At 37.2% G+C, this 144,179-nt stretch overlaps 2 pseudogenes; one reads left to right on the top strand and one right to left on the bottom strand.

The window, feature by feature from the left end:
* Positions 1-42,586: 42,586 nt before the first annotated feature.
* On the bottom strand, positions 42,587-141,795 carry LOC144615173 (EF-hand calcium-binding domain-containing protein 13-like; annotated as a pseudogene).
* On the top strand, positions 79,630-79,756 carry LOC144615210 (U4 spliceosomal RNA; annotated as a pseudogene).
* Positions 141,796-144,179: the final 2,384 nt, after the last annotated feature.

Below are 144,179 nucleotides of genomic sequence, written 5' to 3'. Positions count from 1 at the left end.
CCTTTTGAGTGATGGAAAAATACTATAAGTTCATAAAATTTAAGTCAAGAAAAGGTCAGGACTAGGATCCCTTACTGATTCATCATCCAGAGTACATTTGTTATATACATGATGTGCTTCAGCATTAGAAAACTGCACAAATGCATATAATCAAAACTAAAGGTTTCCACTCAAAATTTTTATTGTTAAAAAATTCTCACTTACTTTGAACTTTTGTAAAATATGGCATTTTCATTAACTGAGTCAGGAAATCTTTTAAGTTCACTTTCCCCTCATCTGAAAATGAAACATCAAGAAATGAATGGTCTTTAACCCAAAGATACAAAGGGATGAGCTCAAAAGATATGCATGCTTACCAAATCTTCAGAACCAAGTTAGTCCTGTTTTCTAACTCTGATTCTGCTAAACACACCTCAGACTATAAAAAGGAACATGATTATGATAACTCTTGCAGTCTTTTTTGTTGTAGAGCCAATGAGTGTTTTATGAATTTTACATATATTTTAACCACTTGGGACCAGTGTTTTTTGGTATGTGACATTCTCTGAATTTTTCAGCATTACAAGTCCTACTACCACTATCTATGTTACGAAGGAAGAAGATATTCCCTACAAGTACCATAAACCAAACCCCAACCGAAATACCTAATGGAGACTATATATATACTTATAAGCAAAGATATATTAGTAAAGGAAGTGTGCATCTTTTGTTTTTTATTGGCCATGTATTTGGAACTGAAGAAGAAGAAAAGTACCCCTTTGCTTTGCATGTAAGTTAAACCTCCCACTGGCAGGATTCCAAAAACACCACTGTAGCCCTTTGAGGACTGTGGGGAAACCAAACTGGTAAGTGTGTGTCACCACACTAAGGCTTGGCCCTGCATTTCAGGGGCTTGAGAGAGCTGCACAGCTCCTGTCCAATAAAAACGTATGATTCAAACCTCAGGAGGCAAAGCAATGGGATGAAGACAGGATCCCTAGGATAATTCAACATCCCTAGGATATCCAACATCCCTAGGATAATTCAATATGAGAATAATCCAAAGCAAATTCTCACCCAAGCCTAATAGGGAAAATCTAATGTTGTTGAACTCACTGCATTTGATTCCTAATCAATCAGCTCTGTGGGTTTATGAGTGAAAGTAAACACAAGTGTGATATGTAATAAATGACTCAGAAAAGAAATACTTACTATCAAGAGAAATGGATGTAAGCATCTCCTGCAATTCTTCCTCTGGCAAATAAATCCCCAAGCCTTTCAGTATAGGTTTTATATCATCAACAACAACTTTTTCATTGGTGACTTTGTTTAAGGCCTTTGCAAGTTCATTAACCTCTATCAAGAGAAAATACTTTCAGTTTAGATGCAAATTCTAAACAATTAGCTTAAACTATGATTCAAAAAACTAATATAGATACCTAGCATTTTTTTAAGCATTCACCTTAAATATTCTCTTGAGGTACATACACATCTAACTCTCATTTTATACCTACAAAATAGATCACTTATAGGGCAAACTCGTAGTAGAAATTAAGCCTTGCTATCTGTCTCCTTCTGTCCATCTATCTTTGCCTCTCAAGTTTCTTACATCCTTTCGGTATGTGTCCAGGGATCTCTCTGCTGCCCCTAGTCACTGCCACCTCAAATCTACCTCTTTCCCGTTCCTTTATTAAACTTAATTTGTCTTATACTGATTCTCTTGTACTTAGATCTGAGAACCTTGGTATACACAAGTAACAGCTAATTAATCTGCTGATAGAATTGTTATTGTTTTTAATATATGAAATTTATTGTCAAATTGGTTTCCATACAACACCCAGTGCTCATCCCAAAAGATGCCCTCTTCAATACCCATCACCCACCCTCCCCTCCCTCCCACCCCCCATCAACCTAGAATTGTTATTTTTTAAATAATTTTTTAAATAATTGATTTAAAAAATTTTAATATTTTTTAATAATTTTTTAATAATTTAACAATAATAATTGTTAACAGAAGAGAGAGCTTTGCTTCCCCCTCCATGTCAGTTTCCTTCTTATTTAATAACAATACTTTAATAGTGGCCTAAGATAGGTAATACAAGAGAATGTCTTAATGATAGTAATTTCTGATGCTGTGAAAGATCCTACAGAGCTTTTTTTTTAGAGGTTAACTATCCTTCCTATCACTTTAAGTAGTTATGTATTCTGTCTAGGAAAAACCCGTATTTATTCTCTAATAGTATATAATCAATCTGAATTTAGCACTTTGGAATATGGATTTATAACTTCTGACTGTGATGACTGTACTTCCTAGGTACAAAATTTGCTGACACTGCCTTTGTATTCAGGTAAAACTTTTCTGCCTAGAAATAGACACCTAAAAATATGATAGCTATAAGGTAGTTAGTAATTCCATTATGTATTTGGGGAAAGACAAACTCAGCCATATTATAATTTGCAATGTTATAAAGTAGGTATTTTATCATTCAGATTTTGTGCATTCCCAAATCTATCCCACATCTTTCTACTTTATTCCTCATAGACATCTAAGTCATTCTCACATGTTTTGTTTGGGCAGGCTAGTCTCCTCATCTAGAATATACATCTAAATTCTCTCCCCAGTCCAGCAACCAGTTCAAGCTCTATCTGCTCCTTTAGGCTTCCCCAGATTATCATAGTTCGTTCTGATATACCATTATATATAATAATGGCATAATATCAGTATATATAAGATGTATTCTTCTCATTATACTTAAATTCTTGTAGCTCTTATGGCTGGTGCCACATGATCTAGTATACAATCTTCTAAATGTCTTTTTTTCTCTAATCTCACCATAATCTCCCTTGTGAGCACAAGACCCTTGTGCTATAATACTTCTACGATCTCTACTATGCATACCAAATAGACTCACTAATTGTTACTTGATTATTGACTATTTAATGTATTTTCTCCTCTGCTCCCTTAATGTTTCCATTCCTCTATCCTATTGTCATGCCTACCTACTATTCTACTTCCCTCCATTCTGTATTACTGAGCTTCTCAAATGAGTAATTTAGTATTTCTTGCCCCTATTTCATCACCCAATCTCTATTTTAAGCTCCCATAGCTCTCTTGGAACAATACTACTTTACATTTGACACTTTTTATAACTTATGGGGTACTTCTATATTAGTTCTTTTGACAGCCACAAAAAAATCTTATGAAATATATAGGACATGTACTATTATCTATAGTTCAGCACATATACCTGTATTTTATATTTAGATGAAGTGATTTGTCCAAGATCATGAGGAAGAAAACATTAGACTACAGGTCAAACATTCTGATGCAGAGCACAATGCTTCTGCTATTACAAAGAACAGCAAATAACCTCTCAATCCCCTTCTTTGTCAGATCTAATAATCTTAGCCTTCACTGTCCTCTGTACAATTTGGGTAGCTGACTACCTGCTCTCACGTCTTAATTAGCTTCCTTCCTTCCAATTACAGAATTAGTACACGCCGTGCCACGTGCTTAATGATTTACATTTTAACGGTGTTTGGTCTTAATACTCTTTAATATCAAGTTTCGTTTCATTTAGCAATGTATTTTCAACATTTTCCCTTGTCAGCATATTATTCTAGGAGTATTATTTTTAAATGACCACATAGTATTCCACTGCATCCTATCTTCCTAAACCAAAATTCAGTGGAATCTTAATAATGAACCCTCTTAGAATTTTCTTTCAGAAGAATTGGCCCAATTTACACAAATACGTAGGTAGTGAAAAAAAAAAAAAAAAAAAAGCCATTCATTTCACCACATCCTTTCCAACTCCTATTTCTCCTTATTCTCTTCTTATTCTTCTGGAAGAACTTTAAGATCATGCTGTCAATCATTTCCTCCAACACCTTCCCACAAAAACATCTCTTCAGGAATTATATTACATTTATCAATTAAAGAGAAGTGACTTATGTATGATATGCGACATCTATCCATAAAATGGTAAAATCTTTCACATTTTACCTACCACAATCTTTCTCATTTTACCTTAAGGGGATTAGCATTAACTCAAAGATTGATAAAACAATCAAAGTAATGAAATTGACTAAACAGATTAAGAATCTAGGCTAGAAGGTCTTGGTCATTGCTTTTTCTTCTCTATATCATCTCTGAGATTTATTTCTCCTGATTGTTATCCAGCTGTTACCTCCATGAGGCAATTACATGGCCAAATTGCATCTCCAGCTTTTCTCATGTGCCTATTTCTCTGGATAGTCTCTGAGGTACCATCATTGCTACTAACTTGAAATAAATATACTTTCAACTAGATTCATTCCTTCATTAACCTAAGTTGGAACCCATGGTTCTGTTTTCATTTGTTTCTCTCTAAACCCAGACACCACAGTTTTTTCCCCTTTTAGCATATCTCTTTCATTCATTTTTCCTTACTAGTCCATACTGAGGACCCTATTCAGGTCCTCACCTCCCCAGGCCTGTATTATTTCCAAATTTTTCTAAATACCATTAAATACTTTCCCTCTCTCAATCCAATCTCCACACTGCAATGGGAGTGACTAAATTGATCATATCACTCTGTTGTTTAAAATCATTTCATTGGGGGCATCTGGGTGGCTCAGTCAGTTAAGCCTCTGACTTCGGTTCAGGTTATAATCTCGTGGTCCGCGAGTTCGAGCCCCACATTGGCCTCTGTACTGACAGCTCAGAGCCTGGAGCCTGTTCAGATTGTGCCTTCCTCTCTCTCTGCCCCTCCCCTTCTCACTCTCTCTCTCTCAAAAATAAACATTAAAAAAAAAATAAAATAAAAACACTTCATTGGTTTCCATTATATTTTGAATTTGATTCAAATTCCTTACATTTTTTTTTCAATATATGAAATTTATTGTCAAATTGGTTTGCATACAACACCCAGTGCTCATCCCAAAAGGTGCCCTCCTCAATACCCATCACCCACCCTCCCCTCCCTCCCACCCCCCATCAACCCTCAGTTTGTTCTCAGTTTTTAACAGTCTCTTATGCTTTCACTAGACTTCAGCCAGAAAGGCCTTTCAGTTTCTTAAACATATGTGTTATTTCCTACCCTAGAACCATTCACAGCTTCTTCCTCTTGTCTGAAAGACGCTTCTGCCAACTCTTCCAGCAGCTGATTCCTTCTAATCCTGTAGGTTTCAGCCTAAATGTCACATGTCAGAACATGCTTCCCTGGCCATCCTATTTAAATTAAGTCCCTGCACCTTAACGCTCTACCTCCTCCTTGTACATTTTCTCCTTAACATTTAGCACAATTTGTAGTTATTTATTTGCTCATCTGTCTTTCTTCAGTGAATTCTCTGGGGTCAGAGACCAGTATTTACCTATCTTGGTTACCGGCATAGTGTCACTCATTTGCTGACTGAATGGATTAAATAAACGATCTTCCTGCTTCTAGTGGCTCCTTAGTCCAATCCACTGTTAAATCAATTTTTAGAGACAGCTTAGTACCTGACACTCTCTTGCCCAAAGACTATAGTGAGACCTGTTTTGAGCAAAACATTTAATATCTCCTCCAATGTAGACCTACCAACTATCTCTCATTCCTTATCTTTCAAATCCTACTTACGCCTCTGATCTTTTCTTCCCTTTTAAATCTCTAGGTGTCAATGTTTTCTGGTTTTCCCTCTACCTATCAAGCAAGATGCTACCCTTCCTTCACAGTTCCTCCATTTTTTTCATAGGAATCTAATCTTCACCTAAACTCTTAAAATAATATGCATCACTAATTTGCCCTTACAGAATACTAGTTATATTTTTATGTAAATGACCTATCTTTTCATCTAGATTTTAAGATTTCTCACGGCCTACTTTATGCATATTTTTGTGTTCAATATATGGGTGCTGATCATGATAATATTAATCTGTAAGTTATAGCATTAAATGAATTTTGAAACCGAACCATTAACCTATAATACAGTAAAAAAAATAGCTGCACATGGAGTCCAACACTTGCTGTGGGGTCTTAGGTAAGGTACAATTTCCTCGAACTTTACTTTTCTCTTTCTTTATTGTAAGATTTCTACTTAACAGGATAGTCATAAAGAATAGTTAAAAAATAAATTATGTGAGGGGCGTCTGGGTGGCTCAGTCGGTTAAGCGTCCAACCTCGGCTGAGGTTATGATCTCACGACGATTTGTGAATTTGTGATTTCAAGCTCTGCATCAGGCTCTGTGCTGATAGCTCAGAGCCTGGAGACTGCTTCGGATTCTGTGTCCCTCTCTCTGTCCCTCCTCTGCTCATAGTCTCTGTCCCTCTCAATATAAATATATATTTTTAAAAAAAGAATAATTATTAAAAAATAAATTATGTGAAAGTGCTTGGTAAAACATCAAACACTATGCAAAAATATTATTTGCCAACCATTAATGATATTATTTGAAACCAAAGAAAATAAAGTATACCTTTAGAGACTATGAAATAAAACTATGTACTTTTGACCCTAAGATACTTTTAATACTGAAAATAAGAGTTAAAGAAGAGTTTTGGTAAGTTCATAAAACATTAGGCAATTAACTCTTTTTTTTTTCAATATATGATTTTTTGTCAAATTGGTTTCCATACAACACCCAGTGCTCATCCCAAAAGGTGCCCTCCTCAATACCCATCACCCACCCTCCTCTCCCTCCCACCCCGCATCAACCCTCAGTTTGTTCTCAGTTTTTAAGAGTCTCTTATGCTTTGGCTCTCTCCCTCTCTAACCTCTTTTTTTTTTTTTTTTTCCTTCCCCTCCCCCATGGGTTTCTGTTACGTTTCTCAGGATCCACGTAAGAATGAAAACATATGGTATCTGTCTTTCTCTGTATGGCTTATTTCACTTAGCATCACACTCTCCAGTTCCATCCACGTTGCTACAAAGGGCCATATTTCGTTCTTTCTCATTGTCACGTAGTATTCCATTGTGTATATAAACCACAATTTCTTTCTCCATTCATCAGTTGATGGACATTTAGGCTCTTTCCATAATTTGGCTATTGTTGAGAGTGCTGCTACAAACATTGGGGTACAAGTGCCCCTATGCATCAGTACTCCCGTATCCCTTGGGTAAATTCCTAGCAGTGCTAATGCTGGGTCATAGGGTAGGTCTATTTTTAATTTTCTGAGGAACCTCCACACTGCTTTCCAGAGTGGCTGCACCAATTTGCATTCCCACCAACAGTGCAAGAGGGTTCCCGTTTCTCCACATCCTCTCCAGCATCTATAGTCTCCTGATTTGTTCATTTTGGCCACTCTGACTGGCATGAAGTTATATCTGAGTGTGGTTTTGATTTGTATTCCCTGATAAGGAGCGACGTTGAGCATCTTTTCATGTGCTTGTTGGCCATCTGGATGTCTTCTTTAGAGAAGTGTCTATTCATGTTTTCTGCCCATTTCTTCACTGGGTTACTTGTTTTTCGGATGTGGAGTTTGGTGAGCTCTTTATAGATTTTGGATACTAGCCCTTTGTCCAATATGTCATTTGCAAATATCTTTTCCCATTCCGTTGGTTGCCTTTTAGTTTTGTTGGTTGTTTCCTGTGCTGTGCAGAAGCTTTTTATCTTCATAAGGTCCCAGTAGTTCATTTTTGCTTTTAATTCCCTTGCCGTTGGGGATGTGTCGAGTAAGAGATTGCTACGGCTGAGGTCAGAGAGGTCTTTTTCTGCTTTCTCCTCTAGGGTTTTGATGGTTTCCTGTCTCACATTCAGGTCCTTTATCCATTTTGAGTTTATTTTTGTGAATGGTGTGAGAAAGTGGTCTTGTTTCATTCTTCTACATGTTTCCGTCCAGTTCTCCCAGCACCATTTGTTAAAGAGACTGTCTTTTTTCCATTGGATGTTCTTTCCTGCTTTGTCAAAGATCAGTTGGCCATACGTTTGTGGGTCTAGCTTCTGGGGTTTCTATTCTATTCCATTGGTCTATGTGTCTGTCTTTGCGCCAATACCATGCTGTCTTGATGATTACAGCTTTGTAGTAGAGGTTAAAGTCTGGGATTGTGATGCCTCCTGCTTTGGTCTTCTTCAAAATTACTTTGGCTATTCAGGGCCTTTTGTGGTTCCATATGAATGTTAGAACTGCTTGTTCTAGTTTCGAGAAGAATGCTGGTGCAATTTTGATTGGGATTGCATTGGATGTGTAGATAGCTTTGGGTAGTATTGACATTTTGACAATATTTATTCTTCCAATCCATGAGCAGGGAATGTCTTTCCATTTCTTTATATCTTCTTCAATTACCTTCATAAGCTTTCTATAGTTTTCAGCATACAGATCTTTTACATCTTTGGTTAGATTTATTCCTAGGTATGATGCATAGGGGCACTTGTACCCCAATGTTGATAGCAGCACTCTCAACAATAGCCAAATTATGGAAAGAGCCTAAATGTCCATCAACTGATGAATGGAGAAAGAAATTGTGGTTTATATACACAATGGAATACTACGTGACAATGAGGAAAAATGAAATATGGCCTTTTGTAGCAACGTGGATGGAACTGGAGAGTGTGATGCTAAGTGAAATAAGCCATACAGAGAAAGACAGATACCATATGGTTTCACTCTTATGTGGATCCTGAGAAACGTAACAGAAACCCATGGGGGAGGGGAAGGAAAAAAAAAAGAGTGGGAGAGAGCCAAAGCATAAGAGACTGTTAAAAACTGAGAACAAACTGAGGGTTGATGGGGGGTGGGAGGGAGGGCAGGGTGGGTGATGGGTATTGAGGAGGGCACCTTTTGGGATGAGCACTGGGTGTTGTATGGAAACCAATTTGACAGTAAATTTCATATATTAAAAAAATAAATTAAAAAAAAAAAAAAGATTTATTCCTAGGTATTTTATGCTTCTTGGTGCAATTCAATTAACTCATTTTTAAAGTGAGTTAGATATTTTCAAAATTATACTCAAAAGTTAGATAATTCACACAGGGCATCCATCATGTGACGCTGCAAAATGTTTCTTGGTACCACAATCGAAAAGACAAAGATTCAAGTTGGAAGGATCACTGATCCCAATAAGTTAAATATATGAAGTTCCAAAGGGTGTCTGGGTGGCACAGTCAGTTGAGCGTCTGACTTTGGTTCAGGTCATGATCTCACGGTTCGTGAGTTCAAGCCCCATGTCGGGCTCTGTGCTGCCAGCTCAGAGCCTGGAGCCTGCTTCGGATTCTGGGTCTCCCTCTCTCTCTCTGCCCCTCCCCTGCTCACACTCTGCCTCTCTCTCTTTCCAAAATAAATAAACAAAAAAATTTTTTAAAAATAAATTAAAAGAATAAATTTCCATCAGAATGAGAATTCACATGTTCTCTATGCAACTATAAAAGGGAATGAGAAAGGCCTTTATATTCTGATAGGAACAAATATCCAAAATATATTACTGTATTAAAAAATCAAGGATACAGAACAATGTACATATCATGCTCTCACGTAAAAAGTGAGGGAGGGATATATATATATCATATATATATATATTCATACATATATATACATACATATATTCATATTTTCTTGAATGATCTAAGTACTTCCTGCCTCAAAAATAAATAAAACATTAACAAAAAATTAAAAAAAAAAAAGAAACTAGTTACTTATTAGTTAGTTACTGGGGAAAAGGAATAGGAACTGAATAGACCAGGCAAGAAGATTTTCATTGTGTATCTTTTTTTTTTTTTTTTTAACGTTTATTTATTTTTGAGACAGAGAGAGACAGAGCATGAACGGGGGAGGGTCACAGAGAGAGGGAGACACAGAATCTGAAACAGGCTCCAGGCTCTGAGCTGTCAGCACAGAGCCCAACGCGGGGCTCGAACTCACGGACCGCGAGATCGTGACCTGAGCCAAAGTCGGACGCTTAACCGACCGGGCCACCCAGGCGCCCCGCATTGTGTATCTTTAAATACTTTTTTACTTATTTTTACTTAAAAAAATTTTTTTAATGTTTTATTTTTATTTTTGAGACGGAGAGAGACAGAGCATGAGCAGGGGAGGGGCAGAGAGAGAGGGAGACACAGAATCCAAAGCAGGCTCCAGGCTCTGAGCTGTCAGCACAGAGCCTGATGCTGGGCTTGAACCCATGAATTGTGAGATCATGACCTGAGCCAAAGTCGGACGCTTAACCGACTGAGCCACCCAGGCACCCCAATACTTTTTTATTTATGATCTGTGTGAATGTATTACCTAATCAAAACCCTTAAATTTATTAAAATATTTTTAGGGTCATGTATTTTTGGCAACCTTGTTAGAAGATATATTATTTGCTTCAATTACAAACTTGCAATGTTTCAAACTAGACTTACATGAACACAGGAAGCTCACCTTCATCTGAATACCCAAAATACTGAGCGTATACCATTCATTTAATCTTGTAGCATATTAGTTATATGTTGATGTAAGTAGTCCATCACTTTTCAACAACTAGCTAAAAGTTTCCTATATTCTAACTGTGTTCAAAACTTCCTAATTATTCTCACCTCTAAAATCTCGAAAACGCTTAATGCTCTTCAGTGCTAAAAGGGCAGTCTTTAGAGAAGTATCTCCCTTTTCTGTGAAGACAAAAACAGAAGAAAAATTAGTAGATTCAAGAAACATAAAGTACTTCCACAGTGAGCTAAATCGGTTCTCTTGCTGCCCCTTAAAGCATCTTATGGTTTTCTAGCTACGTAAACTTTTGTCCTGAATGCAATCTACAGTCTGCCTATTTAAATCCTATTCATATGTCAAAACCAGCTCCTAAGTCTAGATTTCTAAAAAGCCTTCTGTTGAACCTAGATGATACCCTCTAACCACTACTCTTTCCTTTTTCTTTCCTTCCCAAACTATTTTCTGGAAAGAAATGTTCTTATTCATCATAATCATATTGTCATTCACACATCAAACTGGTCTTATCTAGCTTCCACCCTCTCAAAACTGCTTTTACCAAGTTCACCCATTAACTATTTACTGCCAAATCAATGAATACTTTTTTTTTGGTCTTATTTAATACTTTCCTCTTTCATTCCCAAATTAATGAATACTTCTTAATTTGTTGGTCTTATCTAATACTTTCCTCCTTCAAACTCTTTTTTCTCTTTTTTTGTTGCTATAGCTTTCTTTTGGTTTCTCTCCTACCGTTCGTTCTAGTTACTTCCTGTTACGTCCTTTATAAACTATTCTTTCTCCACCGTTACTTAAATGTTAGCATTTCAATGTCCTTGGCCCTCTTCTTGTTGCACTCTATAAACCATTCCTGAATTCTCTTGTAACTACAAACTGTATGTTGCTGACTCTCAAGTTTCTATTTCTAGGCTAGACCATTGTCTACTGCACATCTTCAACTCCGTGTCCACTCCATGCCCTCAAACACAATATTTCCTTTTTGTGTGATATATTGAATGTGGTTCAATGAATCCAATGTGCGATATATTGAATGTGATTCAATGAATTCAGTGAATTCAAATGAACTGATGATTTTATTTCCATGCAAATAACAACTCTTTGGGACAGATCAGATACATTTTTTTACTTCCATATTGCCAAATTTTAATTTGATCAGTTCTATATTTATCCCCCTGTGGCAGCTGGAGCACTGACAGTAGACGGAAACTTTCCTCATTCCAGTCTATCAAGGAAAATCTGCAGTTAAAAACTTTGATCAGCAGGCATTCAGAGAATGGTAGGTGGCAAATAAAGATCCTAGTGGATTATTCTAATTACATTTTGTTTTACCTTCATAACTTAAGAAGCTGTAAGAAAAGAGAGAGGACAACTTTCTGTGTGTGTGTTTTTTTAATATAATTTATTGTCAAGTTAGCTAACATTCAATGTATACAGTGTACTCTTGGCTTCAGGAGTAGAATCCATGATTCATTGCTTACATACAACAATATACAGTGCTCATCCCAATAAGTGCCCTCCTCAATGCCCATCACCCACTTTCCCCTGATCCCCACCCCCCCATAAATCCTTAGTTTGTTCTGTGTATTTAAGAGTCTCTTATGGTTTGCCTCCCTCTCTGTTTGAAACTATTTTTTCCCTTTCCCTTCCCCTATGATCTCTTGTTAAGTTTCTCAAATTCCACATGAGTGTACACATAGATCTCTCTTTCCTTGACTGACTTATTTCACTTAGCATAATACCCTCCAGTTCCATCCATGTTGTTGCAAATGGCCAGATTTCATTCGTTTTCATTGCCGAGTAGTATTCCACTGTATATATAAACTACATCTTCTTTATCCATTCATCAGTTGATGGACATTTGGGCTATTTCCATAATTTGGTTATTGTTGATAGTGCTGCTATAAACATTGTGGTACATTTGCCCCTATGAATCAGCACTCCTGTATCCTTTGGATAAATTCCTAGTAGTGCTATTGCTGGGTCGTAGGGTATTCTGCTTTTAATTTTTTGAGGAACCTCCACACTGTTTTCCAGAGAGGCTGCACCAGTTTTCATTCCCACCAACAAGTGCAAGAGAGTTCCCATTTCTCCACATCCTCACCCACATCTGTTGTTTCCTGAGTTGTTAATTTTAGCCACTCTGACCTGTGTGAGGTGGTATCTCAGTGTGGTTTTGATTTATATTTCCCTGATAATGAGTGATGTTGAGCATCTTTTCATGTGTCTGTTGGCCATCTGGATGTCTTCTTTGGAAAAGTGTCTGTTTGTGTCTTCTGCCTGTTTCTTCACAGGATTATTTGTTTTTCATGTGTTGAGTTTGGTAACATCTTTATAGATTTTGGATACTAGCCCTTTATCCAGTATGTCATTTGCAAATATCTTCTCCCATTCCATCAGTTGCCTTTCAGTTTTGTTGACTGTTTCCTTTGCTGTACAGAAGCTTTTTATTTTGATGAGGTCCCAATAGTTCATTTTTGCTTTTATTTCCCTCGCTTTTGGAACTCTCATCACTGTTATTTAACAGAGTGTTGGAAGTCCTAGCTTAAGCAATCAGACAACAAAATGAAATAAAAGGCACCCACATTGGCTAAGAAGAAGTCAAACTTTCACTTTTTGCAGATGACATGATACTCTATGTGGAAAACCCGAAAAACTCCACCAAAAAGCTGCTAGAACTGATACATGAATTCAGTAAAGTCACAGGATATAAAATCAATGTACAGAAATTGGTTGCATTTCTATACACCAATAATGAAACAATAGAAAGAGAAAACAAGAAATCAACCCCATTTACAATTGCACCAAGAACCATAAAATACCTAGTAATAAACCTAACCAAAGATGTAAAAGATCTATATGCTGAAAACTATAGAAAACTTGCGAAAGAACTTGAAGAAGACACAAAGAAGCGGAAAAACATTCCACGCTCATGGATTGGAAAAACAAATATTGTTAAAATGTCGATACTACCCAAAGCAATCTACACATTCAAGGCAATCCCAATCAAAATTGCACCAGCATTCTTCTCAGCGCTAGAGCAAACAATGTTTTAATTTGTAGGGAACCACACAAGACCCTGAATAGCCAAAGTAATGTTGAACAGGAAAACCAAAGCAGGAGGCATCACAATCCCAGACTTCAGGCTCTACTACAAAGCTGTAAACATCAAGACAGTATGGTACTGGCACAAAAACAGACACATAGACCAATGGAATAGAATACAGAACCTAGAATTCGGCCCCCAAGTGTATGGCCAACGAATCTTTGACGAAGCAGGAAAGAGTATCCAATGGAAAAAAGACAGTCTCTTTAGCAAATGGTGCTGGGAGAACTGGACAGTAACATGCGGAAGAATGAAACTGGACCACTCTCTCACACCATACACGAAAATAAACCCAAAGCGGGTGAAAGACCTAAATGTGAGCCAGGAAACCATCAAAACCATAGAGGAGAAAACAGGCAACAACCTGTTTAACCTCAGCCGCAGCAACTTCTTACTCGACATGGCTCTGAACTTTCTGTGGTTTTGACAGTTGTATTAACATCCTTCTTTAATGAACACTGTACGAAGTTTTCACAGACTCTAAGTATGAGTCTAGTTTGAAGTGTCTAGTGTCAATTGGCACAATGGATGCAGAGAAAAAAGAACTAGGATAATTGGATGCGCTAGATATATAAAAGTATTGACTAATGTTATTACAAATTATTTTTATGATATTCTCTTACTTATTTTCACCACTTTCTTTCCTGGTGTATTACTTTATATTGAAGACAGAAGAGGTAAACACAAAATTTAAATAAAAGAATGAAAAATTAAGATGAGGCAAAATTAGGTCTAAAGCAAGCAATAACTGGATTAATTTGCATCTTCTTTTTAAAACAAAATCATTTTATTATAAATCAACCCTCCCATCTCAGTTTAAACTGTTATTTTGGGTTTTATAACATATATCTGAAAGGAATTAGTTTTCACATATTAATTGGTTAAAAGAATGAGCATTTCTGAGAAGTCAGTTTTAATGTAAACCAATGACTATTTGTCTAACAATTTCTTACTTTTTAAACAATTGAAAACAAGAAACTTGAAGATTCATCTAGGGGGCAAACTTTAAAAATGACCACCTACCCAGTGGTAGTGTAGTTCCTATTAATTTTTTTATGTTTTTATTTTATTTCTGAGAGAGAGAGAGAGAGAGAGAGAGAGAGAGGGAGGAAGGGGCAGAGAGATAGGGAGACACAGAATTCAAAGCAGGCTCCAGGCTCTGAGCTGTCAGCACAGAGCCCGACACGGGGCTCGAACTCACAAATGGTGAGATCATGGTCTGAGCTGAAGTCTGATGCTGAGCCTCCCAGGCACCCCTCCTGTTAAATTTTTTTTTTTTTTCAACGTTTATTTATTTTTGGGACAGAGAGAGACAAAGCATGAACGGGGGAAGGGGCAGAGAGAGAGGGAGACACAGAATCGGAAACAGGCTCCAGGCTCCGAGCCATCAGCCCAGAGCCCAACGCGGGGCTCGAACTCACGGACCGCGAGATCGTGACCTGGCTGAAGTCGGACGCTTAACCAACTGCGCCACCCAGGCGCCCCCCTCCTGTTAAATTTTTTAAAGCAATATGTACATATTGTATATTCAGAAATATGCAAGTACTTATATTTTTCCCGTTAGCTGGAAGAACCTGCAAAATAAATGAGATACTGTGATGTAGGTCAAAGTAAGAAGTGGAAACCCAAACAAAAACATATGTTTCTCATTTGATCTTTCTACCTACCTCACATTGTATTATGGCTGTAAATATTTAACCTGTTCTCCCCACAGAATACTTTTAATTTGCTTACAGTTTAAGTATTCATTTTTCATCAGTAACCAAATGCTCAAAATGTATCCTCTCCTCATAATTCTCATGGAAATTTCTCCAAAATAATATCACTTTTCTCAAACAGTTATAAAGCAAAATTGTCTCAATGATGCTAAACATGGCATGTTATTGAAATGTAAAAGGCTTCCACATCTAACTGAATGAATTAAGAAAAGCTTCAAGGAGGTTACATTTTTACTGACTTGGCGGCATATTTGAAGGTTGACAGAAAGACTCATACGGAAAATGTATATAAGTGAGTATGATGCGTTCTGGAAACTATAAGTATTTTTTTAATTTTGGATTTAGTTTAAATTATTCTATTTGTGTCTAGTAAGTGTCTTGAAACCTTACAAAAATGTGTCAGAAAGTTTGTGGGCAAAGGTTAATCTTAACAGGTCCAGTAACGGGAACTAGATTTAAAAAGGCCTTGTGCATTTTGTGAAGGAATTTAGATTTATCTATTCTCATTTCAATCTCTTCCCTCCATCATGCCCTTCATCAAACACAATATATCCTAAGCTGAATTCATCTTTGCACTAAAGCCTCCTCCTATATTCCCCAGCTTATTAAAATGCATCACTTGGGTGCCTGGATGACTCGGTTAAGTGACCGACTCTTGATCTTGGCTCAGGTCATGATCTAGTGGTTCGTAAGTTTGAGCCCCACATCAGCTCTGCGCTGAGAGGATGGAGCCTGCTTGGGATTCTCTCTTTCCTTCTCTTTCTGCCCCTAGCCAGCTCACACTCTTTCTCTCAAAAATAAATCAATACACTTAAAAAAAAAAAAAAAAAAAAAAGACATCACCATGAAATGTCTCCCAAACCAGAAGTCTGTTAATCATTCTCAATTCCTCTCTCTTTTCCTTCCCTAACTTAACCAAACAATGAAGAAGTTCTGCCTCCTAGAACTCATATCTGTTCCCTTCTTCCCATCCCTGGAGCCAATGCCTTACATCAACACTCATTACTTTTAACCCGAATTCTTGCATGCCTTCTAAAATGTGTCCTTGCTTCCAATCTTGCCCCCCTCTGCTCTTTCTTAACACTGCTATCATAATGCCCATTACAAAGTGCAAAATTAGTCATGTCACTTTTCAAATTTGACTTCTTCAATGACTCCCTAGAGTCTTCAAGATAAAATTCAAACTCTGTTGCTCAGAGAACAACAAAGATAAAAACAAAGCCCTTCTGGATCTGCTCTTGACTATATGGCCACTTCATTTCTTTCTTTTCCCACTCCTTCCACCACTATGCACCATCAAGTTGATAGTCAAACATCAACCTGAACTGTAAAGCTTGTTAAACACACACACACACACACACGCACGCACGCACGCACGCACGCACGCACACATACACCTTGGCCATGATTCAGATATTCTGGGTTTTTAACAAATTCCTAGGTAGTTCTGATGTAAATCAGTCTGAGATCCAATGCTGTAAGTCCTACTGGACTACTTAGAGTTCCTTGGCTTCTCCATGAGCTTTGTTCTTCTGTACTTTGTACATACTGAACATTCCTTCCTAACTCCTTTCAGCCCCTTTCCCTGCACCTGCAATTCTTGGCTAGTTCCTACTCATATTTCAAAACTCAACTCCAACAGCATCTCCTCCAAACAGCCTCTCTGACTACCTTATCCAACCCTGTGTGGGTTAGGTACCTATTGTATACGTTCCCATAACACTCTGTTTACCTCTGTCGTGGTATTTAACAATTGGAATTCGCGTTGTTTGTCATCTTGACAGACTGTAAGCTCTTTTATCTTTATATACTTAGTGTCTAGCAAGCAACAGTGCTTAATAAACTTTCATTGAATGAATGAAATAGCTCACCTCTGAACTCTCATACAACTCACTATCATCACTTGTGGAGGAAAAAACTCAGTCCTCCTCCTGTGTTTCTTCTTTACTCTCACTCTACGGCCACACTTACAGCACTCTGACACTAGATATGTGGGGGGTTTTCTCCCACCAAGCAATTCTCTGCAACACCAACTGAGTGTCATACAATTTAACGCAATTCTGACACTATCTACCTGGAGATGGCATCAGGTCTCACAGGTTAAGGGTTCAGTCCCATGAGACTGCTCCCCCTCCACTGCAGATGCCAATCACAAGTAGTAGGTCCCCAGGTTACCTACAACTTCTGTCCAACTTGGCTACAAATTGGAGGTTCCCATGACTTTCTCTCCCTTGGACTCAATTATTTCCTAAAATAGTTCACAGAACTCAGGGAAATACTTAACATTCATCAGTTTATTAAAGGATATGATAAAATATACAAATGAACAGCCAGATGAAGAGATACATAGGGTCTGGGAGGTCTGGGAGCATCCCAAGCACGGCAGCTCTGTCCCTGTGGAGTTGGGTCAGTTATCTTTCTGGTATGTAGATGTGTTCACCAACGTGGAAACTCCCCAAACCCCATACTATTAGGATTTTATGGAGACCTCCTCACATAGGCATAATCAATGATTCACTCCATTTCCAGACCCTCTCCGTTTTCTGAAGAATGCGGGTGGGGGATAGAGCTGAAAATTCCAAAGTTCCAATCATGGCTTATCCTTATGGTGACAAGTCCCCACCTAGAAACCAGAAGCCTTCCCAGAATCACCTATTAGAACAACAGATGCCCCTAGAGTTCTCATCACTTAGGGATTTGCCAGTGTTTTAGGAGCTCCGTGCCAGGAATGGGGTTGAAGGGCAAATATATATTTCTTATTATAAATCACAACACATCACATCACTATGTCCCTGGCTATTACTCAAGTACTGCCATATACCATTGTAAATTCACTAAACCTTTATCTCTTATATTGTTATATACCCTTTTGTTGTTTACAGCTTGCCTCACCAACTAGACTGAAAGCTTCCTATGAATATTTTATATTTACTCGATTATCTGACACATTACATGACCCCTTACATATCAAAGACACTCAGGATCAGGTCTGTCCCATAGTCATACAGGCCAGGCACTGCCTAACGCTGAAGGGTGCTGTTTACAAGCACCCATAAGTTGTGCTGTACAGCGGCTCCAGTCAATATGATTAATGAAACAATGCTTAAACCCATTTAATAATGGAATAAAGAAAATACTTTTAGGAACTGAATTTAAATGAATAAAAGAACCACATAATAATTGGCAAAATTTGAAAATTATACCTTGTTTTCTCTGAAACCTCTTAGGATTCAATCAGTCTCCTCCCACAAATGTCTCCTGCAGAGGGGAGAAAGTCCTCCCTCAGTCTCTTCCTGGCTCAGAGCAGTTTCCCTTCAGCACAGCTTTCACAGAGAATGACCTTGCCTTCCCTGAAGATGCTAAAAACATACACACAGATACACTCTGATGGAATCAACACAGGATACTTCATGGGTCATAAAAAATCTTATTAATCTTATTCAAAGATTTTTCTGTCAAGATAAATCTATGATCTCAGTAGACACGCTCTCTTAGAGTACTTTTTCCATTAGGATAATAAAGAAAAAAATTATTGGGGAGTGATGAATGGAGGATAGGGAAGGGGAATGGAAAATTTGCTATCACTTTATTTGGAAAGTCAACGTAGTTATATATACCATCAACATCAAGCGTTTTCACTAACATCTGGTGTTCTTCAGGCTTTACAGAAACACTGAGGTCATCAAAAGCATCTTTCAAGTCACCAATCTGAATTCTGTTGCAGTTCATCAAGTTGACAGTTTGGAGGGCAGTACATAAACCTGAAAACACAGGGGGATTCTATAGGTCATATATTTCAATTAATATTATCATTATGATTCCAAAATTAATAAGCCAAACATCCCTTTATTCCAAGCATATTTCCCTGAGATGTTCAGTTATTTTTGTCTCAAACTAAAAAAACTAAGATGACTCAGTTTTGTTTTTGTTTTTTAACTTAACTGCCTTACCAATGAGTTACACAAATCATCATACACTCAAGGTATCAGCTTCTCAAAAGTTAAAATAGGCCATTGCATCTTTTAGGGAAATGTTTCATTGTATATGCATGAGACAGAATTTGGGGCTTACTTCTGTCTATATGAAATAGCCCAAATTTCAGAGTATAAAAATATTAGTCCTGAATTTTCTTCTGCTTATTTTGCTACTGCTTTCATTTTTTGCATATTCTTCATAACTTTCACTCTATTATTAGAAGTCCGCCAAGGAGTGTGGGAGTATTAAGGTGCCCCATTCCCAGCTCTTATCTAAAACCTCTAGGGATTTTCCCTTCTAAATGGGGTCCTTAGGATTAGAGCCAAGCCTCTGTCTGCCTTTTCAATGACTCCCACAAATCATGGTACACTCAAGGTCACTGTTTGGATTATAATCTCTAGTTTATCTAAGAGAATATTTAAAAGGAGGCAAAGTACTGGTACTCAAAAGAATTGCAGGAAAGAGTTGTACTATTTAGTAAGACATTATTAGATAAGACATTTTCCAACAAATCCTAATTCATGAGTGCCTTATTTCTCCAATAAATCCCAGCAGGTTTTTTTTGTAGACATTACAAACTGATTCTAAAATCCACATGGCAGTGTAAAAGTCCTAGAATAGTCAAAACAACTTTTTTTTTTACATTTTTTTAATGTTTATTTTTGAGAGAGAGAGAGCGCGAGAGAGCGAGCGAGCAAGCAGGGGAGGGGCAGGGAGAGAGGGAGACACAGAATCCGAAGCAGGCTCCAGGCTCTGAGCTGTCAGCACAGAGCCTGACATGGGGCTCAAACCCACGAACCATGAGATCATGACCTGAGCTGAAGTCGGACGTTCAACTGACTGAACCACCCAGGTGCCCCAGTCAAAACAACTTTTTAAAAGTAGAACAAAGTTAGAGGGCCAATACTACCTGAATGGTTTCAATGTTTATTGCAAAGCAACAGCAGTCAGACAATGTGGTTTGTGTAAAAACTGACAAAGAGGGGCGCCTGGGTGGCGCAGTCGGTTAAGCGTCCGACTTCAGCCAGGTCACGATCTCACGGTCCGTGAGTTCCAGCCCCGCGTCAGGCTCTGGGCTGATGGCTCGGAGCCTGGAGCCTGTTTCCGATTCTGTGTCTCCCTCTCTCTCTGCCCCTCCCCCATTCATGCTCTGTCTCTCTCTGTCCCAAAAATAAATAAAAAACGTTGAAAAAAAAAAAAAAAAAACTGACAAAGATTAATAGAACAGAAGAGAGAATCCAGGAAATAAATATATATGTATATTTATATTATTTGTTACAAAACTACAAAGGAATTTCCGTATAGAAAGTATAGAGAAAATACAATCTTTTCAACAGTGGTGCTGGAACAAATGAAGGTCCATATGCAAAAACAAAACAAAACAAAAGGAACTCTGATCCATACTTTATTCCACATATAAAGATTAACTCAAAATAGATCACAGAGCTAAAATACAAAACCAGAGGTGCCAGGGTGGCTCAGTAAGTTAAGCATCCGACTTCAGCTCAGGTCATGATCTCCCCGTGAGTTTGAGCCCGCCTCAGGCTCTGTGCTGATAGCTCAGAGCCTGGAGTCTTGCTTTGGATTCTGTCGCCCTCTCTCTCTGCCCCTCCCCCACTTGTGCTTTTTCTCTCTCTCTCTCTCTCTCTCTCTCTCTCTCTCTCTCAAAAATAAATAAAAATATTAAAAAAATATTTTTTAATGCAAAACCAAAACCCATAATACTTTTAGAAGAAAATATAATAAAACATTTGTAACCTTGGGTGAGGCAAAGATTTCATACATGTGACACCAAAAGCACAATATATAAAAGAAAAAAAAAACTAATTAACTGGACTTCATCAAAATTAAAACTAATGCTCTTGACACTTAAGAAAATGAAGACACTCAGAGAAAAATGTGCTCAGTAGAAGACTCGGAGAAAATATTTGCTAAGTATATATCTCATAAAGGACATGTATCCAGAATACAAACAGAAATACAAAAAAACCCATCCAACTTTATTTTTTTTTATTTTTTTTAACGTTTATTTATTTTTGAGACAGAGAGAGACAGAGCATGAACAGGGAAGGGTCAGAGAGAGAGAGGGAGACACAGAATCCGAAACAGGCTCCAGGTTCTGAGCTGTCAGCACAGAGCCTGACGCAGGGCTTGAACTCACGAACCGTGAGATCATGACCTGAGCCGAGTCGGACGCTTAACCGACTGAGCCACCCAAGCGCCCCAAAACCCATCCAACTTTTTAATTTTTTTTTAACGTTTATTTATTTTTGAGACAGAGAGAGACAGAGCATGAACGGGGGAGGGGCAGAGAGAGAGGGAGACACAGAACTGGAAGCAGGCTCCAGGCTCCGAGCCATCAGCCCAGAGCCCAACGCAGGGCTCGAACTCACGGACCGTGAGATCATGACCTGAGCTGAAGTCAGACGCTTAATTGACTGAGCCACCCAGGCGCCCCTCCATCCAACATTAAAAAAGATCTGTACAGACACTTTATAAAGATACACAGATGACAAATAAGCACATGAGAAGATGCTCAACATCATTAATCAGTGAGGAAACACAAATTAAAACCACAATGAGATACTACTACACACTTATTAGAATGATTAAAATTAAAAAGACTGACTCCACCAAGCACTCCCAAGGATATGGAGGAATTGGACCTCTTCATACACTGCTGGTGGAAATGTAAAATGGTGTGGCCACTCTGGAAACCAGTTGGCAGTTTCTTAAAAAGTGAAACATACACCTACCATGTGAACCAGCCAATCTTTGGTAACTACTCAAGAGAAAGGAAAGCATATATTCATACGATGAATATTGTTGTACACAACTGTTCATAACAGCTTTATTTATAAGAGCCCCAAACTGGAAATAGCCTAACGAGCCGCACCAGGTAAGTAGACAAACTTCAGTGTATCAGCAAAATGGAGTGCTATGCCAGTAATAAATGACAATGAACTGCTGATACATCCTACGTGGATGAATCTCAAAATAATTATGCTGAATGAAAGCATCTAGCAAAAAAGAATATACCCATTTTATAAAAGTCTGGTAAATGCCAATGGATCTATACTGGCAAAAAGCAGATCAGTCGTTGCCTACGGATGAGGAAGAGGATGGGAAAAAGGCAGGAGAGATTACAAAGGAGCATGAGGCAGTTTTGCAGGTCAGGGATGTGTTCATTACCTTGATTGTGATGACAGATTTATAGGTGTGTGCATATGTCAAACTGTGTACTTTTAATTATAAAAATATACAGCTTTTGAATATCATTTATAGCTCACAATACTGTTTAATAATAACAAAAGGCAATGGGAAATATGACCCACCTTCAAATTCAGGAGCTGGCTTATTTGTGTTCAAAGCCTCCAAAATTTGTTTGAGACTTACTTCACTATTTTCTAAAAAGTAAAGTATAAGGATTATAAAATGGCAAGGTGTCAATATTAATAATCATCATTAAAATAACCATGACAGGGAATGGTGTGTGTGTGTGGGGGGGGTGGGGGGGGGAGGGGACAAATTTTGTTAATGTCTGAAAATTAGCCAGATAAAAACTAATCAATTTAAAATAATTTTACCACGAATCTATTCCCTTAAAACAAGAAAAAATTCTAACGGTATTATTTGTCTTAATTAAATATTGATGTATACATTTTACAAATGTGATGCCAGACAGAGGGTGACTCTTAAAAATATTTCCAAGAGTAAAAAAATATTAATTTTAATTTGTTCTCAGTATGCCTACATTCTCATTATGTTTCTAAGACCTAGTTTATCTAAAACATACATATATAAAACATATCCCAAGCACACAGTAAAACTAGGACTTCAACAGAGATTGTTCTTTTAAAAAGGACTCACCATCAATAGATGCTTGACCCAGAATTTCCTGGAACGTCTTGTTGCTTAATAGAATTCTAGCCTTCCGGAGTTGGGACCTCAGCTCATTTATAGGCATCTTATCATTTCTGATCTTATCAAGAGTTGTAATCTCTTTAAATAAATCTGTAAACATGTCAAGAATAGAGAAGTGATGAGGAAGTTGAGGCAAAGCCCTTTTTTAGACTTAACACCCTAACCTGCACAGAGTAGATGCATTACAAAAGGAATTCTGAGTTAGAGGGCTTTCAAAACATGTCAGTGGGCTCTGTTTTCAGAAGTCACTTAAACAATAAGCAAAATTTAACATACCCCTAGCCAGCTAAAAGTTGAGTTTCTGCAACATTTTGTAGAAGTTTGCTTTTATTTATTAACTATTTCTCCTCAAAGGTTTTTCTACTACATGCTCCAGTCTTTCATAGACTGTAAAGCATTTCAAGAACAGCTTGATAATAAATAGCTCTTAGAATGAAGTCAAATATCAAAAATAGAACCCAGCTAGTTGGCAAAAGGAAAACTGAAAAATATAAATCTGTTATACTCTGAAAAACAGTCACACCCTCTCCTAGGCATTAGAAAGCCTCTCTTTCTTGCTAGCCTACCTACTAGTATTACATGCAGTAAATCCTTTTTTTTTTTTTTTTTTGTACTTTTTTTTAACGTTTCACTATAGGTGAGAAAAAGAAGCATATGGAAATTATCGGAGGTGAGAGAAAATTGTATTAGATTCACCAGGGGAGAAAATGTGTACCTTATACTGGAGCATATACTGAGACAAACTATTTTGCTTTAAGAAAGCATATTCTAGGAATGTAATTCTAAATAATTCATTACAGTCAAAGCACAGATTAAATATGATAAGGAATAAGAAAGCAGATTATAACATCTTGATACAGCAAAGAAAACTTAAGGAATTAAAAATACAGGGGAAAACAAACTATATTTTAGAAAAAGAATACCATTGAATGATCTTAGAAATTTACTTTTAATTTTCATTCTTTTACTATACTTACTATTGAATGGTGTTGATGGTTTAGGTGAATTAATGAAAACATCAATTACATCTTTTAAGATCTTTTTACTTTCTGCAAAGTTAAGAAATAAAATGGAATTTAAATAGATTTTAAGCTCATTAAAGCAGGGATCTGGTATTGTTTCAATTTCATTCAGCTTTCAAACTTCTGTGACCATAATGCATGGTAAGAAATACACTTAGATTATGAGCATGTGCGTGTGCACACACACACACACACACACACGTACACACACACAAAAAGGGAATGCAAGGAAACACAATCTGGGAATTGCAAGGTACAGTTAGGATTCAGACCTTCCCATCCCCTGCCCCGAGGCAGGTCATAAGACACTCATGTGAGAGATGCCCTTGCTATACCCAGAGGGAGGGTGCATCCTTATCTCTGAAGACTGAGGGTTGGAGGGACACCAAGAGGAATCTGAACGAACAGACCTTACTAAGTTTCCCCTGGTTTACCACCCTCAGCTCATCTCATTTTGTCCTATCACAGTTTTCTACCACTTTCCACACTTCATCAAAGCTAACACCAAAACATTCAGCTTTAACAACTCCTTATGAATATTCCCCTTTCATGTAAAATTTATATTAACTTTGAATGCTTTTCTCTTGTTGATCTGTCTCTTGTTACAGAGCTCCAGCTGGGAACCTAGAAGGGCAGAAGGAAAAGATTGTTTTCCCACTCCTACAGAAGCCTGCTTCAGGGGTCATAGGCTGGTAGCCCACAGACTGAATATAGCTGAGAGTCAGTCATGTCCATTGTCCTAGGGAGTGGTGGGGTTTTCTTTCCATTTGAATTTAACTATCTTCATCTAGGACACATGCTCTCAAGTTACCTTACAGTCCACACCCCTTCCTTTTGTCTTACAGCCAACTCATTTTATTAATTTTGCATTACGTGCCTGGCTACCGCAGGCATTTGAGTTAGCGGACTCTGCAGAGCCTGATTCAAAAGTTACCCTTCTCTATTGAAGTCTATTGTAATTTATCTAAATGGCAAATATTGGAGCTATGGCACTATACCTTTTGAAGTGGCAGGATAATTTGACCCATCTTTCCTATTCGAAGCAGTTAGCTTGGCCTTAAATATTTCCTCACTCCTGAGATTTTTGTAGACTGAGAGTTTTGGTAGGGACTATGTTTGCAAAAACCTAGAATCATTGAAGAAAATATGCCAAATGCCTAAATAGAGAGGAAGAGTTTGTCTGGAGACAGAGACAGAAGGAAAGAGAGGGACAGGGAGGGGTTGAGAGACTAGAGGTTTGATGGGAAAGAGTGAGAATTACCCTGTGGGAGCTTCCCTTCACACAGATGCAGGATTACCACAGGCTCCAACAACAAAGCATCAGTAGAAACACAATGCAAGGAAGTTTTAAAAGCTCTTCCTCTGTCTCCCACATTATGGTGTGACTTTGGAATGGGAGAGGGTGCCAGTAATCAACCACCCTGCCCCCAGGGTCTGATTTAATTTAATTGAAAGAAAAAAATGATTTCAATTTCTGGTATTTAGTAGCCAGATATCTGGATCAGCCCTCCTACTAAAAACAACTAAAAATTCTAAATAAAATTATTGCTATAAAAAAAAAAATCTTGGGGCGCCTGGGTGGCTCAGTCGGTTAAGCGTCCGACTCCAGCTCAGGTCATGATCTCACAGTCCGTGAGTTCGAGCCCCGCGTCGGGCTCTGTGCCGACAGCTTGGAGTCTGGAGCCTGTTTCAGATTCTGTGTCTCCCTCTCTCTTTCTGACCCTCCCCGACTCATGCTCTGTCTCTCTCTGTCTCAAAAATAAATGTTAAAAAAAAAAATTAAAAAAAAATCTTGAATTCATCAATGTGTTGCCAAGAAAGTAAGAAATTCCCAGACCAAACAACTGATGAAAGGCTGTAATCCAGAAACACGGCGACTGTTTTTACCCAAAGAGTGTTTGCCAAAGACAAAACAAAACAAAATTGGATGAATTTTAGTTTGTAGTTTCAAAGGCTCAGACAAAGCCTAAGTTCCTCCCAAAGTGGAGGGGAACGTGGGGTGGTTATCCTCAATTTACAAAAATGTTTCTCTAGATTTCAAGACCCAGAAAAAAATATCAAGAATAAGAAAACGTTCCTCCTTTATAGATAATTTGACTTTTCTCTCTAGCTACCTTTAAGATTTTTCTTTCTCTTTGGTATGTCACAGTTTCATCATGATAACCCTATGTATGGATTTCCTTTCATCCTATGTGGGATTCACTGGAATTCTTGTATTGGTAGGTTTAGGTCTTTCTCATTCTGGAAAATTCTCAGCTATAGTTCTCCAAATATTTTCTCTGCAACCACTCTGTCTCTTCTCTCCTGTGTGGCTATATATCACATCTTTTCATTCTTTCTTTTTCTAGCTTTACTGAGATATAACTGACATGTAACATTATATTAGTTGTAACTAATATATAACGTAATCAGATACACATATATATTTCAAACTGATTGCCACAATAAGTAGACCTCTTCATTCTGCCTTCCTTTTAGCTTCTTCTTCTTCTTTTTTTTAATGTTTATTTATTTGGGGGAGAGAGAGAGAGTAGGAGATGTGCAGAGAGGGAGACAGAGGATCTGAAGAGGGCTCCATGTTTACAGCAGTGAGCCCAATGCAGGGCTCTAACTCACAAACCACAAGATCATGACCTGAGCAGAAATCTGATACTCAATCAACTGAGCCACCCCAGCGCCACTAACCTCTTTCCTATATTCCAACTCTGTCTTTCTATGCTGCATTCTGTATAATTTCTTCAAACTCCTTTGCACTTCATATTTCTCTCTTCACCTATGTTTAATCTGCTAATATTGTTGTCTGCTAATTAATTTTAATTATTATATTTTTAATTTCTTTAAGTCCTGTTTCTTTCTTTTCAAATTTTAGTTTCCCTTACATGTTTTCAAATTTATCTTTTTTTAGAAGAGTACAGAAAGAGTGAAATTAAAAGAATAGAAAATACATATATATCCAAAAATATACTGTATTGCATATTCGCAGGTTGCTCAGAGAGTAAATCTTAAAATTTCTCAACATAAGAAAAAAACCCCTTTTTAACTATGCATGGTGACGTGTTAACTAGATCTATCGTTGTGATCATTTCATTCTATATGTGAAATATATATACAAAATGTCACAAAATCAATGGTAGAGAAGAAAATGATACAGATGAAAACATAAATTGAGGAAACAATAAACACGATAGAGAGGATCAGAAAGCCAGGAATTAGTTAAGAGTTATTAAAATTGACAAACCGCTAGCATAAATGACCTAAAAAGAAAAAAGATGGGGCGCCTGGGTGGCTCAGTAGTCAAGCGTCTGACTTCGGCTCAGGTCATAATCTCGTGGTCCATGAGTTTGAGCCCCGTGTCAGGCTCTGTGCTGACACCTTAGAGCCTGGAGCCTGCTTCAGACTCTGTGTTCCCTCTCTCTGACCCTCCTCCACTCTCTCTCCCTCAAAAATAAATAAAAACATTTTTAAAAATCTTTAAAAAAGAAGTATCTGATTTTATTTATTTTTTAAAATGTTTGAAACATCTTTTTAAACATTTTTAATGGTTATTTATTTATGTTTGGAGGAAGAGAGAGAGGGAGAGAACAGGGGAAGGGCAGAGAGCAGAGAGAGAGAGAATCCCAGGCAGGCTCCGTCCGTCAGTGCAGAGCACTGTGAGATCGTGATCTCAAACCGTGAGATCATGACCTGAGCCAAAATCATGAGTTGGACGCTTAACTGACTGAGCTACCCAGGCACCCCAAGAAGTATCTGATTTTAAAACCTGGATAAAAACAGTACTTGTTTCTACTAGTCTTCTCCAAATAAAGAAGAGTATCCACACACTTTCCAAAAGGGTTACAACAATTCTCAGTAACCAGTTTATAAACATAGCAGTCCCATAACAATCTTCCTAAACCTATGGTATTAGTATTCTTAAAAAAAAAAAAAAAAAAAAAAATGAGCCAGCATGAACACGTATAGTCTAAACAGGAAAACTGAGAGGTAACTCAAGAACTCACCATCTGTTTCAGAGTTCAGTAACACCTCAGGTTTTTCTTCATTTAAAGGTTTCTCCAGGCCCTCCAACGCAGATAAAAGGTCTGTAACTTCAACTTTCCTATCAAAGACACTATTAACAACGTTACATGCATCTTCTATTCCTAAACAGAGACATGACAAAATACAAAGATATCTAGTTGGTCAGTCTATCCAGAGAAGCACATAACAACTTGATTTGGGTGAGATGTATTCATTTTCTAGAATACCCAGTCTTGAGAGATTTTGCCTCTCTGAAATATTCTCCAAACTGAAAGCTCTACAACATTTATAGGTTTACAATGCTTATATCAGAAAACAAGACACACTGAAATAGTTTACCTTACTAGTTCAACACAGGAAGGTAAACAAAACAACAAAATACCAAAATTATCTCTAAGAAAATAGTGCCATGATGGGGAAACAAAAGGGGGCACTTGGGTGGCTCAGTCAGTTAAGTGTCTGACTTTGGCTCAGGTCTTGATCTCACGGTTTGTGAGCTCGAGCCCCACATCAGGCTCTGTGCTGTCAGCGCAGAGCCAGCTTCAGATCTTCTGGCACTCTCTCTCTCTGCCCCTTCCCTACTCATGCTCGCTCACTCTCTCTCTCTCAAAAATAAATAAACAAACATTTAAAAAAAGGCAGCCCTTTCTGTCTTTATCTAAACATTTGGAAAGAATGACAGTGTTGTTGATGACATGCCAATAATTTGTTGCTTTACTAACTCAAGTGTTATTCATTTATATCTTTTAATCTCCCTTGTATCCAAGTTACAACTGTCTTCTTTATTATGTCCTCCCTATTTTTTCCCCTTCATCATACTTCCTAAAGAGTTCTTTATTAGTCTTTTGAAAGAACCAACTTTTGGTTATATGGATAAGTGCGTGTGTGTGTGTGTGTGTGTGTGTGTGTGTGTGTGTGTGTTCTATTTCACTAACTTCAACTTTCCACTTTGTTAGCTCCTGACTAGCACTTTTCAGGGGGATTGTACTGCTCTTTTGTTGTTTATGCTGCTGGTTAGCTCTGTAAACTGAACGTTTAAGATAAATTGTTCTGGAGGCGCCTGGGTGTCTCAGTCGGTTAAGCGTCCCACTCTTCATTTTGGCCCAGGTCATGATCATGTCAGCTGCGCTGACAGCAAGGAGCCTGCTTGGGATTCTGTCCTTCTCTCTCTCTGCTCTTCCCCCCCGTCATATGCACTCTCTCTCCGAAAATAAATAAACTTAAAAAAAGATAAATTATTTTTGATATTTCTTGTTTTCTAATAAAAGTATTTAATGCTATAAAATATCCTGTAAGATTGTTTTGGTCACACTCTACACGATTTGATACATAGTGCTTTCACTGTCATCATTTCTAAAATCTTTCAGGTTTCTTTTATTCTTCCACCAAGGAATTACTTACAAGGCAATTTGTTTTTCATCTTAAAAGCAACACTTTTCCTTTCTTTCACAAATAATTTTAATGTCACAACATCATGGTCAGACTATGTGGTCTGAATGACTTCTGATTTTCAGAATTCACTGAAATTTTTATTTGTGGCTTAAATACATCATCTATTTTTGTGGATATTCCATAAGTATTTGAAAAGAATGTGTATGTTTTTAGCATACAGAGTACTCTAATCTGTTTCTGAAGTCAACTTTGTTAATATTGTCACTTCAATCTCAATCTCTTTCTCAATTTCTTTCAATCCGTCTATTTCAATCTTATCTATTTAGAATTCAGTGTTTACCTGGAAATAGATATAAATATGGTTGTGTTTTATGGGCATTAGTAGAAATCCAACTTATATAAAGCATTCTTTGTTATACACGTATTCCATTTTTTCCTTTCTTCATGGAACCGTATTATTACTGAGGTCTCTCTCTGGTGCAAATGTAAATCTAGTTTACTGTTATGACGTGTATGTATGGACCATATTTTATTCAACCATTTCCCAAATCATGGACTCATAGATTGTTTTCATTTCTTCCCTCCCATAATGTTGCAGGGAGCATCCCTGTACATGTCTCTACAAGAAACTTCTCTGGGCTATTTATCTGACAATAGAATTATTGGATCATAAGAAATATGCATACTGAATTTGACAAGTACTGCTAGATTGCAATCTGGAATGCTGTACCATTTTACCTACTCACTAGCAATTTGCGAGTATTGCCAACTCTCTTCATACACATATTTAGCTATGTGGGTTTCTCCTCCTGTATACTAAGTCTTATATCCTTACTTATTTTTCCAATTGATTTCTTTCTTTCTACTGTTGATTTGCAGAATTCCCTTATATTTGAGATATTAATTTTTTGTTAGTTATCTTGTAATTATCTTCTTCCAGTCTGTTACATGTTTTAGAGTCCTTCATTTACCAGAAATCCTTAATTTTGATGTGATCAAATCCTTTTTTACCCCATGGTTGTGCTTTTGGGGAGTAACATCTTTAAGAAGGCATCCATAACCACAAGGCACAATAGTTTTTCTTGCATTTTCTTCCAACAGCTTTATAGTTTAATCTTTGAGATCCATTTTAACATTCATTTGATTCTTTGAAGGTTATTTTTGTATATGGTATGACATAGGGATTCTACTTCATTTTCTCTGCATTGTAAGGCAATTTTCTCAAATCAGAAGCTAAATAATACATCTTTTCCCCCACTAACTGATGATGTCATTTCTATCACATTCCGAGTTCCCATTAATAGAAGTCTCTACTGGGTTCCATATTGTGATGCACTGGTCTATTTTCACAGGTCTATATTAAAACAGCATTATGCTATGTACTAACATGTGACAAAGCAAGATCTTTATCTTTTTTTTTCCCAAAAGGGTCTTAGCTATTCATAGATCTATAATCTTCTATAATGAATATAGCATTAATTTGTCAAGGTTCCCACCAAACTTATCCTGAGATAGTGAGTGGAACTGCATTCCAAGTACAGATTATTTAGAGAGAATCCACTTATTTCAATACTTCTTTTAAAACCCCAGTTTTAGGACTACAGTTCTCAATCTCAATGTCTGTGGTCCAAGGCTGTTTTTAGTGTCCCCATGATAGAACTGTGCTGAAATTTCAAAACAAACCGAAAAAAGTTAAGCATTTAGCCAGTGTTTTTCACAAGGAGATAGAGAGCAAATGTAAAAAAATATATATATGAAGAAATAAACAAGAAAGATAAGAATACAGAGGGGAAAAGTCATTAGATGTGATTTAAAAAAGCAAACCTGTTACTTTGATTATAAGATGGATAACCCCATCAGCATTAGTGAGGACAAAAGAAAGAATATAGCAATAAAACACATGACAAGGAAGAAAGAGAGACAACAGAAATTTTTTTAAATAATTCAAGAATATTACAGTATGGAAAATATGCATCTATGTGTGAAAACCTAGAGTTTACAACATGAACTGAGTTTAAATGAGAAAATGCATAAAAGGGGGGTTTGGTAGAGTATATATAAAGTCTATATACACACATACCTATACATACACCAACCCCCAAAAATGAAGTTTCTGTTCATATGCATTTTGAATTTCATACTTACTGTGGCACTCGATAAATTCATCACTGTTGTTCAATTCTCTGATGAAATCCTTAAAACTCACCACTTCATCTTTTTTTAAAAAAGAAAAAAAGAAAGAATTTAGGTATTATTGTAAAAAGGACCATTTGATGTTATAACACCAGAGCTATAAACACAAAAATAATGGAGAGGACTGGTAATCCTATTGTGACACATGTGATATGCAGAATAGACCTAAAATAAAGCTGTCAGAGATGCACTTTGAACATCAATTCCTCTGATAAAAACCCGTAAATTGATAGACAAGAAACAACTTTTAATTTCTCTTTTAAAAGATATATGGCAGTATATTTCCTTTGGCATTTAGAGTGAAACTTCTGAAATATGCAAAATTTGTTATTTTAAATTGAAATAATTACTCACCGTTAGGATTAGTGTTATCCAAAGTCTCCTTTATTTTATCATCTGTTAGATAGATTCCAATGGCATTTAAATTTTGCTGAAGTACAGGAATGTCTTTAAGTTCATTTTTGTAAATGTTGATGTTGTAAAATTGATTTTTATTTCCTGGGAAGAGATAATCACCTTCAGTTAGAAAGGAATTTTCATGTTTCTCCTTTATATTTTAATTTTTTTTAATGTTTATTTATTTTTGACAGAGAGAGAGAGAAAGACAGAGCATGAGCTGGAGAGGGGCAGAGACAGAGGGAGACACAGAATCTGAAGCAGGCTCCAGGCTCTGAGCTGTCAGCACAGAGCCTGACACGGGGCTCGAACTCACAGACCGCGAGATCATGACCTGAGTTGAAGTCAGACGCTCAACCGACTGAGCCACCCAGACACCCGTCTCCTTTATATTTAAAAAAAAGTGGGGAAAAAAATCTCCCAAGATATAAAATTATACTTAAGAGAAAAGGCAGTATTTGTATTTATTTATGTACCTACAATAATTTAAAATAGGTGACAATAGGTACACAGAAATGTATAAATATAAGTAAGGAAACTGGGGGAAAGAAACAGAAGAGCAGCAAAAATAAGACAAAAGAGAGCAACAGACAAAGTACATTTCATAAGGTCATATACATTAAATTTTGCAACAATATCAAATGTGCATGCATCTAACAAGAGCCTTCCAAATATAGCAAAAACTTGCAGAATTAAAGGGAGGAATGCATGAACCCATAATCAGAACTGCAGATTTGAAAATCTTGCACTTAGTAATTAATAGAACAACTAGAATAAACATCAGGAAGAATTAAGGGCGCCTGGGTGGCTCAGTCAGTTAAGTGTCTGACTTTGGCTTAGGTCACGATCTCACAGTTCATGAGTTAGAGCCCTGTGTTGGGCTCTGTGCTGACAGCTCAGAGCCTGGAGCCTGCTTTGGATTCTGTGTTTCCCTCTCTCTCTGCCCTTCCCCTGCTCGTTCTCTCTCTCTCTCTCTCTCTCTCTCTCTCTCTCTCCCTCCCTCCCTCCCTCCCTCCCTCCCTCTCTCTCTCAAAAATAAATATTAAAACAAAAAAAATTTTAATGTTTAAAAAGAATCAGAAATTAGAATATCCAACAAAACTAGCAAACAATCTAACCAAATGATATTTATAGAACACTACCCAACAACTACAGAATATACATTCTTTCAAGTGCACATGGAATATTCACCTAGGTAGACCACATGCTAGTCTTTGAACCAAATCTTAATGAATTTAAAAGAATTTAAATTGTACGAAATAAATTCTCTGACCAAGGTGTATTACATTAGAAATCAGTAACAAGATCCCTAGCACATGTCCAAATATTTGGAAATTAAATAATATAGTTCTTTAATTTTTTTAATGTTGATTTATTTTTGAGAGACAGAGAGAGGCAGAGCGTGGGTGGGAGAGGGGCAGACAGAGAGGGAGACACAGAATCCGAAGCAGCTCCAGGCTCTGAGCTGTCAGCACAGAGCCCGACACGAGGCTCCGACCCAGGAACCATGAGATCATGACCTGAGCCGAAGTTGGACACTTAACCAACTGAGCCACCCAGGTGCCCCTAAATAGTACATTTCTAAATAACTCATGTTTCAAATGAGATATCACAAGGTAAATTAGAAAATATTTTAGGGCGCCTGGGTGGCGCAGTCGGTTAAGCGTCCGACTTCAGCCAGGTCACGATCTCGCGGTCCGTGAGTTCGAGCCCCGCGTCAGGCTCTGGGCTGATGGCTCGGAGCCTGGAGCCTGTTTCCGATTCTGTGTCTCCCTCTCTCTCTGCCCCTCCCCCGTTCATGCTCTGTCTCTCTCTGTCCCAAAAATAAATAAAAAACGTTGAAAAAAAAAATTTAAAAAAAAAAGAAAATATTTTAAATAAGTGATTATCAAATCACAACATATAAAATTTTGTGAGATGCTGTGAAAGTGCTCAGAGGGAAATTTGTAGTTTTAAATGCTGGAAAGGTATAAAATCAGTAGTACAAAAAGTAGTGGTATGAAATTCTTTTTTCTTAATGTTTATTTTTGAAAGAGAGAGAGCGCGCCTGCGAGCATGAGTAGGGGAGGGGCAGAGAGAGATGGAGACACAGAATCCAAGGCAGACTCCAGGCTGGCACGGGGCTTGAACTCACGAGCCGTGAGATCATGACCTGAGCCAAAGTCGGACGCCTAACCGACTAAGTCATGCAGGCACCCCTGAAACTCCTTTTTAAAAAATTCTTTTTTAGAGTTGTATAATACTCTACTGTACATAGAAACTAAAGTTTATTCAACTAACCTCCAATGTTTACACATTAAGTATTTTCATTCTTTTGCCATCTCAAATAATTCTGTAATGAATAATCTTATGTATCTATATTTTCACATTGTTGGAAGGTATCTTCAGGGAAAATTCCTAGAAGCAGGATTGCTGGGTCCAAAGGTAAAGGCATATGTAGTTTTGTTAGACATTGCCAAATTCCCTCCATTAGACTGGTAGCATGTTAAACGCCCACCAGCTATAGGTAAACGTCTTTTTCTCTACAACCTAACAGTTGTGAAGGTTTTCAATTTTTGCCAATCTAATGGGTGAGAAATTGTATGTCCATTTCAATTTGCATATTTCTTATTATGAGTAAAATCAAACATCTCTTAATATGTTCATAAGCCATTTAAGATCTTTTTTATGATTTATATATCCATGACTTTTGCCCATTTTTCTATTTTTCTTCTGTGATATACATTATAGTTTCTACCATATTGTTATTTGTTCTTTGACTTTACCTATGATATTGTATTAATAGATAAAATTGTTTTTTTTTTAAATTTTTTCCAAGATGGATGTCAGAGAGCTTACTGCCTATGTTTTTTCCTAGATTTTTTTTAAACGTTAAAAAAATTTTTTTAACATTTTTCATTTGTTTTTGTGAGACAGAGAGAGAGAGAGAGAGAGAGAGAGCGAGCATGAGCCGGGGAGGGGAGGAGAGAGAGGGAGACACAGAATCCGAAGCAGGCTCCAGGCTCCGAGCTGTCAGCACAGAGCCCGACGCCCACAGACCGCGAGATCATGACCTGAGCCAAGCCAGACACTTACCTGAGTCACCCAGGCGCTCCTCTTCCAGGAGTTTTATGGTTTCAGGTCTTACAAGAGCAAGTATTTAATCATAGTCTAAGATAGGAATCCAGTTTCATTCTTTTGCATGTGGTTGTCTAGTTTTCCCAACACCACTTATTGAAGAATCTGTCCTTTCCCCACTATATATTCTTGCCTCGTTTGTCATAAATGAATTGACCGTATATGCAAGGGTTTATTTCTGAGCTCTCTGTTCTGTTCCACTGATGTCTGTTTTTATGCCAATACCATAGAGTTTTGATTACTATACTTTTGTAATAAAGTTTGGAATCAGAAAGTATGATGGCTCCAGCTTTGTTCTTTCTCAAGATTGCTTTGGCTATCAGGGTTTTCTATGGCTCCATACAAATTTTAGGATTGTTTGTTCTAGGTGTGAAAAATGCCATTGGAATTTTGATAGGGATTGCATTGAGCCCGTATATCGCTTTGGGTAGTATGGACATTTTAACATTATTAATTCTTTGACTCCACAAGCATGGAATATCTTTCCATTCATTTGCATCATCTTCAATTTCTTTCTTCAATGTCTTATAGTTTTCAGTGTACAGGTCTTTCACCTCCTTGGTTAAATTTATTCTTAGGTATTTTATTCTTTTCAATGCAATTGTAATGGGATAGTTTTCTTAATTTCTTTCTGATAGTTTATTAGCAAATAGAAATGCAACTGGTTTTTCTATTTGATTTCATATGGTGCAACTTTACTGAATTTGTTTATTAGTTCTAACAGTTTTTTTTTAATAGGGCCTTTAGGGTTTTCTACATATAATATTGTGTTATCTGCAAATAGTAACAGTTTTATTTCTTTCTTTCCAATTTGGATGACTTTGTTTCCTTTTCTTGCCTAATTGTTCTCGGTAGGACTTCCAATACTATGAACACAAGTTGAGTAAAAGTAGTGAGAAAAATTACGGCATAGGGAATATAGTCAATAACACTGTAATAACATTTTATTGTGACAGATGATAACTACACTTATCATGGTGAGACGTGAGCAATACATAGAATTATTGAATCACTATGTTGTATGCCTGAAACTAATATAACATTTTATGTAAACTATATTTTAGTAAACAAAACAAAACAAAAAAACTGGCAAGAATAGGCATCCTTGTCTTGTTCCTGATCTTAGAAGAAAAGCTTTCAGTTTTTCCCCATTGAGCATATATGTGGCCTTTCGTATATGGCCTTCATTAAGCTGAGGTATGTTTCTTCTGTACACACTTTGTTGAGAGGTTTTTTTTAATCATAAATGGATGTTATCTATCATAAATTGATGTTTGGCAGTTTCTATCAATTTAAATATATATCCCAGCAATCCCATTTCTAGGTATTCAACTAGGAGAAATGAAAATATATGTCCACACAAATACCTGTACATAAATATTTATAGCAGCTTCACTCATAATCACCAAAACCCAGGAAACTTCAATAGTTTATCAATTGGTAAATATACAAACATTACATTCATGTAATGGAATAATACTCATCAATAAAAATAAACACACTGCATGCAAAAAGTTGATGAATGTAAAGTATAATATGCTATGTGAAAGAAGCCAGACTCAAATGAGCTTCATATGTTATGATTCCATTTACATGACAACCTAGAAAAGGCAAAACTTTAGAGTCAAAGAATAGATCAGGGGTCACCAGGAATGAGGGTTAGCGAAATGGATGGACTACAAAAGGACACAAAGAAACTTCTGTGGTGATACAGTCTATGTGCTGTTTAGTAATGGTTACATGACATTATTTTTAAGAATTCAAAAAACAATATACCTAAAAAAAGGTGAATTTTACTACACGCAAGTTATACTGCAATAAATATAAATTTGCTCCTCAAAAATATAGTCAAGAGAGTAGTTGAGAATACATAAAAACAGAAAAGATAGGTATAAAATCCACTTTGCTAGGTTGGTCAAAAGTTTTAAAGTTGTCTTCTTTTTATTTTTCAAATTTTTATTCAAATTCTAGTTAGTCAACATATAGTGTACTATTGGTTTCAGTAGAATTTAGTGATTCATCACTTACATATGACACCCAGTGTTCAACGTAACAAATGCCCTCAATACCCATCATCCTTTTAGCCCATCCCCCGCCCACCTCCTTCCACCAACCCTCAGTTTGTTCACTATAGTTAAGACTCTTCATATGGTTTGCTTCTCTCTTTCCCCCACCTTCCCCTATGTTCATTCGTTTTGTTTCTTAAATTCCACATGTGTGAAATCATAGGTATTTGTCTTTCTCTGCCTGACTTATCTCACTTAGCATAATCCAGTCTGGTTCCATCCACATTGTTGCAAATGGCAAGATTTCATTCTTTTGATGGCTGAGTAATATTCCATTACATATACATATACATACACCATAACTTCTTTATTCATTCATCAATCCATGGACATTTGGGTTTTTCCCATAATTTGGCAATTGTTGACAATGCTGCTATAAACATCAGGGTGCATGTGGCCCTTCAAATTAGTATTTGTATACCTTTTGTGTAAATACCTAGTAGTGAAATTGCTGGGTCATAGGGTAGTTCTATTTTTAACTTTTTGAGGAAACTCCATTATTGTCTTCCACAGTGGCTGCACCAATTTGCATTCTAAAAATTATTTTCTCATTGTTTATAATATTCTAATAAATTCAGGTCAGATATACCTAGTGAATAATCTCAGAGAACAGTATATAATCTAATATTTTTCTAGCACTATCAAAGTAAAACCACCCATAACTTTGAGTTTGGGGTAAATTTAGCAGTCTTTGCCATATAATTCAAACACAAGTTATATAAACTAATACTGTATTGTTTTATCTTTAAAAAAATTTAATGTTTGTTTATTTTTGAGAAAGAGAGAGACAGGGAAACCGAGAGCGAGTGGGGGAGGAGCAGTGAGGGAGGGAGACACAGAATCCGAAGCAGGCTCCAGGCTCTGAGCTGTCAGCACAGACCCTGATGGGGGGCTCCAACTCACAGACCACAAGATCATGACCTGAGCCGAAGTCTGACGCTTAAACAACTGAGCCACCAAGGTGCCCCTATATTGTTTTATCTTTATATTGTTTCTTACTTACCTGTGCTTTATCTAATCCTGTGTGTTTTTTAAAAGATGTTTTAAAAAACATCTTTTTTTTAAAAACATCTTTGTTTGTTTGTTTGTTTACTATTTTAGGGAGAGAGAGAGCACAAGCTGGGGAGAAGGATGAAGGGAGAGAGGAAATCTTAAGCAGGCTTCATACTCAGCGCGAATGGATGCAGGTTGAGCCCATGACCCTGGAATCATGACCTGAGCCGAAGTCAAGAGTCAGTTGCTCAACCAACTGAGTGACACAGACGCCCCAATCCTGTGTTGTTTTAACATGAAAACCACTGCCTGTCCTTCCACACAGAGCCAGTAGATACATATTAAGTGGAACTCACCTGAGGCTTTAGGCATGTTCAATGTATCACAGAACTTAATAAAAAAATTCTTCAAAGGTAATCTTGCCATTTTCTGTAATGCAAAGTAAAATGTAGATGAAGGAATTACTGCTTCTGAATTAATCTGTCAGCAGTTAATAGTCAAGTTATAACAAAGGTGAAAAGCCCGGGGGTCAGCCTGTACTGTTCCTTCTTCCTTAACTTCTGCATACATATGATTATCAATTTCTATTCAATTATTTCCAAATACTGCTTGAATATATCACTATATTAGTTAATGCCTATGCTATTACAATAGCATTGCTAAAAATCTATCGCATCAGTCTCATTTCTCTCCATTTATTTTAAACAATGCAGCAAGAGAGGTCTTTCTCTTTAAAAAAAAAATCTGGTTACTCCTCTGAATAAAACCCTTCAGTAGCTCCTACTTGTCCAAAAACTACAAAAGCAAAACAAAACAAACACACGGTGGGCAGGCAAAGAGGCTATAGGCCAATATTCCTTACAAATGTGTTAACATCTAAGTGAAATTCTAGAAAATAGGGTTTAGCAGTATAAGCAGAAACTAAAGTTCTAGATACCTTTAGGACATGCATTTTCACTGAGGGTGATAGGCTTTCAGGAAGGAAAACAGGTTCTTGGAGGGGAAAAAATCTTAGCCATTACAATGGTTTGTGGCCACAGTACATAAGCAAATATTTATTTTTGGCATTAAACATTCATAGCGTGTGGGATGGTGAAAAAGACAAAAATGTCTAAAAAGTCTCCTTAGGGGAGTGATATTTTTTTTTAAAGGTTAAGAAACACTACTTTTAGGATAATGGTAACCACCTAAATTTACTCTGGAGAAATCTAAGAAAAAGGCTTAGAAATCCATAGGACCAAAGATGGCATCTTGATGTGGAACTCAGTGCACAGAATTTGGTGGTGAAGGAAAAGAAAGAAGCAGTTAAAGATGAAGTCCCTACTAAACAGTATCAAAATGTCAGAAGGCTCACTACCCCCACCTCCCACCCTCTGCCCCAAAGGTGCCATTAAAGTAAACGGACTTCATTTACTTCAGTAGAAACTGAAGACAGAGCTCCACACTGAATGTGCCACCCAACACCCTCAACTCTTTCAACAAATCAGGATAGAAATGGACAAAGGAAGATCTGAGATGGGAGCCAACAACTCAGAAAATAGACTGTGTAGAAAGACCAAGTCAGCTCCAAAATAAAGACTCAAGTAAAGTAAAGGTACACAAGGTAGAATGGATATGACAAACTATAGTAAGGGACATAAAGGATAGACATGAAAAGAACCAAAAGGAAAAAAAAAAAAAAAAAAGGAGGGGGAGAGAGAAAAGGAAGAAAAAAAAAAAAACCCAATGCAAAAAAAAAAAAAAAAAAAAGTAGAAAAGTTTACAGCAGAAGTGACAGAGCCCAGAAATAAACCCCACATATGCTCAACTAATATTTGACGAGGCAGCCAAGAACATTCAATGGAGAAAGGATGGTCTCTTCAACAAATGGTGTTGGGAAACTGAATAACCACTTGGGATACTCCCCAAAATTACCTCAAAATGAATTAAAGATTTAATTGTAAGATCTGATACTGTAAAGAAAACATAAGGAAACAGCTTTCAGACATTGGTCTTGGCAATGATTTTTTGGACATGACACCAAAAGCACAAACAACAAAAGCAGAAATCAACAAGTAGAACTAGATGCCATTTAAGATTTTTCTTTTTTTTAATGTTTATTTATTTGTGAGAGAGAAAGACACAGAGCATGAGCAGGGAGGGGCAGAGAGAGAGGGAGACACAGAAACTGAAGCAAGCTCCAAGCTGTCAGCACAGAGCCCGACATGGTGCTTGAACTCAAGAATCATGAGATCAAGACCTGATGTCGAAAGCTTAACTGGCTGTAGTCGGACGCTTAACCGACTGAGCCACCCAGGCACCCCAGAACTACATTCAACTTAAAAACTTTTGTACAGCAAAAGAAACAATCGGCAAAATGAAAAGGCAACCTACAGAATGAGAGAAAATATTTGCAAACCATATATCTGATAAAGGATTATTATCCAAAATATATAACAAAGAATTCACACAGCTCAATAACAAACAAGCAAATGAACTATTTTAAAAATGGGCAGAGCAATAGAATAGGCATTTTCCCAAAGAAGACATCCAAATGACCAACAGGTGCATGAAAAGGTGTTCAACATCACTAACCATCAGGGAAATGCAAATCATAACCACAATGAGATATTGCTCAAACCCGTTAGAATGGCTATCATCAAGAAGACCGGAGATAAGGATTTGTGATGATGTGGAGAATGGGAACCCTCATACACTGTTGGTGGCAATGTAGATTGGTGCAGCCACTATGGACAATAGTATAGAAATTCCCCTCAAAATTAAAAATAGAACTACGATATGAACCATCAATTCCCCTTACAAGTGTATATTCAAAGGAAACGAAAACAGGATCTTGAAGACATACTCCTGTGTCTATTTCAGCATTATTCACAATAGCTAAAATATGGAAACAATCTAAGTGCTCATCAACAGATGAATAAACAGAGGTAGTGTGAAAATAGACAACAGAATATTTTTCAGCCATGAGAAAGAGAGAAATCCTGTCATTTGCGACAAGATGGTAGGATCTTGAAGTCCTTATGCTTAGAGGAGATAAGCCAAAGACAAATGTTGTATATATCGCTAATATGTGGAATCTAAAAAAGCCGATCTCACAGAAAGAGAGCAGAATGGTGGTTACCAAGGACTTAGGGGGTGGGGTGATTGGGGAGATACTGTTAAAAAGTACAAATTTGCAGTTAAAATGAATAAATTCTGGAAATCTAATGCTGTGCTGATCTAATACTGTATTACATAATTGAAAGTTGCTAAGAGACTAGATCTTAAATGTTCTCACCACAAAAAAAGAAATTGTGATAATTACGTGATGTGATAGAGGTGTTAGATAACATTACAGTGATAATTATATTGCAATATATAAATGTATCAAATCAACACATTGGACACTCTAAACTTACATAATGTTATTATATGCCCATTATATCTCAATTTTACAAAAAGGAAAAGAAAAACTCTGTGGAGGTGGAGTGGGGGGAAAAAAAAGCTCTAAGTCACTAATATTGAGGATGAAAATGAAGGTATCATTACAGATGAAGCAGAAATCAAAAAAGATAAAAAGCAGATGTCAAGGACAACTTTATCCAATACATTTGAAAAGTCAGATGAAGTGGACAAATTCCTATAAAGACACAGCCTGCCAAAATTGACAGGAAAATAGAATATTTTCTTGGTAATACCATACAATTTCAGAAATTAAATCAATAGTCCAGAATTTTTCCATAAATAAAACTCTAGGCCCATAAGGCTTCACCTGTGAGTTCTGCTTAACATTTGAGGAAGAAAAAAAATCTCTTACAGAGAATAGGAAAGTAAAGAATATTCCCCAACTCTTTTGAAAACGTAACAAAAATGATATTCAACAATACCAGTCATTAAAATAACGCAGTTATTTTGTACATTTATAAACATCTGCTTCCTTGAGCCAATGCCGCAGGCAACACCCCCTGAGGTATTCCTGGATATCAGCATAGTTTACCTTCCAAAGGGTTAACACGTGGCGAAGGGCCTCACGGACTCTGTTGTACTCTGTGCATGGCATTCTGACTGAATACTGCCCGTGCCAGTCAGTTCACAAAGTGACCTCATCTCCCAAGTACCACCACCCACAGGGATAAAGTAGGCCCAGACTCACCCATCTGTTCAGTTTCACAGAGCTCAGGCTTGGCACACTATGGTGGCACTGGTGCTCACCAGTCATCTCACTGCAGCGCCCCCCCCCCCCCCCAGGGTGCCCTCCATTGCTGTATATCCCATCCATACATCTCCCATCCCCACTGGTAGATGATGGCCTTTACAACTAGATGCATTCAGACTACTAACCATGTTCAGGTCCATGTCTTAATACTTCATCAAGTAAAACATTAGCTGCATGAAAGTCATTGTTCATCAATAATGCCTTGAGGCTAGAGACATCAATTAGATCATTCTGGAGAATTTGAATAGTAATGAAGAGTAGCTGTGTAACTGAGAAAAAAAAAAAAAGAGCAAAAACGTGCTTCAACAGCAGAAATAAGAGTACATTGTTCACTTTCACTTAATGGGCTTGAGTTGCATAAAAGAACTTTACATGAAATTACTAGTAGTTTTAAAAACCATTGTGTAGGGGCGCCTGGGTGGCGCAGTCGGTTAAACGTCCGACTTCAGCCAGGTCACGATCTCGCGGTCCGTGAGTTCGAGCCCCGCGTCAGGCTCTGGGCTGATGGCTCGGAGCCTGGAGCCTGTTTCTGATTCTGTGTCTCCCTCTCTCTCTGCCCCTCCCCCGTTCATGCTCTGTCTCTCTCTGTCCCAAAAATAAATAAAAAATGTTGAAAAAAAAAAAAAAAAAAAACAAAAAAACAAAAAAAACCATTGTGTATTGTAACAGCTAGCAGTTACTGAACACTAAGTGCTGGAGACTCTTCTGAGTACTTCTACTTTACCTACTTAAGTCTATTATTACCTATAATAATTCCAAGATAGGCATTATTATCCCCATTTTTCAGATGAAGGAATTGAGGTTAGTGAGATTTAAAAAAAAAATTTAATGTTTATTTATTTTTGAGAGAGACAGACAGACAGACAGACCACGAGCGGGGAAGGGTCAGAGAGAGACAAAGATGCAGAATCTGAAGCAGGCTCCGGGTTCGGAGCTGTCAGCACAGACTCCAACGTGGGGCTCAAACTCACTAACCGCGAAATCATGACCTGAGCTGAAGTTGGGCGCTTAACCAACTGAGCCACCCAGGCGCCCCGAGGTTTGTGAGGTTAAGTGATTTACTAAAGAATACACTGGTATTAAGTGGCAGGGCCAGGATTCAAATCCAGGCACGATATTTCCAAAGCCCATGCTCTTAACTACTGTGCCTTTCAAGTAGACGTATGTAACTGGTCAACCATGATGCCTACAGCTACATAATACTTCATATGTGGACCCTGAAATAATTGTGAAGCATTACAAAGAAGTTTACATCAAAACTTTATTGCCTTATTTCACTTAAAGTTATGTTACAGAGACAAAATAAGAAGAAGAAGAAGGTGCTGTTTCTGTAAGTCGTGCTCTTTATATTTATCTTATAGCCCCACAAATCTTGACAGCCTTGGTCACTTTCCAATGCCTTCAAACAGTTGTGGTTGTTGATGCTGTTTAATTTAATCCACATTTTACTAGCTGTTCTCAGCAGGAGGGTTGGTTTCACATAAGCTACTCCATCATAGTCAGAAGTAGAACCAGGTAACTCAAGCTTTATAGGTAAATTTGATGCCCTGCTCTGGTTGAAAATTACTGTTTAGGTTATTACTTTACTACAAAGCTATAGTGATTAAGACCATGTGGCATAAGAATAAATAAAAATCAATGGAATGGAACTGGGAGTCTAGAAATAAATCCATACATTTCTGATCAATTGATTTTTTACAAGGATGGCAAAACCATTTATTTAAGGGGGAAAAGAATGATCTTGTCAACAAATGATGCTGGGGTAACTGGCTATCTGCATGCCAAAGAATTAAAGTGGACTCCCATCTCACACCACATACAAACATTAACTCAAAATGAATCAAAGATTGAAATTAAAAGGCTAAAACTATAAAATTCTTAGAAGAAAACATTAGTATAAATCTTAATCATCTTGGATTATGTTTAGACATGATATCAAAAGAAGTGACAAAAGAAAATATAAACTGGATTTCACCCAATTTAAAAACGTTTGTGCTTCAAAGGACACCACCAAGAAAGCGAAAAGACCCATAAAATTAGAGAAAAGATTTGCAAATCATCTATCTGATAAAGCTATAGTATCCAGGACATAAGAACCCTAACAACGTGACAAATAACCCAATTTTAAAATAAGCAAAGGGTACATATCTCTAAATGGCCAGTAAACACATGTAAAGATGTTCAAAGTTATTAGCCATCAGAAAAATGCAAAACAAAACCACGGTGAGATACTTGTGAGACTAGGCTAGAATAAAAAAGACAGACAATGTAACAAGTACTGACAAGGATTTAAAAACTTTTTTTTTATTTTTTAATGTTTTTATTTATTTTTGAGACAGAGACAGAGCATGAACGGGGGAGGGGCAGAGAGAGAGAGGGAGACACAGAATCGGAAGCAGGCTCCAGGCTCTGAGCCATCAGCCCAGAGCCTGACGCGGGGCTTGAACTCACGGACCGCGAGATCATGACCTGAGCCGAAGTCGGACGCTTAACAACTGAGCCACCCAGGCACCCCAGTACTGACAAGGATTTAAAGAAATGTACAATGCTGTTGGGAATGTAAAATGGGGCAGCTGCTTTGGAAAATGTTCCAGCAGCTCCTCAAGTTGAATGTAAAGTTACCACGTGACCCAGCAGTTCCATTCCTAGGTAGGTACCTGAGAGAAATGTAAATGTACGTCCACACAAAAACCTGTACTCAAAAAAATGTACACATGTTCATAACAGCATTATTCTTAGTGGCCAAAAAAGGGAAACAACCCAAATGTCTATGAACTGATAAATGGCCAAAGAAAATGTGGTATAACCACAGAATATTATTCTACCACGAAAAGGAATAAAGTACTCATTTATGTTATAATGCAGGTGAACCTTAAAAACAGTATGCTGGGGCGCCTGGGTGGCTCAGTCGGTTGAGCGGCCGACTTCAGCTCAGGTCATGATCTCATGGTTTCGTGGGTTCGAGCCCCATATCGTGCTGACAGCTCAGAGCCTGGAGCCTGCTTCAGATTCTGTGTCTCCCTCTCTCTCTGTCCCTTCCTCGCTCTCTCTCTCTCAAAAATAAACATTAAAAATTAAAAAAAAAAAAAAACAACAGTATGCCAAATGAAAGAAGCCAGACACAAAAAGCCACAAATTATATAATTCTAGTTATATGATGTTCAAAAATCAACACAGATAGAAAGCAGACTAGTGGTTGTCAGTGGCTGGGGAGAGTGGGGAAATAAGCACTACAGGGTACAGGGGTTTTTTTGACGTGATGAAAATGTCCCAGAATTAGAGTGTGATGGTTGCACAACTTTGTGAATATACCAAAAACCACTGAATTGAACACCTTAAAAGGATGAGATTTGGGGCTCCTGGGTGGCTCAGTCGGTTAAGCAGCCGACTTCGGCTCAGGTCATGATCTCGCGGTCCGTGAGTTCGAGCCCTGCATCAGGCTCTGTGCTGACCGCTCAGAGCCTGGAGCCTGTTTCAGATTCTGTGTCTCCCTCTCTCTCTGACCCTCCCCCGTTCATGCTGTCTCTCCCTGTCTCAAAAATAAACATTAAAAAAATTTTTTTTTTAAAAAAAGGATGAGATTTTATGGTACGTGATTTATATCTCAGTAAAAATGTACATTTGATAAATAATGCCATTGATTATAAAGGTGTTCTAATTTTAGAGATATTCAAACGTGAAGAAAAAAAGACATTTGTTTCCCCAACGCATTTAGAAATACATTGTTGGCAGGGGTGTCTGCATTTGCGGAGAGTTCTTTGGTAGGTGTTCTCTGTAGACATGGGCGTTTAGGGAAAGATGCTGGTGTTGAAATGGTTTCCCTAATTTCAAGGAGCACGAGAGGAACTTTGGGGACAAAGACCAAGCAATTGTCTTTATGCAGCAGGGGCAAAATGATGTGGTTAGGCCACAGAAATGACATGGTAGTAAGAATGATACAGGGATTAATGGCCCAAGCATTTAAAGAAACTAGATAGATGAAGCTAAGATTTCTATAAATGAAATCAATGGCCAGTCCATTTGGGTAAACCTGAAAACTCCAAAGGCCTGTCTTGAGACAGCACAGAGGGTAGTGGTCCTTCACCCAATTTCCACACCTGATTTAATTCATAGATCCAGAACCCCTTGAGTGAAGAAAAATTTATCTCCTCTTGAGGAAGGACTTTATATTAACAGCAAAGGTATTTACTGTGTATCTTCTTCAACCCTGTTTTATTTCTTTTCCCTCCTTTATAACTTTGTCCCATTTTCACTTGTTTTTTTTTTTTTTTTTTTTATATCGCATAAGCTGCTTGAAATCCTTTTTGACACTATAGAGACTACAAATTAAACACTTGAAATCCATTTAGTGATTTTTTTTAAATGTGATTTCATTATCTTTATTTTACAGTCACTTCTTTAAACTGGAAGTATTCACTTACCTACGGACTCTTTGAAAGGTGGACTTCCTTTAATTCTTTCAAAGAAATCTTTTAAATTCACCTCATTATTATCTGGAAATATCAAAATCAAGCATATTGTCATTAAAACCCTGATACTCAGTCAGTACACAAAATAAAGGCTCTGATTAACAATACCTAAAATCTCATTCTACCTTATTTTCTCTCTCAAATGGCTGAAACTATTTCAATGTAATTTTTCATACTTTCAGGAACCACACCTATTGATCAGTTAATGATATTAATAGTTCACTTTTTTTGACTTCTTACTCAAAAGTAAGAACTTAAAATAACTTTTGAGTTCCTTATGTATACTAAGTATCCTTTTATGATGCTTCACATTTATTAACTAAAATATGCACAAGAATTCATTCTATAACATGCTTGATGTGCCTATCCTTAAAAGATGAAAGCAAAGAGAAATTAAATAACTTGTCTAGGTCACAAGAGCCAGAAAGTGCTCGAGGCTGTATTTGAACTAAGGCAGTCTAAGGCCAGAGGTGACAATGTTAACTATTGGGACACACACACACACACACACACACACACAGGAAATAAAATGCAGTAATGTAACCACAGCAGAAAATATAGGGCTATACCTACAATGAAAAGACTTTAACTTATAACAAAATGGCAAGCTGGGTAGCACAGGAATGATTACAAATTCCTAAAGATGCTGTATGAAATACTTTATTCTATAAATGCATTATCAAGTTGTATGAAAAGGAAATAATAAAACGTTAAGTGGGCACAGAGATCCAGAGGGGAAAACCAAGTGAATACTAAGCCTACAGCTATTTGGGGAAACATATTAGATCCAAAAGCAGCAAGGTGCTTGATTTAAATGTTCATGCATATTCATAAAAGAAATCTTGGGTCCTGCTACACGGAGAGTTTGAATTTAGATACCAAATGAAACTGGGATGCTTAAAGAATTTCAATCCAGTGAAAGGGAGATTAAAATATTATATTCACTGGCCCATGTAAACACCAGGGTGACCTAAATCTTCCCAATTTTGAGAGGCAGTGGGTAAAAAAGATCACCTGTGAAAAATCTCCTGCAACTCATGTGGGCTTAGGGTCTAAATTTATACCACTCTCATGATATGAAAAACTCCAGGTCAAAACATAAAAATTGATTGAGGTCAATAATAATCTATGGCAAAAGCAATAACCAATCAATGCTGGGGAGGTACTCTTAAACCTAAGACATGCTCATGGGATTCCCATAGAAAAAACAAGCTGGTTAAGATAAACCCCAAATAAAAAGCCACCTAAAACTGGTAAAACTCACCAGCTTCTAGAAGTATTCCCACACGATTTGACACTTAAGAGTGGATGTAAATAGGAAAGGAGATCAAGTTCACAATACATGAAGTCAAAGATGGAAAACAAAGATAAATATGTGACCACTTGGAAACAATGATCAAGACTAAATAATTATTCTTCTGAGATGTAATGAAACCTTGGGTGTTTCCTTTGGTTAAAAAAGCAGAATGGGACAAGCAAAATAAAAGGTGAAATTGGGTCTCCTCTGAAGAAAGACTGCAGATCAAAATGAAGCTGCTGATGTCATGTCTTTGTTTTATTACATAATGGTATTTTCCCACCCATGCTTACAAGAAATGAATGCTAATTATCTAAATAAGCATATGTAGAGTATGAACAGATAGATACGGTCAGTAAATAAATTAGCAGACTATTTTGGCTCTAATTTATATCAACCTAGGCCTCACTGCGACTGCCTTTAGCATTTTACCTCCATATAAAACACTCTAAAACTGGTTCCTATAAACAGGAAAAAATGAGCAGAATCTCAAGCCAAAAAAAATGCTCACCACCGATGTCACAATATTTAAGGGCTTCACTGACGTCCTCCTCAGCTAAATTAACATTCAAACTTTTCAGGGCATGCTCCAAGTTACGTATGCCAATCTTGCCATTATCAACACTTGTCAAGATATAAGCAGCTTCTTTAACTGCTACAAAGATAAATAAATATATATAAGATACTATTATTTTAAAAAATGCAAAATAGTTTGCCCAGAGTCCACTATAGGTGAACTCTCAATTTAAGTATATATATTTAACTAAAATCTCTGCAGAAAAAAAGCAAAGTATTTTCTACTTGTAACTGACAACCTATTTATTTCAAGCAGCATTTAAAAAAATTAAGGGCGCCTAGGTGGCTCAGTCGGTTAGGCATCCAACTTCAGCTCAGGTCATGATCTCATGGTTCCTGGGTTTAAGCCCCGCATTGGGCTCTGGGCTGAAAACTCAGAGCCTAGAGCCTGCTTCAGATTCTGTGTCTCTCTTTCTGCCCCTCTTCCACTTGTCCTCTCTCCCTCTCTCTCTCTCTCTCTCTCTCTCTCTCTCTCTCTGTCTCTTAAAACTAAACATTTTAAGAAAAGAAAAAATTAAACCAAAAAATTATATGCAGAATATGATGGGTTACCTGAATCCACTCATCCATTAAATACTGAGTAAGCTGTGACCCTTTCTTAAATAATAGTAACATCCTGTACATGTAGATCTAAAGACTTCTATCAACTGATGAAATAAACGAAAAAAAAATGCTAAAATTTGAGATTAAAGCTCTTGATCTCCAGGGCCACTACCAGTCTATATTGTGCTTTTGTGTGAATTGAAAAAAGGCACCCCTCTCTATGTATCAATTACAAAGAGGCATACCTTCCTCTAGGTAGCTGCAATCTAGCATTGGTGGTCCTAGCCTGGAGAGCACAGTGGAATGTAGAGCATTTCAGTCTCTACTTGTACCCTCTCAACCAGGCATCTTTGTGCAAGCACAACCCATACAACCAAATGTAGTCCTGTTGATACCACACCAATTTAAAATATAAAACATGATCATTACTGGGAGTTTCAATTTTTTGTCAATACCATTTCTCACCCCATTTCTCTCTCAACCCCAAAACGAAGTTGTCATGTATGTTTCCACAGTCCGAAAATCGTTGCATTATACTAACAGATCTAAACCTTCAGTTGGAAAGAATACCATAATACCATTTTAGACCTATATTCATTTTTACTAACATTTATCTTATAGCTACTAAGACCAACAATGAAAATTTCAGCCCTCTTAAAGAGTTTCCTTTAAATTCCTTGAAGACAGGGACTGAATTTGTCATGTCTGTAAATAAAATTATAATACATTATATAGTTGGTACTATGAGAAAAATGTGTGCCAGATATGAGCACTGAGCACTCAGATATAAAGCACTGAGACAGTTCACCTAACCTATAACTCTGAAAAGTCTTATGGGTTGAGGAGTGATGTTTGAGCTGAGTTTGGGGGGAAAATGTGAATTTGTTTGACAGAAAATATACAGAAAGGAAACAGCACATGCAAATATATGGAACCAAAAGCACATGGAAGATATGGAACCAATTTAAATTATAATAAGTAATATGGTTACAGAATAAATACAAATGCAGAAGTGATGAGAGATGAGGCTAATGAGATAAGAAGACAGATTTATTGTCATTCTTTAATTCCATAAATATTCACAATTATATAAGTCAATAATATAAAAGATTTGAAACAATGCCTAGCACAGTAAATATCATCTAATATTAGCTATTCAATTAGCTATTAATAAGGGGCTTCTGAAAGCCAAAATTGTGCTAGGATCTGGAGAAACAATGCTAGGACTTGTAGCAAAATGGAAACATGGTTCTTGGCCCAATGATGCTTCCAGGCACGTAAGAAAAAGAATCATTAACCAAATAATCAAAAATATGACTAGAAAACAACCAGATTTTAACATGGGCAGAAGACCTAAATAGACATTTTTCTGAAGAAGACATACAGATGGCCAACAGACACACGAAAAGATATTCATCACCAATCTCAGGGAAATGCAAATCAAAATAACAATGAGATATCACCTTACACGTGTCAGAATGACTAAAATCAAAAACATAAGAAGTAACAAGTGCTGGCGAGGACGTGGAGAAAAAGCAGCCCTTGTGCAATGTTGGTGGAATGTAAATTGGTACAGCTGATGTGGAAACAGTATGGAGGTTCCTCAAAAAGTAAAAACAGAAATACTATTTGACCCAATAATTCCACTACTGGGTATTTACCCAAAGAGAACAAAAACACTAACTCAAAAAGGTATATGCACCCCTATATGTTTATTGCCGCATTATTTACAACAGCCATGATATGGAAGTATCTCAACTATCTATCAATAGGTGAATGAATAAAGATGTGGTATATTATGGAATTTGACAAAACCATGGAAAAGAATGAGATTTTTTTTGCCATTTGCAACAACATGGATGGACCTAGAGGGTATTATACTAAGTGAAATATGTCAGACTGAGAAAGACAAACACCATATGATTGCACTCATATGTGGAATCTAAAAAACAAATAAAAAAAAGAAAAGCAAAATCAGACCTATAAATACAGGAACAAACTGATGGTGGCCGGAGAGAAAGGGGGATAATGGGTAAAAGGGGTAAAGGAGAGTAGGAGATACAGGTTTCCAGGAATGTAATGACTATGTCATGGGAATAAAAGGCACAGGAAAGGGAATATAGTCAGTGATATTGTAATATTGTTGTATGGTGACAAATAGCTATGTTTGTGGTGAGCATAGCAAAATGTATAGAGAATCACTACACCTGAAACGAATATAACATTGTGTGTCCACCGTACTCAAATAAAAAAAGTTTAATGAGAAATTATATTATTTTGGTCTTAATGAATTAAGATAATTCAAAGTTCTCTAATATTTTTGCTACTTTTTTTCCTAAGTAAGCTCTACACCCAACATGGGGCTTGAACTCATGACCCTGAGGTCAAGAGTTGCATGTTCTACCAACTGAACCAGTCAGATGCTCCTACTTTTGTCACTATATAAGCTAAAATATATTGAGCATTTCTAGTGTCATTTAAAAAAATATTAATGGGTATTTATAGTATGAAGTAAATGCTATGAAAAAGACATAGTTTAATGAAAGCTTATAATAAAAGAAGCTGACCTCGACTAGCAGATAATGACAGGCTCCCTAGAGGAAATTGACATTCATTCAATTTTTTTTTTAATGTCTATTTTTGAGACAGAGAAGGAGACACAGAATCTGAAGCAGGCTCCGTGCTCTGAGCTGTCAGCACAAAGCTCAGCACAGGGCTCAAACTCACAGACTACGACATCATGACCTGAGCCAAAGTGAGACACTTAACCAACTGAGTCACCCAGGCACCCCATCACTCATTTGAAAGATGAGTAAACATTAACTAGGCAAAGAGTGTCAGGGAAAACTATTCCAGGGAACAAAATACGCAAAAGCTTTGTAGTTGGAGTTCTAAGGAAATGAAAGAAAGCCATTGTACTTGAAAATGCAGAAAGCAAGGGTAATGGTACAAAATTATACCAGAGAGCTAGGACATGCAGGATTTTGATCTTTAACAACAATGAAAAATGTTTAAAGAGTTGAAAATAGGGGGACATCACACAATCAGATTACTTTTTTGAAAAAAAAAAAATTACTCTGGCTGGAGTGGGAAGAATGGACTAGGAATCCATTGGCACCTGGCAATGATCCTAAAAAATAACTCCTTCATAGGGAATGCTTTCTTGTATACATATATAAAGTCCTTACCATCTGCTGTTGGTAGTTTCAGATTTGAAGACAAAGCCTCTTTCCTAAAGTCTGCAAATTTAAATAGAGAGATTATGCCATAAGGAACAGCATCCTGATTTTACCCAGTTTGGAAGAAAACCAATGGATAAATTACATACTTCATTTCTCAATAACATTTAGCATTGACCATCCCCTTCTTCTCAAAATCCTCCACTAGCTTCCAGAATAACGTTCTCTACTCATCTTCCTCTTACTTCTTAGACTCCATGGATTCGTCAAGCTCCACCAAGCTTCTTAAATGTGGCTGAGATTCTAATGTTACAAATGCTTCCTTTATCCCTAAGAGAACAGCTTAATCCCCAGGCTCATATATTCAATAACGTGTTTAATTATTAGTCTGAATTGTCCTTTTTTAGTCCTGCCTGCCTACCTATCTATCTAATTCTGGAGCTTTTCCTAAGGACAAGGTGCAGTTATACGCTTCATCCTATACATTTTCTACACAAATGCAAATTGATACAGAGATCTATTTGAGGGACAAGTGATAGAAACAAAATATGTCCATTTGCATAGATGGACCACATCGCAGTTAGAGAGCAGTTTAGAATAACTCACAACTAGTACAGGTATTACCTTGAAGCAAAAGGAGGTTAGAATCAAGATACATTATATTTACATTAATTTTTAAAATGTGATCCAAGCAGGATTAAAAAAATATAACTAACCTATTAAAAAGTACTTTCAAAATAGTAGGTTTGGCAATTTTACAAGATAACTCTAAAACAGAATTTCTCAACCTGAGCAAAATTACATTTGGGGCCAGCTAATTATGTGGGGGAGTGCTGTCCTATACATTATAGGGTGGTTAGTAGCATCCCTCACCTCTACTCACCAGATCCCAGCATTCCTCCCCCATCAGTTTTGACAATCTAAACTGTCTTTGCAGATTGCCAGTTTTCCCTGAGACACAGATCTGATCTCATTTTTTAGCTGAAGTTAAATTTAAAGGCAGGGGATGGCTTTCCAAGTATTGATAAAACCCATCTGGGTATATCCCAGATAAGAATATGGATGGATCAGGTAAATTCTTTGTAAATAGAGCAAATAGCCAGATCAACACTTACACAGAATGTTATATAGACCAATGGTTTAATTGTTCAACAATAACTTGTATTTTTCAAAGAGTCTGTCACCTAAAAGAAAAAGAAAGCTAGACAACTATTAGGACCTCTCTAAAATTCATAAAAGGAAAGGGATTAACTTTGAAATGAAATTACTCTAGAAAGAAACATTTTAAAGCCATATGACAACGTATATAAATACTTTCAGACCAAGTTTACAATGCAGTCCAAGAGATCATCCAGGAATTTGATACTGTAATAACTAAATCTCCGTGAATATAGAATATAAGATATATCTCTAAATCTGATCTGTAGTAAATTGCATTTCAATACATTTACAGTAGTATTTAGGAACTAAGTATTAAGATTTAATTAATTAGTATTTGGTAAAATATTTTAAAACCTTGGATAAAATTTTAGAAGAAATTTTTATTACAAGTTGCTGGTTATCTGCTCAATCAACTCACCGTCGAGCAAGGAATCATCCAACACTTCTTGAAAACTATTATCAGTGAAATAAATTCTATTGGTGTTTCCAAGTACATCTGCATAGTTGTCCTTGCCAGACTGATCACTTTCTTCCATACATTCCAATGTACCGATGATGTCATTCAATACTACAAACACAGAGAATATACATGCAACATGTAATTCAGTCCATGGATCTAAATTTTTGGAACATAACAGTAAAACTGATGGATTCTTCCAGTTTTGCACTGTCCAAAATGGCAGCCACTACCCACATGTGGCCATTTAAAAAGGTAGAGCAATCCGTTCTCCACTATAGTTTTCTATAGCCCCTTATCTTTATTCTTAAAATTATTTTGTTAAAACTCTGGGTTCTGCGTGGGCTATTCCTTTATGAACAAAAAAGTGTGCCAAAGTTTCTCTAGTGATTCTATTAACGAGCTCACCATTTCATAAAAAATACCCTCCATTCGTCACACCTGCTCCCAAACTCCAATCCTTCCCTTTCTACTTTCTTTCCCTACACCCCTTGCTCCTGTCAGCTCACTTTACCCAATTTAGAGAATCAGCAAAGCCTATTATGTTTAGCATGATAATATCAAACATCTGAACTAGGAAATCCATGACTGACCACCCCCCCCTTAATTAAAATTAAAACAAACAAAAACCTCTTCACATTTCTAAAGTACATGTCTAAAAAAATAATCTTTCAGAATTCATTAAGAGAAATATATAATAAATTACTTTAAAATTAGCTAATTTATGTGAAAGTATAATTTAATATATTATGTTGTTCCATGAGTTAGTCATTAGTCATTGGTAAGAAGTTTCAAAAATAGGCCATGTGAGGAATGGTTGAAAGGAAATCTGAGTCCAGAGAAAAGATGATTCAACATAAAAGAAAGAAAATATAAGAGCTCTCCTCCCATCCCTGGAGGGCTACTGACGGGGAAGAGTCCAAATGTTAAGTTTGGGAATGGAATTATAAGGCAGGATTTCCATCAAATATGTGGAACAATTGACTAGTTCTACAGCTGTCCAAAAATTATGGAATGCGCTGCTTCAAAGAGTCATAAGGATTTCCAAGACAAACAGTAGGATGAGTGTCCCTTACGATTAGCCTGTCCCTGAAGCCCACTAATGTGTTTTTTTAATTTTTTTTTAATGTTTATTTCTGAGACAGAGAGAGACAGAGCATGAGTGGGAGAGGGGCAGAGAGAGAGGGAGACCCAGAATCTGAAGCAGACTCCAGGCTCTGAGCTGTCAGCACAGAGCCCGACACGGGGCTCGAACTCACAAACCGCGAGATCATGACCTGAGCCAAAGTCGGACGCTCAACCAACTGAGCCACCCAGGCACCCCTAATGCGGTTTTTAAATAAACATGTAAAAATCGAAAAAACTCCGTATCTAATTAACACAGAAACTATCAAATCCTCTACTATAGACCTCATTCTCTGACCACAGTAAACTAAAAATAAACAACAAAGAGAGGACAATAATGAAATTCAAATTCAAATTTAAAATTTTTAAATTCATTTAAAATTTTTCAAATAATTGCTTTAAAATTTAAGGTTTTTCTCTTAGGCAACTCTTACATCAAGGAGAAAATCAAAATACAACTGAATATGCTTAGAAAAAAACAAGAATAAAGACTTTGATAAACCAAAGTCTTACTGAAATGAAAATTGATAGTCTTAAACATTTATTTCTCAGTAAGAAGAAAAAAGTAAGTTCATAATTTAAACAACTTAGAAAAACTACAAAATGGACAAAAGGGAACAATAGAAAGGACATCCTAAAGATAAAAGCAGAATTTTTTTTTTACTACAAATAGAAACACTAAAGATAAATCTAAGATGTAGAGCTTTAAAAAGAGAGATAATTAAAAGATCTGCTAGGAAATCTAGAAGAAGATATATATATATATATGTGTATATATGTGTGTATATATACACACATATACACACACACACACACACACACAAATATATATATACAAATTTAAGAATGAGAAAATAACCAGACACAAAAAAATCAAAAGAATTATCACTGCATAGGATTGTACTAATATTCCCAAAAAACACTTGAATAAAATAAATTTCCTAGGAGAATAAAAATTACCAAAACTGACAAAATAAAACAGAGGATGGCAATAAGCAGTCCACCAAAATCAAAGTCAAAGATGAATAATAAACTAGAAAAAAAATGGCAATAGACAAGACAGAACATTAATGTCCCTTATATATAAAGAGCTATTTAAAAAAAAAAAAAGAGCTATTTATAAATTCATATGAAAAAGACAATCTAATTAAAATAAAAGAAAAGCATATTCGACAATCATATGAAAAATGTTTTACCTCACTAGTCATTAAAGACATGCATATTAAAACAATAATAGAATTCTTTTACCAGCAGAATTTTCAATAAATAATATCCATTACTGATAAAAGTGTGAATTTTTACAAACTTTTTGGAGGATAATTAAGCAGTAGCTGTTAACATCTCACATCTGCATATATTTCAGTCTAGCAGTGTGACTTCTGAGGGTTTTATCCCCCAGGAGAACTTTATGCACATATATACATACAACAATGCTCATCAAAATGTTTCAGTGGTGAAAAATTGGCAAATTTTCAGATTTTTAATTGGCAAATATCATCAAAAGTGTTGTGGATAAAATGACAGTACATCCCCCAAATGGAATATTATTGCAGTCTTTAAAAAGAATGAGGTTGCGGGGCGCCTGGGTGGCGCAGTCGGTTAAGCGTCCGACTTCAGCCAGGTCACGATCTCGCGGTCCGTGAGTTCGAGCCCCGCGTCAGGCTCTGGGCTGATGGCTCGGAGCCTGGAGCCTGTTTCCGATTCTGTGTCTCCCTCTCTCTCTGCCCCTCCCCGGTTCATGCTCTGTCTCTCTCTGTCCCAAAAATAAATTAAAAAAAAGTTGAAAAAAAAAAAAAAAAAAAGAATGAGGTTGTTTATGATACAATGGAACATGGAACAATATCTAAGATACACTGTTAATTTCTTTAAACCTGCAAGTCGTGGAATATTATGGACATGGTAATTTTATTTTAAATTTTTTTTTTAACGTTTTATTTATTTTTGAGACAGAGAGAGACAGAGCATGAACGGGGGAGGGGCAGAGAGAGAGGGAGACACAGAATCGGAAGCAGGCTCCAGGCTCTGAGCCATCAGCCCAGAGCCTGACGCGGGGCTCGAACTCACGGACCGCGAGATCGTGACCCGGGCTGAAGTCGGACGCTTAACCGACTGAGCCACCCAGGCGCCCCCATGGTAATTTTATTTTAATTAGTTAATTATTAATTAATTGATTGATTTATTTAGAGAACAAGCAGGGGCAGAGAGAGAAGAAAACAGAGGATCTGAAGTGGGCTCTGTGCTGACAGCAGAGAGCCCAATGTGGGGCTTGAACTCACAAACCATGAGATCATAACCTGAGCCAAAATCAGACATTTAACCAACTGAGCCACCCAAGTGCGTCTAATTTTTAAATAATATCAGAATACACAAATATTCATAGATTCAAATAAAAAAGGCTAAAGGGATATTTACCACACTTTAACAGGGATATTTCCAGAAGGTGACATTACATGAGCCTTGCACTTTATATCTCTTACATTTCTGGTCACTAAATTTTTTTATAACAGTTTCAAAATTACCATTATTATATAATAAAATGTCCTTACTTTAGCTATTGGAAAACATCATAACCTTGTCATTTTCCCAATCTTTTCCATTCAAATACAAATTCTTAAATGAAAAACAAATGTAATCAAGTTTGCCATAACTGGAAGAGTTCAAATGTAGATGAAACAAACATTTGGCACAGATACTACAAAGAAGATCTGAGCACCAAATATAATGTTTGGCTACGTGACCTCTGAAGGAGTCCTGTGTTGTTTGCCATTCAACAGTTTTACCATAAAGTTCTTACCAACAAAAGTGGAAAATTTCTGAGTGTCCTTCAAAGCCCTCATACAGTCTTTAACATTCACCACGTTGTCATCTGTAAGAGAGAGAGGGGAGGGGAACAGACAAGAATCCCTGGAAAACGTAATATTAAAAAGCTCATATGAAAATCAAAACCAGCATACAATTTCTTTACTTTACATACAAGATACTTGGGATTCATTTTCACCCACTGTGCCTTGCAATTAACCTTACAAGATTGTAGATATGCTAGTTCTGATTCTACCTGTAAGGCAACTAACCTACTAAGAAAGTTGTAAGTCCAATAACTTTACTTGGTACAAACCAGCAAAGCTAGGTTTTCTATTCACAGAGCTGGAATTTCCAAACTATGTGTTAGTCACTAAATCAAGATCTATCTAAAGAGAGTGGATACCAATGAGCCCACTCCCCCACAAAATTTCTACCTGCTTGCTAAGAGTATTCTCATTAACTGTAAAAAAAAAAAAAGGACTTTAAAAGAAAGTCTCCTCTTTAAGGACATTTACAGCAATACAAGCAAATACCTATAGATATTAGCTCAAAGGAGCCCTATTCGCTTGAACAAAAAACCTTGCACACTTTCTTCAGTTACTCCTACCCAAAACAAAAAAAATGGATAATAATATTTAAATGCTTACCAGAAACAAGATCTGACTGAAGAATTTTCTCTACCTCTTCTTCAGGTGACTTAATCCCAATATTGCCTAGAAAGCTCTCCAAGTTCTTCCCAGATATCATGTCACCTTCAAGCCCATCAAGAGCTAAGACAATGTCTTGTAACTCTAGAAACAGAAAAAAGTGATTCGGTAATTGAACTAACCTCTGACTTAAAAAACAACAGTAGCCATCACTCAAGACTTTTGTCAGTGGTAGTCCATGATTTATGATCACCTCTTGAATAAGAAATCTCAGTGAAGAATCCAGCCCTCAGGAAATTCTAAGTCCAGCAAAACAATATGCTTGGTCTGCCATGTTTCTTTGGTGCTAATATAAAATTGGCACAACCAAAATGGTTGCTATGGCTGAATTTTTCACTGCAATGACACAAAGTAGTTATTTTAAACTAGAGCTCTAATGGTAGCAAACAAAATTAACTCATCCTGGTGGAAGTGAAATAGATTTCAGAATCATGAGAAATGTAAAATTGTAAACACAAGTATCACAAAGACTCACTCACCTTTTCTTTTCAATTCTACCAAGATCCAGTTGTACTCTGGCATCTGGAATTTTGCTTTATTTCCAGCCCTTTCAAAGGAGGCAGTGTTAAGTACATTCAAATCCTGGCTCCAGGATTTGTGACCTGAAACTATCTGACCTTGAGCAAATTATTACTATTTAACCCCTCTATCAAATTCAGTAGTCTTATATCTAAAATAATTTAGGGGCGCCTGGGTGGCGCAGTCGGTTAAGCGTCCGACTTCAGCCAGGTCACGATCTCGCGGTCCGTGAGTTCGAGCCCCGCGTCAGGCTCTGGGCTGATGGCTCGGAGCCTGGAGCCTGTTTCCGATTCTGTGTCTCCCTCTCTCTCTGCCCCTCCCCCGTTCATGCTCTGTCTCTCTCTGTCCCAAAAATAAATAAAAAACGTTGAAAAAAAAAATTTAAAAAAAAATAAAAAATAAAAAATAAAAAAATAAAATAATTTAATAATACTATCTACCTCACACAGTTAATATGGAGATTAAATATATGATGTATGAAAAACACTTAAAACAACATTAGGTATATAGCAAACACTAAGTGTCATATTAATAGCAATAAAGTTACTATTATTATTATTATTATTATTATTATTATTATTATTATTAAGCCTTCAGGAATAGCTGCAAACAGTAATCACAGCTTCTTAGTACCTTCGATCCCGCTTCACTTTCTGTCCCCCTAACATCTCAGCGAGGCAACTGCAAATGACAGTCACCTAAAAACCTGTATCAGCTCTGCTTGTTTTACCTAAAGCTTGGTTCCCTTTAAAATATGGTTTCTTTGCACAGACACCTTAAGAGGAGTCTGCTCATCCTCCCATGCTCCACATAGGACCAGGAAGCAGAGAAACACTCCTAAGATTCTGCTGTCTGGCTATTTTAGTTCCACCTTCAATCAAACCTATCCCTCCCCTGAGATTCAGGCCTGTCATTGACCTACACTACCCTCCGGACACCATCATCTACTGACTTTCTGATCACTCTTTCACCTTCTTGGAGGATCTTTGGTCACCCTGCTCATAATCCTCCCTCAGCCCCATTTCCCATTATCATCTGATGACAATAAGAATGACCTTGACCTCTCAACTCCAAAAACTTTCACTTCCTTTCCAAAGTCATCCAGATCAATGGCTATCCTTAATCCTCATCAATACCTAGAACTGCCTGCCCAACCTCTAAAATCTTCAACTACAAGATCAGACACTGACCATAATCCCTTAAAACTGTGTGTATACTGAAGGAAAGCATAGAACTTGATCCACAATATGCCTGTTTTCTCAGCCCCTCCAAGTTTGTCAACAAATAGTCCAGGCACAGTGAACTAACCTTATCAGTCAGTAATGAAGGGAACAGTCTGAGCATATGACAGTCAACCTTGCAAGGAGACTTTTCTAAAAAGAGCAGTTTCAGGCCTGCTATGTTAACACTTTTCTTCCAGGGTGGCCCTTCCTCACTCTTCCCTGTAATTATTGGCCTTTTCTTGCACTGGCTGACAGATTCCAGTGTCAACCCCCAATCATTATGACCAGCTCCCAGATTCAGGTACCTAAACTACACCTTTCTCCTTTTTCACTGTTCTCCTTTCTCAATGGTTTAGTTTCCATTTTTTTTTCCTTCCTCCACATAAAAAGTTATCTGTCCTGAATACCAGTCTTTCTGAACTCTGTTTTCTGATTTCAAAATTAACTACCATTTACCAAGTATATAGTATGTGCCTAATAATTAGATTATGTGCTTTATATGTGTTTTTGCAGTTGATCCTGACAACTCTAGGAGAAACGTGATTTTATTAGCTTCCTTGTTTTAAAGATGAGGAAACCAGAATGACCTACAGAGACTACCCAGCTGGTAAGTCAAAAACCCACAAACCACCATGTATCAAACTCCATAGCCCATGTTCTTTTCTACCTGTATGCATTGTTTCCTATAGCACGGCTAATCTATTTCACTATACTATATTGATGCTAATTATGTTACGTGACCCAGGTAACATATTTATATGTCAACAGGGAATTATTAAGTACTTTTCTTAACCTAAAAGAGAAACAATGATGTTAAAAATTTTATACCAGGGCAGAGTGGTTATGAAAAATCTGAAAAGTATCTATCTACTTCTTTACACCCAGAAATGACTCCGCTTCCGTTTTCCTAAACATATACCTATGTTGTTATTCTTCTCCTGACAGCGCTCATTGACCAAACAGTCATTTGAATGTTATTCAAATAAATTACCAGTGATAATTAAGTTTTAAACTTATTTTCCCAATAGAAAAGTACACAAACTCCATGAGTATGATCTCCATTGGTTTTAGGTCTATGATTTAACTTTTAAGCAAAAATGGAAGTCAAGTGGTAGGAAATAGCCATGGTACCAAAATGCACATGGTCACTCTTGTATGTTAACAAAATCCAAAGAAAGGAACATGAGGAATGTCTACTAAAGGAAGAGGTAGAAGATTTCTGAGAAATTCTATAATATATAAGCCTTTACACAGGGTAGAGTCCTAAGTCTGAGGCTAAAAATGGTATAGAAAATTTTCATATCTGAAAAATTGTAAAGCTAGTATCTGACTTTACATAAAGTCCAGAACAAAACACACACACACACACACACACACACACACACACACACAAATAACAACAACAAAAAAAGGGATTTAAAATAGGTTACACAGGCCCCATTCCAGAAAAAGGCATTTTTCTTTCATCATGGATGCTGCCAACTTTTAATCAAAATCAAGTTTTGCCTGCCTTAAAACAGATCAATGCCAACATGGTAAGCAGAAATTAACAGAACTAGAAATTCTAAAAAACAAAACACAAAGACATCCATTCAATAAAAGTAAATTTAACAGTCACAAATAATTTACTAGTTACCTTTTAACCTGGAGGCATCACGAATATCCTTTACCACTTGTCCAAATTCTTCTATTTGTACTTCATCATCTTCTGCAAGAAAAACATTTTTTTTCAGTTTATTTATTTATTTTGAGAGGGGGGGGGAGGGGAAGAGAGAGAGGGAGAGAGAGAATCCCAAGCAGGCTCCATCCTGTCAGCACAGAGCCAGACAAGGGGCTCGAGTCCACGACTGTGAGATCATGACCTGAGCTGAAATCAAGAGTTGGACAGTTAACTGATTGAGCCATTCAGGCACACCCCCACCCTCCCAGCCTTTTTCCTTTTTTAACATACACCATGGTCAAAAAGAGGATCCTAGGTCGGGAATGCTTACGTTCTTTCTCACGTTTCTAAAGCTCTGTTGAAATACTTAAGCAGTTCACTTGGTCATTTCCCCCACTTTATTCAGAGAAACTCAACTTTTATGATTTATATATTGAGGGACTCTGTAAGATTTCATTTAGAAGAAAAGGATTCTACTGCTTTACCAGCACCAAATATAAATACAAAACCAAAAATAACAAGGTTCAAAACTTTGCAAACCACTGCATTAAAATAGGAATTAAATCACATTGTACTGAAGGTCCAATAAAAGGTCTCAGTAAAAGAGAGGGAAAAAAATCGCTATTATCAGGTAGTATCATATTTTCATCAACCCTCTTCATCTCAAATATGTTAATAAACAAAACAACCAACACACTTAAAGTTCAAAATTACCAGTCTCACTTAAACAGGAGCTTAATGAAGAAAAAGGGGTAAGTAATCCTCACAGGGAAAGACAGTTCTTTGACAAAGACCGTAGACAGCATGCTCTTGTTACGAGGCTAGTTTTGCATAAACATTTCACATAAAAGAGTGTAACAGTACATTTGTAACTTCAAGGTATGAAAAATACGAAGGAGTGGAAATGTTCACCTGTGGTTGTGTACTACCTGTCTCCTACATGCAGAACATCAGCAGTAAATAATAGTCTTATTTGAAAAACTGTAGAGGTGCCTGGGTGGCTCAGTTGGTTAAGCGTCCGACTTCGGCTCAGGTCATGATCTCATGGTTCATGAGTTTGAGGCCCACAACGGGCTCTGTGCTGACAGCCCAGACCCTGGAACCTGCTTCTGATTCTGTGTCTCCCTCTCTCTCTGCCCCTCCCCCCACTCCTGCTCTGTCTCTCTGTCTCTCTCTCTCTCAGAAATAAATGCTAAAAAAAAATTTTTTAAGAAAAATTATAGTCCATGGTCTTTGTTTTACTTTGTAAACTCATTTTTGTTTTGTTTGAATCTTTTTTTACTTGCTAACTTAGTAGTGGTGGTGGCCACCACAAAGTCTATTTTACAGTATGGATATCTGAAGTCATGTTAATAAAAAAACGGGAATAGATCTCTTAACATTTCCTAACAGTCCCCTCTGTGTTCACGGGATATGCCATTTTCCAGTTACATGTTACACAACTTGAAGGTAATCAATGCATATTTGATCAATTTAGAGTAACAATAAATTAGATATTAACATTTTTTCTGTTGGACAACCAAACAATCTGAGGTTTCTTTATATTTTCTAAGTGTATATATTGGCATATCAACCAAGTACAAGATACAAGGAAAAAAAAAAGATTGACGAAAGGCAGACCGACAGTCTTATGTATCTTTTAATTGTAATATTTGGAATACTTACCATCCACTGTTGTTAATTTCAGCACAGCTAGGAATTCATTTTTTTTCAAGTTACTATTCAAGTTAGACAGAGTGGTCCACAGGTGAGAAATCTTCATCTTCCCTTTGCTGAGATTATGGAGGTTTTCAATAGCATCAGGCAATACTGAAAGGTAGATCACACACAAGTTTTACAACACCCTTGTCCAAGAAGTTAGTACAGTTAAACTATTACCTGGAACAGTCAGGAATTAAGGTTTTTATGGCTAAGAAGAATAACAAATACGTTATAAATGATTGCCAATTTTCAAATATTAAAACACAATAAAATATTGAACACCAAAATTAGTGTTTCTTTGAGGATTCTGAAATATTTCAAGAACTTATAGTGACCCACTGCTGAATAACCAATATAAAGAGTCATTTTCATTGACTTATAGATTTACAGAAGTCTGAATTCATAAACAACTCCAACTGATTAAACCATGAATTAAACCATAAAACCAAAATAGCTTTTGCTCTACATCTCCCCCGAACATCGTTCCCTGGATCTTACTTTCTCTTCAATCTACTACTGCAGACCATGGAAAGAAATTTTGTGGGGTTTTTTGTTTTGTTTTGGTTTTGGTTTTAATTCCAATGGAAAACCTTTGGAAGGTTTAAGGGGCAGGGAGTGAAATTATCTCATTACCAATGTGTAAAAGGATCACTCTACTACTGTATAGAGAACAGACTCTCTGGAAGATCAAGCAGTTAGGAAGCTAGTTCAGAGAAAAAGATGACAGTGGCTTCAGCAAGGGTAACAGTGATGAGAACAAGAAGTGGACAAACATAGGACGTGTTTGGAGAATAAAACTGGAAGTATTTTTAAAATTTTTTTTTAATTTAAGATTTTATTTTTAAGCAATCTCTACACCTGATTGTGGGGCTCAAACTTACAACCCAGAGATTAAAAGTCGCTCGCTTTATCAACTGCACCAGCCAGGTGCCCCAAGACTGAGAGTATTTACTGATGAATTGAATGAGAAGCTGGGGCCATGAAGAACTCCTAGGTTTAGAACTTAGCAGCTGAGTGGACAGTGGTGTCGAAAACTGAGGTAAGAGAGCCTAGGTAAAGAATAAGATCGTTGGACAGCAAGAATTCTTTTTTATACATATTAAGTATGAGATACATGGGGAGTCAAAAGAACAGCAATATTATTTAAAGCAATAAGATGATTCGGGAAGAGGCTTAGAGAATGGGACTCAGAATGGATCCTGGGATCATGCTAATATAAAATCCAGTCAGAAAAGAAGGAGCCAGAAAACAAGACCAAAAAAGAGCTAGGTCTACAATGGAATATTATTCCGTTATGAGAAAGAAGGAAATCCTGACATTAGGGACAAAAGAGTGACAAGCACTATGCTTGGTAAGATAAATCAGAGAAAGACAAATACTTATAAGGTCTCACATCTGAAAAAGCAGAACTCAGAAACAGAGTAGAATGGTGGTTACCAGGAAATTAGGAAGAGGCTGGTCAAGGGTACTAATTTACAATTAGAAGATGAATAAATTCTGGGCATCTAAGGCACAGCATTGTGATTATAGTTAGCAATACTATATACTTGAATGTTGCTAAGAGAATAAATCTTGGTGTTCTCACCACAAAAAAAGAAATGATCATTATGTGATGTGATGATGCTGTTAGTTAACACTATGGTGGTAATCGTATTGCAATATATAAGTGTATCAAATCAACACTTTGTACACCTTAAATTCACACAATGTTATATGCCAATTATATCTCAATTTTAAAGAAAAAAAAGGAAGAGCCAATAAGGTGGGGAAAAAATGAGATGACGGTGTCACAGAAAACATAAGGAGAAGAATTTTGAAGAATAAACATATTAAATTAAAAATAATGGTTGAATCATTATGCTGCACACCTGAAACTAATGTAATACTGTATGTTAATTACACTTGAGTTAAAAAAAAAACTATAGAGGTAAATAAGATGAAAATAGAAAATTGGCAAATGGAGTTAACAAAGTGAGATTTAACTTTTGTAAAAAGCTAAGGTGGAATGTCAAGGTCAAAAACCTGAATGAGTGGGTTTTTTTAAGTTTATTTTATTTCTATTTTGAGAGAGACAGAGAGAATGAGAGCAGGGAAGGGACAGAGAGACAGTGGGAGACAGAGAGACAGCAGGCTCCATGCTGTCAGTCAGCACAGAGCCCAACATAGGGCTTGAACCCACGAAACTGTGAGACCATGACCCGAGCCAAAATCGAGAGTTGGATGCTCAACCAACGGAGCCACCAAGGCACCCCATGAATGAGTGTTTTTATTTTTTATTTTTGAATGTTTATTTTTGAGAGAGAGAGAGAGAGAGAGAGAGAGAGAGAGAGAGCGAGCATGAGCTGGAGAGGGGCAGAGAAAGAGGGAGACACAGAATCTGAAGCAGGTTCCAGGCTCTGAGCTGTCAGCACAGAGCCTGACACAGGGCTCAAACAGCTCAAACAGCACAGAGCCTGACACAGGGCTCATGAACAGCATGATCATGACCTGAGGCAAAGTCCAACGCTTAGCCGACTGAGCCACCCAGGTGCCCCCTATAAAGAGAGAACTGGCAATATAGAATGACAATAGCCAGATTCCCCTTCAATTTCCAATGCAAAACACACTCTATACTGAGTTAAAATATCAATAAAAATAATATTTGGTGATGAATTGAATCAGGGAAGTGGAAGTGGTGGAGCTAGGGCCATAAGGAAAAAAAAGACCAAGAATGACTCCTAACTTTTCAGCCTAAACAACTGAGTGATAAGCTCAATAGAAAGGAAAATCACCAGATGCCAGAAGTGAGGAAGAATTATTGTGTGTGTGCCTGAGCTGACGCCATGGCAGTCAGATGGTATAATGCATAAGTAGAGAACATAAGCTCTGAGTTGCTTTTTTTAAAAATTAATGCACTTATTTTGAGTGAGAGAGAGGGCATGCGGAAGGAGCAGAGAGAGGGAATCCCAAGCAGGCTTCTCACCGTTGCATGGATCCTGATGCAGGGCTTGAGCTCACAAACTGTGAAATCATGACCTGAGGTGAAATCAACAGTCAGATGCTTAACTGACTGAGCCACCCAGGTGCCCCATGAGTTGCCTTTTTTTTTTGAGAGAGAGACAGAGTGTGTGCATATGGGAGAGGGGCAGAGAGAGAGAGAGAATGCTTTTTTTTTTTAAAATATAACTTATTGTCAAGTTAGCTAACATACAGTGTGCTCTTGGCTTTAAGAGTAGATTCCCATGATTCATCGCTTACATACAACACCCAGTACTCATCCCAACAAGTACCCTCCTCAATGCCCATCACCCATTTTCCCCTCCCCCACAGTCTCCCCATCAATCCTCAGTCGTTCTCTGTATTCAGGAGTCTCTTATGGTTTGCCTTCCTCCCTCTTTGTTTGAAACTATTTTTTTCCTCTTCCCTTCCCTCATGGTCTTTGGTTAAGTTTCTCAAATTCTACATATGAGTGAAAACATGATATCTCTCTTGCTCTGACTTATTTCACTTAACATAATACCCTCCAGTTCCATCCATGTTGTTGCAAATGGCAAGATTTCATTCTTTCTCATTGCCGGTAGTATTCTGGTGTGTGTGTGTGTGTGTGTGTGTGTGTGTGTGTGTGTGTGTGTATCACATCTTTTTTATCCATTCATCAGTGGATGGACATTGGCTCTTTCCATAATGTGGCTATTGTTGATAGTGCTATTATAAACATTGGGGTACACGTGCCCCTATGAATCAGCACTCCTGCATCCTTTGGATAAATTCCTAGTAGTGCTATTGCTGGGTTGTAGGGTAATTCTATTTTTAATTTCTTGAGGAACCTCTACACTGTTTTCCAGGGAGGCTGCACCAGTTTGCACTCCCACCAAAAGTGCAAGAGGGCTCCCATTTCTCCACATCCTCACCAACATCTGTTGTTTCCTGAGTTGTTAATTTTAGCCACTCTGACCTGTGTGAGGTGGTATCTCAGTGTGGTTTTGATTTGTATTTCCCTAATGATGAGCGATGTTGAGCATCTTTTCATGTGTCTGCTGGCCATCTGGATGTCTTCTTTGGAAAAGTGTCTGCTCATGTCATCTGTCCATTTCTTCACTGGTTTGTTTGTCGGGTGTTGAGCTTGGTAAGTTCTTTATAGATTTTGGATACTAACCTTTATCTGATATGTCATTTGTAAATATCGTCTTCCATTCGATCAGTTGCCTTTTAGTTTTGTTGATTGTTTCCTTGGCTGTGCAGAAACTTTTTATCTTGATGAGGTCCCAATAGTTCATTTTTGCTTTTATCTCCCTTGCCTTCAGAGACGTATCAAGTAAGAAGTTGCTGTGGCTGAGGTCAAAGAGGTTGTTGACTGTTTTCCCCTCTAGGGTTTTGATGGTTTCCTGTCTCACATTTAGGCCCTTCATCCACTTTGAGTTTATTTTTGTGTATGGTGTGAGAGAGTGGTCCAGTTTCATTCTTCTGCTTGTTACTGTACAGTTCTTCCAGCACTATTTGCCAAAGAGACTTTCTTTTTTTCCTTGGATACTCTTCCCTGCTTCATCAAAGATTAATTGGCCATACCTTTGTGAGTCCAATTCTGGGTTCTGTATTCTACTCCACTGGTCTATGTGCCTATTTTTGTGCCAATACCATACTGTCTTGATGATTACAGCTTTGTAGTAGAGGCTGAAGTCTGGGATTGTGATGCTTCCTACTTTGGTTTTCCTGTTCAACATTACTTTGGCTATTCAGGGTCTCATGTGGTTCCCTACAAATTTGAAAGATTGTTTGTTCTAGCTCTGAGAAGAATGCTGGTGCAATTTTGAGTGGGATTACACTGAATGTGTAGATTGCTTTGGGTACTATCCACATTTTAACAATATTTTTTCTTCCAATCCATGAGCCTGGAATGCCTTTCCATTTCTTTGTGTCTTCTTCAATTTCTTTCATAAGTTTTCTACAGTTTTCAGCATACAGATCTTTTACCTCTTTGGTTAAACTTATTCCTAGGTATTTTATGGTTCTCGATACAATTGTAAATGGGATCGATTCTTTGATTTCTCTTACTATTGCTTCATTCTTGGTGTATAGAAATGCAACCAATTTCCGTACATTGGTTTTATATCCTGCGACTTTGCTGAATTCATGTATCAGTTCTAGTTTTTTGGTGGAGTCTTTTGAGTTTTCCATGTAGAGTATCATGTCATCTGCAAAAAATGAAAGTTTGACTTCTTTGCCAATTTGGATGCCTTTTATTTCCTTTTGTTGTCTGATTGCTGAGGCTAGGACTTCCAACACTATATTAAACAACAGTGGTGAGAGTAGACATCCCTGTTGTATTCCTGATCTCAGTGGGTAAACTCTCAGTTTTTCCCCATTGAGGATGATATTAGCTTGGGCTTTTCATATGTAGATTTGATGATGTTAAGATATGTTCCTTCTATCCCAACTTTCTGGAGGGTTTTTACTAATGATGCTGTATTTTGTCAGATGCTTTTTCTGCATCTATTGACAGGATCATATTGTTCTTATCCTTTCTTCTATCGATGTGATATACCACATTGATTGATTTGCGAATATTGAACCAGTCCTGCAGCCCAGGAATGAATCCCACTTGATCATGGTTAATAATTCTTTTAATATACTGTTGAATTCAATTTGCTAGTATCTTGTTGAGAATTTTTGCATCCATGTTCATCGGGGATATTGGCCTGTAATTCTTTTTAGTGGGGTCTCTGTCTGGTTTGGGAATCGAGGTAATGCTGGCTACATAGAATTAGTCCAGAAGCCTTCCTTCCATTTCTATTGTTTGGAACAGCTTGAGAAGAATAGGTACTAACTCTGCTTTAAATGTCTGGTAGAAGTCCCTTGGGTAGCCATCTGGCCCATTTGTTGGGACTCATTTGTTGGGAGATTTTTGATAACTGATTCAATTTCTTCACTGGTTGTGGGTCTGTTCAAATTTTCTATTTCTTCCAGTTTGAGTTTTGGTAGTGTGTGGGTGTCTAGGAATTTGTCCAATTTCTTACAGATTGTCCAGTTTGTTGGCATATAATTTTTCACAGTATTCTCTAATAATTGTTTGTATTTCTGTGGTGTTGGTTGTGATCTCTCCTCTTTCATCTGTGATTTTATCTATTTGGGTTCTCTCTCTTTTCTTTTTGAGAAGTCTGGCTAGGGTTTTATCAATTTTGTTTATTGTTTCCAAAAACCACCTCTTAGATTAATTGATCTGTTCTACTGTGTTTTTTGTTTTTTGGGTTTTTTTGGATTCCATATTGTTTAGTTCTGCTCTAATCTTTATTATTTCTCTTCTTCTGCTGGCTTTGGGGTTTCTTTGCTGCTCTGCTTCTAGTTCCTTTAGGTGTGAGGGTAGATTCTGTTTTGGGGACTTTTCTTGTTTCTTGAGATAGGCCTGGATTGCAGTGTATTTTCCTCTTAGGACTGCCTTTGCTGCATCCCAAAGGGTTGGGAATGTTTTATTTTCATTCTCATTTGCTTCCATATATTTTTAAATTTCTTCTTTAACTGCCTAATTGACCCACTGATTCTTTAGTAGGATGTTCTTTAACCTCCATGCATTAGGAGGCTTTCCAAATTTTGTCTTGTGGTTGATTTCAAGTTTCATAGCATTGTGATCTGAAAATATTCATGGTATGATCTCAATCCTTTTATATTTATTTAGGGCTGCTTTGTGACCCAGTATGTGATCTATTTTGGAGAATATTCCATGTGCACTCGAGAAGAATGTGTATTCTGCTGCTTTTGGATAAAAAGTTCTGAATATATTTGTCAACTCCATCTGGTCCAGGGTATCATTCAAGACCGTTGTTTCTTTATTAATTTTCTGCCTAGGTCATCTCTCCATTACTGTAAGTGGAGTATTAAAGTCATCCACAGGGAAGATGGCGGCGTAGGAGGATGCCGGGCTCACCGCATCCTGCTGATCACATAGATTCCATCTACACCTGCCTAAATAACCCAGAAAACTGCCAGAAGACTAGCAGAACGGAGTCTCCGGAGCCAAGCATAGACGAGAGGACCATGGAAGAGGGTAGGAAGGGCGGAGAGGCAGTGCGTGCTACAGACTGGCGGGAGGGAGTCAGGGCAGAAGGGCAGCCCGCCGGGCAAGCAGAGCCCCCGAGTCTGGCTTGCAAAAGCGGAGGGGCTGGACGGAGTGTGTTCAGACAGCAAGCAGGACTTAACATCTGGAAGGTTATAAGTTAACAGCTCTGCTCAGAGAGCGGGAAGGCTGGAGGACAACGGGAGGGAGAGTTGTTGAGCCCCGGACGACAAAGCTCAAATTGGTGGGGAACAAAGGCGCTCGCCAGCGCCATCTCCCTCGCCCATCCCCCAGCCAAAATCCCAAAGGGAACCGGTTCCTGCCAGGGAACTTGCTTGCACCGCGCAAACATCCAACGTTGTGCTTCTGTGGATCCATCCCACTGGCGGCGGGTCTGACTCCCTCCCGGTGCCGCAGGGCCCCTCCAGAAGCTGATCACGGAAGGATAAGCTAGCTGAGCCTGCCCCTCCCGCCCCTGTGCACCTTGCCGATCCACCACAGCTAATACGCCAGATCCCCAGCACCATAAGCCTGGCAGTGTGCAAGTAGCCCAGATGGGCCACGGCACGCCACCCCACAGTGAATCCCGCCCCTAGGAGAGGGGAAGAGAAGGTACACACCAGTCTGACTGTGGCCCCAGTGGTGGGCTGGGGGCAGACATCAGGTCTGACTGCGGCCCCACCCACCAACGCAAGTTATTCAAGACAGCACAGGAGAAGTGCCCCGCAGTTCCGCACCACTCCAGGGACTATCCGAAATGACCAAACGGAAGAATTCCCCTCAAAAGAATCTCCAGGAAATAACGACAGCTAACGAACTGATCAAAAACAATTTAAACAATATAACAGAAAGTGAATTTAGAATAATAGTCATAAAATTAATCGCTGGGCTTGAAAAAAGTGTAAAGGACAGCACAGAATCTATTGCTACAGAGATCAAGGGACTAAGGAACAGCCAGGAGGAGCTAAAAAATGCTATAAATGAGCTGCAAAATAAAACAACCACGGCTCGGATTGAAGAGGCAGAGGAGAGAATAGGTGAACTAGAAGATAAAATTATGGAAAAAGAGGAAGCTGAGAAAAAGATAAAAAAAATCCAGGAGTATGAGGGGAACATTACAGAACTAAGTGATGCACTAAAGAGAAATATTCTACACATAATTGGTATTCCAGAGGAGGAAGAGAGAGGGAAAGGTGCTGAAGATGTACTTGAAGAAATCATAGCTGAGAACTTCCCTGATCTGGGGAAGGAAAAAGGCATTGAAATCCAAGAGGCACAGAGAACTCCCTTCAGACGTAACTTGAATCGATCTTCTGCACGACATATCATAGTGAAACTGGAAAAGTACAAGGATAAAGAGAAAATTCTGAAAGCAGCGAGGGATAAATGTGCTCTTACATATAAAGGGAGACCTATAAGACTTGTGACTGATCTCTCTTCTGAAACTTGGCAGGCCAGAAAGGAATGGCAGGAGATCTTCAATGTGATGAACAGAAAAAAATATGCAGCCAAGAATCCTTTATCCAGCAAGTCTGTCATTTAGAACAGAAGGAGAGATAAAGGTCTTCCCAAACAAACAAAAACTGAAGGAATTCGTCACCACTAAACCAGCCCTACAAGAGATCCTAAGGGGGATCCTGTGAGACAAAGTACCAGAGACATCGCTACAAACATGAAACCTACAGACATCACAATGACTCTAAACCCATATCTTTCTATAATAACACTGAATGTAAATGGATTAAATGTGCCAACCAAAAGACATAGGGTATCAGAATGGATAAAAAAGCAAGACCCATCTATTTGCTGTCTACAAGAGACTCATTTTAGACCTGAGGACACCTTCAGATTGAGAGTGAGGGGATGGAGAACTATTTATCATGCCACTGGAAGTCAAAAGAAAGCTGGAATAGCCATACTTATATCAGACAAACTAAACTTTAAATTAAAGGCTGTAACAAGAGATGAAGAAGGGCATGATATAATGATTACAGGGTCTATCCATCAGGAAGAGCTAACAATTATAAATGTCTATGTGCCAAATACAGGAGCCCCCAAATATATAAAACAATTACTCACAAACATAAGTAACCTTATTGATAAGAATGTGGTAATTTCAGGGGACTTTAACACTCCACTTACAGAAATGGATAGATCATCTAGACACACAGTCAATAAAGAAACAAGGGCCCTGAATGATACATTAGATCAGATGGACTTGACAGATATATTTAGAGCTCTGCATCCCAAAGCAACAGAATATACTTTCTTCTCGAGTGCACATGGAACATTCTCCAAGATAGATCACATACTGGGTCACAAAACAGCCCTTCATAAGTATATAAGAATTGAAATCATACCATGCATACTTTCAGACCACAATGCTATGAAGCTTGAAATCAACCACAGGAAAAAGTCTGGAAAACCTCCAAAAGCATGGAGGTTAAAGAACACCCTACTAAAGAATGAATGGGTCAACCAGGCAATTAGAGAAGAAATTAAAAAATATATGGAAACAAACGAAAATGAAAATACAACAATCCAAACGCTTTGGGATGCAGCGAAGGCAGTCCTGAGAGGAAAATACATTGCAATCCAGGCCTATCTCAAGAAACAAGAAAAATCCCAAATACAAAATCTAACGGCACATCTAAAGGAAATATAAGCAGAACAGCAAAGACAGCCTAAACCCAGAAGAAGAGAAATAATAAAGATCAGAGCAGAAATAAACAATATAGAATCTAAAAAACTGTAGAGCAGATCAATGAAACCAAGAGTTGGTTTTTTGAAAAAATAAACAAAATTGATAAACCTCTAGCCAGGCTTCTCAAAAAGAAAAGGGAGAGGACCTAAACAGATAAAATCATGAATGAAATGGAATTATTACAACCAATCCCTCAGAGATACAAGCAATTATCAGGGAATACTATGAAAAATTATATGCCAGCAAACTGGACAACCTGGAAGAAATGGACAAATTCCTAAACACCCACACACTTCCAAAACTCAATCAGGAGGAAACAGAAAGCTTGAACAGACCCATAACCAGTGACGACATTGAATCAGTTATCAAAAATCTCCCAACAAATAAGAGTCCAGGACCAGATGGCTTCCCAGGGGAGTTCTACCAGACGTTTAAAGCAGAGATAATACCTATCCTTCTCAAGCTATTCCAAAAAATAGAAAGGGAAGGAAAACTTCCAGACTCATTCTATGAAGCCAGTATTACTTTGATTCCTAAACCAGACAGAAACCCAGTAATAAAAGAGAACTATAGGCCAATATTCCTGATGAATGTGGATGCAAAAATTCTCAATAAGATACTAGCAAATCGAATTCAACAGCTTCTAAAAAGAATTATTCACCATGATCAAGTGGGATTCATTCCTGGGATGCAGGGCTGGTTCAACATTCGCAAATCAATCAATGTGATACATCACATTAATAAAAGAGAAGATAAGAACCATATGATCCTGTCAATCGATGCAGAAGAGGCATTTGACAAAATTCAGCATCCTTTCCTAATAAAAACCCTCGAGAAAGTCGGGATAGAAGGAACATACTTTAACATCATAAAAGCCATTTATGAAAAACCCACAGCTAACATCATCCTCAATGGGGAAAAACTGACAGCTTTTTCCCTGAGATCAGGAACACGACAGGGATGTCCACTCTCACTGCTGTTGTTTAGCACAGTGTTGGAAGTTCTAGCATCAGCAATCAGACAACAAAAGGAAATCAAAGGCATCAAAATTGGCAAAGATGAAGTTAAGCATTTACTTTTTGCAGAAGACATGTTATTATACGTGGAAAATCCGACAGACTCCACCAAAAGTCTGCTAGAACTGATACATGATTTCAGCAAAGTTTCAGGATACAAAATCAATGTACAGAAATCAGTTGCATTCAACAGTTGCATTCATCAGTTGACAAATAAAGAAACTGATCCCATTCACAATTGTACCAAGAAGCATAAAATACCTGGGGATAAATCTAACCAAAGATGTAAAAGATCTGTATGCTGAAAACTATAGAAAGCTTATGAAGGAAATTGAAGAAGATATAAAGAAATGGAAAAACATTCCATGCTCATGGATTGGAAGAATAAATATTGTCAAAATGTCAATACTACCCAAAGCTATCTACACATTCGATGCAATCCCAATCAAAATTCCACCAGCAATCTTCTCGAAACTAGAACAAGCAATCCTAAAATTCATATGGAACCACAAAAGGCCCAAATAGCCAAAGTAATTTTGAAGAAGACCAAAGCAGGAGGCATCACAATCCCAGACTTTAGCCTCTATTACAAAGCTATAATCATCAAGACAGCATGGTATTAGCACAAAAACAGACACATAGACCAATGGAATAGAATAGAAACCCCAGAACTAGACCCACAAATGTATGGCCAACTCATCTTTGACAAAGCAGGAAAGAACATCCAATGGAAAAAAGACAGTCTCTTTAACAAATGGTGCTGCGAGAACTGGACAGCAACATGCAGAAGAATGAAACAAGACCACTTTCTCACACCATTCACAAAAATAAACTCAAAATGGATAAAGGACCTGAATGTGAGACAGGAAACCATCAAAACCCTAGAGGAGAAAGCAGGAAAAGACCTCTCTGACCTCAGCCGTAGCAATCTCTTACTCGACACATCCCCAAAGGCAAGGGAATTAAAAGCAAAAATGAACTACTGGGACCTTATGAAGACAAAAAGCTTCTGCACAGCAAAGGAAACAACCAACAAAACTAAAAGGCAACCAACGGAATGGGAAAAGATATTTGCAAATGACATATCGGACAAAGGGCTAGTATCCAAAATCTATAAAGAGCTCACCAAACTCCACACCCGAAAAACAAATAACCCAGTGAAGAAATGGGCAGAAAACATGAATAGACACTTCTCTAAAGAAGACATCCGGATGGCCAACAGGCACATGAAAAGATGCTCAACATCGCTCCTCATCAGGGAAATACAAATCAAAACCACACTCAGATATCACCTCACGCCAGTCAGAGTGGCTAAAATGAACAAATCATGAGACTGTAGATGCTGGAGAGAATGTGGAGAAATGGGAACCCTCTTGCACTGTTGGTGGGAATGCAAATTGGTGCAGCTGCTCTGGAAAACAGTGTGGAGGTTCCTCAGAAAATTAAAAATAGACCTACCCTATGACCCAGCAATAGCACTGCTAGGAATTTACCCAAGGGATACAGGAGTACTGATGCATAGGGGCACTTGTACCCCAATGTTTATAGCGGCACTCTCAACAATAGCCAAATTATGGAAAGAGCCTAAATGTCCATCAACTGATGAATGGAGAAAGAAATTGTGGTTTATATACACAATGGAATACTACGTGGCAATGAGAAAGAATGAAATATGGCCCTTTGTAGCAACATGGATGGAACTGGAGAGTGTGATGCTAAGTGAAATAAGCCATACAGAGAAAGACAGATACCATATGGTTTTACTCTTACGTGGATCCTAAGAAACTTAACAGAAACCCATGGGGGAGGGGAAGGAGAAAAAAAAAAAGAGGTTAGAGTGGGAGAGAGCCAAAGCATAAGAGACTGTTAAAAACTGAGACCAAACTGAGGGTTGATGGGGGGTGGGAGGGAAGCGAAGGTGGGTGATGGGTATTGAGGAGGGCACCTTTTGGGATAAGCACTGGGTGTTGTATGGAAACTAATTTGACAATAAATTTCATATATTGAAAAAAAATAAAGTCATCTACAATTACCGTATTATTATCAGTAAGATTGCTTATGTTTGTGATTAATTTATAAATTTGGGTTCTACCAAGTTGGGGGCATAAACATTTACGATTGTTATCTCTTCTTGATGGATAGGCCCCTTAATTATGACAATAATGCCCTTCTTTATCATTTGCTACCGTCTTTACTTTAAAATCTAGTTTGTCTGATATAAGTATGGCTATTCCAGCTTTCTTTTGACTTCCAGTAGCATGATATATGGTTCTCCATCCCCTCACTTCCAATTTTCAGGTGTCCTCAGGTCTAAAATGAGTGTCTTGTAGACAGCATATAGATGGAACTTGGTTTTTTATCCATGTTGATACCTTATGCCTTTTGATTGGGGCATTTAGCCCATTTACATTCAGAGTTATGACTGAAAGATATGGATTTAGTGTCATTGTGTTATCTGTAGGTTTCATGATTGTGGCAATGTCTCTGGTCCTTTGTAGTCTTTGCAGCATTCCACTCACAGAGTGCCTGCAGGGTTGGTTTAGTGGTCATGAATTCCTTCAGTTTTTGTTTGTCTGGAAAAGCCTTGATCTCTCCTTTCACTCTGAATGACAGCCTTGATGGATAAAGGATTCCTGGCTGCATATTTTTCCTATTCAGCACATTGAATATTTCCAGCTACTCCCTTCTGGCCTGCCAAGTTTCAGTGGACAGGTCTGCTACTACCCTTGTGTGTCTGCCCTTGTAGGTTAAGGCCCGTTTGTCCCTAGCTGCTTTCAGAATTCTCTCTTTATCTTTGTATTTTGCCAATTTCACTATGACATGCCTTGGGGCTGACCTGCTTCTGTTAATTCTGAAGGGAATTCTCTGGGCCTCCTGGACTTGGATGTCTGCTTCCTCCCCCAGATTAGGGAAGCTCTCAACTATAATTTGGTGAAACAAACCTTCTGCCCCTGTCTCTTTCTTCTCCTTCTGGAATTCCTATGATACAGATATTATTATATCTCATTGAATCACTTAGGTCTCTAATTCTCCCCTCGTGGTCTAATATTTTCCTCTCTCTCTCTTTTTCAGCTTCATCATTTTCCATGTTATCTTCTATTTCACTTATTCTTCCCTCTGCTCCTTCATCCTTGCTGTCTCTGCATCTAGTTTATTTTGCATCTCATTTACTGCATTTCTTAATTCATCATGACTATCTCTTGTGTCCTTGATCTCTGCAGCAATAGATTCTCTGCTGTCTTCTATAGTTTTTTCAAGCCCAGCTCTTAGTCTTATGACTATTATTCCAAATTCTTGTTTAGATATATTGTTTATATCTGTTTTGAGCAATTTTTCTGGCTGTCATTTCTTCCTAGAATTTTTGAGAATTCTTCTGTCTAGTCATTTTGTCTAGTTTTCTGTCTTTTACGTGTTTTAATAGTTTGTTATGTGTCCTGCCCCTGTGAGTACTACTATGTTAAAAAGGGGTCATATACTATCCAGGGCCTGACCCTTCAGGAGGTGTTTTTGGAGTGTGTCACATGCTCTCTGTTGTTGTGACTCTGGTTGCTTTATACCCCTACTCGCACTGGTGGTTTGGACTTTCCACCAGGCGTGCTTTGATTTGTTCATTGAAGTAACCCTGGAAAAAATTAAAAAGGGGAGGGGGTGGAAGAAGCCTTATCCCATAGAAAGAGGGAAATGACAGAAGCAGGGAAAGAGAAAAAAAAATTGAGCAGGCAGAGAATCAGAGAAACTATATGGCTTAATCTAGAGAGAGAGAGAAAAATAAATAAGGAGGAGATACAGAAGAGGTGTAAAATGCATAGATTAAAAATGCCTGCTTAAACAAATTAACAACCAGAATAGAGAAGGGAAGGAAGAAGAAGAAGGAGAAAAGACAAGAAAAGAAAATATGTATTTCCAAAAATCAAATCAGAAAATGAAAAACTGCCGGACCGTTGTCCGATGGTGCCCTGGAACCAGTGGTTGTGCTGGTCTGGAGGAGGGACCCTCTGGTTGGGTAAGGGTCAATTCTCCCTCCAGCAGATATGCAGTTGCCAGGCATGGTGAGGCAGGGTTTGGTGTAAGCAGTCCAACCTCCACTGGGGGCCTGCTGTCCTGTTCCCTGAAGCCCCACCATGTTGGTGATTGGAGGAAAATGGCATCGTCGCAGTTTCTCCTCCCTAGACCAAACCACCCTGTTCAGGCAGCCCTCACAGCACAGCACAGGCACGATCTGGTCAGTTTGTCCCGCTCCACAGTCTCCTGCACCTCTCAGGCACTCAGCTGGGATTCAAACCCCAACGTCTTAAAGGATCCCACTCCACACACCCGGGTTCTGGGGTGGCACCACTCTGCCAAGCTGACAAAGGGCCTCTCAGGACAGAATCTTAAGCAGGATCCATGCCCAGCACAGAGCCTGATGTGGGGCTCCATCTCACAACGCTGCGGTCATGACCTGAGCTAAAATCAAAAGTCGGACACTCAACTGACTGAACCAACCAGGCACCACTCTACCCGAGTTCTAATCTTAATTCTACCACATACTAGCTATGTGACTTCTTTACCCTCTGTGCTGTGGTTTTCCCATCCATAAAATAAAAATAATAGAGTTGATGTGAGAATTAAGTGAGTTAATAAATAAAAATTATTTAGAACAGTACTGGCACATAGTAAACCCTCAATAAATGTGAGTAATATAATAAGTATTATTGTTATTACTTGATACAGACAAGTCTAGAATTATAGAGGTGCGTACTTAACACCAGGGCCCGGGTAGCTCAGTCAGTTAAGCGTCGACTTCAACTAAGGTCACGATCTCTCAGTTTGTGAGTTCGAGTCCCCCATTGGGCTCTGTGCTGACAGCTCAGAACCTGGAGCCTGTTTCGGATTCTGTGTCTCCCTCTCTCTCTGCCTATCTGCTGCTCGCACTTTGTCTCTTGCTCTCTCAAAAATAAATAAACATTAAAAAAAAATTTAATACAAAACAAACAAACAAAAAAAAGACAGGGCCCAGCTTTGCACAGTGGCAGTATCATAGCCAATGAGGTTTATCCGAGGCGCGATTATTGCTAATTGAAAACTTTTCCCAAAAAAGACAGGGCCCCGGAAAATCTTTCCGTCTGAAAATTATTAATAAAAACACTTTAGTCACCTTTTTAGGAATTCAAGAAGAAAGCCTGTTCTCTGCCAGAGGTATGACTAGAAGGAATAAAATCTCCAATGATAACCTAAATCCCAAGGCCATCATGTGTGAGTGTCAGGTTCCAAATCAATTTATATAATACATAAATCTCAAAGAATTAATATAAAACTGTCACCAGCTAATATCTTTATGGAAAAAAATTAAATTGGATCCCAATTTCACTCTAAACATAAAAATCAATTTCAGGTGAATTAAAGACTTAACTATGAAAAAGAAATACTTAAAAACTTTTAGGAGAAAATATTGGGAAATATCTTAACGTCCTCAAAATAGTGACAGGCTTCTATTTTCCTTATAAAGGCTAAGTTATCTGCTAAATGTGAGAAGGGCTAAGGTTGGAGTAGGAATGGAAGTTTGAGAGAATGGAGATTGTTAATTAGTTATTTCAGAGAGTAAAAGAATAAACTAACTGGGAGAGGGTGGGAATCACATAATTCCTAGGTAGTGCTGAGGGCCACCAGACACTGATGGTCAAGATTTCAAAGTGTTCAATCTGCTGAGCTATATAATTTTCTCTAGAAATGATGTCAGCCACGAGGAAAAGCCAGGGTTGGGAGTTTTGTAAGACAGGTGCAACCAAAGGGCAATTTAGGGTACTGAAGACTGTAGGGTATTCGAGGTACACAGACCAGTGATTTTCAAGTGGATAAGGAAGAAAAGTGAAAACAGGGAGACTGGTGGGTAAGGACAAAGTTGAGGGATAAATGGATAGAAGGTCCCAATGAGGTATACAGAACCAATAAGCTGTCTGGTGAAGAAATGAGCAGCCAGATGAAGAAAAAAGGAAAGCAGTGAATATAAATGTGCAATATTTAACAACAAGAAAGGAAATTTAACTATAGATACGAGTAAGATAATATACTATACAACTCCGTGATAATAAAACTTTTTAACTCGGGGTGCCTGGGTGGATCAGTTGATTAAGCATCCTACTTCGGCTTGGGTCACGACCTCACTGTTTGTGAGTTCGAGCCCCACGTCGGGCTCTGTGCTGACAAGCTCAGAGCCTAGAGTCTGCTTAGATTCTGTGTTTCTGTCTCTTTCTGCCCCTCCCCGGCTCGTGCTCTCTCTGTCTCTCAAAAATAATAAAAATGTTTAAAAACAAAAACAAAAACTTTTTATCTCCACGAAACTAAAATTCCTAGGATAAATGAAGTGACTAACAATGCAAATAATCTCTTCATCCAATTAATCTATTATGTTCCACCTTGTATAGAAAGCAAATTAAATTGATTTCTAGTGTAAGGTAAAATAACTGTTACTTAAAATGCACTATTACCCAACAGCTAAGCACAAAATAACAAAATGCTACTTTTCGCTTCAATTTTTAAACTAGCTTCACTCCATTTAAAATGTACATATAAGACCTTGTATTTCTTTACAGTGAGCTTCTGAGTGGCCAAGACTGTCTTTCTCATCTTAACAGCTCATCAGCTTAACAGAAAGCATATATAACAATGGCTCAGTAAATATTACTGAATAAATTGGAAGATGGAAAAAAATATATAAACAAATGAAAGAGGAAATTCTGCATATGAGTACTCAGCGCTAGTCACTAGATGGCATCACTTCCCCAAACTGGGAAGACGTTTTACATCTTCCGAAAAGGAATTTTATATACACGGTTCTAGCTCTTTATAGTAAGTGTGAGGATAAACAGGAAGCTCGTAAAAACTTTCAATTCATTTGCACATGGAAGTGCTCGAGATTTAGAAATCATTAACAGAGAAGATTGAAACCAAACATCAGCAGTAAGCCAGGCATCTGTTTGGCTGATGATCTACAGGATGACTACCTCTTCTAGTCTGCTACACTCTTCTAAAGTTTGTCACACCAGTTGGTCCACTAAAAGCACAATATATGTTGGGGTGGGTGGCTCAGTCGGGTAAGTGTGTCCAACTCTTGAGTTCCGCTCAGGTCACGATCTCATGGTTTGTGAGATCGAGCTGTGCACTGGGCTCTGTAACTGACAGTGTGGAGTCTTCTTGGGATTCTCTCTCTCTCCCTTTCTCTCTCTCTGCCCTGCCCCTGCTCTTTCTCTGTCTCTCAAAATAAATAAATAAACTTGAAAAAGTAAATAAAAGCACAAAATGTGATGTTCTTACATAATTTTTCAGAGAAGCGTTCCGTATTGGTCATCATTGTATCAATGAAATCTTTAAAATTCACTTTTTTCGTTTCTAAGGAGAAAAGAATATTTTCTTCAATATCTTCAAATGTTAATTATGACAACTATAGAATTATGTAAAATAAATTATAGGGAGATAACATGATTATAGCCATCAGCTAATACCACTAAAAATATATGGTTCTAAGAGGAAAAAGCGATTCAACACACAAGGAGAAAGTAAAACTGAAAAATGCCAGGAAAGTTAATCAAAATCTTTCTAGTTACAAGCGTACAACATTTTTAATTTTAACTTACATTATCTTGTCTTGGCCTGACAACAACTCAAAGATATGTCGGTAAAGAATTAGTGTATTATTTTATACATTTTAAAAAATACTTAGACATGATATCATGATTTTTTTCCCCAGGTCACAAAAGGAAATACAAGATCAGAGATTAGAAGTGAGCTTTCTTGACCTCTGGTTTCTCCCACCTCAGGCTACCATTCACTTTGTTATCTTTATTCCAGTATGCTTTTGAAACTATTAAACATTTTAATAGTCATTCTATACTTAGAAAATGTCTTTCTTTGATTATATATAATATCCCAATATTAGAATGGATAAAGATTTCTAAGAATTTTCTAAGGCCGCATATAAAGGTTTTATATAAATAGGATGAGCTTTTGATAACACTACTCCTTTGTTTATCCCACTAAAAAAATCAAATTCCAGTTCTAATCTATAAAAGATAAGGCACAGCCTATTGCCTATTTCCAAGATAAAGAATCTTTGAGAAGTTTACTTTAAGGAGCACCAAATTACTTTGTATTCTTAACCAAATATTTAAAGACTTGAAAAAAATGAGACTTTGAAAAATTCTAGGCGAATGTTAGAGTTAATGAAGATTTACATTCACTAACAGGAACATATAACTTTCTAAAGCAATAGATTCCCTATTTTTGATAATGTCTATTTGATACACAAATGTTTTAGCTGAACCACTGAACCCACCTCCCATTTGAAGAACATTATTGTTTTAAGGACAAAATTACTTTTTATTTTTATTATTTTTTAATATAGTTTATTGTCAAATTGGTTTCCATACAACACCCAGTACTCATCCCAACAAGTGCCCTCCTCAATGCCCATCAGCCACTTTCCCCTCTCCCCCACCCCCATCAACCCTCAGTTTGTTCTCAGTATTTAAGAGTCCTTATGGTTTGCCTCACTCCCTCTCTGTAACATTTTTCCCCCTTCCTCTCCCTCACAGTTGAAGAACATTATTAACACCACTGCATCTGCGTCTGTGCTTCCCCCATTCTATTCTACTGCTTCTCTACAGAGAGAACATTGCTGAATTTTTTAAAATTAACCAAGGTCTTGCTTTTTTACATAAAATTTTACACAGGATAAACAAAATATTCCTTAATTTTGTTTTACAGCTCTATAAAAATAATCACACTATAGCAACCTAGACTTGCTTTTTTCATTCAATATATTTCCAAGAACCATCCATATAGTATATTGCTATAGTTCATTTTCACTAACGTACACATTATCAGTATTTCATCATGCATCAGTGGTAAATACCACAATTTATTTATACATTCTATCACCGATCATGTTGTTTCTTTTTGTTCCTTCCTTCCTTCCTTCCTTCCTTCCTTCCTTCCTTCTTTCCTTCCTCCCTTCCTTCCTTTTTCTATTAGGATCAGAGCTGCTATGAGCACTTTTAACATGTCTCCTTGCACATCAGTGCAGAGATTTTCTGGGATGTATCACTAAAAAATGGATTTTCTAAGCCATGAAGTATGAAAACCTTACAGAATACTACATAATGTTTTTCAAAGTTCTTTCACCACTTTTGCCTTATTTACCAACAATTAAATTAACAGACCTTAATTTTTGCCAATTTGGTCAGCATCAAAAGGTATTTCATTGTGACCTAAATTTTGCATTTCCCTGATTACTATGATGTATAAAAAGACTTCATATGATTATTAGCAACTTATGTTTCTTCATCTGGCAATGGCTGTTCTTGTAATTTGGCCATTTTTCTCTTGGGTTGTTAATTTATAGGGGTTTTCTATTTATTCTCCACAATGATCTTTCGCTGTTATGAGTGTTACAAATAATCTTTACTCTGGAATGCCTGGGTGGCCCAGTCAGTTAAGCATCCAACTTTGGCTCAGGTCATGATCTCACAATTCATGAGTTCAAGCCCCGCTTAGGGCTCTGTGCTGACAGCTGGGAGCCTGGAGCCTGCTTCAGATTCTGTCTCCCTCTCTCTCTGCTCCTCCCCATCTCATACTCTGCACCTCTCTCTCTCTCAAAAATAAATAAACATTAAAAAAAAATTTTTTTAATAATAATCTTTGCTACATTTGTGGCTTGTATTTTCATTCTGTTTGTATTACCTTTTAATAAAGAGAAGTTCTTATTTTTAATGTAGTCAAATGTATAAATCTTTTCTTTTCTGGTTAGTGATTTTGTATCTTAAAAATAATTCCTTGTAACTCTAAGTCAGAAAATTTTTCTTCTTTCTCTAAAGAGAATTTTAGTGTTCGTATCTGGAAATCATTACTGAATATGATATATAGGTAGGGATCCAATTCTATTTTTTACATTTGAATAATTAATTATTCCAGCACCATTTATTAACTGGTGCTTCCCCTCCCCCCCAGTAATCTGCCACCTCATTATATATGTTTCCTTATATGTGTGTAGATATATTTGGAAGTTACTTATCCTGTCCTATCAGTCAATTTCTCTATCCCTGTGCCATTTTCACACTGTTTTACTTACTGTAACTTTATAATGAGTCTTAATATCCAGGGTAGCAAGATCCCTCCAACACCACTCATACACCCTATCCACGTTTTTCTTCCTCAAGAGTGTTTTAGCTACTCTTGATCTTTGTTTATGCATACAAATATTAGAATCAATTCATCAAAAAAGTCAGGGTTTTATTAGAATTGCTTTAGATAAGTAAATTAATTATGAGAATTGGCAGACTTGGGGGTCTCTGAGTCCATTAATATGGGATATATTCCAATTTATTTAGGTATTCTATAATGTCTTTTAACAAAGTCTTATTTTCTCACGTAAGGCACATAACTTCTATTTGTTCTATTCTTTTTTTGCTTTTCATTATGGAAAAATTTTAATACACACAAAATAAGAAATATATTGTAATAAAAGTTCACATACTCTTCCTGTACTCTTCACATACTCTTCATGGCCATTCTTATTTCATCGATAGCCCCACACACTTGTCTATCTCACAACCACCCTTTCTCTTTAGAAAAGATGCTGCTAAGTTATAAGGGTAGAGATACTCAAAACTAGTACCTTCCTTATGAATTATAGGCTTTGGCATAATAAAGAGTCATTTGTCCCATTTAATGACTTCTGTCCTGACCTCTTCCTTGTCAGAAAGCAAAACCACAAACTCTACTTTCTTTTTGTTTGTACTTTTGCCTATAGGAAAAAAATGTCTGGAAAGACTGTTAATACTGGATATTTCTGGATCATGGGATTTTGTGTGTTTTGTTGTGCTTTTGAGTATTTTTCTGTATTGACTTCATTTTAATGGACTTTTTTCTAATCAAAAAAATAAAGTCATTATTCTGAGGGAAAAAAATAGCAAAGTGACCATCTTTTCACATGTGTCAACCCAGTTTTCACTTACTGTCAGCTTCAGTCAACTCTGTGATCTTCTCAAATTCTGGCTTAGAAAGGTAAACTCCAAAATGCTGAAGACAAGTATTCATATCCTCATAATCAATATTTTCATCTTTAATTTTATCAATGGCTTTAATGACATCAGTCAACACTGAAAATAAAGCAGTATGCTAATGAGTATTAAATATAAGTCAAAAAGAAAACACCAATAGTAAGATGAATTTTAGTTCTACCACTAAATAAACAAGCATAGAAAATAACTTCAGAAATGTTATATATGAAAAGAATTACCAGAATCTTTAATACTGAAAACCAACAAAGTACAAAATGAGAGCCAAAAATATATTCTACTTTGCTATAATCTCTGTATCGAAGGAAGTGCCAATTTAATTGCAATTTAAGTGCACAGGAACAAAAATATTATACAATTTCCCCATTTAATTTTCTAACAATTTAAAATTTCTTAGTAGTCTGTTTCTCGGTAGCAGATACAGAAATAAGTAGAAAACTTTCAATCCTGAATAATGAATTGGGGTAAGATTTTGTAGCAATACATGGCTCAGTCCCTGGTTAATCTTAGTTTATCTTCTGTGTACATAAATATTATCACTTGGAAATAACTATCCCACATGTCTTTTTATGATACTTTGGAATATATGCTTCACAAATTTGGGCAGTATTCCCTCCATTAAATTTAAACAAATTTTTACTGCAATGAAAGCTTTAATGTTTATTTTTGAGAGAGAGAGAAAGGCACAGCATGAGTCAGGGAGGGGCAGAGAGAGAGGGAGACACAGAATCTGAAGCAGGCTCCAGGCTGTCAACACAGAGCCAGACATGGGGCTCAAACTCAGGAACGGCGAGATCATGACCTGAGCCAAAGTGGACCCTCGATCAACTGAGCCACCCAGGTGCCCATGCAATAAAATTTTCTTAAAATAACTTAGAAACACATAGAATTATTAAGGGGGTCGACAGGTATGCATGCGGGTGTGTTTTTGTGTAAATTTTGGAACAAACTAAACTCAAATAGATTTTCTCTAATAGAAGATTAGGATAGGGAAAGTGAGGAAGCTGGGCAGTGGAGGGCATTAAAGCCATTATCAGGAGTTAATCGACTTTAGGCAGTCACTGGATGTCATTATGGATTACTAAACAAAGAAATGATCAAAATGATGTCTGAATTAGATGATTCTTAAAACGATTCTTAAAAAGGTAATTTTTATGTATAAATATGTAGAACAAGATATATGATACTATCTTGTGAAAGGAATTTTTAGATGAAAAAAATTCTCACTTAAAAGTAAATAGCTGATGGGGCACCTGGGTGGCTCAGTTGGTTGGGCACCTGACGTCAGCTCATGTCATGATCTCATGACTCATGGGTTTAAGCTCTGTGTTGAGCACTGTGCTGACAGCTCAGAGCCTGAAACCTTCGGATTCTGTCTCCATCTCTCTCTGCCCCCTCCCACTCTCGTTCTCTCTCTCTCTCAAATATAAATAAACATTAAAAAATTTTTTTTAAAAAAGTAAACAGCTTGTGAGTGATGTCAGTAAGATGGTTGAGTAGGACGCCCTGGACCCTTCTTCTCCCCACAAACACACTGATTCAGCAGAAATTAAAAAATAAATTCCTTTTGTGAGAAATTAGAAACTAACGGACAGGCTCTTGTATCCCAGGAGAATGCAAAACCAGACGTACTGAAGCTGGTACAGAGATTTGGGACACCCTCCCACAAGTGCTGCCTCCAATGCAGCACCATATGATCCAAAAAAGACTCTAGCTCCCAGCTTCAACCAAGGGGAAGAAGAGTTTGGTCCACATATCCAGAAATTCAGCTTTTCCAAAATGCCTCCCCAGAAGATTGGCGTCTGTTTTGCCAGCCTTGGAGCTCTGATGGGTCTAGCACAGTCCAGTATTTGGGGTAGAATAAAGCGATGGCTTGGGCTGGTAGAAAGCAGTGATCTTCCCCTCTGTTCAGCACAGGATTAGATTAAAATTCCGAGCTGTTAGTTTCCTCCTGGAGAGGTAAAGAGTTTATCCAGCACATCAACTTTTTCAGGGCGTCCCAAAGAACCATCAGCTATCTTGTCAGTCCTAGAGCCTGGGGAAGGAAAAAGGTGGTAGAGGCCTAGGGCCTATCAGGCTGGGCCGATGGGTGGGGGTCTTCTCCTGTATAGGGACAGTATGTGAGGACTGGGAGAGCTGCCTGCTTTTTCTCTTGCACAAACACCAACACAGAAAGTCCAAATGGAGATTTAATGACTAAAAAATATGATGACTGAAATTAAAAGTTCAGTGGATGGACTCAACAGCTAAAAGGAGGAGAGAAAGGTAAGAATCAATGAATTGAAAGCAACTGAAATCATCCAATGAACAACACTGAGAAAATAAACTGAAGAAAAAAATGAACAGTTCCAGAGACCTGTAGGAATATAAAAATGATCTAACATTTGTGTCCATCAGAGTCCCAGAAGAAAAGAGACTTAAAAAGGCACTCAAAGAAATAATGCCTGCACACTTCCCAAATTTTTATCAAGAGACATTAACCTACAGATCCAAGACGAAAGTGGACCTCAAACAGGATAAATCCAAAGAAATCCATGTCAAGATCCATCATAATTAAACTTCTGAAAACTAAAGACAAGGGAACATTTTGAAAGCAGCCTAAGAAAAACACTATAGGGAAAGAAAACCAATTTGAATGACAGCATTTCCAGCAGAAACCATGGAAGCCAGAAATAAGTGACACAATATTTTTCAAGTGCTGAAAGTAAAGAACTATCAACGTAAAATCCCATATTCAGAAAAACTATTTTTCAGGAATGAAGAGGAAATCAAGATGTTCTCAGATGAGAGGAAACTAAAAGAATTTGTTGTCAATAGACCTAAGAATGGATAAAGGAAGTTCTTAAACAGAAAATAAAGGATAAAACAAAAAAACTCTGGAATATCAAGAAGGAAAAAAGAAAATGGTAAGTCAAAATATGGGTAAATATAGTAGGCTTTCCTTCTCTTGAATTTTTTAATCAAGTCTGATGGTTGAAGTAAAAATAATACCACCTGATGTGGTTTTAAATATATATAAGGAAATATTTAAGGTAATTATATCATAAAGGAGGGAGGGATGTATATGGAGATAAGGCTTCTGTATTTCACTTGAACTGGAAAAATGATGACACCAATAGTGTGATAAGTTATGTATATATACCTGAAGCAACAACTTTAAAAGAGATATACTCTGAAACACTATAGATAAATCAAAATGGAATTCTAAATATGGGCAAAAGATTTGAATATATATTTCACCAAAGATATATGAACAGCTAGTAAGCATGTGCAAATAAACTTGACATTATCAGTCATTAGGGAAATGCAAAATTAAAACCATAATGAAATTCCACTACACAATTATTAATTATAATGATTATAAACAAAAAGATAATACCTAAATGTGGAGGATAGGAAGAAACCAGAATCCTTACACATTGCTGGTGAGAATGAAAATGGTATAGCCACTTTGGAAAACAGTTTGGTAATTTCTTTAAAAGTAAAACATAAATTTACCATATACACTAGCAATTATTCTCCTAGGAATCTACCCAAAAGAAATGGAAACATGTCCACAGAAAGACTGCAATGCAAATATTAATTTCAACATTATGCATACCAGTCCCAAACTGCAAATAAGCAAAGGTCATACATTGGTGAATCATCAACAAAATGGAATATACCTATAAAATGTAATATGGACTTATTTAACCATACAAAGGAACAAACTACTGATACATACAACAACATGAATTAGCCTCAAAAAAAGTGAAGTCAGGCACAAAAGACCACATGTTTTATGATTTCATTTATATTAAATGTTTTTTAAAAAAAGGCAACTTTATGGAAACAGAAAGCAGATCAGTGGTTGCCTGGGAATGGAGGTAGAGATTAATGATAAATGGGCACAAGAGAATTTTAGGAGTGAAGGAAACGTTACAAACCTGGATTGTGTCCACTTCTGATTATATATCCCAAAGAATTGAAAGCAGGGGCTCAAAGAGGTATTTGCATACCCACATTCACAGCAGCACTAGTCACAATTGCCAAGAGGTAGAAGCAACACAGGTGTCTATTAATGGATGAATGGACAAACAGAATGTGGCATATACATGCAATGTGATATTAGCACGAAAAGGAAAGAAAAATCTGGCACGTGCTACGACATGGATGAATCCTGAGGGCATTATGATAAGTGAAATAAGCCATTCATTCACAAAGACAAATACTATATGATTCCACTCAAGTATCTGGAGTAGGCAAATTCACAGAAACAGAAAGTAGAATGATGGTTGTCAGAAGCTGGAGAGGCACAGATGGGTAGTTGTTGTTCACTGGGTATAGAGTTTCAGTTTTGCAAGATGAAAAAGTTCTAGAGATTCGTTGTACAACCGTGTGAATATACGTAACCCTAATGTTATTGAACTGTACAGTTACAAATGGTTAAGATGACAAATTTTATGTTACGTGTTAGATACCACCATTAAAAATAAATTTTAGGGGCACCTGGCTGGCTCAGTCCAAAGAGCATGAGACAATTGATCTTGGGGTTGTCAGTCTGAGCCCCATGTGGAGTGTAGAGATTATTTAAATAAATAAAACGTTAAAATAAGATAAATTTTAAAAACAGTATAACGGGGGAAATGGGAGGGAGAAGTCGGCTACAACCACGACACTACTTCACAAAACAGCAATGAAACGGTGACTAAGTTCGTGAATGAATGATTACAAGGTAAAGCACTCAAGAAATTTGCTAATATTGTCTTTAAGAACACCACTTAAGCAATTCATCATAACTGACAAATTATAATGTAGCTTTTTTTTTAAGTTTATTTATTTTGAGAGAGAGAGAGCACACAGGGTAGGGGCGGAGAGAGAAAGAGAGAATCCCAAGCAGGCCCTGTGTTGTCCACAAGAAGTCCAACACAGGGCTTGAACTCACAAACTGTGAGATCATGACCGGAGCCGAAACCAAGAGTCGGACGCTTAATGGACTGAGCCACCTAGGCGCCACAATAATGTAGTTTTTAACATGAGACTTCATGTAAGTATAAGAGAAAAATCTCTTCCTTTGGATTAATTTTTCTCTATCTGAGAAATCCTTTGGGAAGACACAAAAAGCTTATCTTTCATTTTTAGCATATGAATAAACAAAAGGAAATAAAAACAGCAAGGCTTAGTATCTTTCATTTCTCATTTTAATCTTGCTGAAAAATATTTAATTATTTGCATAAAAACCCAAATCATTGCAAGCAAAATTTTTAACAAACTGATTGTGGTGTTGATTGTATGACTCTATACATTTCATGAAAATTAGTGCATGAGTGAGTTTTATGTATGTAAATTATAGCTTAATACAGTTTTTTTAGAAATGTTCTAAAACAAGGGAAACAAAACCAGTATTTCATTCAAACAAGTTCCTTATAAAAAAATTAAAAATCAAATCACCCATCAGTTGCTAAAAATGGGGCTAATCACCTGTTGGAATCCCTCATTACCTTACTATACATTTATGTAGTACTTTACAGTTTTTAAAATCCATCTAACAATTCTGTGAGGGAAGCAAGTTAGCTATCACTACCCTAATACATCAAGTTTTCATGGCTTGCCTGAGAATTTCAGAACTATTAAGTATCTACCCAAAAAGCAAACTCAGTTCAGTTGAACCTCTTTTCAACCTAACCACTTCTTTCCTCCAAATCATTTTAAAATAAATTTCCTACCTACCATCACATTCAGGAAGACTTTGCTCCTTGGAGAGAGCGCTCATAAAGTCATCTAACTTCACCATTCCATTTCCTGTAAAATAAAGACTTTAGATCATGCATTCTTTATATTTTTGCATAAAAGGTAAATTCATAGTTTCATACAACTATGAAAAAAATTACTTCTTCACTTCATCATAATTCTATTTCTCCTTTCATATCCTGTCTCCCTAGATGAGTCTCTGAATTAGGTCAGTTCGTTTCATTTTGATAATTACTCAATAATTTTTAAATACCTATTATAAAGTGCAATGGACTGAGCTAGGTCCTCAATTTTTGATAGATATAGGAAAAAGGAAAGGTGACCATATAGATGGACCATGAGAAACTTAAGGAGTCTATTTCATACCATCATGAAAACCCAGTCAAAATGCTATCCATTAAGACACCTTGACAATACTGACCAATCCTGACAGACCCAAGTGTCCCCATTACTATCAGCTGATCCAATTAACTACCTATTTTTAGATATACACCCTCCACAGTGATCCTACCAATCCTGATAAGCAACATGAAAGGGCTCAATAATTTTAGTAGCACCTACACCTTAGGTTTTTTTTTTTTTTTTAATCTTCTTTCCCATTTGCCTTAGCTAAGAAATTTTGCTCAGGTTCTAAGAATTCATTTCTAACATATTCCCAAGTCAGTCTTTCCCCAAAATGTTGCCTCTGCCCTCTCCTCAGCTGAACTTCTGTTGTGGATGGGTCTTACTTAATGATAAAACAACTTCTCCAATACAAAAGCTCTTCCTGGAAACTTAAAATCTGCCTTGAACTTAGGCTGGTGACCGGGATATGCTATTTAACATCTAGATGCTAATCATCTGCCTTGATTGGTTAAGTACCATTAGCCCTAAATTCCTAGTTGTAGCACTTCCTTACCATTTTGGAATCTCCGGTTATTTCTTCTTGGATGCTTTAGGCTATTTGCTCAGAGATTTTTGTACCCCTTGGATTTTGTGCTCTTATTGCCTGAACCTCCCTACAACTGGGCCAGCCTTTCCAGTACCTGTCCCATACGGGAAGGCATAGCTAGGGATAGTGATAGAGTGTTACATAACAATTCTGAGATATAAAAGGCCTAGTCCCTCCAAACCAATGCATTAGGGCAGATTTTCCAGGAATTTTTTTTTCCACTTTCCATTTTTATATCTGTTCTTTTAGAATCTTCTTTAGCATGGCCCATTCTGTTCCATTCCTAGTTGAGAACTTACTCCATCATTTAATACTATCCCATAAAAGTATCTAATTTTTTCAAAAAGTTTGGTATTATCAGTCTCACCATTTTGAGTAGTCTTTGCCACAATCTCCTTGAACTCTTTGTCTGATAAAGTAACTCCTATTGAAGGCAAAATGGATTGAAGTTCTTCTGCAGCAATGTAATTTTCTTGGAGTTTATTGATAGCTTCACAGATGTTTTGTAAATATACAAAATGTAGAAGACTATTCAGCCACAGAATTTATGTGTCTTAAGCAATAATTAGCCCCCAAAGTCTTTAGCAATTAGAAAACAAGTTTTATCTAATTATTATTACCTCATATGACTGCTTTTTTCTTCATATTTCTGTTGTAGCTTACATTATACCTAAATATTTCCCATATAGCTCAAACAGAAAACAATCTTGAAGTTCTATAAATGTTTATAAACTACTTGTTTGGAGGAACAGCCTGTTCCAGTGACCCAGCCAATGCTGCTTGGTTCTGATTAAAATATAATGAACGAGTTCAAGAGATCACAACAACAAAGTGTTTTGTCTAAATTCCAGGATTCCAAGCAAACAATGAGAGTTCTTCCCCTTCCCATCATTTTAGGCTACATGTTTTCAGTTCACAATCTTCAAAATCATAAAATCTTAGCAGTAGATACGCATGGCCGTCATGAGTCCCCTAATATCATGCACTGAGATAGGCATAGTATCACTTCTCTGTAATTCCCACCAAAAATGCATAACCTGAACTTACGAAGAAATATAAGGAAAACCCAAAACGAGGGACATTTTACAAATTAACTAGTCAATACTCTTCGAAAGTGTCATGGTCATGAAACTATCCTAGATCAGAGGAGACTAAGGGACACATGACAACTGAATGTAACGTGTGATCCTAGATGAGACCTTGAACCAGGAAAAATACATTTATGGACCAATTGAAAAAAATTGAATAAGGTCTTCAGATGAAATAGTAAATAATATTGTATCAGTGTCAATTTCCTGATTTAGTTCACTGTACTGTGATTATACAAGATCTTAATACCTGGGAAAACGAGATGAAGAGTATATAGAAATGTCTTTCCCTTTGTGTAATTCTTATGATTTAAAAATTATCATAACATGAAAAGTTAAAAATGTTTTTAAAATGTATATCAAATGACAGTCACATTTCAGAAATGCTCAATTACCATCAATTTATCTTGAGAAGTTATACCAGATAAACTATTTCACACTTCTCTTTACAAAGAATATTAAGTATGGCAAAGGTTGGCGACACCAGCAAGATAGATAAGCACTTTCTTCCACAGGCTGCTTCTACCCATGGGCTAAATGCCTACTATTCCACTGTTCCTTTAACAAGTGTTTTAATCTTACTGGAATATAAAGAACTCAGAATTAGGAATGAGGCACAGAGTAATAGTAGTGTATCAGTAAAGGAATCAGAAAGAACATTGTTGTGCCTCCTTAAAAGAGCACATTTTCTGTTCAACTGAGTTGTTTAAAATTTGTATTACTGTGTAAGAACCACTAGTATTTCACTAAGCACTCATTTTAACAATTACCTTCAATATTAAATGCAATAAAAAGATAAGTTTCTTTCAAGAAAATAAACAACTTGAGTAACTTCAGCCAAGGACTATAGGAAGGAGTATTTAATTAAGTTCCAAACACAGGACTTCTGTGATAGAGGTACCACGGAAGGAGGAAACTATATATTGGTTGGAAAACCTTGCTCATCTTTGAGAAAGACCATAAAGCCCTGGGGACCCAAACTGTAAAATAGTAGTTATTTTATCTTTCTTCATATTCCCATGTCCAAAAGAGATGATATCTGAAGCATTATCATATCATGTTGGATATGGATATCATATATTTAAATTACGGAACCTGAACAAAAATTTCACATAGACTCCTTACATATTTAGTTTAAAAATTATAAAATAAGCATTTCCAAAAGAAAACAGGCCCTCTATTTCTAGGGAACTTGAGTGAGTTGAATTAATCTCTGAATAAACTTCTTGGTCAAAGTTAGGCATCTGAAAAAGGGAACACAACCATCTAAAAAGGCACAACTTAAAACCACTGTGTTGTATACACTGATCTATATACCAGAAGTGGTGATTACTCAATAGCACTGACAAATGAAATGCAAACAACTGTCTAATCAATGGTTAATTCAGCTTGTTTCTGTGATGACTCAAGAACTCAAGGACCTATATTTTGACTTACATATATGATACTGACCCAGAGCATTCACTGCAATCTTTTCTTTCGACGAAACCCGTTTTAGGAGGCTGGAATGCCTTCTCACAGCTGGCTTCTGAAGTTTCGGGATACTAAAATTATCACTTTTATCCAGAGACTTTTTGAGGCTTGTAATGCTCTTCAAGCTATGTGACGTAGACTTTGAGTCATGAATTTCAATCTTCTCTGAACTTTTCTTAAAGTTTATGCCATCCTTTGAATATGGTTCCCAGAATCCTGTATCACTGCTATCAACCCCATTTAGGAATTTTTTTATTTGCAAAGGATTTTTTGATCTTTTAAGTTCAAGGTAATCATTATCCTCCATAATTTTATGATATTGGAGGTGTTTTCCATTTAACTTTGGGAATAATGATGGTTCACGTAGTCTGGAAGAGAAACTGCTTTTCATCCTATACTGTGGATAACATTCTGATATATTTGATAACTTTCTGTTTGAGGTAGATTCATCCAAGGCAGATGATTCCATACCTGCTAAGCAAGAGAAACATATTTAATTATTCTATTTACCTGTACCATTTGTAATAGTTTTTAAAAAGTAACAACTAAGTCCTCATGAAAACTATTCAAGAAATTATCAATTGCTTAAATAAACAAAGTTTAAAAAGTTAAATAAGGTTAATATGTTGAAAAACTAACAGAGCTGATAACTAAGACTGAAATATTAACTAGGTTAAATATAATCTTCTGGTTTAATATATTTAAATTCTTTTATCCAAAGCTATTTGAAGTTGCACCAAATCAAAAGTGATAGCCTACTGAAGGTTGTAGTTCTCATTCCCCACTCTGCCAATTTTGAAAGATTATAGGCTAAATATGCCAATACAGCTACAAATCCCTTAGTTATGAGCATACTGAAGTATAAGGAAGTTGGAGTGGGGAAATTTTTATTTATAAAATCAGAATACAGGGGCACCTGGGTGGCTCAGTTCGTTGGGCATCCCAGTTCGGCTCGGGTCATGATCTCACTGCTCATGGGTTTGAGCCCCAGATTGGGCTCTGTGCTGACATCTCAGAGCCTGGAGCCTGCTTCAGATTCTGTCTCCCTCACTCTCTGCCCCTCCCCCACTCACGTTCTGTCTCCCTCTCTCTCAAAAATAAACATTAAAAAAATTGTTTTTCATTTAACATCAGAATACAAATATTTACCCTCCTAAAGATTCTCAGTACTTGTGGGAAAAAATAGTTTGTATATAAAATAACCTCTTCAGAAAAATATTAATACAATGTCCCACTGGGGCTTCCTTTATAAAATTCATCTGATGGCTCAGAATAGTACCTTACATTTGAATAACACATTTTAAAGTATTTCAAATGTTATAATACTTGATTTTATGATAGACTATTATTCTCCTCTTAGAAGTTTAAAATATGTTTGATCATTGAAGGCAAAACTTATAAAACATTGTCTGAAGTTTTCAGTGTGTATAGTGGTAATACATAATAAAATTACAGCTTAACAGAGGGAGGGTAAAAAGATCTATATAAGGGTAAAACTTCTATATTCCACTTGAAGTGGTAAAATATTTATTTTAGCATACTAGAAAAGGTTAAGTATGTATACTATAATCCTTAAAACAACCACTGGAAAAATACAGAGATATAGTGAAAATACATATAGAATAAATTCACATACTAAAAAAATGCTCCCAAAAAAAGAAGGGAGAAAATGGTTGAAAAACAGAGGAAAAAATAGAAAACAAATAATAATATGGTACACCTGGTCTGAATGTATAAGTAATTACATTACATATGATCTAAACACTCCAATTAAAATACAGGAATTATACAAATAAATACAAAAAACATCACCCAACTCTGTGTGGTTTACAAAATACTTCAAAACTGGTGATATAAGAAGGTTAAAAGTAAAAGGATGGAAAATACTTACCATCTAAGCACTAATCAAAAGAAAACTGGAGTTATATTAGAATCAGAAAAAGTAAACTTGAGAGAAAAGAAAATTACCAGTGATCACATACATATTGCATAATGATAAAAGAATCAGCTCACCAAGAAGATAGAACTATTCTAAATGTGAATTCACCTAGCAACAGAGATTCAAAATGCATGAACCAAAACCTGACAAAACTGAAAGGAGAAATAGACAAATCTACAATTATATTTGGAGACAATATTCCTTTCTCTATAACAGAACTAGTAAAAAAAAATCAGCAAGGATTCAGAAGAATGAATAACATGAATTATTATGCATGGGAGTGGGTATGTGATTATTAGTAATATCTATGTCAGAAAAGAAAAATTAATGAAAAAACTTCCACATCAAAGACAAAATTAGAATTCAAAATAAACTTTGAAACGTTCAGGTAATAATAGCAAATTGAACAGCCTTCAAACACTCCATTTAAACTAAGGAATTTTGGGGATGCCTGGCTGGCCCAGTCAGTTAGGTGTCCAACTTCAGCTCAGGCCATGATCTCGCGGTTTGTGAGTTGGAGCCCCACATCAGGCTCTGTACTAACAGCTTGAAGCCTGGAGCCTGCTTTGGATTCTGTGTCTTCCCCTCTCTCTGCCCTCCCCGGCTCGCTCTCTCTCTCTCTCTCTCAAAAATAAACTAAAGGAATTTTTAAAACATCACAAATCCATAATAACAAAAAAGAAGAGGAAAAGAAACTACTACAATTAAATTTTGGAATCTGGAAAGCTGATGAACTTAGTAGACCTGAAAAGGCTGAACCATAAGGCAGAATGGGGAAAGCCAAGAAGCAACCCAGTTCATAACACAAAAACTCCAAAAGCTCATAAATTAGTAGCATTTAGGTATCTCTAAAAGTGAGGGTAAGAGTGAAGCTAAAAAGAAAGAACTGGTTAAAATCCCTTTAAGTAGTAATTTGATACCTAGGGTCTCTTCACACGGCCAGATATTCACTTTTATCCACTGGGCACAGCCAGTTATTGATCTTCTCCTACTCCAGCAGGAAAGTGACAATTCATCAGAAAGGGTTAAACACAAGGGCTCTGGATTATGGAATACTAAACACAATAGAGGGTAGGAGTATTACCTGCAAAACTCGGAGGGAGGCTTACACTGAATAATGGGAACTTCAGTCTTTCGTCTTATTTAACACCTGGAATTCTATGAAGCAAGGCTATACCTGCGGGAAGGATATTCAAAGTTTCTTTGAACACTCTGACCATCTCAAAAGGAAATATACCCTAAAGACAGTCATATTAAGGGTTTTCCAGGCAAATAGCCCAGCCAGACCACCCGATAGCAGGGTTTCTCAGTCTCAGCAGTACAGGCATTTTGAGACAGATACTTCTTTATTGAGAGAGCTGTCCTGTGTATTGTAGGATACTCAGAAGCATCCCTGGCCTCTCACCACTTGATGCCAGTAATACAGATTGTGATGACCAAAAATGTCTCCAAATGTTTCCAAATGTTCCTGGGGGAAGGGGAAGTTCGGGGCGGGGGGCGGGGGAAATCTCCGAATCATCTCTGGTTAAGAATCATTATCCTACAATGGAACTGGAGAGTGTGATGCTAAGTGAAATAAGCCATACAGAGAAAGACAGATACCATATGGTTTCACTCTTATGTAGATCCTGAGAAACATAACAGAAACCCATGGGGGAGGGGGAGGAAAAAAAAAAAAAAAAGAGGCCAGAGTGGGAGAGAGCCAAAGCATAAGAGACTGTTAAAAACTGAGAACAAACTGAGGGTTGATGGGGGGTGGGAGGGAGGGCAGGGTGGGTGATGGGTATTGAGGAGGGCACCTTTTGGGATGAGCACTGGGTGTTGTATGGAAACCAATTTGACAGTAAATTTCATATATTAAAAAATAAAAAAAAAAAAAAAAAAAAAAGAATCATTATCCTACAGCTCATAATCAGCTAGTTTTGCCCTCAGTCTCAGAGCTTCCAAATAGCTTTTGAGTTCACCATTCTCAAATATGAGTAGACAACCAAAGATCACCAGACATTTGAGGAACACTCCTAAAATGAAAAACAAACAGAAAAAAATACCTTGGAGGAGACAGAATATGAATGAAAAAGGAAATCTCAAAAGCATTGCAACAGAAGTTCTTAGTTGCAACAGAAGATATTGTTTGTGGAACAATAGAAATGCTCATGAAATAAGAGGAGGATATTATAATAAAATAACAGAGGGGAAAGAAATTATTGGAAATTTAAAAGTACAAATGAAAAACTAAATAGAAGCATTGGAAGATAAATTTAAGGAACTCTCTCAGAAAACATAACAAAGAGTGGCACCTGGGTGGCTCAGTCAGTTAAGCATCCGACTCTTGATTTCGGCCCAGGTCATGATCTCACAGTCGTGAGATTGAGCCCTATGTTGGGTTCTGCGCTGGGTGTGGAACCTGCTTAAGATTCCCTCTCCCTCTCCCTTTGCCCCTCTTCCACTCTCACTCATGAAATAAATAATAAATAAATAAAGCATAACAAAGAGATAAGAGAAAAAGGTTAAAAAAAAAAGGAATCATCCCATTATGTCACATATCCAAATATCAAGAGTTCCACAGAGACAGAAAAAATAGAGGAAAGGAAATCATCAACAAATTATTTTAATTTTCCAGAATCAAAGGACGCTGTATTCAGCACAATCGTTACAAAGAAACTTCTTTCAAGGAGACTTTCAGAAGACTAGAAAATATCCTATATGCTTGAAAAAAAAAAAAATCAGTGTCAAAGTCAAGAGTCAGAAAATTTTGCACTTCAATGGCAATACTGAAAAGTAGAAAACATAGAAAATTATTTACAATCTAGAATTCTGTACCCAAACTATCAATAAAATATGAAGACAGAATCTGTCATAGGAGGAGAGAAGTGAAAAGTCTCCAGCATGTTAATGAAGAAACATCTCAAGATGACAGTTGCACACAAAATGTAGAGGGCAACAAATTCATACTGAAGAACATCAAAATACTCTAAAGAAGATTTCTTCAAGAAGACAAAACTACTAGAATACCTTGTGCAGACAAACTTACGAAGAGGATATTTAGACAGTTGGCAGAGTCTAAGCTTCAATCAGTAATATATATACTTTTTTTTTAAACCAAGCAAATAAGTAAATAAGACAACTCAAAGAGGGAAAAATTGTACAGAAAGAGAAAGCAGCCACAAGATACTTACATGTGGCTCAGCAGTGAATAGTGTGTACATAAATATATTAACATAAATACAGAATTAAAACTTACTCAATTACCCTATGACTATATTAGGAGGATGGATAGGTATGGGAAGTGGATATGGTGGGGACAGGGAAAATGAAACAGAGCTAAATCCTTATTTTTCATATTAAGGAGTTTACTAGGTCTACCCAAAATTTTAAAAAATCAACAAGAAGCAATACAAACATGTTATTTACAGTCATGAAAACAAATATCAGGTAATCAGCTAAAATGTTTGCCTCTGGAGAAACTGAGGAAAGGATCAGGCAAGAGGCTGCTCTATTTGTAGCAAGTTTATTAGAACTATATAATTCTTTTTTCTAATCTTTTTGAATCTTTATTTATTTTTGAGGGAGGCAGAGACAGACTGTGAGCAGGGGAGGAAGAGAGAGAGAGGGAGACACAGAATCCGAAGCAGGTTCCAGGCTCTGAGCTGTCAGCACAGAGCCCAATGCGGGGCTCGAACTCATGAACCGTGAGATCACGACCTGAGCTGAAGTCAGACACTCAACCAACTGAGCCAAATTGAGCTTAAAATTATACACATAGATAATCTTGACCAAAGGATGTCCGGACAGAGAAAGAAAAGGGAGTGACACCATGTGTAATAGGAAGAGATTTTTAAAAACATACTTAATGGAGAAAAACAAAACTAATCATGAATGATACTGAATAATATACTAAAAACAATTTTTAAAAAATGTTTTAATGTTTATTTATTTTTGAGACAGACAAAGCACAAGCAGGGGAGGGTCAGAGAGAGAGAGGGAGACACAGAATCTGCAGCAGCCTCCAGGCTCTGAGCAGTCAGCACAGAGCCTGATGAGGGGCTCGAGCTCACGGACCATGAGATCATGACCTGAGCCGAATTTGGACATTTAACTGACTGAGCCACTCAGGCACCCCTATATTAAAAATTTTTAACTGTCAATGTCAGGATGTCAGAATGACCCACAAATTGCAAATTACATTTTTTTTCTTAGTGTTATTATTTTGTTTTAAAGTTGACTTCATGTTGCAAAATATTAAGGGAAAGATAAAAGAAAATTATGGTAGTTACATAATCAATACTGATTAGGTATATTTAGGATTTAAACTTTTATCTAAAGAGTTAGAGTAATGGGGGGGGGGGTGCACACGGGTGGCTCAGTCGGTTAAGCGTCTGACTTCAGCTCAGGTCGTGATCTCGCAGTCTGTGAGTTCGAGCCCCGTGTTGGGCTCTGTGCTGACAGCTCAGAGTCTGGAGCCTGTTTTGGATTCTGTGTCTCCCCCTCTCTTTCTGCCCCTCCCCCGCTCACGCTCTGTCTCTGTTGCTCTCAAAAAATAAGTAAAACATAAAAAAAAATTTAAAAGAGTTAGAGTTAATGGGGTCAGAGAAGGCTTTCAGATTCCATATGATAAAACCTACAAATTAGGATTTAATTTAAAGGCAATTTATTTATAAATAAAACTTGCTGTAGCAACAAGAGCTCACTTACAAAAATCTTCATACTGGTGCTGTAGTTCATCCAAAATAAATAGAATATCTCTAATATCCACCATGTGGTTACCTGTAATAGAAAGAGTAAGTTCAAGTGCTGTTATTTCTTTTTTGAACACAAATCTAGTTTCCATCCCATTCTAATACAAAAACAACACAGAGATGTGTGAAAGTAGGAACAGAGGTTGTGAATAATATCTAGAATTGTTAATAGCTCAGTATACACTGAAACATAAAAGACCATTATTTTCTTTTTCCCTTAATAAAAGAGTTTCCCATCAAAAGAAATTAGTCACCTTTTAAGCTCCACAGCTAGGTAATCAGGTTAATATTTCATTCATTTAACAAATAGTGTTTTGAGAATTTACTATAGGTAGAATTTCAAGTTTTAGCTCTTTTGTCTTTCTCACTGGATTGTGAGCTCTTCAAGAGTACAGGATGTCATTTGTTTCCCCAATGCCTAGCAAATTATATACTTCCTAGCACTTAAAAACTAATTTTTTTGAGGGGCACCTGAGTGGCTCAGTCAGTTGAGTGTTTGACTCTTGATTTGGGCTCAGGTCATGATCTCAGAGTTCATGGGTTCGAGCCCCACGCTGGGCTCTGCGCTGACAGTGCAGAGCCTGCTTGGGATTCTCTCTTTCCCTCTCTCTCTGCCTCTCTCCCACTTGCACTGTCTCTCTCTCAAAATAAATAAATAAACTTTAAAAAAATTATTTTTTAAAAATTATTTTTGATAAAACAGGGAGGGGGACAAAACATAAGAGACTTGTAAATATGGAGAACAAATTGAGGGTTACTGGAGGGGTTGTGGGAGAGAGGGTGGGCTAAACGGGTAAGGGGCACTAAGGAATCTACTCCAGAAGTCCTTGTTGCACTATATACTAATTTGGACATAAATTTAAAAAAATAAAAAATTAAATAAAAAAAATATTTTTGAATGAATAAATATACTAAAGGCTGTAAAGAATCATGCAATGTCTACATTGTGGATAGCAGTAAACCATTTACTTAGCATCTTACACATGTACAGCACTCCCATAATTATAACTTCTACCATTCCTTCCCTTGCCTCTGTCTAAAACCATTTTCCTTCTTGGACAGTGTATGACAGAGAATGGGGTCAGAGACAGTGACCTCAAATAATGTTGTTCCAATTGGACACCCAATAGTTCTTGCCTCCAAATGTCTAACTTCGCTTGACATTCAAGGTGAGAAAGACCAGGTGTTGACTTACCTACTTATAAAAATACTAGGTTTGTTCTTCAGCCTATGCCTAAAAAATCAACTATTCAGTTATAAGCATAAGCAAAGACCCTGAAAAGAAGATGCCAGTTTTTAATGTGCCTTTTGAGTCCAAGAATTATTATATACACTATGGTTTTGGTGTTGGGTAAGATTGATTCATTCTGCTTCTTTGAAAATTGGTAAGCTATGTCAGGTCCAGGACTTTAAATCACTGCAAAGCAAGTAAGTATTTGACCCAACCAAAGAAGTGCTACACCAGTTGATGTTAAGTTGCCTTCTGATTAGAACTGCTTCTCACATTCTGGGGGTTTTTTTAATTATTTTTAATGTTTATTTATTTTTGAGAGAGACAGAGACAGAATGCAAGTGGGTTGGGGCAGAGAGAGGGGGAGACACAGAATCTGAAGCAGGTTCCAGGCTCTGAGCTGTCAGCACAGAGCCTGACGTGGGGCTCGAACTCACGAGCCACGAGACCATGACCTGAGCCGAAGTTGGACGCTTAACCGACTGAGCCACCCAGGCGCCACTCTTACATTCTGTTTTTTTATTTTCTTGGTATTTATTCTCATTCTGTTCTTGATTGTGGTTCTAACACCCCAGTGAACTTCTGGAACTTCTGTAGAGTCCATATCCCAAGTTCTTAGATCAAAGCATAAGTCCTAAAATAATTCAAGGCTTCAACCCTCAAACTCGTGAATTTGATCAGTGTAAAGTTTCTGTTGGATCATCCAAAAATTAATCCAATGGAGAAGGCTGTATTGTTTATATCTGGTCTCTACTTAAAGAACTCCCCTTTCTGGAAAGAGGTCCAACATTGACCAGTGAGCATGCAGTAGCCAACCATGTATAGATTTACTAGCTCTCGCTCAAATTTATTCCTTCTTCTATGCAATGACAAATACTTCTCACACACATCTAAGACAAATACTACCCATTTATATAGTCTCTGGTGGCCAAATAAGCATTACAGAATCTGAAATTACTATTTTGACCCCTATCTAGCTTATCAAAACCTCAATGAATAATTCCTGGTTGAGACTGAGACAATCAGTACAGTTACAGGTAGCATTTACTTCATAAGAGAAGTTCAAAACAGCTTCCCACTCTTACATTTGTCCTTCTGGAGGAAGCTCATATTGGAACTTTCCTTTCCATTCAACCTGGAAAATGTAACTATCTAATGTGAAAAAAAAGTATCCTAATCATCAAAGTCATATTCAAGGCAACATTACTTTGAAGGTGTTAAATGACTATTAACACATTTCCATAATCTCCACAATAGCTCCACAATATCAGAGACCTTCTCATCAAAAATCGTACTAGTTACTACTTTTCACCCAATTCAATTACTAGATCGGTAAATACCACGAGAGAAAAAACTACTGCACCAATATCCTATCTCAGAAACCAAACTACCAGAACTGTCATCAAGTGATTTTCCATATTCCTCTTGCCAGATCTTAATGAAGCAAATGCTTATTGGACTTCCTTGCAAATTCCAGCAGCATTCCTCTTCATCATGCATACTCATGAAGATATTCTCCATGTTATCAGTACTGCTCCAAAAAACCAAACCAAATACAAAAACAAGATGTTAAAACAGTACCTATATTGGGGCGCCTGGGTGGCGCAGTCGGTTAAGCGTCCGACTTCAGCCAGGTCACGATCTCGCGGTCCGTGAGTTCGAGCCCCGCGTCAGGCTCTGGGCTGATGGCTTGGAGCCTGGAGCCTGTTTCCGATTCTGTGTCTCCCTCTCTCTCTGCCCCTCCCCCGTTCATGCTCTGTCTCTCTCTGTCCCAAAAAAAAATAAATAAAAAACGTTGAAAAAAAAAAAAACAAAAAAAAAACAAAAAAAAACCAGTACCTATACCAGGGTGCTACGACTTCTACTAGCAGGATAACCGACTTATATCACTCCTTACTTCAAAATTCTGTTACAGAAGAATCCATATCTCTTACCGGGGTAACCCAAAACTTTTGGCATTCTGAGGGTGTCCTTTCCTTTAATGTTTAAGTAAAATAGCCCCGACCCCACACCATACATTATATGAACAGCAATCAATACTCCCTCCAAAATTTGAAGATTCCTGAGTGTTTTATACTCTGGCAGTTGATTTTCGTTTTTTCTATTCCCGTGGACTCCTGATCTCTCTCACATTATCACATCCTATAGGTGCTATCTTCTCTCCACCCCAAGCCTACCTAACACAGAACCTACAGACCCTTTTCCTTTAAATCCACCCACCACATGACTAACACAAGGCTATTGTATATAACCAACTCTTACTAGATAACTTGAAATTAATGAGAGTAAGGGATTTCTTTATAGCACAGCAAGCACTACATAGTATTGTCCTAAAGTTCTACAGCCACTCTCTATTGATTGCTAGACCCCCATCCAATCTTAGGTTCCCTCAGTGTTCCTCTTCCAGCTGCCGATTAGCCACTGTTGTATTCTAAGTTCCTGTTGTTGTCTTATATAGAGTACTTTACCTTACCTTTTTGCTCAAACTAGGTATCTCCCAATAGGCTTTAGCTCTCATAATCAAACATACCTGTTAAAATGATTTTCCTAGTCAAAAGACAAGGACCTCCCCTATGAGGAATTTTACCTTAAGTCACAACCAGGTTATTAAAAATGACAAAATGAAAAAATCTTATTCTCTCTGGTTGGAGGAGATGGAGTGAAGGGTGAGACTTATTAATTCATTCAACATATATTTGTTGAGCAGTTAATATGTGCCACAAGCACTGTATGGAGTACTGAGGATACAATATTGAGCAAAAGTACACATGATATCTGCTTTCTTGGTATTTAGTCTTATTTGAGATACAGATCTTCACAAAACCATAAGAAATAGGGGTACCTGGGTGGCTCAGTCGGTTGGGCGTCTCATTTTGGCTCAGGTCGTGATCTCGTGGTTTGTGAGTTCGAGCCCCGCATTGGGCTCTGTGCTGACAGCTCAGAGCCTGGACCTTGCTTCAGATTCTGTGTCTTCCTCTCTCTCCCTGCCTCTCCCTCACTCACACTCTGTTTCTCTATCTCTCTCAAAAATAAACAATGAAAAAAATTTTTAAAAATATAAGAAATAAAAATTGCAACTGTGATTAGTGCTGTGAGAGTGTATGAGAACTTGACCTAGTCAGAAAAGTCATGGAAGCATCCTTAAAGAATAGAGTGGAGTTTAGATCCAAAGTATGAGTCGTAATTCACTAGGAGGGAAAGAATGCTCCAGGAAAAGAAAAGAATATATGTAAAGGCTATGGCAGGAGGAAGCCTGGTATATAACTGAAACTCTAAGAGGGCACAGTAAGCAAAGCAGAATGTGGTCTGAGATGACGCTGGAGATCTAAGGTAAAGGCCAGACATTGCAAGTCCTTGTACGTGACCTTAAAGGGCTCTTCATCCCAAGAAGTATTATTAGAGTTTATGCAAGGAGGTAACATGATCAGATGTGTGGGGTTTTTTTATTTTTTTATTATGTTTATTTATTTTTGAGAGGGGAGGTGGGGCAGAGAGAGAGAGGGAGACAGAATCTGAAGCAGGCTCCAGGCTCCGAACTGTCAACACAGAGCCCAACATGGGGCTTGAAACCACAAGCCTGAGATCATAACTTGAGCCAAAGTCGGACACTTAACTGACTGAGCCACCCAGGCGCCCCACAGATGTGTGTTTTGAAAAGATCATTCTGGCCATAGTGTTAAGGGGGATAAGACTGGGTGTGGGTGGGGGCACCTGGGTGGCTCAGTCGGTTGAGCGTCCGACTTCGGCTCAGGTCATGATCTCACAGCTCGTGAGTTCGAGCCCCCCGTTGGGCTCTGTGCTGGCAGCTCAGAGCCTGGAGCCTGCTTCGGATTCTCCCTCTCTCTCTGCCCCTAACCCACTCGCATTCTGTCTCTGTCTCTCTCAAAAATAAATAAACATTAAAAAAAAAAAAAAAAAAAAAAAAAAAAGACTGGATGTGGGTGGACTTGTTAGGATGAACAGTGATGGTCCTAAGGAAAAATTATGGTAACTTGGACTAAGGAAATGGTGGAAAATAGAGAGATTTAAGAGATATCTAGAAGTTTAAAATAATAGTAATTCACAACGGTTGCATGAGGAGAACAGAGAAAACAAGAGTTGTCAAGGATAATTCCCAGGTTTCTGCTTCCTATTTCTTGAGACTATTCTAGTGCCAATGGGTTCTATTTAATTCCTACAACAATCTATGAAATCAGCATAATTTTTCAGTTTAGCTCCCCAAGTACAAAGCCTAGAAATCCAGACCAGAATTCCATAAGCCAAAAAAAGAAAAAAAAAAAAAAAAAAAAAAAGCCACAGTGGTTTCATATGTAATTTCTGTTGCTTCTGGTAGAGCATGCCCTAAAGGCTATTTAATAATATGACTTGAGATTAAGCTTTAAAATCCCTATTTTATGGGCATCTTTATGCTCCAGAACATCCCTCCACTTATGTCTATCAACCCAGAACTCACCATAAATGACTACCTACTAAAATCCATGCAGCCTGGTTCTATCTTCACACTACATCCCAGCCACCAAAGACCCCCTAAAAGCCACCACTGACAAATGACAAAAACCTGTGGAAGCCCATGGAAAAGGATGCCATGTCTGATAATGTTCCTGCCATATTTACACAAACTGTTCCCTCAGTCTAAAATGTCTTTCTCATTCTTCATTACCACCTTCAACCAACTAACCCCTATTGATCCTTCAAGATTTAGCTCAGACATCACATTCTCTGATTATCTTTCCCTGGTGTTTCCAGTATACATTTGCAGCCTAACTACATTCTGTAACAGTATTTGCTATATACGACATTAAATTTTCATTTTATTTGACTCTTTCCACGCTAGAATGTGAACTCCTTTGGAAAAAGAAATGTGTTCTATTCATCTCTGTATCACCTTGCATAGTTCCAAGCACAGTAGATATTAAATGACTGACTCATTAAATACATGGATAATCAATGAATCAATCATTTATCAATCCATTATTATCAGACACCCCTGGTGACATATAAACATGTAATACAAAACATCTGCTAAATATATTCATAATGTTTTTTTAAAAATCTACATTTTGCAAAGAGTAACTGAATAGCATGAGAAGATTGTGTAATCAAAGCTATCTAATAAAGTTAAAAATTCAAGAAATTTAGGTCTCCTAATTTGTGAAGCCAATGCCCTTGACATTAAAGAAACCATCTCTCCACAAACAAGAAATGGAAAAGAGAGGAAAGTTTGAAAAGAAAATAAATACATTTTTCTCTTAGATTTTTATCAAACATACCAAAATCTAATAATTTTAGAAATTTCTCATTTAATTTTTCTAGACTATCTCTTACCACAGACACCAGTAAGCAACATTGATAGGTGGCAAGAGGTAAGAATCAAGAAGGAGAGATAAAGGATGAATCAGAGCACTGATATCCAAGAAAGGTATATTTACATAGTAATTCAAATAACTCACTGTCTATACTAGCATGTTTTATCACTTCCTGGAAAAGTTTCAGGAATTACAGGAATATCCATGCTATCCAAAACAGCAGCCAGTTCATCAGTCGCAACTCGACCACTTTTTATCCTACAGAAAATCTTCAAGGCATTCTGGAATGCTGCAAAAATATAATAAACAAAGAAGTTATTTTATCATGAGAATCAACAGCTTTTCTTGGAGGGGCTGATTTTGTGTCAACAGCCTACCAGGGTACAATACCTTTACATAGGCATAGGGTTTTCTAAAAATTTACCTGCAAGTAGGCATTTGCCCAATTCCATTTGCCCAATTTATATTAGGACCACATTCCTAATATAAAATGTAATATTTGCTATTATCACTATTGATATAATATTAGCAAAGATAGGTGGTATTTATTGAATGCTATCTATATGCCAAACATTGTGCTAAAAGCTATAGGCATTGTGCTAAAAAGCTCTGGATTATCTGATTATTCTGTATTCACCGCTTAGTTAAGCCTTGTAACTAAAATAATTTCATATCTATCAGTGGTATAATCTATAATAGCAAGGCAGCTTAATCTAAAATTTGAGGGCATCATTGTTTTAAAATGTAATTTAGAAAAAATAGTGTAAAAGAAAGAACAGAATAGATGCAAAATTTCTCTTCAGATTTTTTATATTACAAAGAGTTTAGCAATGGTTTAACCACTATTTAAAGGTCTTCTATTTCTCCACAGAAACTTCATTTTCTTATGCTAACAGTCCTTAACATCAAAAATGAATTGGAAAGATTTGCAACAATATGGATAGAACTAGAGTGTATTGTGTAAGTGAAATAAGTCAGTTAGAAGAAGACAAATATGTTTTCACTCATATATGGAATTTAAAAAACACAACAGATGAACATAGGGGAAGGAAAGGAAAAATAAGATAAAAACAATGAGACTCTTAAATACAGAGAACAAACTGAGGGTTGCTGGAGCGGAGGTGGATGGGGGATGGGCTAAATGGGTGAGGGGTATTAAGGAGGGCACCTGTTGGGATGAGCACTGGGTATTATATGTAAGTGATGAATCAGTGGATTCTACTCCTGAAACCAATACAACACTGTATGTTAACTAATTTGACTTTAAATAAATAATTTTTTAAAAATGAATTGGACAGAACACAGTTAAATGAAAATATTCATATTAATGAGAGAATTTTCCCTAAACAGATGTCCTCCTTAAAATCTAAACAGATTGATACCTGTGTCCTAATGCTAAATTTAAGTGATCCTCCGACTACCGCACCCCTTAATTTGATAAGGAAACACAATTCCCATAATCAACTTCAGAGAGCGAATCACTTTTTGTCAGACTACATTTTCTCAGAATTCAGGATATAACAAGCCTAGTGATCCACAAGTTCTTAGATTTGCACAATCATGGCGGAAGAACTGGGCATTATTCACTCATCCAACCAACCAGTTGTTATTGACCAGGCGAGCAAAAGTAGCAGAGGAAGGACCTCTGGGAATCCTCTCCTCCATAAAAGCTGTGAGAACACGGACGCAAACTGTCAGAATCAACTTTTTTCAAAACTCTGGCTATAAATCAAAGGCTTAGAGTAATCCAAAGAGTGTTTTCTTTCAGAAAAACGGCTGAACTTCAGTAATAGTGAGCTTTGTGGCATTTTAGCTTGCCATTATTCCCATCTTACCATCCCAGCTTCCCAGGAGCCTTGAAAACTAAGAGCCTACCCTCATGATGAAAAACAGCCGCCTGACAGCCAATGGAGAAGAATGAGTTTGGAACTTCTTCAAAGCCCCATTCTCTAAGAACTGTCATTATTAGACCTGTCTTGTGGCTCCCTGGAAGACCCTACTTGCCAAGCTGCCTTATTTGACCGGACTCAAAGCTTGCCCAAGGCAAAGAGCCTTTTCCCTGGAAGTACTCCTCAAACACAATCAGAGGCAATTAGTTAACATTATAACGGTCTGAAGTGGTGGGTAATAGTTGGAGCAAGCACTGGATGTTACATGTGAATGATGAAGCACTAAATTCCACTCCCGAAACCAGTATTATACTATATACTAACTAATTAGTTTAAGTAAAAACTTGAGACAAATGAACAAAAACCAGTCAGATTCAGGAGCCCTGCTCTTAAATGCTATTGCTGCTCTTCCAATGACATACTAATATTTTTTAGGATTAAAAAAATTTTTTTTTTTTTGGAGAGAGAGAGAGAACAGGGGAGAGGGGCAGAGGGAGGGAGGGAGGGAGGGAGGGAGAGAGGGAGAGAGAGAGAGACAGAGAGAGAGAGAGAGAGACAGAGAGAGAATCCCAAGCAGGCTCCATGCTTAATGTGGAGCTTGACTTGGGGCTTGATCCCACAACCCTGGGATTGTGACCTGAGCCAAAATCAAGAGTTAGATACTCCACTGACTAAGCCACCCAGGGGCCCCGACCCACTGATTTTTAAAAATCAAATAAACCCACAACTGTACAAAGAAGAAAGATAAAAGCAACACAAATTTCCCAACCAGGGCATGCAAAAAATGATGCATTTTGATTAATATCCTACTTGGATACCTTTCTATGTCTCTTTACGTTCATCAACGATTGTGAACATTTCACTCAATTAAAACAGTACATATAGTATACTGCCTTTTCACTAAAAATATGCCATGGACCTATTTACAAGTCAATAAATGTAGATTCATGCCATTAAAAAAAAAACAATTGGGGCAAATAATAGGCTAACAAACAAGCTTAAAAGGAAAATCTGGGAAATGAGACGTCTGTAGAGGCCTTTGAAAAGTTCCAACATATTCCTGAGCATCTAGATGGCCACACACATAAACAGGTCTGTACCCAGGAATACCAGAGTAGGTTCTGAACTCTCAGGTCTGGCTTACGTTGAGGATATACACACGCAGGAAGTGAAGGCTAAGGAAGAGTTGAAAACTATCTGTCTGAGTGTTGAAGGCATGCCCCAATGCACACATAGGGGTCCCTCTGGTTCTCCTCTACCTAATAACTGGCAACTAATTTTGCCTTGAAAGGAACTTAAGGACACAAGCACACATATATAAACTATAATGTGAAAATAAATATGTATAAAATATAAAATATAAGAAAAGATATTCATTGTGAAAGTGTCTATAATAGGAAGATAATTAGAATCAATAAAGGATTAGTTAAATAAATTATAGTACATCTACATTTTTCAGACACCATGCAGCTATTAAAAAATAAAAGGATCGAGCACCTCGGTGGCTCAGTTGGTTAAGCATCCGACTATTCTGGCTCAGGTCATGACCTCATGGATTGTAAGATCAAGCCCCACATCAGGCTCTACACTGACAGCATGGAGCCTGCTTGGGATTCTATCTCCCTTACTTTCTGCCCTTCCCTCACTTGCTCTGTATCTCTCTCAAAATAAATAAAAATAAACTTAAAAACAATTTTTTTTTAAGTAAAAGGCTGACCTACACTTACTGGCATGGGGAAAACTTTCCAAGACATATTACTCAGTTAAAAAAAAAAAAATCATGCTAGACAACAAAGTACATAGCATGATCCCTTTCTCTTAAAGTATAAGATGATCATATTTTTCCCTTTTATTTTCTTAGGGTCTCTTGATTTCTAACTGTATGCTTGATCTTTTCACTTGCCTCTATAAGACCCAGGTACTCTAGTTCTCTTCTGCCTAGTAACTGATAACTCATTTTCTCTTACAAAATATGTAAATATATACATTCATAAATGCATATAATAAAAGATGCTAAAGTCAACATTAACTTTAATATAGGAAGGATTAAAGAGGGTATTTTACATTTATATACTATTATATTGCTTGGATATTTTACTAAAAATAGTGTATTTGAGAATTAGGCATACTGTTTTAAGAGGAAGAAAAGAAATTTGGCACTTCTTGGTTGGTCTCAGAACATTTGACCATAAATAATAAATAAGGTCAAAATAGAAAACCAGAACTTGAAAAACAAAGGAATACATGATAGCTCAACTGTGGCTCGACAAGCAGGCAGTACTTAGGTACCCAAACACACTTACAAATCTAGTCAAGAAAAAGCTATAACCTGAAAACCAAGTAGACAAAGAGGAAACCCAGTGCTATAGGAGTTAATCAAAATGCCAAGTAGGAAGAAATTCAAAGAGGGAAAGCAAGCCAAGCATCACATCTATATTGCTAACTGATGCATACGGTAATGTATTAAATAACATTCACTACATTAATGAATAAACATTAAAGAGTTTTTCTTGCCTCTTGCTTCTTATCCAGGTATATAAAGATTATCACATTCATATATCCTTGATTCCAAGAAAATACAGGCTGGTTGACAGAAATATATAATCCCAAGGACAGATCATAGGAATTTGATCTTGCCTAATGGCAAAACCAAGGAACTGGTTTTTGTTTTGATTTGTTTTAACCCAAAGAACTGTTAAAATTAGGTCACAAACCCTAGAGATCTCAGAATATTGGAAGCACTGTTTCTATCAGTAACATGAATATTTCTTCCAATCACTTTCTTTGCTATTTATAGGAGTGTAAACTAAAAGTTGTTAGGAGATCCATCAGTGTCGGAAATTTTTAGGGAGAAATACAAGCAGATTCCAAAGAGAGCAAAGAAAGTACTATTCACAATGGAGAAGAAAACAGATATGAGATTTCAAAGGGAAAAAAAGAAAAAAACACATGAACAAAGAAAGGCCTGGAAACAAGAATGAAATTGGCACGTATAGACATTTGTGTCTATAACTGGAGCATGGGGTTCTTGCCTGGAAAAGATTCTACCAAGAGGAAAGTGGCAAGAAAAATTATAAGGGGGTGAGGATGTCAAGCATAAGGGTTTGGACCACATTCATTTCATCACAGGAAAAGCATCTAAATTTTTGAGCAGGAGAATGATATGACAAAAATCGTGTGTTAAGAAAATCTAGCAGTTGCATGCAGGAATAAGTGGAGATTATGGATAGAAAATTAGGATACTCATTGGGGTGGACAGGTTTTTAGTGCCTTTTATGAAATAACTCGTGTCTAATTTTTCTCAACCTAGGCTACAGGGGAAAAAACTATGTAAGAGATCTGAAAAAAACATAAATTCATATAACCATCCCACCCTAAAATCAGTGACAATCAAAATCATTCTTTTCTGCAATTTTGAAGAATCGTTTTTTTTTTTTACCTGGATCCTGGGAGACCAAATAACAAACATCATTCACAGTCTTAAGGAAATCTGAAAAATCCAGCATTCCATTAACTATAATAATGGTTCAGAAACAGAAGGAAAAAAACTGCATTAGCAAACTCATTAAGAACATAAGATAAAAATGCAAACTAAAAATGTGAATAGAATTAACTGATAGTCTAGAGGAGCATTAACATTAAATATAGAATGTAAAAAGAAAACCTATCATAAAAACATAATTACACATTTTAATTATATAGTAAATAGTGCCCAGCAATAATCAAAATGATATAGATTAGAATTTAAGATACTGCAATATTCTTTACTCAAAGCTCTAATTTTTATACTTGTCATTAGGTGCAAAAAAATCATGCAATTTGTCAATTTTACATATATAATGGTTTTACCTGAAAAGAATAGGACTGATTTCATCGTGTTCTAGCTAAGACCCTCTATACCAGTGGTTTTAGGGGAGATTACAGATCCAGATGAGACTCTAATGAAAGCTTTGCCTCAAATCATTCCATCTCCTTCTCTCCTCTCCTCCTTTCCTCTCTCTCTCTCTCTCTCTCTCTCTCTCTCTCTCTCATTGCACACACACACACACAAAATGCATTAAACAAATGCACAAAATATTGCACAATATTAAAATCTTCATCCAAAAAATCATCTCATTTATCACGCAAAAAGTAATGCCTATTTATTAAAAGAAAGAAAGAAATCTAAATTGTACAAATGAAAATTTCAGTAAGAAATTATTGCTTGGTTTGAGTGAGAAGTTGAAATTATGGAGCTTTTTTTTCTGCATGTTAATGCACAGGTCATCTCTGATGAGCAGCTAGAGCTGAAAATCCAGATTTACAAAGTGTGACAAAACACAGAATCAGGATTCTTCTGCCTCATTTTCTAGACAAGCATAGATCTGTGTCAAGCAACATCTTAATTTTTCAAGACTCTTCAAGTTAAATAACTCTAATGTCATTTTCCTCTTCATATAGTAAATGAGGCCAATTTTGAAAGGGTTTATCTGTGTTTGGAAGAAACTTATTATAAATTTACATTTTAAATTAATGTAATCTGAACAAAGTAACTTATAAAAGAACATTTCAGTGCTTCTGGTGGTCTGCAGGCTTCTACGTTCAGAGAAATTGACAAGGCTTAGTTGTTCTCATTTCTAAACCACAGAAACACTTTCTGGATTGGAAAATTTGTCAAGTTGTCTACCTCAAAAATTTTTTTTCAGTGTAATAACTTGAGAGTGGTTTCTCCTTTCCTTCAAAGAAACAATGAAACATTTGTGCAAATTTCAATCAATTATTTTGATTTGTTTTCTGACTTCTATGTGATTTAGGTTTAAACAAAAACCTTATAGATAAAACATCAAGAGCACAATCCATACAAGAAATAGTTGTAGACTAGACTTCTTCAGAAGTATGAACTTAAGTTGAAAGATATTCTTCAAAAATTGGGGTGGCTGGGTGGCTCAGCTGGTTAAATTCCGACTCTTGATTTTGGCTCAGGTCATGATCTCACAGTTGGTGAGTTCAAGCCCCGCATAGGGCTCTGTGCTGACAGGGCAGAGCCTGCTTGGGATTCTCTTTCCTCTCTATTCCTCCCTTGCCTGTGCTCTCTCTCACATATCCAGTAAAGGACTCGTATTCAGAATATATACATTCAAAATGCAATAGTAGGAACACAAACACATTTTCAATGGGCATAAGATATACAGGTAGCAAAAAAAGCACATGAAGATATATTCAAAATCATTTGATCATTCAGGAAATGTAAATTAAAACCACAACGAGAAAACACCATACATCTATTAGAATGACAATTTTTAAAGGCTCACCAATTCCAGGATTGACAAGGATGAGAAGCATCTGAAACTGTCATAAATTGTTCATAACAATGTAAAATAATTCAGCTGCTTTGCAAGCACAGTTTAGCAGTTTCTAAAAAATTCAAATATACCTACCATATGACCCAGTTATCCTACCATCAGGTATTTACCCAAGATAAGTGAAAGTATATGACTACACAAAGACACATAAATGAATGTTTACACCAGCTTTATTTGTAATAGCCAAAAACTAGAAGCAATCCAAACATCATCAATTAATGAATGGATGAACAAATCATGGTACATCCATAAGAGAGAACGCTGCTTAGCAATAAAAAGAAATAAACCTGATATGTACCAAAGCATAGATGAATCTCAGTATAATTAAGCTGAGTGAAAGAAATCAAACTAAAAAAATGAGTACTTACTGCATGATATCATTTATATAAAGTTCTAGAAAATACAAACAATCTGTAGTGACAGAAGCAGGTTAGTGTTTGCTTGGGAAGTAGTGAGGGGGGGTTGTGGAAAGAGAATGGGGGCTTACAAAGGGGTATAATGGGATTGAGTTTTCACAAGTATATACATATGTAGAAATTTTCAAATTGTATACTTTAAATATGTCAAGTATATACCTCAATAAAACTATAAAATATGCAGATAATTTAAAATCCATTGGAATAGCCAATTCCAAAAACAGTACAGAGGTTTTGTCTAAAAATTAAAAACAGAACTATCATATCATCCAGCAAGCTCACTTTTGGATATATACCCAAAGGAAATAAAAGCACTGTCTCAAAGAGCTATGTGCACTTCAAACATTGCAGCATTATGCACAATAGCCAAGAAATGGAAACAGCCTAAATGCTCACCAACAGATGAATAAAGAAAATGTAACCTCTATGTATATGACATATTCTGGAGGGTGGAGGGAATGGGCAGATGTTTGTCAAAGGATACAAACTTTAGGTATAAGATGAACAAGTTCTGGGAATCTGATGTACAGCATGGTGACTATAGTTAATAATACTATATTGTATCTTTGAAATTTGCTGAGAGACTATATCCTAAGAGAGTAGTGTTCTCATCACACACAAAAAAGGTAACTATGTGAGGTGATGGAGATGTTCTTTACTTGATAGCTGGTAATCATTTCACAATGTATATGTATATCAAATCATTATGTTGTACACTTTAAATATATGCAATTTATATTTGTCAATTATATCTCAATAAAGCTGGACAAGATAACATGACTTGACATAAACCATGTTCCTATAGGTATATGCATATCCTATGACCCAGCTTCTTCATTTCTAGAAATCTATCCTATAAAAATATTTACACAAATGTGCAAGAATTGATGAACAAGGATGCTCTTTATAGCATTATTTGTAATAGCAAAAATTTTAGAGGTAACTTCACCATTAATCAATATGAGACCAATTAAAATGTATATAACAAATATCCAGGAAAAATACCTACCAAATTATTAAGTGTGTACTATGAAGAATTGTAGGGAAAGATTGAGGTGAAGAGATAATTTTCGTTTTGTAATTTGTAAACTTCTTTAAGCTAAAAATACTAACTTAAAACAAAAAAACCTTTATATTCAGTTATTAAACTTTTTCTTGTATTTGCAATTTTTACCAAGATATTCAATATAGGTCTACATTTTTTCAATGTAAAAATTAAGGAATAAAAATTTAAACTAACATATGTTATCTAAAATTGTTTGTATGGACACTAATAATGAAGCAGCAGAAAGCGAAATTAAGAAAACAATCCCATGTACAATGGCACCAAAAATAATAAAATACCAAGAATAAACTTAAGCAAGGAGGTGAAAGATCTGTACTCAGAAAACTATAAAACATTGATGAAAGAATGTGAAGATAACACAAACAAATGGAAAGACATTCCGGGCTCACGAATTAGAAGAATATTGTTAAAATATCCATACTACCCAAAGCAATCTACAAATGTAATGCAATCCCTATCAAAATACCAACAGCATTTCACAGAACTAGAACTAACAATCCTAAAATTTGTATGGAAACAGAAATGACTCCAAATAGCCAAAACAACCTTCAAAAATAAAAAGAAAGCTGGAGGTATCATAATTCCAGATTTCAAGTTATATTACAAAGCAGTAGTAATCAAACCAGTGTGGTACTGGCACAAAAATAGACACATAGATCAATGGAACAGAATAGAAAACACAGAAGTAAACATACAGTTAAATGGCCAATTAATCTTCAACAAAGGAGACAAGAATATGCATTTGGAAAAGAGAGTCCCTTCAACAAACGGTGTTGGGAAAACTGGACAGCAACATGCAACAGAATGAAACTGGACCACTTTCTTACACTATACACAAAAGTTCAAAATGGACTAAGAACTTAAATGTTAGACCTAAAACCATAAAAATCCTAATAGAGAGCAGAGGCAGTAATTTCTCTGACATCAGCCATAGCAACATCTTTTTAGATACATCTCCTGAGGCAAGGGAAACAAAAGTAAAAATAAACTACTGGGATTACCACAGAATAAAAAGCTTTGGTACAGCAAAGGAAACAACCAATAAAACTAAACAATAACCTACTGAATGGGATAAGATGTTTGCAAATGACATACCCAATAAAGGGTTAGTATCCAAAATATATAAAGAACCTATATAATTCAACACCAGAAAAACAAATAATCCATTTTAAATGGGCAGAAGACAGGAACAGACATTTCTTCAAAGAAGACCTACATATGGCCAACAGACACATGAAAAGGTGTTCAACATCACTCATCATCAGGGAAATGCAAATCAAAACCACAATGAGATATCACCTCACACCTATCAAAGTGGCTAAATTTAAAAACACAAGAAAAAACAAGTGTTAGCAATGATGTAGAAAAAAAAAAGGAACCCTTGTGCATTGTTGGTGGGAATGCAAACTGGTGTAGCCACTGTGGAATACAGTATGGAGATTCCTCAAAAAATGAAAACTACCATATGATCCAGTAATCGCACCTCTGGGAATTTACCCAAAGAATACATAAACATTAATTCATAGGTATATAGGCATCCCTATGTTTATTGCAGCATTACTTAAAATAGCCAAATTATGGGAGCAGTCCAAATGTCCATCGATAGATGAATGAAGATGTGGTGTGTGTGTGTGTGTGTGTGTGTATATATATATATACACACACACACACACACACACACATACAATGGAATATTATTCAGCCATAAAAGGAATTAAATCTTGCCATTTGCAAAAACATGGATGGAGCTAGGGAGTATAATGCTGAGTGAAATAAGCCAGTCAGAGAAACACAAATACCATATGATTTTACTCACATGTAGAATTTATGAAACAAAACAAATGAACAAAGTGGTGGGGGGCGGGGGTGGGGAACAGGACAAACCAACAAACATACTCTTAACTATAGAGAACAAACTGGGGGTTACCAGAGGGAAAGTGGATGAGGGGATGGATGAAATAGGTGAAGGGGATGAAAAGTATACTTATCTTGATGAGCACTGTGTAATATAGGGAATTGCTGAATCACTATATTGTACACCTGAAACTAATACAACACTGTATGCTAACTAACTGGAATTAAAATAAAATAAAAACAAATAAAGTAAAATAGGTTGTATGGCTTTGGAGTAGACTTTTATCTTTCTGTCCCTCAGTTTCCCCAACGGTAAATCCAGGTAATTGGAAGAAACTCCATCTGAAGTCTTGAAATCTAAAGTTCTAAAGATTTATTGCTTTGAATTTCTTTTTTTTTTAATTTTTTTTTCAACGTTTTTTATTTATTTTGGGGACAGAGAGAGACAGAGCATGAACGGGGGAGGGGCAGAGAGAGAGGGAGACACAGAATCGGAAACAGGCTCCAGGCTCCGAGCCATCAGTCCAGAGCCTGACGCAGGGCTCGAACTCACAGACCGCGAGATCGTGACCTGGCTGAAGTCGGACGCTCAACCGACTGCGCCACCCAGGTGCCCCTGAATTTCTAATAACAGTATTACTTAAAAGCCTTAAAATGTTCACATCCTTTGACCTAGCAATTTCAATTTTAGTAACCTATCTTTTGCCTGATGAGATAAAGAGAAAAAACCCAGCTTATAACAGCAAAAATATTAGAAATAACATATTTATTTAGATTATTTGTTATATAGCTTATTTTTCAAAACAATTTGTTTTTGTGCTTTGATCTGTTCCACAGAATAATTCACAGCTGCCAAAAGCCAAGCTCTCCAACCAGCCTGATGGCAGGGCCCGGGCGGTGGACGGATCGGGACTGCATGGCGGCGCACCGACAGCGAAGCTTCTCGTACTCCTGCTTTTATGTAATTTGGCCTTAGCATTGGTCAGGGAAGCCCCCCTACCAATGAAAGTACCTGGGGATTTGTCGGTTGGGGAATTGCCCATGACAGGCCCCCTGGGAAAAGGACCACAGGGGAAAGAAATAAGATTCCGCAGGGAAATTATGCGGGCCTATATCCAGCCCTTGCCACCCCCTGTAAAGACTCCCCTACCTAAAGGAAGGATAGCCCCATATATTTCCCAGCCAGGGAGGGGGACAAATGGATTTGAAATCCCCACCCTGGCAACAAAGGAATGTATCTATGGATACAAATTACTCCAACCCTAGGCCCACTTGGCCCCCAGGAGGCATTCCAGATGATAACTGGACCTGGTGGGTTAAGGTACAGAATGGTTCATTAGTTCCTAGGTATACACTGTCTCCCTGGGAGCGCATAAGGCGTGGGTTCCCAGGGCCGTCTTGGCTCCCTCCTGGCACCCCGGACCAAAGCGAATAACTTTTGTTCCTTATACGCAAATGGTTCAAAGAAACAATTAAGAAGTCATGTCCCTGTAAATGTTCCACTTGAGGTGTTGAGAGATAGATGACCTTTCATGAAAATAGCAAAGCAAATGCTTTATAGACTATAAATAAACATAGATACATAATGAAAATAATATGAAGAAATTAATCAATTTCTTGTAACGTTACAAGAAAATAACCATGTTGTCCCTTAATGGGTGATTACACAAAGGAACATTTTTAGAATTAGGTAAAGCCAAGAAACATAGATGACGCACGCTACAAGGAAATTGCTAACAAACATAATGCCACGGTTGCCGCAATAAAGCGGCCAGTCTAACACACTGTTGTTGTCCGTGTCCATTTGTTATTTTCGCCGACACCGTGAATCCTTCAGGAACCCCAGGACCTGCTGGGGCTGGACCCTGGCACACAGCCATTTAAAAAGGCAGTGTTGGGGTGCCTGGGTGGCTCAGTCGGTTAAGCGTCCAACCTCGGCTCAGGTCATGATCTTGCGGTTTGTGAGTTCGAGCCCCACGCCCGGGCTCTGTGCTGACAGCTCAGAGCCTGGAGCCTGCTTCTGCTTCTGTGTCTCCCACTCTCTCTGCCCCTCCCCCACTCATGCTCTGTCTCTCTCTCAAAAATGAATAAATGTTATTAAACATTTAAAAAGGCAGTGTGGATCTGTATTTATTTACATGGAAAGTTGCCTAACATATAAAGTTAATAGAAAAAGGTAACAAAATTGTATGCATGTGAGTCAACATATATTTTTTCTAATTATGTGTTTATGCATATGTATATACCACAGTTACACACATACACGCACACACATGCTTAGAAAAATCCTAGAAAAATATATGTAAAAATACCAAAGTTCAGCTCTGGGTAGTGGGATTACACATAAGTTTTATTTTCTCCTTTCTATTCTCCTATGCTTTCAGAGAATAAAGTTATTTCCACTTTGAATAATTATTTTAATAATAAATCTCCAAAAAATTATATGTCAAGAGAATTAACATATGGATAAATAAACATGTCAGAAAAAATAGAGTTGCTTTTTAGTCTTTCTAAAAGTTAGATTTATATTTATTATTTTATTTTTATACCCTCTGAAAGTTGTGCACAGTAGACACTCAAAAAATGTTGGGGTGACTCGGATAGATAGACGAATGCACGCTATTGTAACTTGTCAATTCCTGTTAGGTTGCTAAGTAATGTTCTATTGGTGGTCCATTTGACTCCTAGTATTCTCCATCTACAAATTTTTTATAATAACCAATCCACATCTTTTATTTGAGTAGCTTGATGCTTTTAACCTCAGAGTATTACTGTGTCATTGTGGGTATTAAGTTTATTTTATTTCTGACCAATCCTTCAACTTATCTATACCATTTTTATTCTAAACTTATCTCTCCTCCTTAATAAGCTTGGAATGATCTGTAAATGTAATCAGTTCTCTATTTATTATTTACTTCTTTAAGTATTGGACACTGACAACAAAAGAACAATTACTTTTCCAGAGGTTTTAAAATAAAATTATTAGGATTTTGATTTGCATTTTTTTGACTACTGAGGATGGAAAATATTTTTATATGATTATTGGCTACATATATTTTCTTTTATGTGATATTCTTATCCATGTGTCTTACTCACTTTTCTATTCCATTGTTTGTTACTAATTTGTATGAGTTCTTTACACATTCTGAAAACTAACCACTAGTCACTTCTGTGAATTGCAAATATTTCCAAGTTCATAACTTGTCTTTTTACTTTAAAGTGTCTTTTGATAAATAAAAGTTCTTAATTTTAACATAAATATATTAATCTGGTCTTTTATACTCAAACACTTTTGCCTTAAGAAATCTTCCCTATCGTATGCAAGTAGCAAAAATTAAAAGTCTAAAAATATCAGATGTTGATGAAAGTATGTCATAATCCAATCTAGTAATCAACCAATCCAATTGTACCGGAGGCCCAATTTTTTAATATTATCGTAAATGTGCAAAAAAAGTTTTTAGAACATATTATAAAGCTTAGCTTTCCTATGATGTGTAATTAATCTGACCAACATAGAACTTACATCCATGTTTGCAAACCTTAAACTAATAATGAAAACACAAAACTTACCATCAATATCAACAGTCTTTAGTGCCTTTTGCATTTCCGAATCACTTATAAAAATCTTCAAGGTGTGATGGATCATTGGCAGATCATTCACATAAATTTTACCACTTTGAATTTTGCTAAAAATTTTACAGGCCTTCTGAAGTGCTAAATACACACGACAAAACGGTTAATTAATTCAAACGAATAATTATCGTCAACCCCGCTACACTCTCTCCCAATGAAAAAAACAACAATGATCAGTAAAGGAAGAAAGAGGAGCAAGTCTTTGTGTTCTAATTCTTTGCTTTAAAATCAATCTCATGATTTCTTTAGGTATGTCTAGAGTTAATGACCTCCAAGTCTACAAGTTTCCTAAACAACTCTCAGAAACTGAGAAAAGTCATGCAAAGCTCACATAGCAAAGGCAGTCACCATTTTCCCTGGGAATGTTTAAATCCTTCTTCCATGCTCCCATATCACTTGGTACATATCTCAGACAAAGCTATTGGTATTGTGATTGCTTGCATGTCAATATCCCTCACTCAACTATCAGGCTCTAGGGGGCAAGATTTTTCATTCTTCAAGTGCCAGTGTCTACTTCAGAACAGATCCTCAAAAAATGTCTGTTGAATTAAACTGAATTTAGTTCAGTGGGTACTACCCTTAGTTTTCAGAAAAAGAGGTGCTAGATGACAGTGCTAAATACCAGAGAAAGACTAACATATTGATAACAATGTGTTTTTTTTAATGTTTACTTATTCTTGAGAGAGAGAGAGAAACAGAGTGCAAGCTGGGGAGGGGCAGAGAGAGAGCGGGAGACACAGAGTCTGAAGCAGGCTCCAGGCTCTGAGCTGTCAGAACAACCTATGTGAGGCTCGAACCCATGAACTGCAAAATCATGACCAGGGCCGAAGTTGGACGCTTAACCGACTGAGCCACCCAGGCGCCCCACGATGGCTTTAATAACAGGAGTTTTAGTAGAGTATTAGGGGTGGAAACCAGGTTTCAGTGAAATAGGAAGTAAATAAATAATTAAGGAAACCAACTCTTTCAAGAAGCTTCTTTGAAAAACATAGAGTATAATATTGACACAGTCCCTGAGGAAGCATAAGAAAATTCAATGAAAGAAAATTAAGAGTGAAGGGATTAGTGACATGAAAGGGACTCTTCTCCAATGAGAAAATAGGGAAGGCTATGGATGTTGTTTACAATCCTAACAGTTCTCCTCATGAGGAAAACTTTTTTTCCTTTTTTTCTGTATCTATATGAGATGATGGATATTAATTAAACTTACTGTGGTAATCATCTCACAACATATGTAAGTCAAGTCATTATGCTATACACCTTAAACTTACACAGTGCTACATCTTAATTATATCCCAATAAAACTGGAGGATAAAAGATGTCTGGGGCACATGGGTGAGTCAGTTGATTAAGCATCCAACTGCAGCTCAGGTCATAATCTCGTGGTTCGTGAGTTCAAGCCCCACATTGGGCTGTGTGCTGACAGCTCAGAGCCTGGAGCCTGCTTACGATTCTGTGTCTCCCTCTCTCTCTGCCCCTCCCCTGCTCACGTTCTGTCTGTCTGTCTCTCTCTCTCAAACATAAATAAACATTAAAAATTAAAAAAAAAAAGGAAAAGATGCCTAACATAGGGGCACCTGGCTGGCTCAGTTAGTAGAACACGCAACTTCTGATCTCAGGGTTGTGAGTTTAAGGCCCACGTTGAGCACAGAGATTACTTATGAAAAAAAAAAATAAAAAGATGCCTAATATGATGATCAGAAAGGAAAAATATGCTAAATGACTCCATAAATATAAAGGAGAGGCCCAAGATACGGGAGAGTTCAGTGTCAAGAAGTGAAGGGGGAAAAAAAAAGAAGTGAAGGGTACTATGTACCAAGAACTAAGTCCTAGTAAAATCAGTGACTCTAGTGCTTACTAATATATTCATTGGATGTAATATTCACACTTTTTTCCCAAAATATTTTAACTAAAATAAGCACATATGTTACATTTTGCCTATCAATATAACAGAAGATATTTCTAAAAAAAGACATTTATGAATCCTTATTTTACCTAGTTTGCTTATGCTTACTCACAGACTACAGCATTTGTCACATCATGTAATATTAGTTGATATCATATGCCATTAGGAGTAAAGAAAGCGACACTAATCACTGAAACAATTTCTAAAATGTACACAATCAGGTAATTTATTCAAGAAGTTCTAGAATCTATTATTACCGCTTAATTCTTGTGAGTGTAAGTGTCCTTGAGGTACTTCATTATATGATGTCTTGCAGAGGCTAGAAACCATTTCCCTTTTCCTGTCAAAGAAACAGCCACATTAGAAAGCAGCACAAAAACGAAACAAAACACCACACACACAAAATATTTATGCCATTTTTCCATTAAAATATTAGCAAACCTATCAACAGTTTGAGATTCTCCAGTCTCTTACTCCATAAAAACCTTTGTTAAAAGACCATCCAAGTGATAGTGAATTATATACTCTTCATCCCAGAATTCCCACCTTGCTTCTTTTAGACATCTCTCTATGGAGCAGAATTTACCCTGGTCAGTAAGCAGTGCCCATGATTCACTATCCTTTGGCTGTCGTCCAATTTTTGCTACTCTTAATTCAAGTCACAGCAAATTTTATAGAAAGTTATTATAGAAAGGAAAAACAAGAGTATCTTTAAATAGCAAAGAATCCCAGATTCCACAACCTGTCAGTAAAAATTTTTTGAAAAGATGATTTATCTAATCACCTAACATGTAAATAACTCAAATCATAGAATGTTAGTGTTAGAAGAAATCTCAAGGGTCCGTCTAGTACAAGATTCTTGTACAGATGTGGAGACTGAGGCCCAGAGATATAAAGTGAATTGTACAAGAGCCTAAGCTAGCAAGTGAGGTCAATAAGGACCCAACGTTAAGTTTTTGAATTCCACATACAGTGATCTTAGCTCTACGCCACCCTCCCTAGAGCATAGTCTTAGTTTGCACAAACTATTTTGCATACTTTATGTGGAAATGATAGATGATTCTGAAAAGAAAAACCCAAATCTTAATGCAACATTTAAGGGGAAAAAAAAAAAAAAACAACAATGATTTAAATACCGAATAATTGAGGAAGATGTACAAAGGGGTGATAAAGTCTTGTGAACACTGTACTGATTCGGAAACTTGAGTGAAGACCTTTCTTTCTTAGTCATCTTCTCCTTCAACAGCTTCACTGAGGAAGAGGCAATCTAGAGCCAAATGCAGGAATGTTGGTGCCTGAGATCACACTGGTAAACCAGCATTACTGGAAAATAAACCTCTTAAAAAGATAGCTAATCATATCTGGGTTCCTCACTGATGTAAAATTGCTTTTTGTAATGGAATTAGAGTTTACATACACTAAAATTTTAAATAAACTATAGAATTTTTTTTGCAGAGTCATGTTTTTCTAAGTATGCAACTAAACCACCTTATTAATGTCGTGTCAATTTAAAATAGTGGATTTCACAAAGCAGGGCAAATCTATGGTATAGTGAAGAGAAGACCACCAGATTCTAGGCTACATATATGGGCTTTGACTAGATGAGCAAAATAATGTGGAGAATCAACACAGTTATTCAAATAACACAGGTACTTATGCTTTAAATCATCCTCATGACTGAGAAAATTATCCACTTAACATGTATATGCATAAGCATGATTCAAAAGTGGCAAGTAGCTGGGTAGACAGAAAAGCATCACTTTAGAAAATGAGGACTGTAGTAATAGGTGTCTTCAATTTTACGTGGAGCCTAGAACCTTGTTTACATGGAGTCTAGGCCCCTTTTGAAGCACAGAAGTATGCAGAGTAAAATCTGTCTTTGTCTCAGCTCCAGGCTGGAAAAAAAAGAGAGAGAGAGAGAAGAAAGAGTACTCCTCTGGATTAGTTATAGTGATAGATCTACCCACACAAGTACAGAACTCAAATCTACACTAAATATGTGGGGTAGGAGAATAGAAACCAAAAAAGTCATTTAAAGTTGTCCCATGTTCATCACATCTCTGAAGTGCAGTGCAGAAGAGAATTCAAATTCTCTTGGAGGAGAATACTCTAGATCCAGACTCACGTGAGATTCCCACAGATTTAGATCAACAATATATGAGAAAATAAACAAAAAGTACAAAGCACCCAAGGACATAAGTTAATGAGTAAGAAGCAGACAAAGCAATAAACAGAAGATTTAGATCCACCAGGGACTTTATATTATATTTATCAGGTATCAGTCTTGAAACAACTAAAGAACATGACCAAAAAACACGACATAAGGCAGATTATAAGAAGAACCAAATGGGGGTTCCAGGGTGGCTCAGTCGGTTGAGCGTCTGACTTCGGCTCGGGTCATGATCTGGCGGTTTGTGAGTTCAAGCCCCGCGTCAGGCTCTGTGCGCAAAGCTCAAAGCCTGGAGCCTGCTTCAGATTCTGTGTCTCCCTCTCTCTCTGCCTCTCCCCTGCTCATGCTCTGTCTCTCTCTGTCTCTCAAAAATAAATAAATGTTAAAAAAAAAATTCTTTTTAAAAAGAAGAACCAGGGGCGCCTGGGTGGCTCAGTTGGTTGAACGTCCGACTTCGGCTCAGGTCATGATCTCGCGGTCCATGAGTTCCAGCCCCGCATCGGGCCCTGTGCTGACTGACAGCTCAGAGCCTGGAGCCTGTTTCAGATTCTGTGTCTCCCTCTCTCTCTGACCCTCCCCCGTTCATGCTCTGTCTCGCTCTGTCTCAAAAATAAATAAACGTTAAAAAAAATTTTTTTTTAATTAAAAAAAAAGAAGAACCAAATAAAGTTTCTAGAGGTAAAAAATATAAGCACTGAAATTAAATTCTCAATAGACAATTTAAACTAGAGATTATATTCAGCTGGAGAAAGATAAACGAGAAAGCAGATGGGAGAAATTACCCAGATGAGATAGACAGTATATCTAAGTACATCATATAGTGAATGAAGCAGGCTGAATGGTGGCCCCAAAAAGATAGGTCCATGTCCTAATCCTTGGAACCTGTATATGTGACTTTATTTGGATAAAAGGTCTGTGGAGAGGGAACAAAGTTAAGGATCTCAAGATGAGATATACAATGAAGTGTTTATAAAAATGGAAGGAGACTTGAGATATAAACACAGGGGAGAAGACCATATATAGAGCAAGATGGGGGCCAAGATTAAAGTTATGCTGCCACAGCCAAGGAATGCTCAGGGTCACTGTTACAACAGCAGAAGTGTTAACAGAGAGTATAGTAATAAAAATAAAGATCTAATGGAGAAGGAAGGGGAAAATGTCATATTCTTCTGAATGGGTTCCTTGTTACATTTTTTGTAAAAAAAAAAAAAAAAAAAAAAAAAGAAGAAGGAGGAGGAGGAGGAGGAAGAAAAAGAGGAGGAACAGGGGAAGGAAGAGAAAGAAGAAGAAATATTTAAGATTGTGACATTTCAGGGGTACCTAGGTGGCTCAGTAGGTTAAGTGTCTGCACAAATTTCAGTTAAGGTCATGATCTCATGGTCATGAGATCAAGTCCACGTCAGGCTCCAGGCTGGGTGTGGAGCCTGCTTAGGATTCTCTCTCTCCCTTTTCCTCTGCCCCTCTGCCCCTTTCCCCTGCTCACACTCTCTCTCTCTTCTCAAAAAAAAAATGATTTTGATTGATGTGACATTTCAATACTTGGACTAAAATGTGATGGAATGTTTGAAAGCTAAAAACAATGCTCAAAAGTAAAACATTTTCAGATCATATGTACCTCAGTTCTTTCAGTATGCAACTGTACTTGTAAACTTTTCTTTCTTCTGAACTTTTTCTCTCCTGAAAAATCAGAGGATTTCTCTTCTCCACAGAGGAATATTGATGTTTCATACCTAAATTGCACAGAAAATTGGAATAATTCCTGAGTTGCTTTTTTTCTTACTTTTTCTTTTTTTCATCTTTTACCTATAGAAAATTTCAAGCATATACAAAAGTAGACAGACTAATGTGATGATTGGGGCGACTGGGTGGGTCAGTCGGTTAAGTGACTTTGGTTCAGATCATGATCTCATGGTTCATGGGTTGGAGCCCCGCATTGGGCTCTGTGCTGACAGTTCAGGGTCTGGAGCCTGCTTCAGATTCTGTGTCTCCCTCTCTCTCTGTCCCTCCCCCACTCATGCTCTGTCTCTGTCTCTCAAAAATAAATAGACGTGAAAAAGAATAATGTGACAATCTTCCCATGTACCCATCACCCAGCTTCAATAATAGGCAATCCTATTTCAGCTATATCCCTACTCCAGTTTCTTATTATTTTGAAGCAAATTCCAACATCATATTATTTCATGAGTGAAAATTTTAATATTAATTTCTACAAGGTGCTTTTTCTTTTATTTTTGAAAAAAAAAATTTAATGTTTATTTGTGAGAGAGGCAGCGCACAAGCAGAGGAAGGGCAGAGAGAGAGAGAGAGAGAGAGAGAGAGAAAGAGAGACAGAATCCGAAGCAGGCCCCAGGCTCCCAACGCAGGGCTCGAACTCACAAACTGCGAGATCATGACCTGAGCAGAAGTCAGACGCTTAATAAGCCACCCAGGTGCCCCAAGGTGTTTTTTCTTTTAAAAAACCACATTTAAAACACAATTATGACACCCTAAAAGTTAACAATAATTTCTTAGTATCATCAAACATGGTCAGTGTTCAAATTTCCAATTGTTTCATAAATGTCAAAATTTATTAACACTCTGCATAAGGATTCAGTAAGGTCACCATTACAGTTTGTTGATTGATGTGTCTTTTAGATCTCTTTTTTTATCTATAGACTCTTTTTCCAAGTCTTTTATCATCCTCATTATCACTATTGCCAGGCAATTTGTACTATAGATTTTCCAGTCTGGATTTTGCTAATTATATCACCATGGTTGTAGAATTTTAAAGACTTGATCAGATTAACTTCAACAGATTAAGTGTTGAACCACTAAACTGTACACCTAAAACTAGTACTATACTATATGTTAACTGGAATTCAAATTAAAACTTAAAAAAGATAGCCAGGTGATTTTAACGTGTAGATAAATTTGATAGTCACTATGCAAACCACAGGCTTGTTCCTATTCAGAACTCCCATCAATTGGTCTATAACTCAGTATTTTATAAGAAATACCTTATTCTTCCTTATAAAGGAACTAAAAGCAAAACTAAAAGCTCTTTAGCAGAAGTGGCTCCTTTTTAGAGTAACCTGCTATACAAGGGCTACTTAAGTAATACAAAGGACAATGATAGGATTGAATCTATAACATCTTCAGATGAATTTGGCCCCAAGCAAAATTGTGATGTAGAGGTAATTTTTATCATGCACCTACCTCAACTGCCCTTCCTTAGCAGGTACCTTGCCCTTTTGACTCTCTATCCCTTTAAATCTAATCCCATGAATTCCTGCCCTGAGAGTGCCATTACCTTGCTCTTAGCCCCCCTGAATCTGCCCTATTATTAGTCTCCTCTGCAGTCCTCCACTCACAAAGGGAATGACTTTAACTCTTTTGATTACGACCCAGAGTATAAAATACATTTCTATTGAGATGTAGTACACATATACAAAGAGAGAAAACTGAAGTAATTTCACAAAATAATACTTATTATGTGAAAAACACTCTAGTGTCTTCAATATTATTCAAATTTCTTTTTAAACAAAATACCAGTTAGTGACCTCCTAAGTTGATTTTATAACACACAAGTGAGTCATAATCTAGAATCTACTGCTACTTTATATCACCCATCCTCTCCCCATATATCTCCATTGAGATCTTCATATTTCTGGAATAATTATGATTTCCACATTACTACATGATTTTTCAAATCCTTTATTATTTTTCTAAAGTATAAGTGTGTTTATGTTATGAGCTGCCTCAAACATTTTACAGAATTGGGATGACTTACTATAAATAATGAATAAGTGAAAACATTTGTTCTGTATCCTATTCTCCTAGGGCATTGTGTCTCCCAGGTAACCTAGTTTATACAGTGCTAATGAAAGAATGTAAAGGAACACTTCCACCATCTCCCATTCCTTCCTAGGTGACAAGTTTTATTGCGATGTTCTAGAAATAATTATTTTGCCTTTTGTCACTGAACATAAAGGAATAGTGGGATTCTCCATGAGATTATCACCAGATTTGTCAGCAGGAACCTTGCAGGCCAGAAGGCAGTGGTATGGTATATTTAAAATCCTGGGGGCAAAAAAAACCAAAAACAAAAACTTGCCAACCAAGAGTACTCTACCCCCCAAAGCTGTCCTACAGAACCGAAAGACAGATAGTTTCCCAGACGACAAAAAAAAAAAAAAAAGGCTAAAGGAGTTCATCACACTAGATAGACTGACCTTATAAGAAATGTTAAAGTGGGGGTGCCGAGGTGGCTCAGTCGGTTGAACGTCCACCTTCAGCTCAGGTCACGATCGCATAGCTCGTGAGTTCGAGCCCCATGTCAGGTTCTGTGCTCAAAGCTCAGAGCCTGGAGCCTGCTTCAGATTCTGTGTCTCCCTCTCTCTCTGCCCTTCCCTTGCTCACACTGTCTCTCTCTCTCTCTCAAAAATAATAAATAAACATTAAAAAAGAAAAAAGAAATGTTAAAGGGAGTTCTTCAAGCTAAAATGAAAGGATGCTAATTAGTAACATGAAAACAAATGAAAGTGTAAATCTCACTGGTAGAGGTAAACATATAGTTAAATTCAGAATACTGAAATCTTGTAATGGTGGAAGGTAAATCACATATAACTCTCACATAAAGGTTAAAAGATAAATGTATTAAAAACAACAATAATCTGTTAATGGATACACAAATATAAAAAGATGTAAGTGGTGACATCAAAAACAAAATGAGAGTGAGGTGTTAAAATGCTGAACTTTTGTATACATTTGAAGTTAAGTTGTTACCAGTTTAAAATAGGCTTATAAGATGTTTTAAATTTTTTTTTTTTAACGTTTATTTATTTTTGAGACAGAGAGAGACAGAGCATGAATGTGAGTGTCAGAGAGAGGGAGACACAGAATCTGAAACAGGCTCCAGGCTCTGAGCTGTCAGCACAGAGCCCGACGCGGGGCTCAAACTCACGGACCGCGAGATCATGACCTGAGCCGAAGTCGGACGCTTAACCGACTGAGCCACCCAGGCGCCCCAATGTTTTATATAAGCCTTATGGTAACCACAAAGCAGAAACCTACAGTAAATATACAAAAGATAAAAAGAAAGGAATCAAAGTATATCACTAGAAGGGCACCTGGCTGGCTCAGTCAGTGGAACATGTGATTCTTGATCTCGAGGTTGTAAGTTTGAGCCCCACATTGGTTGTAAAGATTACTTAAAAGTTAAAAAATATAATTTTAAGTATATCACTAGAGAAAATCATCAAATCACAAAGGGAGAGAGTAAGAGGAAGAAAGGAACAAAGAAAACAAGCAACCAAGCCAGAAAACAAGCAACAAAATGGCAACAGTAAGTCCATACCTATCAATAATCACCTTCAATGTAAATGGACTAAATTCTCCAATCAAAAGACAGAGTGGCTGAATAGATTAAAAGAAAAAAAAAAAAAGACCCAAATATCTGCTGCCTCCTAGAGACTCCCTGTAGCTTTAAGGACACTTATAGACTGAAAGTGAAGGGATGGAAAAAGATATTCCATGAAAATGGAAACCAAAAGAGGGCAAATCTAGCTATAGTCATATTAGACAAAATAAATTTCAATAAATATTTTTTGTTTTTTGCTTTTTTAATTTTTTTAATGTTTGTTTATTTTTGAGAGAAAGAGACACACAGAGAGTGAGCGGGGGAGGGGCAGAGACAGAGGGAGACACTGAATCCAAAGCAGGCTCCAGGCTCTGAGCTGTCAGCACAGAGAGCAACACGGGGCTCAAACCCATGAACCATGGGATCATGGCCTGAGCGAACGTCAGTCACTTAACCAACTGAGCCACCCAGGCACCCCTCAATACGTGTTTTTTTTTTAATGTTTATTTTTGAGAGAGAGAGACAGAGCATGATTGAGGGAGGGGCAGAGAGAGAGAGGGAGACACAGAATCTGAATCTGAGCTGTCAGCACAGAACCCCATGTGGAGCTCCAATTCACGAACCGTGAGAGCATGAACTGAGCTGAAGTTGGACGCTTAACTGACTGAGCCACCCAGGTGCTCCCATCAATGGATGTTGTTTTTTTTTTAATGTTTATTTATTTTTGAGAGAGACAGAGACAGAATGCAAGTGGGTTAGGGGCAGAAAGACAGGGAGACACAGAACCCGAAGCAGACTCCAGGCTCTGAGCTGTCAGTACAGAGCCTGATGTGGGGCTCAAACCCACGAGCTGTGAGATCATGACCTGAGCCAAAGTCGGACGCTCAACCGACTGAGCCACTCATGTGTCCCTCAATGTATGTTTTTAAGCCAAAAATTACAACAAGAGACAAACAAGAATCATTACATAATGATAAAGGGGTGAATTAATCAAGAGGATATAGCAATTGCAGTGTTTATGTATCCAATATTAGAGCATCTAAACATACAAAACAAATACTAACAGATCTGAAGGGAGAAATAGACAGCAATGCAGCAATAGTAAGGGACACTTAAATACCCCCACTTTCAACAGTAGATAGACTAACTAGAGAAAAATGAAGGAGAACATTGAACTTCAACTATACTGGAAACCAAATGGACCTAACAGACATATAGAGAGCATTCTATCCAACAGCAGCAGCATATACATTCTCCTCAAGCACACATGCAACATTCTCCAGGATAGATAATTTGTTAGGCCACCAAACAAGTCTTTAAAATCTTAAGAAGACTGAAATCATATCAAACATCTTCTGTGACCACAAAGGTATAAAACAAGAAATCAATTACAAGAAAAAAAATGAAAAAAATGACATATGTAGCGATTAAACAATATGTTCCTGAACAACCAATTGGTCAAAGAGAAAATCAAAAGGGAAATAAAAAATACCTGGAGACAAAGTAAATGAAAACACAGTATACCAAAACTTATTGGATGCAGCAAAAGCTGTTCTAAGAAAAATGTTTATAGAGATAAACACCTACATAAAGAAAAAAGAGGGGCACCTGGGTGGCTCAGTTGGTTGAGAGTCCGATCGGCTCAGGTCATGATCTCACATGACAGCTGATAGCACAGAGCCTGGAGCCTGCTTTGGATTCTGTGTCTCCCTCTCTCTCTGCCCCTCCCCCACTCACACTCTGTCTCTGTGTCTCAAAAATGGATAAACGTTAAAAAATAAAACTTAAAAAAAAGAAAAAAGAAAGATCTCGAATAAACAACTTAATTTTATACCTCAAGGAACTGGAAGGGAAAAAGGAACTAAGCCCAAAGTTAATAGAAGGAAGGAAATAACAAAGCTCAGAAATATAGACTAAAAAGACAATAGAAAAGATAAAAGAAGCTAAGAGTTTGTCTTTTGAAAAAATAATCAAAATTGACAAATCTTACTAGACTAAGAAAAAAAGAAAAGTCTCAAATAAAATCAGAAATAAAGAGGAGACATTCAACTGATAACAGAAATACTAAAGCTCATAAGAAATTACTATGAACAATTATATGCCAACAAATTAGATAACCTAAAAGAAATTTATAAATTTCTAGAAACATACAAGACTGAATCATGAAGACATAGAAAATGTGAACAGACCAATTATTAGTAAGGAGATTGAATCAGTAATCAAAGACCTCCCAACAAAGTCCAAGATGGCTTCACTGGTGATTTCTACTAAACATTTAAGAATTAACACCAATCCTTCTCAAACTCTTCCCAAAAACTGAAGAGGAGGGAACACTTCCAAACTTGTTTTATGAGGCCAACACTACGGGTAACAAAACCAGACAAGGACACTACAAGAAAAGAAATCTGCCGTCCAATATCCCTGATAAACATAGATGCAAAAATTCTCAACGCAATATTTCAATAGTACATTATATTAGTACAATATTATTACAATACAATATTAAAACTAATTAGTACAATACAATACTAATATTGTACAGTATTAGTACAATATGCTAATATTTCAATTGTACATTAAGAGGATCATAGACCATGATCTAGTGGGATTTACTTCTGGAATTCAAGGATGGTTCAACATAGGCAAAAAGGTAAATGTGATACCCCACAATATAGGGAAAAACCCATTCTTCTTCTGTGTTTCTCCTTTACTCCTCCATGACTACCACACTCACAACACTTCTGACACCAGATGTGTGAGGTATTCTTCCCCACCACCAAGCAATTCTCTGCCACACCAACTGGGTGTGGCACCAACTGGGTCCTACAATTTACCTCAATTCTAACACTATCTACCTGGATATACTGTCAGATTCCACAGGTTAAGGGATCAGTCCCACAAGACTGCTCCCACCCCACTTGTGCCAATCACAACTCCAGATTGTGACCTGTGCTTCGGACTCATCACCTATAAATGAGAGGCTCCCAAAAGACCCTCCTTGGATTTGATTAATTTGCTAGAAGAGCTCACAGAACTTAGAAAAATAGTTACATATGTTTACCAGTTTATTTTTTAAAATATGATAAAAGATACAGGTGAATAGCCAGATGAAGGGATACATAGGGCAATGTCTGGCAGGATCTTAGCACAGGAGCTTCTGTCCCCAAGGATTTGGGAGGACATCAGCCTCCTGGTATGTGGATGTGTTTACCAACCTGGAAGATCTCTGAATAGGCCTATACTATTGAGATTTTTATGGAGGCTTATTCATGTAGGTAGGATCAATTATTAATTCCATTTCCAGTCCCCTTCCCCTCTCTGGAGAACTTCTAGGTTGGTGAACACATCCACAGACTAGGAGGGTGACACATCCCAACCCCATGGGGACAGAAGCTCCTGTGCTTGGGACCCTCCCAAACCTCACCCAATGAATATCTTCATGTGACTATTCTTCTGTATACTCAGTCATGTCCTTTAATAAACTGCTGAACATAAATGTGTCCCTGAGTTCTGTGAGATGCTCTAGCAATTAATTAAACCTGAGTAGGGGTCATGGGGACCTCTGATTTGTACCCAAGTCAAACAGATTACAAAATCAATAGACAAAAATCAGTTGTATTTCTATACACTAACAAGAAACTATCAGAAAGATAAATTAAGAAAACAATCCCATTTACAATAGCATCAAAAAACAAAATACTTAGAAACAGATTTAACCAAGGAGGTGAAAGATGAGTACACTGAAAACCATAAAACATTAATGAAAAACACTGAAGAAGACACAAATAAATGGCAGGATGTTTTGTGTTTGTGGACTGGAAGAATTAATATTTTTAAAATGTCTTATACTACCCAAAGTGATTTATATATTAAATGCAATTCCTGTCCAAATTCCACTGGCATTTTTTGCACAGAAGTAGAATAAATAATCCTAAAATTTGTATAGAATCACAAGAGACCTCAAAGAGCTAAAGCAATTTTGAAAAGGAAATAGTAACACTTGTAGAACATAGTAAGCTCTTCGACATTGGACAATAATGTTTTGGATTTGACACAAAAAGCAAAGGCAACAAAAGCAAAATTAACAAGCGGGACTACATCAAACTAAAAAGTTTCTGGACAGCAAAGGAAACCATCAGCAAAATGAAAAGGGAATCTATAGAATGGGAGAAAATATTTGCAAACCATATATCTGATGAGTCAATATTCAAATATACAAGGAATTCATACAACTCAATAACATAAATAATCCAATTTTAAAAGGACTTGAATAGACATTTTTCCAAAAAAAGACATACAAATGGCCGACAGGTATATGAAATGGCTCACAATCGCTCATCATCAGGGAAATGCAAATCAAAACCATAATGACGTATCATCTCATACCTGCTAGAATAGCTGTTTTCAAGGAGGCAAGAAACGAGTATTGGCAAGAATGTGGAGGAAAGGAAACACTTGTGCACTGCTGGTGGGAATGTAAATTGGTGCAGCCACTATGGAAAACAATGTGGAGTTTCCTCAAAAAATTAAAAATATAACTACAATATGATCCTGCAATTCCATTTCTGGCTATATATCTGAAGGCAATGAAAACACTCTCAAAGAGATATCTGCACTCCTATATTCATCACAGCATTATTCACAACAGCCAAGGTATGGAAACAATATAAATGTCAATCAACAGATAAATGGCTAAAGATGTGTCATCACACACACACACACACACACACACACACACACACACACACACACACAGGAATACTACCCAGCCATGCAACATGGATGGACCTTGAGGGCATCATGTGAAGTAAAACAGGTCAGACATAGAAAGGCAAATACTGGACGATCTTATATATATGTGGACTCTAAAAAAGCCAAATTCATAGAAACAGAGAGTAGAAGGGTGGTTTCCAGGGATGGAGGTGGGGGAAATAAGAAAAGGGAGAGGCTGGTAAAAGGGTAGAAACTTTCAGTTAAAAGATAAATAAGGTCTGTGGGCCTAATGTATAACATGGCTATAGTTGATAACACTATATTGCACAATGGAAATTTGCTAAGAGAGTAGAACCTAAGTGTTCTCACCAACATAGTAAGTAAATAAGGTAAACATGTGAAATGAGTAAAAGGTGGTAATCATTTCACAATGTAAACATATATTAAATCTTCACATTGTAGACTTAAATACATTATTTTGTCAAAAAAGACAAACTTGCAGGCATATGGATAATTGCTCTGCTGTAACTAGAAGCCCATGGTGGCTTATAGGCTTCCACATAGCTGTGAGAGAAATGAGAAAAAAAATGAAAAGAATGGCTACCTAGGAGTTAAAACTATACCAAAAGAAAGGCCACAAATATGCATGATCCTCCACACTTAGTACCTTATGAGAACACAGGAGCTACATTTTTGGTTCTCTCAAGCTTGCAGCAGTATAATTCCATTAAGTGAGTTCAGAGTTTAACTTACCTTTTTTTGTGCTCTAGCCTCAAACCCCTAATTTCATGTGAAATTGTCTTCTGTGTCATTTGAGAAAACTTGATGTCTTTCTTGTTGTCAATATGTCTCGATGGCAAGTTGGTTGCAAGAGAATTACAGCCTTCATCTGATAAATCGCTATTTTCTTCTGCCTGGGGAGTAACCAAGAGCCACAGTCAACCATGTTCTCTTTGCACAGGTAAGTTCAGTATGACCTTCTGGGTCAAATAATTCATTGTAGATAAATATTTTCTCTAAAGTGATGCTACCAGACAGAATTTTGTTGAAAAGGATTTAATTATCAGTGCATTAGTTCACATTAGGTACATGTTCTAAATGTCACCAACTATCCTTAGTGCATTATGTAGCTATAAAATGCCCAGCATTCGTGAACATAGCTAACGGTTGTGGAATCTAGTTCTTAAGGCATCTTTAAACTTACTTCATTAAATTAAAAACTCTTCTCCATGAACATAAGGGAAGGGAAGTGAAAATAATATAAAAACAGGGAGGGGGACGAAACATAAGAGACTCTTAAATATGGAGAACAAACAGAGGGTTACTGGAGGGGTTGTGGGAGGGGAGATGGGTTAAATGGGTAAGGGGCATTAAGGAGTCTCCTCCTGAAATCACTATTGCACTATATGCTAACTAACTTGGATGCAAATTAAAAATATATAAAGTAAAATTTAAAAAAATAATTAAAAAGAAATAAAAACTCTTCTCTACATCCACTATCAAGAGGATGAGAAGACAAGCCACAGACTGAGAGTAAATACTTAGAAAAGACATATCTGATAATGGGCTTTACTCAAAGTACTGTTATTCTGTATATTCAAAAATATATACAAAGAACTCTTAACAATAAGAAAAAGCACAACCCAACTTAAAAATGGGCAAAAGATCTTAACAAAGAAGACGTGCAGATGGCAAACAAGCAAATGAAAAGATCATTTGCTCAACATCATGTCAATAGGAAAGTGCAAATTAAAACATCAAGATACCACTACACATCTGTTAAAATGGCCAAATCCAAAATACTGACAAAACCAAATGCTGGCAAGGATGTGGAGCAAGAGGAACTCTTATTCATTGCTGGTGGGAATGCAAAATGGTACAACCACTTTGAAAGACAGTACTAAACATACTTATACCATATTTTGCAGCAATTACACCTTACTGGTATTTACCAAAGGAGTAGAAAACATATACCCACACAAAAACCTGCACACAGACGTTTAAAACAGCTTTATTCAGAATTGCCAGAACTTGGGGAAAAAAACAGTGCCCTTCAGCAGATGAATGGCAGTAGACTCAGTACATGAACTGTGGTACATCTAGAAAATGGAATACTATCTGGCACTAAAAAGAAAGGAACTATCAAGCCATGAAAAGACATGGAGGAAACTTAAATACATATTGCTAAGTAAAATAAGCCCATCTGCAAAGGCTACATACTATATGATTCCAACTATATGACATTCTGAATAGGTTAAACTATGAAGACTACAGAGACCAGCGGTAGTCAGTGGAGGAGGGAGAAAATGAATAAGCAGAGCACAGAAGATACGTAGGGCAGTGAAACTATTCTATATACTATAATAATGGCTACATGTCACTATACATTTGTCCAAACTCACAGAGTGCACAATACTGAATCAACCCCAATGTAAAGTATGGACTTTGGGTGATAAAGATATGTCCGTGTAGGTTTATTGATTGTAACAAATGTACCACGGTGGTGTAGGATGTTGATAGCGGAGGAGGCTGCACATGTATAGAGGCAGGGAGTATATGGGAACTCCCCACTCAACTTTGCTGTGAATCTAAAACTGCTCTAAAAAATAAAAGTCTATCGAGAAAAAAAATAAAGCAGCTATATTTCTTCTAAACAGACACCTCCCCCTCCAAAAAAGAACTAGGGCCTACGAGCAATGAACATGTTTAGAAAAAGAGGAATGAAGTGAGAAATATACTCTTTTGAAATGCGGCTGTTTGCAGGTCATCTGGGTAGCTCAGTGGGTTAAGCATCCAGCTCTTGGTTTCAGCTTAGGACATGATCTCACAGTTCATGAGTTCGAGCCCTGCATCGGGCTCTTTGCTGACAGTGCAGAGCCTGCTTGGGATTCTCTCTCTCCTTCTCTCTCTCCGCCCCTCCACTGTTCATCCTCACTTTCTCTCTCTCTCTCTCTCTCAAAAATAAAGAAACTTAAAAAAAAAAAAAAAAACATGGCTGCTTGCTTAAAACAACTGGACTGCATCTAGCTGATCAAAGGTATATTAGTTTTTAACCCCTGAACAAATTACAAAGGCCATGTATAAAGCAGATCACTAAGGGAGTTTAGAGAATCTCTATTTCTACACAAAATGTAAATTAAGGGAACTATTTCAGTGACTTTTAGGGTCTGCATACATTCATCTTACAACAGAGGCACACCTTTAACAACCTGCTTCAAAAAGGCAATCTGATTTGCTGCCCTAATATTTATTAGGAATGATGAAAAGTTTCCTAGAGATGTTGAGAAAAATGACTCAAAACAGAAACCAGGAAAATAAAAGGAGGAAGATCTAAAAAGACAGAGAGGCACAAAAACCTGTTATCAAAGACCAGATGAACAGAAGCAGTCAAATAGTGAACAGAAACTTTGATGATACAGAAAAGGAAGAAAATAATCTCTGAAATTCTGTGGTTAAAGGTGAACTGTCTGTGAAGTATAAACTACACAGTCTAAGGAAGACAAACTGGTATGATATATTAATGCTGTTAATTATTTTAACTTTTAAGAATCAGCTCTTCCAAATCAGCTCATGAGGATACAATCAACTAAGTATTAGGTATAAAAAAGTGGAACAGGTTAATAGACATATCACACTTCTTGGTACTTAGCAAGAAGCCTTGAAATTTTTTTTTTTTTTTTTTTTTTTTTTGCAGGGGTGGGGGGGCGCCTGAGTGGCTCGGTTGGTTAAACATCTGACTTTTGTTTTTAATTTTTTTAATGTTTATTTATTTTTGAGAGAAAAAGAGACACAGATGAGTGGGAGAGAGGCAGAGAGAGAGGAAGACACAGAATCCAAAGCAGGCTCCAGGCTCTGAGCTGTCAGCACATAGCCCGTCGTGGGGCTTGAACCCAAGAACCATGAGATCATGATCTGAACCAAAGATGGATGCTTAACCGACTGAGCTGCCCAGGTGCCCCTAACTTTTGATTTCAGCTCAGGTCATGATCTCACAGTTTGTGAGATCCAGCCTCACACCACGCTGTCTGCTGACAGCACAGAGCCTGCTTGGGATCCTCTCTCTACTTCTCTCTGCCCCTCTCCCACTCATGTTCTCTCTAGTGCACATGTGCTCTCTCTCAAAATAAATCAATAAACGTTAAAAAAATTTTTTTTTAATTTCTTTCGGATTACAGTATAGGTACATGTCATATGGTAGCACCAGATCCATTGAAAGCGTATATTTAAAAGGTTAAGACTCTCAGTTGACAATGTTGAATTTTTCCTGAGCCTTGTGCTCCTGGAAAACAGTGAAGATTAAAGGAATCCCTTCACCCTTTTGTGTTCTGAAAAATGGCTTGCTGCAAGGAATCACCCTTTTCCCCCATAAGCTTTAGATAAAACTCACAGATGCCACCCTTGTTTACCTATGTCAAGGCCAAATATCTTCAAAATTCCTTTTCTTTGCTCTACGAAATGATTTGCTAAACTGTTTTAACCCCACTGATTAATTAGAACAAAAGGATTATTAGCCAAAATGTGGTTAAGCTTTCCTCCTTCCTCCAGGCCCCTAAAATATTCTCTGATCTGTTTATCTCATCATGCCACTCTTTCATCCCACTTCCCCCAATCCAGTTCCTAGCCTTGTTGACTCCTCTCCATGAAAGAAAAGCCATTTTTGCCTAGCCCTTGAGCTCCTTGAAGATCTTATGGTCACAGCCTTCCCTCTCCTATTTCAATAAATAGTCCCTTTCCTCCCTTGGAATAATCCTTTCGAATAAAGTCTCTCCTTACTAAGTCCGGGTTTGTTTTTTGTTTGACACAATACTGGCCAATGGATAAGAACATCTCCTGAATCACAGGGGAGAAGGCTAGAGACACTTGGTATCTTTTAGATTACCTTCTGGTTAGACTCCCACATCATTAATTATGTTACCTACAACCATTTATGTAGGTTTAAATCCTTTATTCTCCTAAAAAATTATCCCAGTCCCCTACCCCGCAAAATACTCTCAACATACACCACAGACCTCTTGATATTGCTGGGATGAAAGTTCATTATATGCCCACTAAAAGAACTCAAAACTCACCTTAGTTATTAAAAGATCCTATAATTATATTGCTCTATGAATCTGCTTACTGATTATGGGTGTGAGATAAATATAAACTAATTTTTTAATGTAAACTATTTTTAAAGAAGAAGAAGAAGAAGCAGCAGCAGCAGCAGCAGCAGCCTTTAGAAACTATTTTTGAAAAAAATACCTGGCAGAATAAAGGTACTTTACTTTCCATTTTTCAGTTTAGAGATAAATTCGGCCCTTGAGGACTCAAAGGTCTTGATGAACAAGTATGAATGAGCACAAAAGGATTTCCTGCCAAAAAAAAAAAAAAGATAAGAAAAAAATCATATGCCTGCTTAAGAGACTTAATTACATTTACCTACCTGGTTATCCCTGTAATGTAACACAGTATAATACCAAATAGATATTCCCCAAGCCATATATGTGTACAAAAACTAGAAAAAGCAGTTAGTAGATTGTAATTCGCAGGAGATCACACTGTACCTTAATTTTACCTTTTGTGGTATAAGAAGTAGAGAAATCCAAAACAAATGACATAAAAGGCAGAGAAATCCAGTTATATTTATTTATTCAAATAAACCCAGAGAAACAGAACTACTAACATAGCAGCAATTCCCAATGTTATTTAATGCTTACTATATACTAGACATTATGATGAACACTTTAACATAAATTATTTCATTTATTCCTTACAGATATTTTTTTAAGGAATTATCATTATCTTTATTTTACAGATGAGGAAAATAAAGACTCAGATCAAGTTGTCCAAGATTATACCGCCAACAAATAGCGGAGTCAGAATTTGAAGTCAGACAGCCTAACTCAAGAGCCATGGTCTTCAGCACCCTATAACATCGCCTCTCAAAAAAATACTATTGTAAACAAAAGATGCCTTAGCCTGTTTTAAATCAAAGATTTCCACATCACATACCAACCAATTTTCAAAATTCCTTGCATTTTCACAGGTTTTTTTTACTTATATCTGAGTTACAGTGGATGTGCTATTTATTACATTGCTAGTTATATTACATTGTTACAATTTTCAGGGTCATTTGCATACCATGAAGTTTTACTGCAAGTATTAATATTCTTAACAGAGATAGTACTTTAAAATCACTTACTTCTGAAATGTTATACTAATTACTGCTGAATGTGGTATGTCCAACATTCCTGGAATTCAAACCATGTTAAAAATCAAATGAAACCTTGTGACAAATAGCCATCTCAGAAGACATTAGGTGGCTATGCAGATTTCCCCAGCAACCCACTCGATGTAACCTCTTCGAGGTCTTCTCTCATGAGCTCAATCTTTACTTAGCAACTATTTGGTATAGTATGGTCTCCACCATTGTTACTGTCTTCACTATTCAACTGGCATTAATCATTTGCCTTGTATTTTTATTTGCCACATATACATCTCCTATATCAACTATAACTTATATTTCATGGATGGACTGAAAGAATGGATTGGTATCTTATCATTCTTTGAATTATTTCTCACAATAACAAGCACAATGCTATTTGTATAAAACAAAGGAAGGAGAGAGGTTCCGGAAGATGGCGGCGTAGGAGGACGCGGGGCTCACAGCGCGTCCTGCCGATCACTTAGATTCCACCTACACCTGCCTAAAGAACCCAGAAAACCGCCAGAGGATTAGCAGAAGGGAGTCTCCGGAGTCAAGCTCAGACGAGAGGCGCACGGAAGAGGGTAGGAAGGGCGGCGAGGCGGTGCGCGCTCCACGGACTGGCGGGAGGGAGCCGGGGCGGAGGGGCGGCTCGCCGGCCAAGCGGAGCCCCCGAGTCTGGCTGGCAAAAGCGGAGGGGCCGGACAGACTGTGTTCCGACAGCAAGCGCGACTTAGCGTCTGGGAGGTCATAAGTTAACAGCTCTGCTCGGAAAGCGGGAAGGCTGGAGGACAAAGGGAAGGAGAGCTGCTGAGCCCCCGGACGGCAGAGCTCAGCTTGGCGGGGAACAAAGGCGCTCGCCAGCGCCATCTCCCCCGCCCATCCCCCAGCCAAAATCCCAAAGGGAACCAGTTCCTGCCAGGGAACTTGCTCGCTCCGCGCAAACACCCAGCTCTGTGCTTCTGCGGAGACAAACCTCCGGCAGCGGATCTGACTCCCTCCCGCTGCCACAGGGCTCCTCCTGAAGTGGATCACCTAAGGAGAAGCGAGCTAAGCCTGCCCCTCCAGCCCCCGTGCACCTTGCCTACCCACCCCAGCTAATACGCCAGATCCCCAGCAACACAAGCCTGGCAGTGTGCAAGTAGCCCAGACGGGACACGCCACCCCACAGTGAATCCCGCCCCTAGGAGAGGGGAAGAGAAGGCACACACCAGTCTGACTGTGGCCCCAGCGGTGGGCTGGGGGCAGACATCGGGTCGGACTGCGGCCCCGCCCACTAACTCCAGTTATACACCACAGCACAGGGGAAGTGCACTGCAGGTCCTCACCACGCAAGGGACTCTCCAAAATGACCAAACGGAAGAATTCCCCTCAGAAGAATCTCCAGGAAATAACAACAGCTAATGAACTGATCAAAAAGGATTTAAATAATATAACAGAAAGTGAATTTAGAATAATAGTCATAAAATTAATCGCTGGGCTTGAAAACAGTATACAGGACAGCAGAGAATCTCTTGCCACAAAGATCGAGGGACTAAGGAACAGTCA

Source organism: Panthera onca, assembly GCF_046562875.1.
Source record: "Panthera onca isolate mPanOnc1 chromosome E1 unlocalized genomic scaffold, mPanOnc1 haplotype 2 h2.Chr16_ul_9, whole genome shotgun sequence".
Classification (NCBI taxonomy): Eukaryota; Metazoa; Chordata; class Mammalia; order Carnivora; family Felidae; genus Panthera; species Panthera onca.
This window is presented reverse-complemented; position numbering and strand designations above follow the sequence as displayed.